Source organism: Ceratotherium simum, chromosome 28 (assembly GCF_057802395.1).
Source record: "Ceratotherium simum simum isolate JZ-2026a chromosome 28, ASM5780239v1, whole genome shotgun sequence".
NCBI lineage: Eukaryota > Metazoa > Chordata > Mammalia > Perissodactyla > Rhinocerotidae > Ceratotherium > Ceratotherium simum.
In genome coordinates, this window is record NC_141927.1 from 38,099,728 (window position 1) to 38,243,906 (window position 144,179).

The following is a 144,179-nucleotide window of genomic DNA, read 5'->3' on the forward strand; positions in this document are numbered from 1 at the left end:
ATTACTTGGCAATGAAGCCCAAGACGAAGAACAGCAGAGCTGAGAGAAGAGTTCAGGCTGAGACTTGATGGCGTCCTTGGAGCCCTGCATCTTGCCATAGCTGAAGCTGGGATGGAATATTACTGCACTCGTAGTTGCATGGAGCACTAAACTCCCCTTTTGCTAATTTGAGTTGGGTTTTACGTCACTTGCAGTATCTCAACTGATATAGAATGATACAAGGAACCATGAAGGACATGTGTGATGACTCATCCAGTCGTTCTGAGAGCAGGCTCCATTTCCTCCTCACCAGGATGAAGGAGAGCATCTGAACCACTGTGGCTGAGTCCCCAGGGTCACCCAGCTGAGGCCTTCCCTCTGGGGCCCACATTGCTCTTGTCCCACCGTGTCTGATCTTCTGTGGGGTATTGATTCTTGATCACAACTCATCTTTGCTTATATAGCTGGGTCTCTAGATTCAAAGCCCAACACAAGCCAGATGGACAGAGAAAATGCAATGCTTCCAGTTTGCCAACAGCTAATCTGATCTTTTCCCTCTGGAGTCTCCACCCATTGGCAACAAGAAAATATTAATTAAATCCACTTTAAACTTACTCTGATCCAATTATGCAAACAGCTTTTTTAGGAAATATACATACTCATGTGGATAAAAATTCTCAGTTACTAAGACAGGACTTCCCCTCCTGCTGCTTCTTTCCCTCAGAGTGTCTCTGGGTGCCTGAGAGGAAAGGGGCTTGCTCATTTTATGTCATTAAGAATGGATCAGAAGCCTTGGGTTTGGTATTTTCAACCTCCCTCAGTCTGGGTACTATCCTTTGTCTACCCAGGAGAAGTCTGCATGTGGTTCTCTCCCAGGCTGGTCTTGCTTATCTTGATCAGAATCAAGCATCTCCCTCAGGCTATCTTGGCCTCACCTTGGCTGCCACTAGCCACAGACACTGAGTCTTTTCCCACCCACCATCTAATGCAGTGCCCTGGAAGTCCAACGCCAGCCTTTACAGTGGGCAACCTCCACCTGCCATGGCGGACCCCATGGCAGGCTCCCTGGCTGTCCGCTCAGTGTCCATACCACACGGTGACCAAAGGCAAGCCCATAGAGCCTCCCAAGGCCACCCTGTGCCACAGGTTGACCATAACGTGGCTGTGCACCAGGCTGATGTGGGGCAAACTCTGCTTTCAATGAGGCCCTCATCCTGCCCAGCAACCCTGCCTCTCACCAGCCCAAGCCTGGATGGGACGGTTCAGCAGACACAGGTCCAGCTGCCTCCCCGTCCTCACTTCTTTTCTTCTCCTGTCTACATTCTTCAGGCAGAACACACACTCTGCCTGTACTTCAGAAAACACATCCTCTGCGTGGTATTCTGCTTCTCCCACCTCACACCCTCTTTCCCCTTGACTTGCTAAGCCTGGCTCTCCTCTCTGCTGTGGGGAAATCTCTGAGCTGAGTCCTCCAGGCTCAGTTGCTGACATTTAGAGGGGAGGCCAAGAGATGTGGAAATTTGTTTTTCAAAACAATAACCTGACTTGCACAGCTATTTTATTGTCAGAAGATCAGACTCTGAATGTCAACAGCTGAAAATTAAGTTGTTCCTCCTCTTCACATTTCTTAAATAACTTTTCTCATTTCCCCTGTGGCCTCCCACCTCCAAACAGAAGAATGTCTGGGGCAGCTCAGAGCAGCGGTCTCCAAAAGAACTTGGTGCAATGATGGAAATGCTCTACATCTGTGATATTCCGTACAGTAGCCACTGGCCGGGGTGGCTATCGGGCACTGGAAAGGTGGCTAGTGGGCCTGACTTTTTAATTTATTTAGTTTCAATTTATTTAAATTTAAATAGCCACATGGGGCTAGTGGGTTCTATATTGGACAGTACAGAACTAGATTAAAGGTCTCATGCTCAGCAAGACAAAAGAGGAAGGTACAAGAATCATTATAAAATTTAGTGTCACCATATTCTAAAATCTCCTGCAAGAGATTCATGCTGTTTCCAAGAAACGGATCCTGAACCTAGACCCCTGACTTTCTCATACAGAAATCTTCCTCATTTTTTTTTCCTTTTAAAGAAAGCATTTTTTTTTTTAGCATCAGGGTGGTTTTTTTTTTTTTTTTAGCATCCTTAGCATCAGGGTGGTTAACACCTCAGGAACCTTGAGGAGGAGAGTCAGTGAACGGCAGGAGACAGCTCCATAAAGCCTGCTCTCCGGGGCAGCAGGAGGTCATAGGAGGGCGACCTCCTGGTCTGGCTTATTTTCTTCAGGAAGCGTCTGTCATCCTGGCCTCCTTTGGGAGTCTGCCCGCCTGCGCCCAGCTGAGTGCGGGGGCCCCTGTGTATATTCACAGAGGCTGCATCACAAGATAACCCAGGGGAGTAGGAAGGCCTCGGAAATTGGGGGAACCTCCACCTTTCCCCCAACTCTGAGTTATAAAACAATGAGGTCACCGTGCTGTGGCCCTGGACTCGCCCAGGGCCAAGGGAAAGGAAGGGTGAGGAAGAGAAAACCACCCCACACAGGCTGGAGTGCGGCTCGCAGAAGCGGTCACACTGCCGATCGCACCCTGGCTTGAGGAAGAGTGGTTGTCAATGGCAATAAGAAAAACTTACATTTGTACAGCTTTCCAGTACTTTCTTGTACAGTATCTCACTTACATCCTCTAAAGCAAACAGCGTTATTAACATCCTCTACAGTGGGAAGAGGAAGCGGAACCTCCACAGAGGTCAGTGTCCTGTTTGAAGGCACACGCCAGGAACTGATGGGGCAGGTGGACGGTGTCCAGAGTCCAGGGTGGCACGGAGCTGGAGACAGGTATACAGCCACAGAGATGAGGGTGCCAGGCATAATAGGTCGGAGGGAAGGAAGTGGTCACTGGGAGATACCCGGAGAGGACATAAGACATATTCTAAGCCTGAGATGGCACTGAACTTGACCACACTCAAAGCAATCAGTGCCCGTGGCCTGCACACTGCCTGCCACCAGCCCTTGGGGAGAAGCACAAAACCCCGTGTGGTCATACATTTTTCAGTTTGTCGAGTTATTTTATCTTCACAGTGACCCTGTGATGTAAGGAGCCAAGCCAAGGATATTATTATATCCCCGACGCGGGTGAGAAAGCTGCAGCTCAGAGGGACTCAGAAACTTGTTTCATGTTACACAGCTCAGGAGCAACAGTGAGACCGCCCACCCCCACCCCTTCTACGGGTCTGTGGCCTCTGTCCTCTGCCAGGCACTGTGCCGCTGCAGACCTCCAGGTGCCTGTCTGATCAGTCCCTGACTAGATGGCACCCCTTCTAAGTGAGCGAAGAGAAACCCCAAGGGTGCCCACCTACAAGGAGCCGGCGCCTCCCTCCTCCCAGGGGCTGCAGCCAGCCCGAGCTGTGAGCCTGTGTTGTGTCAGCAAGAAGCCCAGCCTGTGCCAGGCCCGCCCGCCCATCTGCCGGGACATGTCTCCCTTAGTCATCACATTTTCTTCCCTCAGGATGCTCTGCAGAGCTTCAGGCAAACAGACTGCTGGGCCAGGCAACTCCACAGCCAACCGCTGGACCAGGAGCCTCCCCCGAAAGCTGTTGGCGGGAAGAAACTCTGTGCATGGTCGATTGATCATCCTCTAAAGATCCCCGCCTTCCAAGACACACCCTCCCTGCTCTCCTGAGTGCCCTCAAGGCCTGGGCACCTGGAAGGTGCTTCCAGAGGGGAAGCAAGCCCTGGCAGCTCTGGGCCTGCCAGCTGGCTGCATCCCCCAGGAAGGCGGCTCTAGCCTGGGATGCGCTCTCTCCGGTTGAGGTATGCTGGGAAGAGGCTTGGAGATCCCTGGAGCCCCCCGGTGCACTCTGAATCGGCTCCCCTGACACACACGTGCCTCAGGTCTGCTTCCCTTGAGCCACTCACAGGGAGAGGGGGAGCTTCCTGCAGCCACACTGACTCAGGCCCTTCCTTCTTACAGGCTGCTGACAGGAGGCCTGTAGGGAGGGGAAGGAATGGGGCTTAGAGGCAAGAAGGCCTGTATCTGCCATGTCCTAGCTGGGTGACCATAAGCAAGCCAGGCCAGTCTGCTCCTCACGTCACTTCTCTGTCCCTCACTTCTTCTCTACAGGGAAAACATACATGCTGACCTTGCAGGTCTATTCATTCATCCATTCATTGAGTACCCACTCTATGCCAGGCACTCCGTCAGGGCCCTGCTCTCAGATTGCTTGCTGTCTAGCTCTCAGAGGAAATAACCAAGTTAGCTGCCTGGCCCCCACACCCAGCCAGCCCTCCGTAAACACTGTTGACTCTGCGTGATTAACACATTCCCTTTTGCTCAAGGCTGCTGGGAGGAGCTAATGAGATGGTGCAGGATAAGCACTTTGTTAACTATAAAGGGATTACGCAAATGTCAGGGATGATTTGATTGTGGTCGAGATGGGAGCAGTGTTCTGCCAGGCAGCTCCCAACAGAAGGGAGAGGTGCGCCTTGGGTCGGTGGGAGAACTCCATGCCGCTGACAGGGAGGAGGCGCCCACCGAGGACAAGCCCCGAAGCTGGGCGAGACTGTGCTCGGAGGAGCCCATGGCACACATCCACAGAAGATTTACAAGACCCACCACGGCGGCCTGCCGACGAGGATTCTCCAGGCTCTGGGGCCTTTCAGAAAGAAACTATACTACTCAGGCACATGGGGGATAGTTTGTTCAGGCCCTAAAATCTCCAACTTTAGAAAGCAGAATTATTTACAATTCTTATAAACAAAAGTAACTTTTTTCTCCAGGTCCCAGTGTCCCTCTTGCCTAAACTTTTGAATCCCTGACTTAGACCCAGGACTCCCTGAAACTTGGCTCTTGTTTCTCTATGTTCCAAGTCCAGGATAGTGCTCCTTCCACTGCCCTGAGGCCAAGAGGTCTATCATTTTCTAAAGGTTCTTCAACATTTCTGAACTTGGCTTTTGTAAAAGCTCTGCAATTCTGCTAATGTCTCCTCCAAGCCTCATCGCCTAGGGGATGTACATTCTTTGGTGCTGAATCTCTTCCATATTAGTGGGTCACCTGTTTGAGAATTTAAGGACTTTCCCATTTTCTCTGCTCCAGGAAAATACTAGTAACAAAGCTTGGATGAATGGATGGATTGACTGATTGATTTTTGGCCACAGTGACCTTCTTGTTCTACAGAGCAATTCATTTCCAGTGATGAGATCATCACTCTGAAAATACTAATCACCACTAAAAAGTCAACAAAAGTGAATGAGAGCTCCAGGGCTGCCTAAGAAAGTGCTTTGCCAAATACACACACACACACACACGCACACTTAGACCTATGTGATAGTTCTCTTCCTGATAAAGCCATTTCAGGAACAGCTACGACTTGGGTTTGCTCTTGTGATTCAGAGCGCAGCACGTTGGGAGCCAGTGGTTGTGTGAGACCTTTCCCTCTCCAGGGCGAAGGGACTTGAGGTCAGAGCTCTATGCTCACCCAGATGTGTATGGCCCTTAGCACCTGGACTACACTTGGCAGAGGCTTCATAAGCATCAGCTGAATTCAGCTAAATCAATTGGGATTGAATGGGCAGCATCCATAAAGCAGGCTGCACACCTATCCTGGCTGCACTAGACACAACTTCCAGCAGCATCATCCATTCTTTTAATAATAGTCCTAGAGGCTGATAGTGTACCCAACACTGAACCAGGATGGGCATATGAGGGGTTTCCTGTCCTCAAAGAACTTGCATTCTAAAGGCAGCAGGTCTCACCTACTCCCATCTGCTCTTCCCCTGTCATCAGCCATCATCCCTCAAAAGAATTGAAAAGCAGAGATTTTCCCCTGAAGCCACCCTACAAAAGCCACCAGTTGCCCCTCACCTCCACCAGATCAGCCCTGCAGTCCGTGTAGCCCCTTAGAAAACATTAACGGGACCGTGGGTCTCAAGCTGGCTGCACTTCCGAGTTACCTGCAGAGCTGGGCCCCACCTTGGGACATTCTGACTTAACATGTCAGGGCTGGGGCCAGGCATCTGTCTCAGAATTTCTGTTTTCCACTTCACCTTCCATCAGAATCAGTTATGTTCATGTCTATGTGTGTTTGTGGATGGGGAAGGATGGTGGATTTAAGATACCTTTGCCAGGCCCCAAAGGGCGAAATCCCCCTCTTTCCACGTGCTGATTGAGATCTAAACATTCAGAAAGCAGAAGGTAGTTGGTGGTGTAGAAAGAACACTGGGGTGGGCGTCAGGAGATCAGGTTCCCAAGTCCAGCTCCACACTGCCTTTGAATGTATCACCTCCTGGGCCTCAGTTTCTTCAGGTATAGATCCAGGGGTATATAAGAAGCCATCTAAGATTTGTCTCAACTCTGGAAGTCCATGACTCTTTGATACAACAAACAGTGACTCAGTCCTCTCAAGTGGAAAGGAAAGAGAATTGCTAACTGCTCCATGATCTGGTTTAAGGCCATGAAGGGAGAAATTCAAATACCATTCTCCAAGGAACAGAAAATGTTAGAGGCCTCCTAACCCAAGGAGATAAGAAAAGGCTCTTGCTTCTAGGACCTTCCACAGCCCTAGAGTCTCAGTCTCTGACAGACAGTGTTGTAAGGCTCTGACATCTTGGAATGCCTTTCTTTGCTCTGAAATGGGACTACATCTTGGCTTCACCAGGATTCCTGTTGCATGCCAAGGTCCTGAGAAACAATGGGACTGGCGTGCTGGCCTGTTTCCCACTGTTCTGAACACCAAATCATTGGTTTTATTTTTTTTTTTAATTTTATTTATTTATTTTTTTCCCCAAAGCCCCAGTAGATAGTTGTAGGTCATAGCTGCACATCCTTCTAGTTGCTGCATGTGGGATGCGGCCTCAGCATGGCCGGAGAAGCGGTGCGTCGGTGCGTGCCCGGGATCAAACCCGGGCCGCCAGCAGCGGAGCGCGCGCACTTAACCGCTAAGCCACAGGGCCGGCTCTGAACACCAAATCATTGGTTTTAGAATGAGCCTGATGAGTCAGAATTGAGAACTGCTGGAATGAAAACACTTTTTCTGTTCTGGCTTTGCAGGGCCTGGGTCTAGCAGATGACAGTCACCATCTAAGATCAGTGGGAGCTGAAGAGCTCCCCCAGGCTGATAAGGAGATGAGTAATGGTTTTCTGGGGAAGGTAGAGATGGATGGGTTTTCCTATCAGTTTAGGAGTCAGCCTCGTCGGTCCATTGCTCAATCTCCAGAGGTGTAATTGGGAGCAGATGGCTTTGCTCACTGACAGGGTGAATAGAAGCAAGACATGGCCATTGCTCTCGTCCATCATCAGTCTGCTCTCAGACTGAGACTAGGACTGGAAAGGGAGGCTCAAAGCAGGGGTGAGTCAATCGCCAGAGGAGCCGCAGCCCAGCCAGGAGGAGATGCAAGCTCTCCAAAGGCTCAGATGGGGAGGAAGTATCTTGAGAGCAAAGCTAAGTGGTGTGGAGGCCCTGCTCCTTAAACTAGCTGAGGTCTTTGGGATTGAAGTAACCATACTGCCTGCAGCCATCTTGCACAACATCATTTCAAATTCATATTTTCTCTGGTTAATATGGCTCAAGTGGCCACTTACGGATGTGCCGTTAGACACTGACACCAGAGAGAGATGGCAGTATGACAGCAGCCCTGATTAGCTGAGCTTTTCTCCTGGGGTTCACTGAGGTTCTTCCTACCTGGGTTCCCTACCCCATAGTGGTCAGGAAAGTTCTTTCCAGAGCACAGGAAATGCTAGGATTTCCCAGGCATTTAGAAGCAGGCAGCCCTTAACAATGAGAGGCAGCAGGAAGGAATATGGCCTTTCTCACCCACTGTGTACTGATCATTGCTGGAGATTTGGCTGTGCTTCCAGGAAAGACAGCCACCCACTATCCCTGTGGATGGCTCTACTGTGGCCCAGAGGGAGAGGAACTTGGCTTGGAGAAGGGCAGAGTTGGAAGCCGAAGCCGAATATTGCTAACTCTCCCCATTAGGGTTTCCCATTAGGGCCTCCCCAGCTCTCCCTAGGCTGAGACGCTTGGGTGGAGAAGGTGGAGAGGGGAGCCACTCTGCAGCAGCCCTCTCACTTCATAAGCACGTCCCACTCAGAAGCCTTCTACAGCTCCCCAACAGTGTTCCAAATTGCTCCCTCTGATTAAAGCCTCTCAGATCTGGCCCCATCTGACTATGCCAACGTGTCTGCCGCCACTCGGCATGGATGTGATCTCAGCTAGCACAGTCCCTCACTCCTGCTCACTCCTCAGGCCAGGCCGATGCTCACATGCTTCCCCCTCTTCTGGCCCTCACCCCAATCACTACACATATGAACCCTGCTCCCTTGGCCCTCATGCCCATCCAAACGAACCCATTTTCCCAGCCGCACAAGAAGACCCATCTCTTCCTAGATGTGTTCCCTAACCACTCTGCTGACACTGATCTGCCTCTGCACTGAAATGTTCTAGTTCTTGTTGTTTGGTATCCTTACTGGAGAAAACTGAAGTCCTGAGGTAGCCCGTAGTTAGTAGTTTTAGAACTTCCACTAGACTGTCAGCTTTGAAGGGAAGAAACCCTTTGAATTTTTCAAAATAAAATTCTTGCGAATGCAGGGACTCCAGACCTAAGCGCCAATAGTCCCAGGTGACTGCACACTCAGCGCCGCTTTCTGACCGGGAATTGCTGCACTGGGCTAGGATGTAATTGGGGCTGGTGTGGTGAGGAGGTTCCTACTTGAGGTCCCTTGCCCTGGTCTTGCACATATCACCTTCAGCCTGGCCCCAGTTCTTTGACACAGAACTGCCCTGCTTGCTTCTGGGTCTATTGCTAATCTGTGTCACTGTGCAACTCTAGAGAGTGCCATTCACTTAGACTGCAATGTGATGTAGCCCCCTGAAGTTCCTCAGTGCATAACCTGCACAACCACATTTGGCCACACTGTTCAACTTCCTGTTGCCATGGTGGCCAGAAGTCCATCTTTTCAGAACTGTCCATCTATGGCTGCTAAGAAAAAAAGGAGATCACGCAGAAGATGAGCTGAGCTTGGAGTCTGGTTGAAGGTTCAGCCTGTGGCCTGAGAAAGATCCAGCTTCTGCTCCTCAGCATTCTGTAGTTCGTGTGCCAGGATTCTTGCTAAACCACCTTCTAGCATCTGGTCATTCCCTTCACTCCATCCTCAGGGTGAAAAAACTCTAGGCTAGGCTTTGGGCCAAACCAAGGGCCTAGGGGCCATGTAGGATGAACCAGTTTGCTGCTGCCTGGGATCCTGACAATTGTCACCATCTATTTGAAACTTTTGGCCAAAAATCTTAGAAAATTCCTGAATTCCAAGTGAGCCCCAGCTTCACAGTCCCTCTTCATTTTCTCTGCCCCAAGAGAGCATCCTGACCTCACGGGCTGCCCACACACTTGCGGGAGCCCATCGCTAAGGGACTGAGCCTTTAGTCATTCTATTAAGGGTTCCAGACAGTGCGTAAGCATGGGCAATTTTGCAGCAGGCAGGAAATTATCAGTAGAAGTGGAAGTGACAGGGTGTTTAGCAAACATTAAACCAAGGAAGCTTAAAAGGTCTTTGAGCATCGTTAAATAAACATTTAGGATGACTGAGAGGGCAGAATATAAAATGGAAAGGAAAGTATAAACACTTTCTGTGGGTGGGGGAAGCTTTCTCTTTCCTGCATCCTCTTCTGATCATAAGGCTATGACGGTGCTAAAAGTGGCCTGAATGAAGCTATCTAATACTTAAAATAAAATTATCCTTTGCAAGATGAAGTATCAATCAGCAAACATTCAGGAGAAAGGAGCTTGTTCTCTTTGTTTGTCCCAACAGTCAGATTTGACTCTGATATTCATGCCCTGAGATGCCAGGCAGCACCCCAGGTCTAAGATGGTCCCAGGACCACACCTGGCTCAGGGCATCACCCCAAGAGCCCCCAACTGGAATAAGCAACAAGGAAACCAGCATTGGGACTGAACAGCCCCCACTGAGTGCCAAACACCTTATTTAAGCTTCAAAGGCATCCCCATGATATAGGTATTCTTACAGAAGGGGAAACTGAGGCTGAGAAAGATTAAAGTCACATAGTGAGTGGCAGAACCAGAGTTGGAACCCTCATTTATGTACTCCAGAGCCCACTCTCAGCACCACCACCTGCATTTCCACCCAGTGCCAGGAGATGCTCATGGCAAGCCCCTCCCAGGGATATCTCAAGGGAGAATGAAGACTGGGCGAGAAAGGGGGCATTGGGAGGTCAAGCCTGAAGTGACAGGAGTGACCACCAGAGTGACAAGGACAGTGATGGCAGAGATCACAGTCCTCAACAGCTTCAGGAAGCACAGCATCTGCTGGCCCCTCCTTGCTTCTCTGAGGGTTCTCAGAGGCTAATTTGCAGGGGGGTCACTTCTCACCTGGCTCCATCAATCTAGGAAGAGGGCAGTGGGGAGCAAGCTTGAGTCAAAGGAAGGGTGGCAAGCCTACCAGCTGCAGGGGTGAGTTCTGGCAATGTCACCAAATTCACCACACAGATAATTTGGAAGTCTTTCCTCATTTTCTGCCGTGGGGGCTCAAGTTGGCTAACAATCTTCTCAATGATTTATTCCTGATTTCCTACAGACACAGAAGATATGGGCATAAGGTTTGTGAGTGTGTCTGCTTAAGACAAACCCTCCCACACACACACACACATACACCCTCCCCAAACAACTGGAATGGCTGAACACCAGAGACTACTACAGGCCCACCTCCCCACAAGGGGCACTCAGCTGCGCATTCTGCCTCTAGTAACTGGAGTACTTAAGAACTTAACCAAGGGGCCAGCTCGCTGGAGTAGCGGTCAAGTGCGTGTGCTCTGCTTCCGCGGCCCGTGGTTCTCAGGTTCGGATCCCGGGTGCGCACCCGATGCACCACTTGTCAAGCCACGCTGTGGTGGCATCCCATGTAAAGTAGAGGAAGATGGGCATGGATGTTAGCCCAGGGCCAGTCTTCCTCAGCAAAAAAAAATAGAGGAGGATTGGCATCAGATGTTAGCTCAGGATGATCTTCCTCACACAAAAAAAAAGAACTTAGCAAGGCAAGTAAATAAATAATAATTCAATTAGTGCGAGAAAAACATCAACAGAGCCAGGTGCATCCAGCAGCGTCTTCCCCAGAGCCTCCACGACAGCCTGCACCATTGCCTGTGTTTATAGACTCGTTCCATATCCCCAGCTCCTTCACCACCTCCATCCTCAGAGCTGCCCCGAGGCTCCCCACTAAGCAAGTAGGAAGAAGTAGCTGCCAGCGCCCAAATCGCCCCTCCATCTGACGTTCAAAGTGAGCCTGCCTCTTGTTCTGTGCTCCCTCTCAACCTCGTCTCCCTGATCCCAGGTTTCTTCAGCATCCCCAGCCTGGGTCACCTCACGGAGACTTTGCTCCCTCCCTTCTCCTCTGGCTTCCCAAATCGCTGCCCTCCTTCAAGGCCCTGCTCCACCTTCCTCTTCGTGGAGGCTCCCTTGCCCACTGCAAGCCACAGGGACACCTCCTCTCCTGAATCCCTGCAGCCTTTTCAAGCCTGGAGCGTGGTGGCCTCCCTTCATGTTGAGGAAATGAGTCCTGACTCCTCACTTAGATCCTAAATCCTTGGAATCAGGGACTGCAGCTGCTGTTTCTTTGCCACCTGGCACAGGAAGGCTTGTCAGTTGGCGGGGCAGGAGCATCTGTCCTTCTGTGTTAAAGTCAGGCCAGCAGCCATCACAGCAACCCGGCTGGCAGCTTGGCTCTCACTGGACGGCCCCTTCCAAGACCTCAGTGAACGGACTCCAGGGACCCAGGAGCTTTAACGAAACCTCGGTGCCCGTCCAGATTGGCAATGGCTTCAACTTTTACCTCAGAAATCCAACTTTGACCTAATTTCTCTTGTGTTGAACTAAATCCCAGTGACACCAAGGAAAGGGGAAAGAAAGAATTACAAAAGAGCCTTTGCTGTGACATATTGAATCAGTTATGAACTTCCACAAACAAGGTTCAATCTTCTCCAGATTAAAGTAATTTTTATAGCATAGTACAATGACTCAAAGGAACATGGACCATTCGTGTGACTACATCTGCTGGCAGGGCATCTCTGAAGCCTCAGACATGTGTATTTGCTTACATGGGCCAGGACTTGCGACTCTCTTTTTGTTTTAGTACACATTTTGTGTGTGAGGCGCTCTCCATATGGATGTTTTACTGTAGAAGTTCCCGTGTTGGGAGCTGAGTTCCCAAAAGCATCCGGGAGAGGGCGAGGTGGGAGAGCGGCAGGCAGACGTTCGCAGGGAGGCCCGCTGTGTGCAGACAAGACCCTGCTCCCCAGCTGTGGTCTGCAGGAGAGAGCCCAGGCTCTGAAATAAGAAGTGGGCTGAAATCCCATTTCTCCCACTTAGATCTGTGTGCCCTTGGGCAAGTTACTGACTCTCTCAGAGCCTTTATTTTCACCTCCGCGAAGAACACTTGTATTCGTTTCCTAGGGCTGCCATAGCAAATACCACCAGCCAGGAGGCTTAAGACAACAGAAATGTATTCTTGCAAAGTTCTGGAGGCTAGAAGTCCAAAATCAAGGGGTCAGCAGGGCTGTGCTCCCTCTGAAGGCTCTAGGGAAGAATCCTTCCATGCCTCCTCTTAGTTTCTGGTGGTTGCTGGCAATCCCTGGCGCTCCGTGGCTTGTAGCTGCACCACTCCAATCTCTGCCTCCGTCATCACATGGCCTTCTTCCCACATCTGTGTCTCTGTCTCTGTACCTGAATCTCCCTCTCTTTTCTCATATGAAGATGCCAGCCATTGGATCTAGAGGCTACCCTAATCCAGTATGACCTCATCTTAATTTGATTACATCTACATTTCTAGATAGGGTCACATTCACAGGTACTGGGGGTTAGGACTTGAACATATCTATTTGGGGACACAATTCACCCCACTACAAGGGATAGTAATTTATGCCTGCCTGTATTGTTTGGAGGGAAAAGCAGAATCACAGAGAGCACAATGATTGGCTCATATGTGCACAATAATTGAGGACCCACTGAGTCATGGTAAACTTGGCCTGTACAAGGATAGGTCCGAAAGAGCCAGGCAGGTGGGGTTGGCCCCTCAGCTGAGTCCCAGGAAGCGGTGTGCAAGGGGACAGGGGAATAGCTGTGGTGTGCTGCCTGGCGGTCCCTCTAGTTTAAAGCAGGCACCCACCAGCAACTGGAATTATAGGCAACAGGACCTGGCCTCCAAGGCAGAGGTTGACTGGGTGTTTGGGTCCCCAGCATATGAGTTAGAGCACATATTGGAGAATTGAAGCAACAATCTAGTTATACACACTGGACAAGCACAGGAAGATGGGAGAGAAAAAACCTACAGAGCGTGGAAGTATCCCTGGCTTAAGGACAGAAAGAATACCTGCTAGAAGGGACAAGGGATGGGTCACGAGATGTGCCTGCTGAGGTCCAGACTGGCCCTGGGGTGAAGTGGGCCTATTGTTTGGGGAAAAGCCAGAAATGAGAGGGGACTTCACAGACACAACCAACACAGGCCCTCTCTTTGATGTGGTGAGATGTTGTTGACGCCAGCCAGCTCAGGGAACCATGCTTTGCTCTCTCAATCTCTCTCTGTGTTCCTCAAGTAAATCCTACCCACTGCTCCAGGACCGGGTTCAGGATCCAGCTCCCCCACAAACCTTCCCTGCCCATTCTAACCTCCTTAATCTCCTTATACTTATATACTATATATATGTTTTACAGATTTCAACAGAAGATGAAAACTGCATCTCCAGGGGAAAAAATGTGGCCTAAGATATGTATATTAATTCTTAGAAGGGTTGCTATTTTTAAGAAGTGGATTCTTTTAATACTACAACAGGTTCCAATAACGAAGCATATCATACTATTCCGTGATTGTATTGAAAGTCTCCTATCTGACTGGGGTAAAGTCCTTCATCGACCTCAACTGCAAATATGTATTGTGCACTTACTATATGCTAGACACTCTATTAGTCATAGGAGATGTCAAGAGGAAGAGGTCTCTGCCTTTAGGAAACCAGAGTGCATATTGGACTTGTTATAAAACAACATTGTCCAGCTGAAGACACTCTGCACCCTGCTGGGGTGGGGTGGCAGGGGTCAGCCATGAAAAAGAACTGAGTCCATCTGCTGGGAAATGAATTAACCAGGAAAAAAAGGTTTCTGAATTCAAAAGAGGACACCAGCGATTTATATAAACACTACCTTCCTCCTCCAAGATCTGGAATTTGGAGGCAATTTATCCTAGTGTTTCACTTGGGACATTGATTTAGTTGCTTGGCATGTTAGCAACGCAGAAGAGTGGAATAGATAGAGGTAATGGCGGAAGAGGAAGAAGTCCAAAAGACTTGGCCACTTCACCTCTCCTCTTGCTGCACACCCACAGTGCAAGCGCATCGTCAGCATTTCCATTATAGGAAATGACTGTTTCATGGAGGAGACCAAAGTTGTTCCTTGAGAATTTACTACAATGAGATAAACAATGTAGTATTCTTCTGGGTCGTCTGATTGAATATGGACATAGTTTTATCGTAGAGTCCAAAAGGACCTATAAATTATAAGCACCTAGATATACCATCTCCTGAATTAATGTCAATGTTGGATTTAAGTCTAGTATTTAAGTTTCCAATTAATATTTGCGTATCATTATATAACTACATAGGCCTATTTCCCAGGCAAAATTTATTATTAGAATAATCATCTCCAGACATCATGCTGAGTGTCAAGGATAGAATAGTAGCTCGCAACTGGAGGAGTGGGTATCAGAGACCCACACAGCACTCTACACCTTCCCACCCCAAACACGCCTCTAAAAATATGATAGCCCCCCTCCCTCATGTGTATTTTCAAATAGCTCCTCAGCAGACCCAACCACTTGTTGAGGGCCTCGTGGATTTGTGTTAAAGCTTGATTGGTTTCCAAGTAGCTAAAGTAATAAGTAATTAACATGATTGGTTTCCGGTTCTGCAAAGCCCTGTTCAAGTTGCCAAAGAGATAATTAATAACAGCATAATGGCTCCTAGCCCTGAACAAGAAGATTCTCTGCGGGTAAAAATAATCCTGAATCCCTGACTCAGGACTCTCATGCCACCTTGCCTATTTTGGGGATGACCTAGACAAGTCAGACCTCTCTTGGCTTCAGTTTCTGTGAGAACCCAATGAGAAAATATGTATGTGTGAAAGCACTTTTTCAAGTTGAAACAAATATCACGGATTTTTGTCTGGGTGCCCAGAATCTCAGACAAAGTCCTACAAGGACCTCGGGGTGGGAAGACACAGGGAGAACAGGCCGCGACTATTCTAGACCCTGAACCCAGACTCCCTGTCACACTGGGGTGGGGTATTACTGCTAAACACCCAGGTGTCAGCATCACGGCAGAGCAAAGCAACATGTTTTCATTCTCAGAGACACAGCTGAAAAGTTTCCTGCCCCTCAAGGTGTCAGCATTTAAAGGAACAGTGGAGTCTCAGCAGAGCACTTTCCCAAGTTTTGCCCCTGTGGGTGGATTTGTGGGGTGTCAACTTTGCTAAACTACAAGTAAAGCAGCAGCCGGATTCCTTTGACTAGCAGAAGGTCAGGGCACCATGTCAGGTGCTTCCTGTAACAGCTCATGCATAGCACCACTTGCACGCAGCTGGCCTTGTTGACGTGGGGAAGCAGCCAGGCCTTCAGCGACACCAGGTCCTGCCAGACCTCCCCCTTCAGCACCTTCAACCTGTGGGCCAGGTGTGTTTTAGTTCTTTGACAAAGGGCACCAGTTTCTATTGCAGAACACCCATCACCAAAGTTACAGGCTTAGATGATGTGAGACCAACATGGGTTCTAGTTCATCCTCATGGGTTCTAGATCATTTGTGTAAGTTCCAGTATGTCCTCGCTTCACTCACTTCATGACCATCTTTCCAGGCTGCCTGGCCTGCTGAATTCAGGAACCAGCACCAGTTTGGAAGCAACAACCTCTCATATAGCATCCACGATAGCCTAAGGCCAAATTCCCATAATAAATCCCTTACTGTGTATAGCCCCTAGTGGTTCTGCTTCTCAAACTGAACTTTGTCTGATACAGAATTTGGTACTGGAAGTTTCCAGAGGAGCAGACCTTAAGAATGGGTTCTCTGAATTGGGCCTGGCTTTTCTGGAATTGTCTTTCTGATCTGACTAGATTTAAAGGCATTAATGACCCTGTTTCTAGTGGCAAAAAGGCACTGGTAGTCCATGGTATTCAGTGGCAAAATAGTTACCTAAGTTATCACCTACAGACCCTTGTAATCAAGTGCCTAGAGAAGGCAAGGCTTTTGGTAACCAAGTGTTTGCTGACACTGAAAATTTTAGTGGAAATAAGAAATATAGTGGAACTGGTTAGTTGTTTCTAAGTGCACTGGAGAAGTTAGGGAAAGAAAATGATGGGAATAGGGCTTTATATTTCCAGCTCAAGGTTCCTACAGGGGACTTGAAAGTTTCCATTATGGCCCTAAAATAAACCTACCTTCTGTAGCCACTGGGTTGAGATTCCCACAAACCAAAACTAAAATCAAAGTCTGGTTCTGTAGGTAGCTATGTTCTAATACAAATTGAATTGTCAACTCACAGAGTTCCTTACTTTAGTTAAGGCATTAATTTTGAAGGAGTGAGACCTTGAAAGTTGGGACAGAGACATATGGGTAGACTCCAACCCCTCAGTTCTGCCAAACCTCCTTTCCAGGACTTCCACCCATGAATGAGGAGGTCAGTCTCCCCTTGGCCAAAGAACTTGCAATGTGTTCCCCTGAGGCAGCTGCCTTACAAGGGATGATGTCTCCTAGCCCTACTTTCACCATCTCTCAGTGCTTCTAGATTTACAGCTAGATGCAAGTCCACAAGCCCCCGCAGATAAGGTACTAAGTGTGATCCATGAGCAAGTATGATGTACACGAAAAGAATTGTGTGACTTTGCCAATTTATGTTGATAAGAACCTGGGAAGCATGTGAAATGGCTCCCAATAGTGTGGGATCAGCCTGGAAGGAAAATAAAGTTGGGTCAAGCCAAACGTATTGATATAGGCTACCAAGCAGATATTTCAGATTCAATGTGTTAGCTCAAGGGGCTGGTAGTTGCTCTAACAGTTTGTTTGGTTGGTTGACAGAAATCTGACCAAAAGGTGGCCCACACTAAATGTGGCTCAAATGCCAAAATTTCCTTGGGATATTGTAGAGAAAGGTAACTAGCACAGTTACTATAACGAACAGCAGAGATCTTTGGTGTCTCTAGAACTGATATAGAGAGGCAGCCTGCTAAAGACTTCCTCAACCTATAGAAGCTAAAAATCTCTAGGTCTGACTTTAGTCACAATAGAGAGTCATGGCCACTGAATTCATTCTCCTAGTAAAGCCAGTTCAGAGTCCCAGAGACCGTTGAATGAAGGAGAGGCCAGGTCTTCTTGAGGAAGAACCCTGGTACACAACCAAAGAGTTGCACTGTAGGTCTTTCTCCTAGTCTCCTCCAAAGGCACCTGCAGCCATTTGGCGGGGTGACTGTGCTTCATGGAAGGGGAAATAATCAGAATTTGGGGAGATTCCTGGACAGTGACTCTGAACTGACACTAATTCCTGGATGCTCAAAACACCACAAGGATACACTAGTCAGTGTAGAGGCTTATGGTGGTCAAAACATCAAAGGAATTTTAGCTCAAGGCCATCTCACAGTGGGCCCAGTGGGTCCTCGAAACCCAAATGCACTTTGTAGCTATTTCCACAGTCTGGGAATGCATAATTAGAACACATACTCAGCAACTGGCAGAATTCCGCCCTTACCCATGGAGCAAGGGCGATTATGGTAGGGAAAGCCAAGTAGAAGTTGCCACAACTGCCTCTAACTACTAAAATATTAAACCAAAGGCAATGCCAATTTCTGGAGGGACAAAAGAGACTAATACCACAACCAAGACCTTGAAAAGGTGTAAGGGTGGTGATTGCCACTACATCCTTTTTCAACTCATCTATTTGACCCATGCAGAAGAAAGAAGAATCTTGGAAAATGACAGCAGATCATTATAAACTGAACTAGATGGTAACTCCAATTACAGCTGCTGTTCCTGATGTTTTTTAATTGATGGAGAAAATCAATATATCCCATAGAATCTGTATGTAGCTATTGACCTGGTAAATGCTTGTTCCTATATACCAATATTTCCTATGGCTGCCATAACAGAGTACCACAAATTGGGTAGCTTAAAACAACATAAGTTTATTCTTTCACAGTCTGGAAGCTAGACATACAAAATCAAGGTGTCATCGGGGCCATGCTTTCTCTGAAGGCTCTAGGAGAGAATCCTACCTTGCCTCTTCTAGCTTCTGGTGGTTGCTGGCAATCCTCGGAGTTCTTTGGCTTGTAGATACATCACTCCAACCTCTACCTCCTCCTTAACATGGTCTTCTCCCTGTATGTCTCCTCTCCTCTTATAAAGTCACCAGTCATATCGAATATGCACCAGTAGGTCCAACCTACTCATCTTAACTAAATATATCTCCAAAAAAGCTCACATTCTGAGATTATGGTAGACATGAATTGGGGAGGGTTATGGGGGGCAACATTCCACTCAATACAGAACCTGTTACTGAGGACCATCAGAAGTAGTTTTACTTTCAGGACCAGCAATACACCTTCACTGCCCTATCTTGGGATTAATCAACCCTCCAGCTCTATGTCATCATCTATTTCATAGGGACCTTGACTAGTTTTGGCATTCTGCAGGATATCATGCTGATCCATTACATGCACGATATTGTGCCAATTGAACCTGGTGAGCAGGAAGTAGCAACTACATAGACACATTGGTAAGACACATGAATGCCAGAGTGTAGGAAATAAATTTCTCACAAAAATTCAGAGGCCTTCCACCTTAGTGAAACTTCTTGAAGTCCAGTGGTCTGGGGCATGTTGAAATATCCCTTCTAAATTGAAAGACAAGTTGCTGAATCTGGCCCCTCCTACCACTAAGAAAGAGGCATTTGGCCTAGTGGGCTGCACTGGATTTTAAGGCAACATATACCTCATTTGGGTACTCTGACATATTTAGGAGGAATCCAAAAAGCTGCCAACATTAAGTGGAGTCCAAAACAAGAGGAGACTTTGCAACAGGTTAGACTATGTAGACCAAATGACTTAGGAAACTGATGGTGCTTGAAGTGTCTGTGGCAGATATGAAAGTTGTATGGAAACTGCAGGACCCAATGGAGGACTCATGGCACAGAACTTTAGGATTTTGGAATGAAGCAATGCCATCCTCTGCAGTTAACTATTATCTTTGTGAGGAACAGCTCTGGCTTGCCATTCAGCCCTAGTAGAGACTGAACACTTGACCATGGCCACCAAGTATACAACTTGAACTGCCCATCATGAACTGGGTGTTGCCTAACCTACTAAGCCCCATAAAGTCAGGCATGCACAGCAGCACTCCATCATCAAATGGAAGTGATACTTCTTTTTTTTTTTTAAACAAATCAGACCCCCCCATCATAGAGGCTGATCTTTTTTTTTTTTTTAATTTTTTTTTTCTCCCCCAAAGCCCCAGTAAATAGTTGTATATCATAACTGCACATCCTTCTAGTTGCTGTATGTGGGACGTGGCCTCAGCATGGCCAGAGAAGTGGTGCATTGGTGCGCGCCCGGGAGTCGAACCCGGGCCGCCAGTAGCAGAGCGCGCACTTAACCGCTAAGCCACGGGGCCGGCCCGGAAGTGATACTTCTGACATGAAACTTGAGCACATCCTGAAGGCACAAGTACGTTGCATGAGCAGTGGTGCAGATGTCCACGGCCCAGTCTCCTGCCACATCACCTCTGTTGTGGCAACCGCCTTATGACCTGTTGTTTAAGAAAGAAAATTTGGGGGCCTAGTTCCTCAGTGGTTCTGTATAATTTGCTGACACTACCTGAGAATGGATGCTGTAGCACTGCAGCCCAAATCCGGATGGCCCCAAAGGACAGCAGTGAGGGAGAATCCTCCCGGGGGCAGAAGTCTGAAGGGATCAGGGGTCGTTCATTTCGCCTGGAAGATAGATAGCCAGAGAGATGGACTCGTAGGCAGTAGCTAGTGATTTGGTAGACTAGTCAGGGATTTCTAAGCACTATGATTGGAAAATTGGTGACAAAGTAGAAGAGGATATGGATAGAAATCCATATGTCTGGGGGCCAGCACGGTGGTGCAAGCAGTTAAGAGTGCGCTCCACTGTGGTGCCCTGGGTTTGCAGGTTCGGATCCCGGGCGCGCACCGACGCACTGCTTGGCAAGCCATGCTGTGGCGGCGTCCCATATAAAGTAGAGGAAGATGGGCACAGATGTTAGCCCAGGGCCAATCTTCCTCAGCAAAAAGAGGAGGACTGGCAGATGTTAGCCCAGGGCCGATCTTCCTCACAAAAAAAAAAAAAGAAAGAAAAAGAAATCCATATGTCTGGAAGAGGTATGTGGATAGAAATCTCTGGGGAACAGGTATTTGGAGAGAAATCTCTGAATGGGCACTAAGTATGAAGATATTTGTCTCTTGTCAATAAGTCTTCTAAAATCAACCTCAGCAGAGATGGATTTTAATAATCAGATGATCTGTCCTATGGATATCTGTCAGCCTCTTTCCCCAGACACTCTTGTCCCTGCTTCATGGGCTCATGAACAAAGTGGTCATGGCCACATGGATGGAAGTTTTGCTTGAGCTCAGCATCGACTTCTATTCTATTCAAGGCTGATCTGACTGCAGCCACAGCTGAATGTCCAGTCTGCAAACAGTGGGAACCAACATTGAGCCCTCAATATAGTGCCATTCCTGGGGAATCAGCCAGTCACCACTTTAGTCATGGAAAAGGCAGCACTTTGTTCTCACTGGAATACTTACTTACTCTAGACATGATTTGCCTTTCCTGCCCACAGTTCATCTGTCAACACCACCACTGATGGGCTTTGTCTTATTCACTGTCATGGTATGCCATAGAGCATTGGTTTTTACCAAGGAACTCATTTTACAGCAAATGAAGTATGCCAATGGGCTAATGAAATTCACTGGTCTTACCATGTTCTCATCACCCTGAAGCAGCTGGCCTGATACAGTGGTGGAATGGCCGTTTGAAGGCTCAGTTACAGCGCCAGGTGGAAGGCAACACCTTGCAGGGCTGGAGTAATGTCCTCCAAAGTGAAAGCTATGCTCTAAATAGAAGATGCTGTTTCCCTCATAGTCAGGATTCAGAAGTCCAGAAACCAAGGAGTGGAAAGGAAAGTGGATCCTCTCTCTATTATTCTTACTGAGCCACTGGTAAAATTTTTTGCTTTCTGACCCTGCAACTTGGGGCTCTGCTTGTCTAGAAGTCTTAGGGGACTTAGTCTCCCTGGGACTTCCTGCACCATAGAAGACATGCTTTCAACAGGGGACAAAGCAATGGTTCCATTAAAATGGAAGTTGACACTGCCACCTGGCACTTCGAGTACCTCATGCCAGTAAATCAACAGGCCAAGCAGTGGTAACTGTACTGGCTGGATTAACTGATCTTGATTATAAAAGGGGATAAAAAAGATTACAATGGAATGCAAGAGATCCCTGTGGGTGTGTTTTAGTTTGCTAGGGCTGCTGTAACAAAGTACCAGAAACTGGGTTGCTTAACACAGCAGAAAATTATTCTCTCACTTCTAGAGGCTAGAAATCCACAATCACGGTGCTCCCTCTGAAGCTTCTAAGGGAGGATCCTTCCCTGCCTCTTCCAACTTCTGGCATCCCAGGCACTCCCTGGCTTGTGGTAGCATAACTCCAATCTCTACCTCCCTTGTCACACTGCTATCTTCCCTCTGTGTCTGTGTCCTCATATAGTGTTCTCCTCTTTGTGTGCATCTGAGTCCAAATTTCCCTCTTCTTAAAAGGACATCAGTCAAATGGGATTAGGGCCCATCCTAATGATCTCATCTTAACTTGATGACATCTGCAAATACCTTATTTCCACATAAAGTCACATTCACAGGAACTGAGGTGTTAGGACTTCAACATGTCTTTTGAGGGGGACACAATTCAACCAATAACAGAGTGCCTTTGGTACTCCTGTGCCCTGTGATTAAATTAATGGAATTTTAAGAGAATGAATTAAAAGAAATCTACAGACAGGACTGCTAATGGCCCAGACTCTTCAGGAATGATGGTTTGGGTCATCGCCCCACTAAGCAGGGAGCTACGACCAGCCAAGGTGCTTGCTAAGAACAAAAGGAATACATACGCACTGAGAAATGCAAGAAGATATTTATAAATAATAGCTATAACAGTGTGAATAATTGCAGAATGAGAACTGTAATACTGTAGTTAAGAATATTTTTCTTATTTTGATAAGAACATACTTGTGCATATATTAACCAATTCTTTTCTTTCTTACTGTCTTCCAATTCCCTATTAAGTTGTGTTAATAGAAGTTAGCCTTATACCTCAGTATTATAGGGGAATGTAACTCAGCTAGAAGTGAAACAAAACTCCTCTACAGATGGATAAAGGGATTTGGGATTTTGTATCTTCTTTTAGGGAGAAGGTTAGCATGTTTTTTCTTGTATGAAGGATAGCTGCATTATATTAGATGAAAGCATGATTTTGCTATTGTCTTTGTTAGGAAATTAAATATATTAAAATTGGTAATGTTGATAAGAAGTTTTCAAGGATGGGTTGAGATAAATTTTACCAAGTCAACTTAGGTAAATTAGAACTGTGTTTCCCAGAAGTTTGGGATTAGATTTGGCCACAAAACACATTTTGTGTGAGATCTGGAAGGCAAAAGTGAGGCTGAAGCCATATTCCTTTCACGCACAGAAAGTTGGTGCAGAGTACCAGGCACTGTTGCAACTCACACTGTCACTCACCTGCTGGTTCACCTTGATAGTGCAGCAACTCCACCTCCTGCCCATCTCTCCATTCAGTTTACCCAACTCCTGGCCGAGATGTGTTTAGCTTTGTGACAGTGCATGTCAGCTTCTCCTGCCTGTTACAACCCATCATCAAAGTTGGAGGCTTAGAGGTGATAAAAGGTCAATACAGATTCTAATCTATTCTCATGGCTTCTGGATCATCTGTGTCAGTTCCAGTTTCTCCTTATTTCTCCCATTTCATGTACATTTTTTCTTTCCAGTTGCCTGTCTGCTGACTTCAGGCTCCAGCACCAGACAAAGAGGCAATAACTTCTTGTAGGCCTTTTAACCAACAATTAGACCCCTCCCACAATTGTGAGAGATCAAATTCCTATAACGAATTCCTTATTATATATCCTAGTGGTCCTGCTTCTCTGATTGAACCTTGGCTGTTACAATGCTCTCCCAGACCTTGACCTGACAACCTTAAAATGCACTGACAGGCTGTCTTAGCCATTGGCCTGGCTAGAAGCTGTCAACTGTGCCAAACCTGCATGATATCATGGCTGTTGAGTGCCTAGTGTCAAGATGGTTATGGTTCACAACTATGTTCACCCCCAAGACCTATTTATTAAGATTTACCCTTGTGGATATCTTCTTTTACATATGTTATCTGTCCAAAAATTATGTTTATTAACTACCAATTAAATTGTTTTCCCATATTTTATGACTGAACGATAATCAAAGTTGCTCATCATCCGGAGAAAGCCAGCATTCCTATCCTGCACTGATAACATTCCAGGCAAAGGCAAAGAAACTTGACATGTTGGTCAGCTCTCCAAAAGAAGGGTAGTTGTCACATTTTTAAGTTTCCCTCAGAAATGCCTGTGGGAAGAGAGGAAGTGAAGATGGGTGTGGCACAAAAACCTTCCCAGTTATGCTCGTCAGTGAAGTCATGACAGTCCCCAGGAGAGCCATGGATGCCAGGAAAAGGGGAAAGAATGGGTGGAGGTAGAGGTGGGGAGAAGATGGACTTGCCTCCATGGGGAGCAGGGGGCATTCCCGTAGCATTCTGCCTGAATCTACCTGGAAAGAGGCCACCCTTCCTGAAACACCATGAAAATTGAACAACTGCACACAGCTCAACAGAGAAGAAAGCCTACAGGGCTTTCAGTCAATGTGACATCTGGGACAGGTCCCGTCAACCCCAATTCAGCTGGTTATGTCAACAGAGCTTGGGCAATATTACATAAAACCCAGAGAAAACAGTTCCCCCAGCAGTGTTTTGCCAGGGATCCACAGTGGGAAGTGAACAAAAAAGAGTTTATCCCATGAGTTATCTCTTAACGACAAAGACAATATCTCTTAACGACAACGACAAAGATGGTGATCACAATAGTAACACTTGGCAGAGCCCGAAGACCTATGCTCAAGATAGTACTCAGTTGTCAATTGTTTGTGATCCTGAGTAAATGGGATCACCACTCTTGGCTTAGTTTGCATCTTTAAATAAAAGAAGGATGCTGAGCCATGTGGCCCCCATGGCAGAGATGCTAAATGTCCACCAAAGATCTGCACTCCTCTTCCCCAGCATAGACTGGCTGCTGGAAAGCAGCTGCCCAGGCAGGCACGACACTTCCCAGACCCCTCTGTTGTTAGTTCTCACCAATGGAAGGATGAGTGGAACTAACTGGATTACCTCCAGACTACAACGGACAAGACACAGATGTGCCTTTCCACACTCTCCTCTCCTATATCCCGGGGGTGTGTTGGCACCAGGGCGACCTTGGCTGTCACATGTCCAGAACTTCCATCAGCCATATCCCTGAATGCCCATATGGAGCAGAGCCCAGTCCCCACCAACTGGACTCTACATGAATGAGAAATAACCTGTCATTATTTTCAGCTAGTGAGATTATAAGCTTTCTCTGTCAAGGCAGCCAGAACAAACTGATACAGCCTCTAAGCTTTAAGTTTATGATCAACTAACAGTTTACAAATACTTTCTTTCAAAATTTTTCTATACTTAATTTGACCTGAAGAATGGCAACCCTGTGAAATAGGTCAGTTAGATATTTCTTTCATCTTACATTTGAAAACTTAAGACGTGAAATACTGAAGCGATTCCCCAAAGTCACTGACAAGCAGTAGGGCCAGGATGTAGAGGCGGGAGATCTGGATTGGATCGGAGCCCGAGAAGCTGGGTGGTGTGGAGTGAAGTACCCAGGCATGTGCATCAGACAGCGCTGGACGTGATCGTGGCTCTATCTACGACTGGCTCTGTGACTTTAAGCAATTCTTTAAGAATCCATTTCCTCAATAATAAAGATGAAACAATAAGTAACATAAATCTTGCAAAGTTGTTGTGAAGATAAAGTTAGATCTTTACATGGGTAACAACATGTCTGACTCCTAACAGATAGTCAGTCAACAATAATGGCTCACACTTACTGAGCACTTACGACGTGCCAAGCACTGCTCCACCACCTTACGTCTACTGACTCATTTATTCATCCAACCAACCTACAAGTTATATACTATTACATCATCCCTATTTTAAAAATCATGAAATCAGAAAAGTTAAGTAATCTCCCCAAGATTACATATTTTAGCCTGGATTCTCCAGAAAGCTGAACCAGAAGGAAAGGAAGTGAGGAGAGAAGAGGGGAGGATGTCATCAACACCAAGCTAGTTATCACTAAATGCAACTGACTGCTTGACCCCATCAGACTGTCCTACAAGAAGCTTCATAAAGCGCGACTCGGGGCTGGCCCCGTGGCTTAGCGGTTAAGTGCGCGCGCTCCGCTGCTGGTGGCCTGGGTTCGGATCCCGCGCACGCACCGATGCACCGCTTCTCCAGCCATGCTGAGGCCGCGTCCCACATACAGCAACTAGAAGGATGTGCAGCTATGACATACAACTATCTACTGGGGCTTTGGGGGGAAAAAATAAATAAATAAAATCTAAAAAATAAAATAAAATAAAATAAAGTGCGACTCATGCTTGTCTGTCTGAGGACAGGGGGGTGCATATGCATGACTGCTGAGTAGGGTTACAGGGAAGCCCCAGGGCTGAAGGCAAGAGGAACCCAACGTGAGCATAAGATGTGGCGCTGTCAAGTTGACTGAATGGGATCAATGGAGTCTGTGCACAGAGGAGCTGGAACAAGAGTTGGATGAGTTCAGAAAAGCCTGAAGTGGTGCATAGTTGGATATATTACAAACCTAGGAAGTGGTGGGGTTAGTTGGAGTCCCCGCATGTCTTTGTGTGAAAGACATGGTTACCATCCCTCACTCACCACAGGGAGCGTGTGCACTGTGAGTTAGTTATTTTCCCAGTGGGAATAGTTTTACACAGGTCCATACATACATTTTCTTCCAGTCCATGACTGATTCCTGTGTTTGAGGATAGCTGGCCTGAGTGAGAGGTATGGGTGCTGGCCACACACAGGGAAGACACGACCTTCTGCTCAGGACAGCCAGCATGTGGAACCTGCAGGTCCGGGGTCAGTTTGATGCTTCCCGGAGGAACTGCATCTGGTTCGATGACTGGCGATGTTAACGGTGCATCCATTGCGCCCAGCCATGCCCTCTATGGAAGAACCAGGCTGCTGCCCCCGTGGCCCATGCCTCAGAGGAGCTTCTGGCCAGCCTTGTGCCTCCAAATCTGGCAAAACAAAGTTTTGCCTTTTGATTATAAAAGTAATAATAATACTTCATTAAAAATAAATAAGTACAAGAGTTCCTCTTTTAAGAGGAAAATGATTGTCACCCAAGATCTCTCTTCTCCCTGAGATAAACACTGCTAACATTTTGGTGTATTCCTGTCTAGGTTTTTCTCTGAGGATATGTAAACATAAACTGCATTTTTAAATAAAATTGAATCACATGGTAAGTGTTTTATTACTCTGCTTTGTTCTCTTAACATTTTATGATAAATATCTTATTGCCATTAAATACTCTTTCAAAACACCATATTTATAGCTGAATAATATTTTTGGACATTCAGGTTGTTTATAATATTTCTCCATTATATGTAAGATTGCGATGAACATCTTTATACATAAGTCTTTGATCACATTTCTGATTTATTTTTTAGGAGATACTTAAAAGTAAGACTAGTGTGACAAATGACATAAACATTTTTTTTTTTAATTCTTACTGCCAAATTGTTTCCAGAAATGTTGGACCAATTTATAGTCCTATTGGCACTGTGTTAGTACAAAAGCACGGCAGGAACAAGTCAGTGGTTTTTAATGTTTTTCAGATTAATAGGAGGAAATGGTATCTCATTATTTTGGTTCATATTTCTTTGATTAATGGTTCTATTGACCAGTTCTTAGGTTTGTTGACCATTTGGATTTCTTCTACGAATTGCTTGTTCATTTTCTTTGGTCATTTTTCAATTGGGGGATTAGTATCTTTTTACTGACTTGGTATAATTAAAGCTGCTTACTCTTTGTCATATTAATTGCAAATATGTTTGCCATTTTTTTATTTCACTTTTAATTTTTATCATAGAGGGATTTTTTCTTAATACTGTTTTGGTTTTTGGTTTGTCTTATGTAGTTGAATCTAACAACAGTTTTCTTCATGATTTATCTCACGGCTTCACGCTTACAAAGCTCTCATCCCAAGATCAGTTCCATGTTCTCCTATATTTTCTTTTAGATAATTAGGAAGATGTTTAAAATCACAGCATATAAGAACTAGGAAAGCTGTCAGTGTCCTTCATTTTATAAATGAGAAAACTCACACATAGGAGGTGAAGTAACTCAAAAACCAGATCACGTAGCCAGTAAGTGGCAAAGCCAAGATTTTATTTTTGATGAAAGTATAATTAGAACACAATAAAATCCACAAATCTTAAGTATTCAATTTAAGTTTTGACAATTGTATACACTCTTGTAACCACCACCCAAACCAAGATCCAGAATATTTCCACCACCATCAGCAACCACTCTATCTTTCAAATAGACTATATTTGCCTCTATTTGGATTTTATAAAAATGGAATCATAGAGCAAGTACTTTTTAATGACTCCTTTCGTTCACTCAGCATAAATTATCTGAGATTCAACCATGTTGTTGGGTCTATAAGTAGTTCATTCTTTTTTATTGCTGAGTAGTATTTCATTGTATGAATACACTATAATGTGTTTATCCATTTTCCTGTTTATGGGCATTTGGGCTGTTTCCAGTTTGAGGCTATTATGAAAAAGGCTGATATGAATATTCTTGTAGAAGTATTTGTTTAAACATAAGATTTCATTCCACTTGGGAATGGAATTGCTGGGTCATTGGATAAGTGCATGTTTTAAAGCTAGAGTTTGCAATCTGACTCTAGAAACCCACGCCCTAAGTCATATTGAACCACACTGTCCCTCACAGATTCAAGCATTAGGAGGTCAAGTTCAAATCCTAGCTCTTCCATTTCCTTCCAGTGGAAACTTGGGCAAATTACTTCATCTCTCAGTGCTTTTTTTCCTCATCAGCACTAACCCCTCAGGTTATTGTGAAGATTAAATGAGTTAAAACAAATAAAGCACTTAGAATGGGGCCTGGTACCTGGTTAGTTTTTATTATTATTATATAAGAGAATGTATCTACATTTAGTCTGTCAGATACTGGATTCAGAAAATGGTTCTCTTGAAACCAGCCGGGAAAGGCCTCCCTGTGGCCACACAATTAAATTCTTTATGGAAGAAGACTGTTGCTTCCCACAAAGTCAACAGGACCTGCCACCTAGATGGCCTAGTGTCCGCACCGGGGAGCCTCAAGCATCCCTGACACCTCTGCGGTCCTCGTTCTCCAGTTCTTGGACTTGTCTTTCCTGGGCTCAGCATACACAGTTCTCCTGCTTGGTGTCCAGCCCCAGCCGGTCCCTGAGGACTCACTGCTTTTAAATCCTCCTTAGCATCTGAGCAAGATCCGATCCCTGGCTCTACCTCTCCTCTTTGGGAACCAACCATACTGCCCAAGACTCCATCAGCTGTGGCTAATGACAGATGTCCCAGCCACCAGTCAGCATGCAGGTAGATCGTCAGGAGGAACATATTATTGGCCTGAGGTAGTGCTGTTGGGACTGAACCGAAAAACACCTTTCCAATCCCTAATTCCTTCTAGAACATCATCAATTCTGCCCTTCCTCCATGTCGGTCTCTCCCACCGGATGGTGAGCTCCAGTAGGGCAGAGTAAAAGACTATATAGTGCACGATGGCAAACTGAGTACCCAGCAGAGACCCTGGCACACAGTTAGAAAGGCACTCAGTTAGTACTGCTGATAGATAAGGGAAAACATATTTACAAGCAAGTATTCAATGCCTCTCCTCTCCTCCGACCTGCTGAGAAGATTTCTGCCTTCTCTCATGTTCAACTTCTGGGCTTTTATTATAAAGATCAGAAAAGAGTTGAGAAAGAAAACAGGGCCCAGAGAGGCTTCTTAGATTTCTTCAGAAAATAGAAGCAAACTATTCATCCATCCACAGGAGTATTTATAAATAAATTATGGCTACGCATATAATAAAGTACATAATTTAAATTCACAATCTAAAATGCACTAATCCATAGACTTTATCCATGTACTTATCAATATGGATAAATCACGCAAAGTTCAGTTTTTAAAATTTGGAGAGTGATATGTATGTATATGTAATACCATTTAAATAAAATTTGAAAAATGCAAAATTATGCTATTATTGTTATGATACATGGTAATGGATACACACTGTGTAGAAATAGTCCAAAACGTATATAGATGTAAAATAGTATGAGAATGATAAACATCAAATTCAGCATAGAGGCCATCTAATTTGGAGCCAAACTGTATAGAGAAATGCACTTTATGACAATAACTGAAAGTTTTGGATCTGCAGGTGACTTGATCAGAGCTGCAGTTTAGGAGGGAGATCTTACAGGAGAAATGAGGGAAAAATTTATTAATTCAGTGTTCATCGAGTGACCCTGTGTGTCAGGCGCTGTTATAGGCACAGGATATGTCAGAGAGGCCCTGCTGTGGCTTGGATGCTTGTTCCTTTCTCGGCCCTGAGACAGAAGAGCCTGTTTCATTGCAGTCCTGATGACAGCTGTGAGGGCCAGAGCTGCAGGGGAGAGGATGAAGAGGAGGGACGGGAAGTGAGGGGTCACCGGGAGAATGCACAGGCTGATTAAATGTGCGAGGTCCTGGGAGAGGAGGAAGGGGACCGGGTCAAGTATGAAAGTGGGGTTTTGCATCTGGGTGACCTGAAGGCTGGGGTGTCCTTGACAGAAACAGGAAACATGGGACAAGAAAGCACGGACTCCTGCTCTAGGCCCAGCCCTGCTGCAGAGCCAAGTTCCGCAAAGAGGGATGGCGCCTTCCCTGCCCACAAGGAGCTCACAAATTAGTGGTGACAACCATTCCTTCAGCAGTTCACTCAGCAAATACTTTCTGAATAAGTGTGCTGAAAGCTGCACTTCAGTAACTGTCATCCGAGCAACACAGCAGGAACTGGACCTACAGCCCTGAAGGCTGCAGTTTGGGGGGTCTCGGGCAGAGACAAGAGACACCCAGCTCTGGACAGAAATGAGCGTGAGAGTTACGATTGGCACTTGCCTCTCACCCGACTCAAGTACCTGTGCCTCTCTTCCTTAAACACTGTTAATCCCCAAGGTCCTGGTCCCTCCCTGGCTCAGCCCCTAGACGCAACAGGCCAGAGCCATAACTTTCCAAACTCAAAACATCCACTCAGGGAAAATAAATTTATGGTTCTGGGAGGACTCTCTGGAAAAGGCTGTTAGGAAGGTGCAGCCAGGGTGGCTGACTGCTCCAGTGGACAGAGCATCGGGCCAGTGAACAGAAAGAGTCTGTCAGCGAATCAGAGACCTAGGGTTAGGTCTGCAACTCACGGGCTGGGTGACCTCACGCAACCACGTAACCTCTCTCGGCTTCAGTTTCTTCACTGGTATGAAGACAGGCCTGGACCTCTTGGACCACTCCAGCTATCACCATTGTCTTAGTTTTCTAGGGCTCTGTCACCAAATACCACACACTGCATGGCTTAGAACCACAGAAATTTATCATCTCACAGTTCTGGAGGCTGGAAGTCCAAGATGAAGGTGTCAGCAGGATGGGCTCCTTCTGAGGCAGAATCTATTCCAGGCCTCTCTCCTGGCTTCTGGTGGTTGCTGGCAATCTTTGATGTTCCTTGGCTTGTAAACACCTCACCCTGACCTCTGCCTTCATGTTCACGTGGTGTTCTCCTTGTGTGTGTGTCTGTCTCTTCACAAGGCATTCTTTTTATGGGACACCTGTCATATTGGATTAGGGGCCCACTCTACTCCAGTATGACCTCATCTTAACTAATTATACCAGCAATGACCCCATTTCCAAATAAGGTCACATTCTGAGGAACTGGGGGTTAGGAATTCAACATGAATTTTGGGGGATACAATTCAACTCATAATTACCATCCTGAATCTAATTCCTCCTTCCATGGGCCTCTAGGATGAGCATAAAATTTATCATTCAAACGGGAAATTTTGAAAATGCAAAGGGGCACCATTAACAATTATGGCAGACAACAGGTGTAACTGGGAACTGACCCAGGCAAACTGGGAAGTATGGTCCCCAAAAGGCCTGTAAGATCCAACAGAGGCACCTGACACATGACTGAGAAGCAGGGCTCTGTGCTGTTTCTGCTTCCTACTGGGTCACTCTGTGACCAGGATGAAAACCACATCCTCTCTGAAAATGAAAACCGGACAGAGAAGGGAGAGAGAGGAAAGTCATGAAACAGTGCCGGGGAAGTGCTGAGGGCTGGGAGAGGCTGTGCTAGGGATGTTCACACACGGAGATGAGTTGGAGAAAAGTCGTCCCAGCTTCAAGCAGTAACTCTTCAACTGAGATCCAAATACGGACTCAAGCAGGGGTCAGACCTGTAGGGTGTATGTGGAACCATGTGATGCACGGAACACATCCCCTCAATGAGTTTTCCATCTATCCTGGGTGATGCTGATTCACACAAATAAAAAGAGGGCATTTCAGGGCCGTGTGATGAGATGCTGGGTTCCTTGGCGCAACCAGGTTCAGAAGAGGAGGCACTGGAGTGCTCCAAAGTAACTGGGAGATTTAGAGGAGTGTAAAGGTCCCTTGAAACCAGCAGAGCAAAGGCCAAAAAGTACAAGGAACAGTGACCAGATAGCCTGAGTAAAAATGGCTTCATAAAATGAGTGGGAAAGTGTCATCTACTCCTCTATTTTCTAGATTTGTGTAGGATGCATAAATGTTTGATATAATTCTCCAATGAAGCCACCTGGGCCTGGAGTATTCTTTGTGGGAAGATTTTAAATTATGAATTCAATTTCTTTCATTGATTTGGGCCTATTCAGATTTTTACTTCTTCTTGAGTCAGTTTGGGTTATTGGTGATTTTTATTGCACTGTCCCTTTCATCTAGGGTGACAAATTTATTGGTATAAAGTTCTTAAAATAATATCCTCTTATTATTCTTTTAATGCCTGTGGGAGCTCTAATGATATCTTCTCTTCCATTCTAGATATTGGTAATGTCTGTCTTCTCTCTTTCTTTCTTGATCAGTACAGCTAGAGGTGCATCAATTTTATGTTCTATTGAAAGAACCAGCTTTGGGTTCATTAATATTAAAATTTCATTTTTTACTCTTTCTTTTTCATCAATTTCTACTCTTTTCTTTGTTATTTCCTTCCTTCTACTTATTTTGGGGCTAATTTTCTCCTCTTTTTCTGCATTCTTAAAATGGACACTTAGATCAAGGATTTTAGACCTTTCCTTTGTCATATAAGCATTTAAAGTTATAAATTTTCCTCCAAGTCCTTCTTTAGTTACATCTCATAAATTTTGATATTTTGTGGTTTTGTTTTCATTTTGTTCAAAATATTTTCCAATTTCCCTGTGACTTCTCTAAAGTGCATCTCTTGTAGATTGCTTATTTCTGGGTCTTGCTTTTTTATCTGGTTTGACCATCTCTGCATTTTAACTGGAGTTTAGACTATTTACAGTTATTTTTAACATGGTTAGGTTTAAATCTACCATCTGGTTGTATTCTGTTTGTCCCATCTATTCTTTGTACCATTTTTTACCCTCTTTTCATGTCTTCTTTTTGATTAATTGGATTACTTTTTAGTATTGCATTTTCATCTCCACTATTGGCTTCTAAGCCAGCTCTAGTGGTCTACTGGTTAAGATTCAGTGTAGTTTCCCACTCAGGGAACCATATCACCTGTCTGTGGGTTGTCACACTGTGGTGGCTGTGTTGCTGTGATGCAGAAAGCTATGCCACCAGGATTTCAAATACCAGCAGGGTCACCCATGGTGGACAGGTGTCAGCAGAGCTTCCAGCCTAGACAGACTAGGAAGAAAGACCTGGTCACCCACTTCTGAAAAACTGGCCATGAAAACCCTATGAAAAGCAGCAGAGCATTTTCTGATACAGCGCCAAAAGGTGATAGGATGGTGCAAAAAGCCTGAGCAGGGATCCGCTCTGCTGTACACAGAGTCGCTAGGAGTTGGAAACCACTGGAGGGCACTAACAACAACAAATTGGCTTATTAGTTATACGTCTTTAATTATTTTAACGGTTGATCTAGTGTTTACAACATGTGTCTTTATCACAATCTACCTTCAACAATATTATACCAGCTCACATCTCATGTAAAAACACGATAGCAATATGCTTTCATTTCCACCTTCTCATCCTTTGTGCGATTGTTTCCACCAATTTTACTTTTACATATACTATAAATCACACAAGGCATTGTTATTACATTTGCTTTACACAGTCAATAATCTTTTAAAGAAATTCAAAAGTGAAAGAAAATACTTTTTAGATTGTATCATATATTTACCATTTCTAGCACTCACAATTCCTTCAGCATTTGTTTGTCTAAAAATGTCTTTATTTCACAAACACTGCATGATTTCACTCATATGTGGGCTATAAACCAACATACTGACAGAGAACTGTTTGGTGGTTACCAGGGGCAAGTGGGTTGGTGGGGAGTGCACAAGGGGTGAAGGAAGGCATTTATATGGTGACAGACAAATAATAATGTACAACTAAAATCTCACAATCTTATAAACTATTAAGACATCAATAAAAAATTGTTCTGGTTAAAAAATAAAAGTCTTTATTTCTCCTTTATTTTGGAAGATATTTTCATTGGGTATAGAATTCCAGGTTGACAGCTTCCCCTCTCTCCAGTACTCTGCTTTCTCCTGGAGTTTCATTTTTTCAGCCATTTTCTCTTTGTGCTTCAGTTTAAATTGCTTCTATTTGTATGTCTTCAAGTCCACTGATCTTTTCTTCTGCAGTTTATAATGTGCTGTACTCGTATCCAGGGAATTTTTCATTTCAGATATTGTATTTTTCAATTCCAGAAATTCTATTTGGTTCCTTTCTATGTCTTCCTTTCTCCTCATAGCCTTCCTATTTTCTACTAGATATTTGAGCATGTTGAGCACATTTATAATAGCATGTTTTCATTTTGGAACAATTTTAAATTTACAAGAAAGTTGCAAAGATAGTACAAAGTTCCTATATATCCATCCCCCAGTTTCCCCTAATATTAACACCATACATAACTATGGCACATTTGTCAAAACTAAGAGATTAACATTGGTACATTACTATGAACTAAACTCCAGACTTTATTTGGATTTCACCAGTTTTTCCACTAATGTTCTTTTCTATTCCAGAATCCAGTCTAGGATACCACATTGCATTTAGTCTTCATAGTTTCCTCTGGAATATGACTATTTCTCAATCTTTCCTTTTTTCATGATCTTGACAGTTTTGAAGAGCACTGATCAAATATTTTGTAGAATCTTCCTCCATTAGTGTTTCTCATGTTTAGACTGGCGTCATATGGGGTTTTTTGGAAGAATACCATAGAGGTGAAGTGCCCTCTCATGATATTACATCAGGAGGTCAATGATAATAAAACATCACTGGTGATACGAACCTTGATTACTTGATTAAGGTAATGTCTGTCAGGCCTCTCACTATAAAATTACTATTTTTCCCATTCCATACTCTAGTCTCTGGAAGTGAGTTACTAAGTTCAGCCACATTCCTGGGGGTGGAGGTAGGGAAAATTAAAGTACTTTTTTGCTATTTCCATCATGTCTCCTTCTGGGTTTGTTTCTTTTGAATAATTTTTTTTTTTTATCTTACTTATGGGTTACTTTTTCCTGCTTCTTTGCAAATCTAGTGATTTTGTGAATTTTACATGCTTGAATGCTGGGTTTTGTTGCATTTCTTTAAAGAATGTTAGATTTTATTCTGGGAGTCAGGTAAGTTATTTGCACATCCATTTAATCTTTTGGATTTTTATTAAACCTTTTTTCAGGCAGGTCTAGAGATGCCTTTATTCTAGATTAGTTAAGTCCTACCATTAAAATATGTCCCTTCTGGGGCTTTTATGGTATTGAACAAGGTTTATACCCATTGTCTGGTAGAACTGAATGATTGCCAGTCCTGTGTGAGGTCTGGGAATATTTTGGCTAATAGGTCCTCAGTTCTAGTTCTTTCCTTAGCAGTTGTTCTTCTCCCAGTCTCTTGGATTGTCATCCTACTCAGTCAAAGACTCAAGGAGCTCCCATGCACATTTCTGGAGCTTCTTCCCTGTGTAACTCTTTCATCTCTGGCATTCTACCTCAAATTCCAGCTACCTCAGCCTCTCCAAACCCCAATCTCTGTCTCCTAAACTCAACAGCACGCTGGGATCTGTGTGGATTCCTTCTCCTTGTACCATGGCTCAGAAATTAACTCCTGGCAGAGAGCCAGGGCAATTGTAGAGTTTACCTCTTTCATTTTCCTTCTGTCAGAGATCACAGTCCTGAGCCACCTGTTACTCAGTGTCTGACAGTAGCTATTTCATCTATTTCATCCAGTTTTCTGGTTGTTTATGGCAGGAGGACAGTGACAGACCATTTTACCACTCCTGGTGGGAAGTGCTTCTAAATTTTCATAATTTCTCTCTTTTCCCTCAGTTCCCTGACTGGGGGGTGGTAGCTACTTACTAGAATTACAACTTCTGTAATACCTTAGTAGTTGGTTTTGCCTTTTCAGTTCTCCAATACTATTGGAGAATTGCACTGTTAATAATTATTTATATTACATTCCCCCATTCAGATAATGTGTTTTCTGTCTCCTGCCAAGACCAATCACCTTCCTTCAGTTTAAACGGGTAAGAAGAAGAGATGAGGGAGACAGTTAGCGAGAATGCGTTTCTGGGAAGAGGACTGGTGCCTTGGTAAAAGTAGACATGGATGTGCTCCCTCCCTCTCCCCACCTTAGGCAAAGGGGCCCTGGGACTAGAGCAGAGGTCAGTAGGAAAGTTCCAAGGTGAGCATGAAAAGTGTCCCATGGAGTTGGGAGGTCCCAGGGTCAGGTATCTGACTCTTAACAGGAGACCTCTGAGGGCAGAGGGTGGGAAGCTATTAGCAAAGGCAGTGTGATGAAGAGGGCTGCACTGGGAGGGCCGTCCAGGGCCTGGTAGGTCCCTAGTGTCAGATTTTTCCTCTGGGCCAGAAATGGTGGTTGAGCTGAACCCATCTACAGGGCTACACTGATGAGAGCTCCCCCCAGGACCAGGTGAGCCTGACACACAGGTGTGGGCTCTACCTCCAGAAGCAGGAGCTGAGGGGGGTTGGTGTGTCAGCTGGAAGATGAAAGATCTCCATGGGAAAGGAGAGAGAGTTTCCAACAATTCATAAAAGTGCCAACGAGAGAAAGCCTAGCTTTGGGCAACAGCCAAATTAGAGAACATCTACTCTAGACTAATACACATCAGCCAAGGACAAGAACTTCACCCACGTGGGGCTCCTCTGCCCCCACCCCTCAACAACCAGGAGAACCAGTGGGGAAGGAGGCAGGACAAGGAGAAGAAAAAACCACCTCCCTTTCTCCACCGCAGGCTTCTGAAACTGTTTGGGGGTGGGGGCATTTAACTTGAATAAAAACCTAAAAGCGCTTTATATTAGTCTGGACCATTCGGTTCATGAAAATAAGACTGCTCCTTAGTACCTGCAAGGAGACCAGAAAGCTGCAGAATCTACATGCGTTCTCGAGATAGGGATCCAATTGAGCATGTGGGAAAGGTAACAGGTGGTAAACAGAGTATTATTTCATTACCTCAGCCCAAGTCCAGTTCATTCAGTAAACCAGTTACAAATACTAAACATGTGAAAAGAGTTTATAGGAAAAGAGATGGGCCCCCAGAGGGTCTTAGACAAAGAGTGGGCTGCTGCTGGGCCTCTCCTGAGTCCATGTTGGAGGCCTTGCCTGTAGGTCGGTGGAAGGCTCGGGTTCAGATCTGCCTCAGCACCCACGGGTGTCTACCCACGGGCGGTGGGGGGGTGGAACATCACCCTCTGCTCTCATGAACACCTTAGACCTGCGTCCCTGCCCCTCCGCTGGGACTCCAACACCGCTGTGCAGACATGCCGTGTCCTATCTGTGGTCCACATGAGAGAGGAAACAAATGAGGCTCAGACAATGGACCTCAGCAAACCGTGGGAGGCTCGAGCTCATGTCGCCGAGGGAAAATGGAGACTCTTTCAGGAAGAATGGCAGGGATAAGCTAAGGTGGTGCCACTCAAACTATCTGTCATGAAAGGCTAGTTGTTTTTTTCTTTCCAGTCTGTCTTGGAACTATATTTGGTAAAATACAATATAAACGAATTCTTAGGAAAAAATTGAATAAAAACAAAGCATACAAAGCACAAGCTCAAAATTTGTGTTATTAGATTCGACAGACAAAATTACTCCATTAAACTGCCAGTTTATATCAGTGACAGCCAGTCCACAGATCACACTTTGTGTAGCACTAGTGGGGTCAATCAAATGGCAGCCACTGCCCTTCCCAAGGAGCCAGTCATTAAAGCTTGCAGGCATCTGACAGACCCAGGCTGCGTCTTTGATTTCTCCCCACTGCTCTCGCCAGCCTCCTTGAGGCAACTACTGATTAGGCCGGTCTCCCAAGCGTCAGCCCTCAGTGGGTCCCCCAGCATCAGCTTCGTGCCCTAATTCTCTCTACATGTGTTTGGGCTATTCCCTCTGCCTGGGATGCTCTCATCCTGCCTTGGCATATCCAGTCCTAGCTGTTCTCTGGGACCCACCTTCAGTGCCACCTGCCTCACTTTTTCGGGCCTCATGGATGGCGTTGCTCCACAGCCTCTCAGGAGAGGTCATCCGCACTTCTCTTATTGCAGGCTGCATTTCCTACCCAGCACTGTGGCTGTTTACGTCCATGTCTTACCTTCCCCACGGGATTGTAAGATACTTGGGGGCAGGATTCATTTCTGCTTTATCGTTGCAACCTTTATCATAGCTGGCACGGTGGCTACACAATAAGGTTGGCTTTTATCAACGACTGAAAACAACGGAACCCTCTCCCTCAGTCTGAATGGAGCAGGCTGGGCAGAGATAAATAGCTGTTTGTCTGTTCTTCCTACCTCGAGTGCCAAGAAGGTCCAGGTCCTGATGGACCCCAGCCAGGAAAACCCAACAGCACTAAGGAAAATGGTTGGTTGCTAAGCGGACCCTTTTGAAGGGCTCTGTGCCTTGCTAAGCTCTTCAGAAAATGAGGAGACCAGCTGTCCCCTGTCTCAGTCAAGCAGGACATTTCCTTTCATCTCTCTCAGGCCTCTTACTGCCCAGCAGGGTACCAGAGCCCAATGCCAGTTGTCCCAAGAGGGGGAAGCGGACTTGACAGATGGAAGATAGGTTAGCGTTGTGTGAAGGGAAACCACTTTTGTTTAGACCCCGTGTGTGTGGCAGGCACAAGGCTTGATTACAGGGTGATGAGCTGCGGAAGGAATGTGCCGCCTGGCTGGAAAACAATTGTGGGCTGTTTTTGCCCCCGTGTCTGAGGATGCACCAGGACGGATGGCAGCCAGCGTGCAGGCGCAATGTGCCACATTTCATACCTATAGGAACCAAACCTGCGTCCGTCCTGCCCCTCAGAGAGGCCGTGATTCCTGCAATTCCACAGTGATGCCCCTACCACAAATCAGGCTCGGTTCTCCTCACGTCAAAGGCAGTCTGGACGAGGCGACTGAGAAATGTGAGGGGAAGGGACGGTCTGCCGTCCAGCTTTGCCTCTGTAAAGGAGGCTGCCTGACCTACAGCAGGGACTGAGTCCCTGAGAGTGGCCCAGCCTGCAGGAGGGTCCCCGAGCTGACCCTGCTGCACCATGCCTCAGAACAAGAGCCCCTGAGCCAAGGATTGTATCTGGCTCTGAAGGAGAGCTGAGGAAGAGAGAAAGACAAGGAGAGAGCAGGGAAAACAGAGAGGAGGATTGAGGATGGGGGATGGGAGGGGCCTGTGGGAGGGATATGAAGGAAGATGATTTTTTCTTTTGCCTTTGAATTTTTTTATTAAAATATATTTGACATATAACATTGTATAAATTTCATGTGTACATGTTGATTTGATATGTTTATATTTTGTAATATGATTGCTGTCGTAGCAATAATTAGCACACCAATCACATCACATAATTGTAATTTTGTTTTAGTGGTTGGAATAATTAAGTTCTAGTCTCTCAGGAAGTTTGATGATTACAATACAATGTTGTCTATATTCACTTTACTGTGCATTAGATCTCTAGGGCTTATTTACAACTCGTTGCAAGTTTGTACCTTAAACAACGTCTGTCCTATCCCCCCTCAACACACACAGAGCAGGGATGGACCCTGAGGACATTATGCTAAGTGAGATAAGTCACTCAGAGAAAGACAAATACTGTGTGATCTTACTTATATGTGGAATCTAAAAAAGCCAAACTTGTAAAAATGGAATATGGTTTGAAAAAAATGTAAAAGAGAAAAGACAGAAATAAAGTAAGCAGGAAAAAAGGAAATCTTAAAAGCTGGGGAGAAGAGACGACAAACAAGTAATGTTCCTAGTAATAATTTTGGAGAAACTTGGTGGAGAAAAGATGTTTCTTAGATACATCTCCCCTCCAAGGTGGGGCCCTCGGTCCAAGCTCCCTCTGTGCGCGCCAGCGAGGAGCAGAGCCACACAGGAAAAGGTGTGAGTTTCTCAGTGAGGCCCAAGGAAGTCCCGTCCTCTTCCTCCTAGGCAGCCCAAGTCTGGGGAGGTCCAGGGAGGCAAGGGTTCCACCGGAGTCCAGCAGGGGGCTCAGAAACGGTGTCATCTCTCAGAAGACATCCACTAGCTGGCTGGAAAAGTGTGTGCGTGCACCTGCGTGTGACTGTATGTGTGTGCAGGTGTGTGTGTGTGGCGTGTGCACGTGTGTGTGCAGGGAGGGATGAAGAGCTCACCTGCCGGGCTTGGAAAGTCTTGGCACTGTGAGAGTTCCGACCACTTTTGATTTGGGTGTAGCTGTTTTCCTCTTGTAATCCCCACTGTGGTGAGCAGAGAGAGGTGGAAAAAGCGCTCTGTGAAGTTTTTTCCCATTAGGAGACCACTAAACTGTGTAAATAACTCAGAAATAAGGGTCTCCTGCACACATAGCTTCCAACTCACAGATTCCTGGACTTTGGAAAGCCTCTTTTGTCCCAGAAATGCCCAGGAAAGAAGGAACAATATTTTTTAAAACTATTACTATTATTAATTTTTTTCCTGAGGAAGATTACCCTGAGCTAACATCTGTACCAGTCTTCCTCTATTTGGTATGTGGGCTGCCGTGACAGCATGGCCGCCAACAAGTGCTGTAGGTCCACGCCTGGGAACCGAACCTGGGCCGCCAAAGTGGAGCATGCCAAACTTAACCACTAGACCGTGGGGCTGGCCCCTAAAATTATTTTTAATTGTAGTAAATATGCATAAGAAAATTTACCATCTTTACCATTTTTAAGTGTAAAGTTCAGTAACGTTAAGTACATTCATATTGTTGTGCAACCAGTCTCCAGTTCTCTTTTCATCTTGCAAACTTGAAACTCCATACCCATTAACCAACCCTCCATTCTTCCTGCCGCAGCCCCTGGCAACCACCATTCTACTTTCTGTCTCTATGAACTCGACTATTCTAGGTACCTCAAATAAGTGGAGTCATATAGTATTTGTCTCTTTGTGACTGGCTTATTTCACTTCACATAATGTCCTCAAGGTTCATCTATGTTGTTGTAGCGTGTGTCAGAATTTCCTTCTTTTTTTAAGGCTGAATAATATTCTATTGTATGCATATATACCACATTTTGTTTATCCATTCATCTACCTTTTGGCTTTTGTGAATAATGCTGCTATAAGCACGGGTGTACAAATACACCCATGCCTTCAGTTCTTTTGAGTATATACCCAGAAGTGGAGTTGCTGGATCATATGGTAATTCTATTTTCAATTTTTTGAGGAACTGCCATATGACATCCCATAGCAGCTGTTCTCTTGTACCTTCTCACTAGCAACGCACAAGGGTTCCAATTCCTCTGCATCCTCGCCAACATTTGTCATTATCTGTGTTTTGATAGTAGCCATCCTAATGGGTATGAGGTGGTATCTCATTGAGATTTTAATTTGCATTTCCCTAATGATTAGTGATGTTGAGCATCTTTTCATAGGCTTATTGGCCATTTGTCTTCTTTGGAGAAATGTCAATTCAAGTCCTTTGCTCATTTTTTAATCAGGTTGTTTATTTTTTTGTTTTTGAGTTGTAGGAATTCTTTCTACATTCTTGACACTAACCACTTATCGTATATGTGATTTGCAGATTCTCCCATTCCCTGGGTTGTCTTTTCACTTTGTTGATTGTGTCCTTAGATGCACAGAAGTTTCTAATTTTGATGTAATCCAATTTATCCATTTTTTTTCTTTTTTGACTGTAAGGAAAAATATTTTAAGCCAACTTCAACACTATGATTCTTCTCAAGATGCCATTAAGTGAGAGAACAAGATAGAATATAATCTATGTGCCCCAGTATCTGAGACCAGCCCCAGCAGAGCAGGCGCTGACCAGGTGAGGAGCTCACCTTCCCGTTCTGTTACTTTGTGTGCAGAGTTTGTACATGAGGTCATCAGATATCCTTTCTTTGCAGACCTATGCTAAATTTAGGATTTTGTTTTTGGCTTCTTTGTTTTGTTGTTGCTGGTTGGGTTTCATTTTGATGCTGGTGGTGTGTTTTTCCTGCCTTCTGATATGCTTTTTCAAGTCCTACAGCAAGGAATCTTGAAGAATTAACTTCACATAAAAGATCCAAAATGAACTGCTTATTTAGGAGAAAACAAACCAGGTTTTCTGGCCAGCTCAGATCTCCACTACTTGCACCAGAAGGGATCATCCTAAAAGGTCAATAAATGGTCCCAAGGGGAGTGAGCCAAATGCAGACATTTATCCTTTCTGAAAGATAAGGAGTGGAAAGCATCTTATAAGAAAGCGCTCAGCGTTCAGTGTCCTGGCTCGATGCTTTATGAGCTCTAATTCTGATCCAGTGTCAGTTGCTGGGTCCTCTGCCAAAGAAATACTGGAAAACCAGCTTTTCCCTAATTTCATTGGTATGTCAGCAGCTGATGGACACCGTCTGTGAAGCCAGACCAGCCTTTAACACATTCAAATCTACTGGCATGAATTCACCATTTTCCTCCCATAATGGAAAAAACAAAGTTAGTTAATTGAAAACACCTTCAACTCAATAGTGCCAATAGGAGGCAAAGAAGGGGCTCCTAGGCAGGGACAGCAAAGCTATTTGGAACACTGCCCACCTCTTTACTCCTTAGAACAACTTTCCTTCCTCCTGAGAGGCCTCACATAGGCCACAGTCAGCAACACTGTGAGGTCCAGTTGTTTCCACTCATCCCTCTTCTTTCTTAACCATCCAATACAAGTCATCTGAGTACAGCCATGTACAAGGCACTACGCTAAGGGCAATGGCAGTGGAGGAGGGGCCACAAAGAACTAGTATTGTACACACATAATACTAGAATAATGTATTATCATGTATAATGTATAGTACTGCGCACACTATACCATAGTCATGCGCCGCATAAAGTTTTGGTCAATGACGGACCCCATATACAACAGTGGTCCTATAAAATTAGTACCATACGGCCTAGATGTGTAGTAGGCTATACCATCCAGGTTTGTAAAAGTGCACTCTGATGTTCACACGATGACATTGCCTAACAACACATGTCTCAGAACATGTCCCCATTGTTAAGAGGTGCATGACTGTAGTATTATACCTCACGGTGCCTACAAACAGGTTGAAGTGATTAAAAGACATTGCAGAAACAAGAGTGATCAATATGGAATAGACTTGGTACCCACAATTTAACATTGCATTGCACATGGAGTATGGTGAGGCTCAGAGAAGAGGGGCCTGGGAGGAGGCAGAATCCAGTGGCCTGGTATTGGAGCCGCGTTACACACACAGACATCAACACAAACACAAGCACATACAACCCAACATCAGCTCCCACATGCTGTAACACTGACACATACCCACACAGACAGCCATCCATACACACCTACACCCTAAAAAGACATGTGCTCTTTGCACACCAGTTCAGGGATTCATTTTTCTTAAGTTCCTCTCCTGAAAGTAATGAGAAACGGACAAAAGCCCTGGGCCTCCTAAAGAAGTTTGGTGGCCCAAGAAGGCACTCATGGCTGAATTTATAGTATCTCATCACTCTTTTGCCCCATCCCAAGCAGGTTTCATGTGTACCCCATAAGCAAATGCACTAAGTTCCTGGAAGGGGTAGGTGTTTTGAAGGAGTAAATTGGTGATCGTGGGAGGCAGTCACTAGAATTTCAGGTGAAGAAGAGAAGAGGGAAGCATGCAGTGTTTGTCTCAGGATCCCGGGTGCTCTCCACAGACGTGCATTTATTCAGATGCTGGTCTTTCTTCATGTGCTCTGGCTCTTTTTCAGCACAGGTCAAGTTCAGATGCTTCTCACTGCCTGGACAGTGACGGGACCCCAGGAAGTCCAGGTGGTTCTGATTAGGTCTAGAAGCACATGACCTGTCTGAGAGATCCCACTCTATTCCAAAGCCCCATGTTCCTGCCCTCTGGGTCTGAGCTTCACTCCTGGTGGAATGTAACTTCCCGGTTAAAGGCAAAGTCTTTGACTCCTCCTTCCCACCTACCCTGCTCACAAAAAGTCCTAAGAAAAAAAGGCTGGCTTGGAATAGAGGCCCTAGTGGTTTGTTTGGACATCACCCATTTAAATGTTGTAAATTAACATTTTAATGAGTTGAGAGCACATGAATCAGAAACATCACGATCACATTTCCTCTGGCATACTTGGGGTGGGGGTGCAAAATGCACTCTGAATTTAGCGGAATCCAAAATCAGGAGGCAGGCCAAGCCTGTGTCAAGTCTCCCTTGTCCCAGTGGGTGTTTGGCCCAGAAACCAGGAACCCCAGCTGGCCGGGCCGGAGCTGGAGCTCACAGCCCTGATTCTTGTGGCCGCTCTGACGGCCGCCTGACTGCCTGCCTGCGGGAACCCCGCACCCCGGCTCTGCAGCCAGAGCAGCAATACCAAGGGATGGCGCAGTGATGAGCCCTCCTCGGCAGGCAGAATATGAGGCAAGCGATAATGAGAACAATGAAAGGGTCTGACATGGAAATTTCAGTAGGAAACAAGCAATTACATGAGAACAAACATTCCCAACGCCACTCACAATCATCCAAACACATAACAGTGATTATAAAAACGATAGCAACAAAATTTAGACCCGGAGCGTTTGCTCTTTGAAAAAAAGAGTCGTCTGGGGGCGGAGCAATGACCGCCCAGGGCCCATGTGTGACTGTGTGCGCGTGTGTGTGCGGCCTTTCGAAACACATGAATTTCATTTGACTTAATTTAAAACTGGATCTCTTTCCCCTGCAGTCAAAACCACTTCTCCTCAACAAACACATTTCCATCCACCAGGCAGGGAGGAAATAGAGAGTCAGAAAAGAGGCGAGGATTTTCCCTGGACCTGCTGTAGCTTCAGTGTGAGGATTGCTGGAAAATGTTCAGACCTGGAGAGAGGAACAGATCCCAGGTGTAGAGCTGTGCTCTCCAGCTCGGGGCTAGAGAGATCACAATGAGGAAGGTCCAGGACGGAAATATTTTGCTAGGAGCCAAACTGACTGGGACACACCAGCTGTCCTTTTCATCAAGATTCACAGCACAATCAAGCCAGTTCCTAGGGTTTTAAAGGTGAGTTCTTTCCTTCCAACCCATTGAGTGAAAATAAACCCAAGTCTCTGAGTCCCAGGTATACATCTAAACTCTCCCTACAGAGTCTCCATCGTGGGATGCCTTCATCACCCATCTCCAGCCTCCGCACCATAAATAGCCATCAGTCCTGGCACTGCAGAGAGGAGCCATCTGAAACCAAGGAAGTGGCGTGAGAGAATCGTGAGAGGATGCAGAGGGTGTGCACGTGGCAGTGGTTGGCCAGCCGCAAGCAGAGCTAGGAAGGCTTCACACTGACATTAATTGCAGTTTACAGGCTGGTGCTTATTTTTTCTGGGGCCAACTGCACGCTACCTCCTCCCCCTCTTCCTCCTCTGCAGGGGCCATGGGTGCCCCCAGGCCTGGCCCAGGTCAGGGCCTGATTTGCCATGCTAGAGGGGTGTACTGCTGCTAGAAGTCACATAGTAACCTACCAAGACGAGCAGCCAAATTTAGATTCCCGGTGGCCTCAGCTGCCAGCCTTGGGAGGGAGTGCTGACCCTGGAGGAATCTGGTTAATTCTGTGGCCCCCACCCTGACTGAAATTTCACAATTTCACATTGTGAAATAGGCATTTGGGTTTTGGCATGTGACACCTTTATTCCTGCAGATTATGGGCTTAATCTTCTAGGTAAAGAGGCAGCATTACCCAGATCTGCATAAACTCTCCAGGGAACTTGACAGCAAAAATGGAAACTGAGGCCCTTAGACACCTCCCACCCCCAATCCATTACCAGAGACAAATGGTGACAGTGGACACTGCTGTGAATTATTAAAAAGTGCAGCAGAGATGGGATCATGTACAAAGCACTTGAGCAGGGTCTCCTCCTTTCTTTCTAATTCTCTTTTTTGAAAGGAAATCTAATATGCAGTTCTGGGTTTTGATTGCTTTGTTTATCTTTAAGTCCTGACATCCAAGGAATCTCAGAGAAGCCCTGGACCGGGACCCCACCTGGCTAGCCAGCAACCAGGCTTCCTGAGCCCACACAGTTCCAGGGCCCAGGACTCAGGCACTGCAGCGGAGGGAGACGAGCTTTTCCTCGAAGCTCACAGCCACCCACAGCAGAGCTCACTGAACCCCAAGGCCAGGACCATGAGAATTCCAAACACTTCGCCCCTCCTCCACCCGCCAGTTCTGGTGCTCAGGTGATGGGAAGGTCATCCTAATTAAAGCCACGTGGTGGGGGTTCAGCTGTGGAAAATTACTGGCTCCTTTCTCCTTCCTCCCACCTCCTCTTTCTCTCCTTAGACACACACATGCAACTTTCTCTCCCTTTATTTAAGCAAACCACTCTCTCCATGATTAAGTACAGCCCCTTCTTATCTAAATAGTCCACAGATGTATAAAGACACAGGCGCTTTCTACTCCTATTTGGAGCTTGTTCTGGGACCCATCTTCTCCAAACCTACAAAAAGCAGCATTCGTCGGCCTTCGCTGACAGAATTCCTAACGCCTGGTCCCCCAGTAAATCAGCCCTGCTCGGCAGGCTGTCCTCAACTTATCAGAGGTGGGATTTCTCCTCCAAATACTTCAGTCTTCCCCCCTTTTCTTGGCCTCTCCCATAACCTGAGATTGAAACTGCACAGATGTGAACAAATGGAACATGAAAAGCTCCAATTCTGCTGTCAGATTCTGGTATTACTTTAGCAGTAGAGGTAAGCAGCCCCAGTCAGTTAACGCCAACAACCCCTGGTGGTCCTGGGCTGGGGGCTGGGGAAGGTCGGTAAAGGGCAGAGGCTGGATTGCTAATACTTTGCTGAGGAAGAAAAAAAGAAAAGCATCTGTGAGTTTCTGGAATAAGTGGAGTCTAAGGAAAAAGAACCCTCAAGGCCCGGGACAAAAGTGAAATTTAAGGAATGGGTTGAGAGGATTAGCCCCCAGCTTTGGCTTTCTAATCATGACTTTCCCACGGTTTTACGTTGCTTTCCAACCAAAGTATGGTTAATATTTTGAGTCCTGAGGAGATAGGCTCTACACGGGGATCCCAGAGATGGCAATATGACAGCACGGAGCAAGGACGCTACTGAGCCCTGGCAGCCCTCCCCACTCCCCTTAGAGCCTCACTCCTCCAAGTGTGCTCTGTGGACCAGCCTCTCCCCTCACGGGGACCCATCAGAAGTGCAGAACTCCAGCCCCACCTCAGACCTACCCACTCAGAATCTGCGTCTCACCACGGTCTCCAGGTGACTTGTATGCATATTAAAGTTTGAGAAGCACTCCTTGGAGAGCCGGATGTACCCAGCTGTGAAGGAACGAGTCACACTCATTCCCTCCCTGGTGTATCTAACTTACGTCTTCTCTTAATTAATACCTGGTAAGAATAACTCACAGAACTTCAGAAAGAGCTGCAGCAATACGAACTGTGTAGGTAGGGGAAAGGGAGAGACCAAAATAATCTCCCGCCTCTCATCCCTGAGCCACTGATGCTCTACTGGAATGTTTTGCAAAGTAAGATCCAGTGGACAGCTGGTATCTGGAAAACCTGGACCGCTTGTTCAAAATTCAGATTCTAGGGCCCCACGGCAAACCTTCCGAATCCGAATTTCCAGGGGTGGAAGCCAGAAACTGCACGTTAGCAAGCAACCCGCGGTGATAGAAGCTCAAGTTTAAGAATGATTCTCCCGGGGCGGCCCCGTGGCTTAGTGGTTAAGTGCACGCGATCCGCTGCTGGCGGCCCGGGTTCGGATCCCGGGCGCACACCAACGCACCACTTGTCCGGCCATACTGAGGCCGCGTCCCACATACAGCAACTAGCAGGATGTGCAGTTATGACATACAACTATCTACTGGGGCTTTGTGGGGCGGGGGGAAGTTTAAAAAAAAAGAATGATTCTCCCTATTTCCTCTGATTACTACGGGATGACTTGTACAGATTTCTCTTTAGGAGGGAAAGAGAATTGCTGGCACTTCTGGACCCACTGTGGGGAGATGGCCTTCTTCTAAGACCAAGCTAACTTGGATAACATGTGGCCCTCATCTCTTTCTGCCCTGGGTAGGAGAGCATCTGTATAATTCCTCGAAGAGGTGTGGGTGCTACAGAGCTTGAGGGCAAGGCTGCTGTTCCTGGTGCTGCCAGCATCTCTTAGGCACAAGGCTCAAGCAGTTCTGGGGCACCCTGACCCTAGGGCACCCCAAACTCCAGGGTGACTCCAGCAGCTGAAGCTGAGATGCCTTTGCACACACTTCATCATCTTTTCACTGATTTGTTTCTAAAAAATTCAAAACAGCAATGGGAAATTATGGGTCATGGTGGTGGGGCTTCAGTGGGATGACAATGACATCCACATCCAGCCTAAAAGAGATATTCCTTCCTATTAACCACAAGGGACTAAAAGGAAACATCAGTATTTTCCCTGGCTGGGCGAGCACATCACTGGTTCACCAGTCAGGTACAAGTATGGGAAAATCTTCCCATACTGGAGCATGACTTGAATGGGAATGTTTACACGTCCATGCCTGAAAAATGGTATCTCTGTGCTTAGGTGTGGTTTGGGGTGATTTAGGAATATTTTCTCACTTCTGGGTAAAATTACCAGTTGTCTGAGGTTTCGAGGTGCCTTCTCCATCAGGGAACGACATCAACTGAAGCTGTCACTGTAATTGCTTACAGACAGAGAAGTCACACTGAAGAATTCCTTAGGCAAGAAGCATGTAGCCTAATATGAAACAGCCTGGGCTTGGCAAGTGCCACACTCTGGGGCCAAAGGGAAGTTCAGTGGTCATTCAGACGTCGTTCCCACACAACTAGGACCTGGGAGCCCCGGGTTCTAGTTCCAGCAATGCCAGTGACCTGAGAGCCCCAAACTCCTCGGGAAATCCCAGCCATCTGACCTCTTAGCTTCTCCATCTGTAAACTAAAGGGGCAAACCTGGTCTCCTCTAGGGTCTCATGTGGGTCTAAGACGCCAGGTACCAGAGAGTTTTCAAATCTTAGTTGGTAATTTTAACATTGAATTGGCCAGAGGGGAAAGAACATCTGAAACCAAAAACACGGAAAACAAACACAGGCAGAGCTGAAAAATACATTCTTGTAGAGCAAGTATTTAACCTTCTCTGTGATCTGAGTCGCACAGAGCCAGGAGAACCACTTCTGGAAGTTATTCACGGGAGCAGATGGTAAATGTGGGATGGGAGGGAGGGCAGCCTGCGGGGCCTCACAGGTGCTCCTCCGGCCCACCCGGCCCAGCTACATTTGAAAGCTATTACTAAACTGCGACCAGAAAACATCCCTGAAAAAATACAAGAGGTGGGCATGTGTGCAGTGGAAGAGGGTGAATGGTGTGTCATTGGGGAGAAAAAGTCACAACTCACATGGTCATTGATTACTTGAGTGATTTTAGTCAAGTGAATATTGATACATGGCAGGAAAAGCATGAAAATAAAATGAACACATATGGGAATTACTATTAACATAAGTGATAACATCAAAACATCTGGTAAAATGCAGTTAAAAAAAAACAAATGGAATGTAAAACATTTTCACAGTATTCAAAGCTTTTGTAAAAGATTTAGACTCTAAAAGAGGAGGGCTACAAGGAACTAGAGGAAACAGGAATTTCGTCTGTGTCCTATGCATCTGCTGCTGACAGGTCAGAAGGGCCAGTACATTATCCCACGGGAGTTACCTAAGGTGCGCTTCTAGACCAGATCCTCTGAGCCCACCCCATCTGTGGAGCTCCCACAGAGCAACTGGTCACTTGGAGGCTGAGAAGAAGACCGATTCTAGGTGTGGGCAGTGGGGTTTCTGGAATTTACGGATCCAGGGGAAAACTGGAGCTCTGACTGGATTCTGCCTCAGGAAGACCTTGGTGCTAATTCACCGGCGCCAAAAGCCAAGTGTTACACAGGATATTCTAAAAATAAAGCGTTCTCCGAGTTCTCGCCTCCCTTGCTATCTTCTAAGATAACGACTAATGCCCTTCAAAGATTTAGCTGAGTTCTGCCAATGACCTCACAGGATTCTACCCAGAATGATTATTCTAAATCTTTACATATACGACTTTTGCACTAGCGATAATTACCAAATCACACACAGACCTCCTCTTTTGGAAACCAATGACCAAGCCAATGAGTCTGCACATTGGTTTTGTGATATCCTTTGTTAAGAAAAACAAAGGTTTGTCATAAAAACGCAGCTTTGGGCCCATAGGCTCCTTTTGTGCCTAAAATTGCTGGGGTGTTGTAGACAAAGCCGGTGGGTGCCTCAAGTCCACTGTGAAACTCCAAGTCCGGGAACTCGGTGGGTGGGGTAAAACTGCAGTTGCAGCTCACATTTCCAATTTATTTTGAACTCTTTCTGAAAATGTCACTTCTTCCCTGAGAATTCCCATTTAGAGAGCTACACAGCACAGCCACCTCTTCTTCCATAATCTTGCTGCAGTAACTGCTAAAACCCCCACTGGAACTCCTCTCCGAAGGCCCCTGACTGGGACAGCGGGCCCCGTTGCAGGACGCGCTCTGTCAAATGAGCAGATACATACGAGCACTGAACTCTTGAGTGAATCCACCAAAACTAAGACCCAGATCCAGGCACTCGTGAAATCTCAGTTGACGATATGAAAGTAGAATATTTCTAATAAACTTATATACACATTTTTTAAAAATCATCCAAAATTACAGGCAAATCACTTAAGATCCCGGACACTTTATGATTAAAGGTCAGAGAGAACCAAAAAAAGTGTTAAAATGATGGGATCACCAATTGTGAGAGGTTAATTATATCAACAGAACCCTCAGATAGGTAAAGAAGTTGGCAGACTGATTTTCAGATTGGAGTCCTCAGAAGTTAACAGAATCTTCCACTGTTTCTGTGTCAGGCCAGGGCCAGAGCTGACACTTCCCAGCCTCACTGCGGCATCCGGACTGGGTATAAACATTCGCCCAGAGGGACAGTCACTAAAGTCCTCAAGAAGTTACAGAGAATTAAGAATCAGGCTCAGGAAAGAAATTAACATTAATTCTTTAGAATGACTTCCTATACTATACACTGAACAGAGGAGTAAAGTTGCATAAGTGAACAGGTTTACGTACACCACTCATTAAACACACGGGCTTTAAGAACTATTTTAGGGCACTGGGGGAAAAACTGCAGGGATGTTTTGCCTTTGAAATGCTTTCCTTGGATGGGAACACTTGTAGTTTAACTTTCCTTCTGCAGAAATGAAAAAAAGTATTTTTTTTAAGTGCAGGAGAACAGGCAGGAAGGCTGTTCTGAATTGCTTTGATCCATAGGCAATCAAGTTAAAGGAATCCATTTCTTCACAGGAAAGAAAAGAATGAGAAGCACTGTGAGTTTTGATTAGCGATGTGTTGGGTCCAGGGCAGCCCAGAACTCAGGAAGGAGGACCACACAGCTATGCCACCAGGCGTGTCCGCCTCCCACCCAAGCGCCTGATGAAAGAGCTGCTCCGCTGGAAAGCAGCCGCACACGCACCAGGAGACCCTGGTCTTAGTTCACCTTTCAAATGCTCAGTGTAGGCTTCTTTTAAAACCTCGAAAAGTAAGTGGGGTTTTTTGTTGTTGTTCTTTAAAAAATATATGAAATGAACAAACAGATGAAATTAGAATGCTAAGCTCTTCACCGAATTACAATTCACCCTGACTAGCAATTTGCTGGACTGTTGTAAATTTTTTTTTTTTCTTAACTATGTTTTTTGAAAACCACTAATCGTTGCCTTCTCAGTCTGAAAATCGTCGTCTCCCTATGCTGTGGGTTTGGTGCCCGCGTGTTTCTTTCCTCTCGCACAAAGGCAGGCACGTGCGGCCCTGCGAGTGTCTGGAGGTGAGATCATGCGCTGAAGCCGACGTTCACGGCCACTCACACGGCATCCGAGCCCAGCTGATTCCTATGGAAAGACGACCACGTGCAGGGCAGAGCGCACGACCTCCCTCTGCTTTCCCTCTCACAGACTCTGCGTGTGCTCTGCTTCCCAGTACCCATGACTTTCTGGAACTGATCTTAGGTTGTAAGCATGGTGTGTGTGTTTCTGTCTAAAGGAGACAGAGAAATTACTCTGGAACCGAAAGCAAGGTGTCTTACCAATAGTTAGAATTTTCTAGTTCCAAAGGCATAGATGAGCTGATCCACAAGCAATTTGTATTGACACAAAGAAAGTTGTAGAATTTAGTTTTTGCTGCTGTCTCTCACTTTTTGCCCAATCCCCTTTGTTTACCAGCAAAATTTTCTTTTCTAGTGACTGTGTCTCTGGTTGAAATGGTTCTGCACCTCCTTTTACTCAGTGACATGCTGTTCCACACTGTAGATCTTAAAAGGGTTCCTAATCTAACTGGTTTTCCTTACCTGGGCATGCGGCTTTAAATACTAGCTATACTGGGGTCTGGAGCGTGGCTGTGGAGGGGAAGGAGTGAGACGCTGCAAGAGTGACGACAACGTCCTCTGCCAACAGGAGGAGCGGTGAGGGTGGACCACCCAAGTCCCAGCTGGTCTGCTCAGCCCCCACCCCTCACCCCGACCCAGGGCTCCCGCCCCACCCGCCCCGAGAGAATCACTTAAAGACCGACTGAAAAGTGGGGCATTCGTGATTCTTCATCTTCTTCATGAAGGCTTTGAACTCCTTGTTTGTCTTGTCCCACTTGTGGATTGCCGTCAGCAAGTACTGGCTCTTCACCTTCCGGCCCAGGATGAGGAAATGGTGGCTGAGGTTGTCCAGCTGGTGGCAGGGGCAGTCGGCCCCGTTCTTCAGGTACAGGACAAGCTTCTTCAGCTCCTTCTTCTTGATGGGCCCCAACTTCAGGGGCTTCTTCTTCTTGGGGACAATCTTTTTGTCGCCATTTTCTTTTTTCACTTCTTTTATTTTCATCCTCAGTGCTAGAGATGGTGAGGGCAGGGAGGGGAAAGGAGAGAGGGGCAGAGAAAGCATTTTAGAACACAGCTTTTCACTTAAAACAATAACCCACATTTATGGCTGAAGAAGAGGATGAAAATGAAAGGCAAACAGTGAGTAAAAGGAGGAGGCAGCTCTATAGATAAGAACCAAGGTCTCCATTAATCTTTACGTACTGATTCTGCCCCCCAGTTTTGTGGTGTCTAACAGTTGCCATGGGGTGCCATGAGATTCTCGAATAAATCTTCAAAACCAAATCTTATTTCACTTTTTAAAACTCAGTGACTCAGAATATCAGACAATGCTTTAAGAAGGGGTTCATAGAATCCAATGGAGTCCATATAATCTAATGCTATAGACCTCAGCACTCAAAGAAAACACTTACCCTGAGTTTTTTTTTTTTTTAAAGAGAAAGTTATTGGCTTAGTTTTTTAACATCCAAACGACCTAAAATTCCTTGGAAGTTGGGTCCTGTAAACAAGACAGGCAGAACGTATGTGTGCACACTCGGCAAGCGCAAGTTAAAGGGCACTTCAAATTGTCATGCTTCTCAAACATGAGCATCCAACTTCAGTCCTGGAGAAATCAGAGTCCTGACCACTGTGCCTCTAGAGAGTTTTGACAGCAGGTACTGCTCATTTCTGTCAACCACTCATCAACCACTAACGGGTGCCACTAGTGTTCTAGCCCCTGAGTAGACCCATACAGAACCAAACTCGACTTTGACTTCTTGACAGATTAGAGCAAGTCCTGGTGAAGTCCTGATAGATAAACCCAGGTGCTGATCTCTCCTCAAGTCTAATATGGTACCTGGGCTTCTGTCCTCAGCGCAAGTCCCTGCAGAAAGGGAAAAACAGCCGTCCACCAACTCCGCCTTCTCTTTTCTTTGTCTCTACAGACCCTGAGTTAACATTATTTTTTAACATGTTGACCAGATACTTTAATGATGGCTACGACAGAGTCTACTGATGAAGATAAATTAGTGTGGACGCATTCTGTAAGCCATAAACCCACTAAACACCTGGTGTCATTGTTACAATCAATTCCCCTCTAAGACGGGCCAGCCCCAGATATTTCCAAAGGAGTTGGAAATCATTTTCTAGATGCTAGTCACCAAATAATTTGTACATCCTCTGAATTCAAAATTACCAAGCCCTAAAGCTGCCACCCACGCTCCCTGAGGAAAGGCTTGAATCTGAACTAAACAGCAGTAGCTAACAATTATGAAAGCATAGGGCATGCCAGGAAGCATGCTGAGGATTTTTCATGCATTTCCTCAATTAAATCTAACAACTCTATGAAGAAGGGACCGTTATTTTCCCCATTTAACAGATGAGAAAGCTGAGGCATAAGGGGTTAAGTTTACTTGCCCAAAGTCACTAATCCTAGTTAACCCATGTCTGAACGTGCACTTTTAGTCGCCGTGCTGTCCCTGCTGACTCTATGGTTGCAAAATTCTTTAAAATGAACCCAAAAGTGAGAGTACCGATTAAATAGACCAAGAAAATAAGGGGGAGGAGCCAACTGTCTTCCTAGTTTCACCCACATTTCAAAATGACTTTACTTATGAAACGGTGAAAGAGTTCCTTCTGGTTGAGACAGACTACTCTGGCAAAGGAAAAACTGCATTTGTGAAGGCTTTATTATTTAATATTTAGTTGATCAGAAAACACACCCTTGGCCAACCCAAGAATAAGGAGGAGGGGGAAGAAATCCTAGGAACAAATCTTTAATGAATGTGTCAAAGTCAGTAAATTAAACACACCCCCACTGCTTTCTTTTTCTTGCAAAGAGTTCCAGACCTTGCAGCCTACTTAACCCCATATAATACCCTAGGCGTGGTACCCCTTAGGAAATGCCTCACTCCCAAGAGTGGCAGAAGGTTCAGGACTGGGCACTAAGCAGCAGAATGCTCTCGCTGAGGATTAACACTGACCTCTCAGGTTGGTCCAGGATTCCCGGCACACATGGCAGTGGGCTGAGCACAGCTTTCCAAGGAGTTCCTTTCATTACCTCTCCCTCTACTCCAAAGCAGCCATTGCTCAGCGCTCCTGACTGTGCTTGACTCCCACCTCCACTGTGGACAGAGCACAGTGGGAACAGCAGGTGGGAGCGCAGCGAATAGAAAGCAGCAGAGACCACCCCTCCAGGACCTCACCTCAGACACGCCCCAACAGGCCCACACCTGGTTTAGCTTCCCTTGTTGGCTTACAGCCTTGCACCTGGGGTTCACTTGAGAAAAGACTTCAGCTGTTCTAGTCTGTGGCTCACTAAAGAGAAAGTTCTCAGTGGGCTTGAATGAGGGACCAGCAAGAGGAGACTCACTGCCCAGGCCTAGACCAAGTCAGGTCTCCATTCCTGCCTCCCTTCTGCAAAACAGAGCACATGGGACTAGGAGGAACCACTTATCAAAGAAAGGCAACTAAGAGTACTGCAAGGAGGCAAGGCAGGAAGGACAACCCTGCTCCTTCCACAAGACCCTCCAAGAAGTGGCCCCACAGTGTAAGACGAGTCCCAAACTACTTCCCAAAGTCCAAGGCTGGGAACCAAGTGTTGCTATGGGAGCGACCGTCTACATCACCAGGAGAGACGAACATGCCCCAGCTGACAACGTGAGCACACTCTTTTCTGCAGAGAACTGAGCCATCATTTTTTGAGTCCCCACCATGTGCTGGGCTCTGCATATGAGCACAGGATAGGTGCTCACACATGGCTCCTGATTTAATGCCTGCAGCAATCACATTAAGAAGGCATCGTTACTATTTATTATAATCAAGGAGAAGGGCTCAGGTTAAGCAATGACAACATGAGGCCAGTTTGTAAGAGACAGAATCTGGATTGGAACCCACACCTAACCCCACAGAGCGTGTCCTACTGTACCATGACTGGGTTTAAAATGATATTGCTTCAGTGGAAACTATTTCACTCTTTTGATTGTATTGCTTTTAATCACAAGTCAAATCAAAAATTAATGTTCCTTTGCCATGACCGTGTAAGGAATTTAGTTTGCACAGGCGGAGGGACAGCGAGGGGAGAGGGAAAATCAAATGGTGAAAATCTGTTATGCATTAGACTCTTTACTTCTTGCCATTTGGCTCCTTTTCTTTTTTGAGGTAGGGAGAATAAGGAAGGAGGAGGCACATATGGCCAGAAATGACTAACATCCTTCCACCTTTCAAGGGTTTATTTTAGGGGTGCAGATTACCAACAATGTTTGGATAGGCGATTAGCCGTCCGAGGTCAATTTCCTCGTGTCTGTAGAAACGTGTGCCACACCCCCACCACGCCACACCCAGGGGCTGCTGGGACAGTGGTGGGTGCCAGCCAGGAGTAGCCTGGGACTGATCACCACTTCCTCTCTCCCATCCAGCCCCCACCATGCTGACAGTGCCTGGACCCCGGGGATTTCACCCATGGACTGTGTTCACAGTTGCAATGCAAATGGTGGTGGTGGGCAGGGCGGAGAAGCCCCAGGAGGCAGCAGCCAGGGCAATAGCTGAGGTGCTGGACAGAGTACCGGGTCCTGGGTTCTCACTGTGTGACCACAAAATCTGGTTTTGAGGTCCCCAAATCTCAGCTTTCCACCTGTCAAGTGTAGAGTGCAGTCTGTCTGCTGGCCTGGCAGTACTACCATCCAGAGGTCCCATGCTGGGCAATACTGGGGAGCCAGCCAAGCTCATCTCCAGCACTAGCCTGATCCTGTGTTCACTCCCTTCCCTCATCGTGTGCCCTTCTCACCCTGGGAGATGATGCTACAACTGCCTCAGTCCCTTGATCTCAGCTACAGTGACAGGGGACCCCAAAGTAAAACAAAACAAAAGAAAACAAAAACAAACAAAACACTTCTTTGTTTTTCTTTAGCAACAACTTAACATCCTCCAAGAGTAGAATATTACTCCCAACTCTCACCTTGCTAGTCAGCAAGAATGCAGAGACCCAGAAACTTTGAAAACCCAAAACTTCAGGTGCCATTAGGGGCTGTCTTGGTCTTTCTCAGCAATCTTAAAGTAAATACTCCCTTATATTCAGGTAGACCCTTAAAGTTTCCTTCCACGTTCAGTAACCTGAACCATATTTTTCACTCAGAAATTACACTTCCTTGGTAGCCTCCCCACAAGGCTTGGCCATATTTCTGAGGCTGAAATGAGAATAGGAAAGTTGTTACACTTATCCCAAACCCACATGCTCTTCAAAACCATCTCTTCCTCCTGACCTGCTTCTACGAATGGTGCCACCATTCTTCCAACTACCCGGACAGGTGCTTGGATGTGAGGCAACCATCGGCCAAGGGCCAGTCATTCATACAACGAATAACGTGGAGCTGCTGCAGGAATGCGAGGAGAACCTGATGGCGGAGGCGGAGTGGGGCTAATCAGATGAGTCACAATCTGATTACAGATAATAGTTACAGTGAAGAGTAAAGTACAGAGAAAAGAAGAGAATGAGGGACCCCAAGGAGCACCTTCCCTGGGGAGAGGGGAAGAAGATTTATCGTAAAAGTCATCAGAGACACAGATGCAAAACCAGGCAGCCAAGTGTCTCAGGAAGCCCAGGACAGAGGTGTTTCAAATGGAGGAAGTGCTCCTAAGTCCCCAGGGCTGCAGAGTTTGAGAATGAGTGTGAGACGAGATCACTGGACTTGGCGACTAGGGGATCACTCATGACCTGCGGGAGAGCAGGATCCAAAGAGGCGAGTGGGCATGGGAGGTGAAAAGACAAGGTATGCCCTACTGACAACCACCAAGTTTCTGGAATGCTTGTGAAGTTACCACTGGCCACTTCTAGCCAAATGTATTCGAGTGAGCACACACAATCATTTCTACTCCTTTCTGAAGTCAGTTTAAAATTATAGCAAAAAAGAGAAGTTATAAACATATGCAAGAAAACAAGAACATACCAACATTTAGCATAATAGGAAGCAAATGATGGTGGAAGCTGGCTTGACAGGGAGAAGAAAAGCTAACCCCTGGCTGCTGACACATAGGGATGCCAGCCAGAAACAAGCTGCTCCACACTGCAGGACCCAGAGACGCTCACGAATTGGGACTACGGGGTGCTTCTGAACTCCACTACAGACCTTGTTACTAAACAGAGGAATTGGTAAAAAAAATCTGTATAAGGACACTTAGATCCACTCGCCTGGAGCATAAATCCAGGTGACAGCCCCTCACCAACTCCAGCAGCAGCCAAGAGGTTTATTCCACTCAGAAGGTTTGAACCAAACAGACGGTGGCTTGGGTACAGCAGTCTGCATAGGAGAAAGTGAGACCCTCTGGTCTCAGAACACTACATTTATATCCCTCAATCAGAGAACTGAAGGGCTTCTATCTCAAGAAACGTGTAGCCCAAAAGAAAAGACCTACAGTCCCCCCAACCAAACTCTAAAATGAGGCCCAACAAATCACAGGCCAGGTGTATACACAAGGAGCTTCCAATTTAGTGTTTCCCTCTTAAATTCAAATGGCCACCCGAGGATCAGCAGGCATTTGAGGAAATCCTCCAAATGTGAACAACAGAGACCAAAACGTACAAAAGAAACAGAAAAAAAAAAAATTCAGAGATAACAGAGACAATGTAGGGAACACAAAAAAACTTTTCACAAAGACAATATTACATAAGATATCATATTCATAAAACCAGAAGAGAAAGCTATTAAAAGGAATGTTCAGAGAACAGAAAGAGTATTTGGAAATTTAAAATGTAAGAGCAGAAGTAAAGAATGCAATACAAGGGCTTTAAGATAAGGTGGAGAAAGTTTCTGGGAAAGCTGAACAAAATGACAGAGATGTAAATAGGAGAAAGAAAGATAAGATAGAGGATCAACCTAGGAGTTTCAACATCTGAATAAGAGAAAACCCAGTGAAAGAAGGAGAAAATACTAAAGAAATAATACAAGAAAATTTTCCAGAAATGGACATGAGCTCTCAGATCAAACAGTGCCCTGCTCAGTGAACCCCGATGTTTAGAAACATCAGAGATAAGACAATCTTTAAAATCCTCTAGGGAAAAAGAGAGTATACGTCTAACACAAAGGATCCAGCATCAGAACGGCACTGGACTCATCAACAGCAACACTAGAAGCTGGAAGATAGTGGATCAATGCCTTTAAAATTCCCAAATTCAATACTGAGCCAAACTATCAGTGTGTGAGAGTAGAATAAAGACATCTTCAGACATTCAGTTGTTAAAAAAAGTTATCTTTGGGGGCCGGCCCCGTGGCGTAGCAGTTAAGTGCACGCACTCCGCTGCTGGTGGCCCAGGCTGGGATCTCGCGCACGTGCCGAGGCACTGCTTGTCAGGCCATGCTGTGGCGGTGTCCCACATAAAGTGGAGGAAGATCGGCACGGATGTTAGCTCAGGGCCGGTCTTCCTCAGCAAATAAAAGAGGAGGATTGGCATGGATGTTAGCTCAGTGCTGATCTTTCTCACAAAAACAAAACAAAACAAAACAAAACAAAAGTTATCTTTTGGGCTGGCCCAATGGCATAGTGGTTAAGTTCGCGTGCTCCGTTTTGGTGGCCCAGGGTTCACAGCTTTGAATCCCGGGCACAGACCGCCACTCCGCTCATCAGCCATGCTGTGGTGGCATCCTACATACAAAATAGAGGAAGATGGGTGGAGATGTTAGCTCAGAGGCAATCTTCCTCAGCAAAAAAAAAAAAGTTATTTGCCAAGTATCTTTTCTTTTTTTATTATTATTTTATTGAGGTCACATTGGTTTATGACATTGTATAAATTTTCAGGTGTACGTCATTATATTTCAGCTTCTGTACAGACTGCATCACATCACCACCAAAAGTCTAGTTTCCATCCATCACCATACATATGTACCCCTTTACCCCTTTTGCCCCCCGCCCCTTTCCCCTCTGGTAACCACCAATCTGTTCTCCATATCCATGGGTTTATCCTCCACATATATGTGAAATCATATGGTATTTGACCTTCTCCGTCTGACTTATTTCACTTAGCATAATACCCTCAAGGTCCATCCACATTGTCACAAATGGCACGATTTTGTCTTTTTTTTATGGCTGAGTAGTGTTCCATTGTACATATATACCACATCTTCCCATGTATCTTTCCTTAGGAAACTACTCCGTGATGTGCTATACAAAAATGCAAAATAAGACACAGGATTCAGGAAACCAAAGATCTAACATAAGATAAAAGTAATGGAAATCTTAAAATGGGTTTTCCGGAACAACTGCGTGGCAGGCCTAAAGCTCATCCAGTCCAGACTGAAATGGGAGGAAGAGGGCTTGGCAGATTACCTGATGTCTGCCTGCAGGAAAGTGTGGAGCTGAATTCATAATATAAAAAGATAAGGAACTGGGAAAATAAAAGGAGGCAATTACTATCTCAAGGGAAAACTAAAAGGTGTACAAGAAAGGAAATATAAATGTAGTATATACTACATGGCTCAGCTGCAAATAATATTTACATAATTATAATAAGTTAAACATTGAGTATTAATTTAACCAAAAGTGTGATGTAACTATATTGGAAAAAATGGGGAGAAGTGGGGATATAGTATAAGACAGATAAATCTTTATCTTCAATATTGGAAAATCAATAAACAATGCCTAAAAATTAAAATTAAGAATTTAATCAAAAATTAAAATTAATGTCTAAAAATTAAAATTAAGAAATAACATCCAAAAATTGAAATTAAAATTAAGAAATAAGAGTAAGATAGATAAATCTTTGTTTTCAATAATAGAAAATCAGTATTTAATATCTAAACATCAAAATTAAGTGTTATTTATTTACTCCATTTTGCTAAATATCACAAGAAATAGCTAAAATAGTTGAAAATTATTACCTCTGGGTTGTGGGAATTAGTGGTGGAAAGGCATGGGTCAGAGGACTGCAGTTTTCTTGTTAAAAGCCTTTTGATACTATTTGACTTTTTTAACTGCATTTGTTTAGAAGAAAAAAACTTAAATTTTAGAAAAGCTTATAGGCTAGTAAAGAACTTAAATGCACATGAAATATAAATGAATAACAAAATATGAATCTTAAAAGAAAGACAACGATTACATGTCCAGGTCCTCCACTCTCCATGCAACCAGAACAGCCTGGCGTTAGTCAGGGCTTCTCAAACCTTTTGTCTGAGTAAGAATTCTGCTTTTTCAGCCATTTATTGGGGAGGAGGGGGCAGCCTACAGAGCTAGTCAACTCACTAATTTTTCAGGTAAAAAACCAATCAGGTTAGAGTCTGGATTATTTACTTTGAACTGGAAGGGACAGCAAACCTAGTTCAAGGGATGCTCAAGAGTAACTTGTCCAGGGCCACACGGCAGAGGTCCCATGTGTCTTGCCTGGCTCCCCACCCAGAGCTCCTTGCTTTATTCCATGGGCCCTCCGAGCACAGAGCAGAAAAACAAGAGGGGATGAACTGGGGGGCGGGGGGGTGGGGTGTCGGGCAGATTCTGGGGACAACTGGGCAAGCACCTGGATCCATCTTCTCCAACAGGTGCTAATAACAGATCACCCTGGGGCGGATAACAGACCACACACCCTGATTCCTGGTGGCTCACTGGTTTTCCTAAATTACTTCCTCTTGCAGAGGAGGCTGAAGTTCCCAAATGGAGAATTTGAAGAGCAGGGAGGTAAGATTGGCAAATTCTTTACAAAGTGGCGGGTTACCAGCCCATTTGATCAGGATGGGCCCACAGATGGGCACGCGGTGCACCAGCCCTATGGGCTCGGCTTTCACCCCGCCTCCCACACAGAGCCTCCCGAGGCAAAAGCCTGTTCAGATAGCAAGACGTCACCAAGCAGTCAAGACACAGAGGACCTGATGCCCTACTCCTGCCCCATTTCACAAATCTCCCGGGTGGGCACCCCTGAGGCAGAGAGCACCATCCCCAAATCCAACTGTGCAAATGAGATTTGGTAACAGCACTGGCAAGGGCTTGGCCGTGAGAAACTGCGGCCTCCTTTCAACACTCAGCAGAGGGTCTGGGCACCATGGCAAGCTGGCTTTGAGGCATTAGGGCCCAAATGAGTCCTACGACAAAGGCCCTACAATGGCAGCATAACAGACCTCTCTGTTCCCAGCAGGAGCCAGTGTTTGGCATCATTAATTCGTTCAGCAAAGAAAGGAGCTTGCACTTGGTCACAATAACTCAGATTCTCTCTGCTGACCACAAACCACATGCTGCATACTTAGATGCATTTACTGACTACAGGACATACAGTTACCAAAAAAAAAAAAAAAACAAAAAAAAAAACAAAAACAAAAACAACACCAAAACCAGAAAAAAAAAAGATTGAAAGCAGCTTTCTTCTGTTCTCATTTACAAAAAACAGCAGATGTAGAAAATGCTCCCGAGTGACTTATTTGGGGCAAATTATTTTATGGAAGTTGTCTTGTTCTCTGGATCCCAGATCTCTTGGGGAGGCTGGGGGTGGAGTCAGGCAGGAGAGCAGAGTTTGCGACTTTACAGGCCCCTGCCCACCACACCAGCGGCACTCACACAGGCAGCACCCACACAGGCAGCACCGCAGCATTGACATCAGCCACCCGCCGTCCTGCCGCCTAATTGCTTGATTTCATGGATTGTGTTAACCCCGCTGATTTAAGCTAATGGTGCAAAATGAAAACCCCGCTTTGAGAGCAAAGACCTGCCTGGTGTGGTTTTATTTGGAAAGACGTGTGCACTGGCGGCCCTGGCAGCAAGGGCATGGGTCTCAGACCGGGACAAAGAAGAGCTTTGGCCCTTCTCCTTCTCAGTAAGCACCGAATCCCTCCTCCCCACCTCCCAGAGCAGGAGGCAGAGGAGAATAGGAGAATCGCTTAAACAAAGTCAATCATTAGGCTTGATTGCAACTTGGCTCCAAGTCTGGGCAAACTTGCCAAGGCAAACAGTTTTTCCTGCTGTGGGGTCACTGGTTTTCCATTCCTCTCCATTCCACCCCCCAGTGTTTGCCCAAATGGCAAGCTGGAGTGTGGAAAGGTCTCTCGGAAGGAAAGAGATGAGGAGTGGGTTTCACAACCAATGAATCGGAAAAGCCATCGACTAACCCCGGCTCTGAGAGATGCTTAAGCGAGGGGTCTACAAACTTGAGCGTCATCAGAATCACCTGGAGGACTTGTTAAAAATGCAGATTCCTGAGACACCCCCAGAGTTTCTGATTCAGTAGCAATGGGATGGGGCCCAGGATTTTGCATTTTGAACAAGTTCCCAAGTGATGCTGATGCTGCTGGTCTGAGGACTACACCTGAGAACCACTGGTTCAAAGGGTTTGAGGGTGGGGATAGGGTGGGCTTTCTGATTTGTCACCTTGGTTATTCACAGCGGTGCATTTTGCAGATTCTTTCTTGGATGGTGTTTAAACATCTCCTGGGGCCCAGGGCAGCCCTCCAAACTCCCTGAAGTCAGCAAGATCAACACGGGCATGTCTAAGACCCAGCTGACCTTGGGCAAGCTGGCCTAGCACCATTTTCAGAATGGCCGAGGTCTGTGAGGCCTGTCCCTCAGAGGTGGTTTCTTGCAAAATCAAGAAAACAAAGCAAGAGGCAGCACATTTCAAAGGAAAGGACTCTTATTCCAGAGCCAACAGACTCCAGCTGCTGGTTCAGACTCCATCACTAACTCTTCATACAAACTTGGGTAAATCACTTTACTTCTCTGGTCTCCGTGTAGCCATTTGGACCAGTTATAATCTCAACTTCCATTCCAGCACTGGAAATCTTTCTAAATCTTCTTATTTCCTTTCTCTGTCTTAAAATCCAATATAGAAATCCTCATCATCCAAGGGAAAGTGTCCTCCATCTCAGGCAGTAACTGCTGCCCTCATGTGCTCACATCACCTGGGGACTTTGCTTATACTGACCATAGCCCAGACCTACAGTGAACACAATGGCACAAGAGTCTGGTCCTGGTCGTGAACTTGTCTAAACTCAAAGCCCCAAGAAAGTATCCGACACACTCTTGGCATGGTGGCCGGCAGTCTTCATGCTATCCCATTTGACAGACGGGAGAAGAGGCCAAGGGTGTGCCCCAACCCCTTGGCTGGCCCTGGGCCCTTGGCTGGGATGTCCCTGAAGAAGCTATGAGTCCAGTGCCTCTGAGAAGTGGAGCAGGCACATCTCAGCTCTTATTCCTTCACTGTTTTCTCAGCTGATCCCTCTGAAGGCAGAGAGTGCACTCCAGGCAAAATTCATGCTTTTCTTACCCATCCTTCCAGCCAAACTACAGACCATCATCTCCCTGAAGCCTTCCCAGCCCAGTCCAGCCTTGACCTTCACGGCCCTCCCATGTGAATCTTGATGCACCGTAGCATGATAATTACCCTTGAGGGCGCCTTATCTGCCCCCGTCCCACACTGTGAGCTCATGCAGGGCCTGGACCTGCCTATTCATCCATGTTCAGAGGCTCATGCAGAGCCTAACACGGCACAGAGCTCACTCTGACATCTGCTGGATACACAAATGAACAAGGAGATGTAAGCAGCACAGTCACTGCCCTGAAGTTCACAGTCTCACTAGTGAGACTGGGATTATTTGCACAAACCTCTGCGTTAGCACCAACAACACCACAACGGCCGACGGTGGGTGAGCACTGCCCAGGCCAGGCACCGGTCCAGGCATCTGCACACACAGTAACTCACTGAATCCTCTGATGACCCTAGGAAGTAGGCACTCTCATTGCAACCAGTTTGCAGATGAGAAAACTGAGGCAAAAAGGGTCAAGTAATTAGCCAAGGTCCCACATCTGGTCAATGGCAGAGCTGGAATTTGATCCCAGGGAGTCTCCCTCACAAAATGTAAACCATATCGGAAGGAAAACTAACTCTGCCAGGAAGGGTCAAGGCAAGGCTGCTATCTTCCAACGCCACGCACACAGATAGTACTCAGTAAAGGTCCACAGGAACAAGGCCTGAGCAAGTGACCACTGCAGTCTCACTATTTCTTTTCTTTAACATGCAGAGAATGTTCTCCAACAAATTCACCCCAGACTCTGTCCCTAACAAGTACTGACAGAGAAATGCCTTTGAAACCCTTGGATGGTACCAACAATTAAGGTGATATGAATTTCATATTTCAAAAGTAAGTAACAATCACTGCTTTTAAAAGGCCTAGGATGAGGAAAACTGCAAAGTAATTTTAGCAATGGAAAATGCCTAGATATAAAATTAGTTGGAAAGAAATCAGTATGCAAAATTGTGGGTATCAATGGTGCAGAGTGAGAAATATACCAAAATACACCAAAATTTTAGAAGCCCGCTATCTCTGAAAGATGAGAGTATAGCTTATGTCTAATCTCTTTATTATGCTTTTCACCATTTCCCAAGTTTTATGCAATAAACATGTATTTTATAATCAGAAAAAAAAAAGTTCTCCAAAAAAGAAGGAAGTCATTTCAGGAAAACATTGGGGCAAATGAGATGTTTAAAACCTACAGTTCACGTCTCTTCCTGCTCATCAACGGGTGTTCAGAAGTTAATCTCTGCTCCTTTTAAGAGGTTCTGTTGCCTCAGGAGGAGAAGCAGGTCTTCACAGAAATCCCAGGTGAAACCAAGCTAAACATCAATTAATCTGTGCACCTTCAACCAGGATTTCCCACCTAAAAAAATTTAAATTCCTTGCTGGCCCATGAAGTTTCCCAGGGCAGGCACCACAGAGAAGCCCCGATCATGGGATCAGGGAGCAAGAGGAAGCATAGGCCGACCATACAACGAGCTACCAAATGAGGACACTTTTGAGACAGAAGGAGGGCAACTAACTATTACGCCGGGGCAATAGGAATAAACTGGGACTGTCCTGGGCAAACCAGGATATTTGGCCACCAAAACAAGAAACTGGCCCATGTGTAAAGAATGGGTGGATCCATGTTTTAAATACGTGGCTGGCGTGGAGGTGGTGGGAGGGGCCTGGCGAACAGGAGGGAACGAGGCCCCCCTCCTCCCTCTCCTGGCTCCCGAAGCGGCCCCGCGGGTGCCCAGTCAGAGAACACGGCACACTTGGTCTAACCCGGCAGTCCCCAGCCCTCCCGAAGCAGTGAGACAGACACAGCCCGGCTGGGGGAGAGGAGAGGCTGGCGACAAGAACATGGAGCTGGCAGGAACCTGGACGGCCCCACGTTCTAAGCCAGGCTCCCCCAGTTTAGTGAGGAAACCGAGGCTCAGAGCTCTCAGTGATTTGGGGCTCAGAGCTATGTGGGACACAATAAGCCGAACAGGAGACCCGTGTCCTGGGGTGTCCTCCTTCCACTGTGGCAAGCTGCTTTTCAGGCCTAGAGTCACAGAAGGTCCTCACACAGGACTCACGGTTCCTCTTTTCCCTCCCAAGGGCCTTTTAGGTATAACAGGATTCGGAGAGGGAAGCACTTCTCTGGTTCATCACAGACTTCTCTCAAGTACCAAGCTAAGAAAGCACAAAAAAGAAGCCTTTGTCCAAAATCCTTCATTCTAACCATCACAGGATTCACTCTGAGGTGCAAACGGAAGCCTCGTCTCTAGACCTGAGCCCACCTACCCCAATATTAAGGTTCTTCTTACTCGTTCACATGTCTGACCCTACACATCTATCCAACTTTCTGTGCTTGAATTTTCTGTTTCTTTTTTTCAGCCTTTCTAGGCTTTGTGGGGAGGCTCAGAAGACCCAGCCACCCCGGCATTCTCCCTGACTGCAGCCTTCCCCAGGCACCGAGGTCCAGCCGGAGCCCAGGCCCACAACGCACACCTTCCCCGTCCATCAGATGGGGCAGCGGCTGGCTCCACTACAAAGTCCCGGGAGGGGCCACAGCACATGTGGTTCTCCTATTGCCCACCCGGCCAAGCCCCACCGGAAACAGATGTGTATCCGGGTGGATTTGAATGTACACCAAACAGGATGGAGGGGGATGCTGGGCTCCCAAAGGTGGAATTTCTCTGGGCCTCAGGTAGGTTTGGTTGAAGCCAAGAATCTAAAAAGTGAACGTACTCGGCACCCAGTCCTGGCTCAGCGCTGGCCTCTTCTCTCTTTTCTCGGGTTTCCACTCCTGCCGAGCTCAGCGGGCACACACTCACCGTGGCCAGATGGTATTGGCCTTGAGCCGACGTCCTGACTCCTGCCTCCAGGTCCTCTGACCTTCACTGAGTCTCTTTTCTTTCTCGCCACCCACTTGGAGCCCCACACACAAGTAATGGGGCAGAGGTTCCGAGCACCCGAGGGGAGCACATGGTGCAAGAGAAATAAAGGCCAACGGACCGTACCCACCCCTCCTTTCTGCTGCTTCAGAAAAGCCACTTACTAAAAAGAGACAAAACCAAAAATCAATCAATCAATAAATAAATGAACAAACATCCCCAAGTCGGTCCCAGAGAAGGGACAAATGGCCCCAGGCTCTGAAGAGACCCACATGAAGTCTGGGGGATGGGCAAAGACTCAGGGGACCACAGACAAAGCTTAGCAGGAAACAGATGTCCTTCCCAGATCTGCTAGAGAAGCACCCTCACTCTCTCAGCATAGAAGGATTGATGTGACAGCCACAGACAGGGGAAGATGGAAGACAAATGTCACCTATGCATACAGTCATAGCTGGAGCACCAGCACAGGCACTTCAGAACACAAATGTCTGAGCTCGTGGCTACCAGCCGAAGGCTTAAGGTAAGCTGGTAAGTGGGAAGGCACTTTGCTGTACTAACACCAGTACCAGTTTATATCTCTTGTGGATGGATGTGTAGGGAGAGACACCATATAAATCACCACCACAGTGCCAGTTGGTCATGAATTGCGGGTTTGCTGTGAAACCATCTTTAATATGGCATGCAGGACACGGCCAATTATGATCAGCAGCCTGAGGGGCTGTGAGCAGTGTTCGGAGGAGAAGACACAGCCTACGGTATGAACTTCATTTACACGGCCATTCAGGAAAGATGCAGTCTCAAGATCTAGGATCCCCGTGCAACGGTGCAAACCATCATCTGGGGTTCAAATCTCCCCTGATCACAAGTCCTCCAAGCACCTCCCTCCGGTGAATCATCATGCCTAACGTTCAACAAGTAAACAGTTGTTAAAAGGTCTTTATTTTTCTGAAGAGCTTGAGAGGAGGTGCTGGGGCAATTCACTAGCGTCCTGGAGACCTCTGGAGCACTCGGTATCAGGGGCACAGAGGGTGGCTCCATGGCCCCTCTTGTCGCCCTTTAGGACCTGGCTCCTAAGGCACCTTTTGGGGAGCTGACTGCCCTCCTTGTCTGCATCTGACTGTCCCTGGTTTGGCTGCACGGCAGGTATCCTCTCACCTCAGATGTATGTACCTCAGACAATGTACCTTGTGACTCTCGGTTTTCTGTGGCTCCATTCACAAGCAAGACCGTAATGTTCGAAACTAGGTGTTGTAACACCCCCTGCCCCCAGCAGCTAAACAGCAGGGCCACTGGCTCTATAGGCAGCCCTGCCTCCCAGTGGCTACCAGGAGCCAGACCCTGCTGGGTGTGACACAACATCCCCTGGGTTACCACCTCATGTCTAGAAATTCCTTGGCCGAGCCACGCCCTCCAGACTGATGATGCCTTCTTCATTGGAAATCTCTTCCAAGATTCACGCATGGTTACCCAATGCATCAAGCTGGCTTTTCTTTGTACAGCTGAGAGTTCGTCATCCTTCTGACAACCACTACCCTCTACCGTCACCTACCAAGTCTGCTTTAGGGATCATTGGTACTGACTGCCAAGTACCAGGCACTGTTATAAGAGCCTTGTTAGTCTTCATAGCAACCTAGCGAAGTAGGTACCACTACCACCCACCTTCTAATACAAGTGGATTTAGGGATATAATTTTCCAAAAGACAACAGCTGATAAGTGACCTAGAGCCAGGATTCAATCTCAGATAAGTTGGCTCTAGAACTCTGTAGTGGGTTGAATAGTGTTCCCCCAAATTCATGTCCACCTGGAACCTCAGAATGTGACCTTATTTGGAAATGCCATCTTTTGCAGATATAACTGGCTAAGATGAGGTCATACTGGATTGGATCCTAAATCCGATGACTGGTGTCCTTAAAAGAGGAGGAGAAGACACAGAGATACACAGACACACAGGGAAGAAGGCCACGGGAAGACAGAGGCAGAGATTGGAGTTATAAGCCAATGAACACCAAAGATGGCTGGGAGCCACCAGAAGCCAAGAGAGAGGCATGGGACAGATTCTCCCTCAGAGCCTCTAGAAGGAACCAAGGTTTTGCACTTCTGTCCTCCTGAACTGTGAGAGAATGAACTTCTGTTGTTTAAGCCATGCAGTTTCTGGTAATTTGTTATGGCAGCCTTAGCAAACTAATACACGCCAAACTCAACCCCACTGCATTGCTGTCTCTCAACGGACATAGCCACTCAGCTACGAGAAACATGGCAGGTTTGCTGGGATGCCCGATTCCTAATGCCTGCCCAGACTGCCCTGTGTTTGACTCCCAGCTCTGCTGTGTGACCTTGGGCAAGTCACTTAATCTCTCGGAGCTTCATTTTCCTCAACCTAAAAAGGGGGATAATAATGCTTTCCACACCTCACAGGGTTGTTGGTAGGCTCAATATAAAAATGAGCTCATGCATGGGAAAGCATTTTGAGAAGGGCAAACTGTTTCCTCTTTTAAATCTCTACTGTTTTGTACATTTATTTTATACCATGTGAATATATTGCCTTTTCAAAACTAAATTACATATTTAAAAATAAATTACATATAAGTATATATGTATAGATTTATGTTTTTTATTCATCCTTTATTCATTCATTCATTTATTTTATTCCCCTGAACTTCTGCCCAATATTTAAGTACCCCTCTGCCTTCAGGGGAAGCAGAGAAGTGCAAATAGAGTTTTCTACTGTGTTTAGGCCAAAATAACTCTAGCTTTGGAATTTTGGTTCATTTCCCTACGGTCTTTCAAGAAGCTCTCCGTGACTATCTATGATCTCATTCTTCTTCATCCTGCTCCCAAAAGAGTGAAGATGTGACTATTTCACAGATAAGAGCACTCTTGAATTTAGATTCTTGCTTTTTATTATGTGACCCTTGACAACACCTATTCCCTGCCCTGTTTCTCTCTTTCTTTCTGGCATTGAGATTTAATATCTTTATTTCTTGAGCTTTAGGACACAGCCACATCTTTGCTTCTGCTTCTTTTTCCCTGGGTGGCTGTCACATGTACATTCTCCTCCATCACCTCCTCTGTGTTACCCCTTCAAACTTCATGGATTCTGCCTTTGAAATGGGAATGGAATGATCTTTAGGCCTTTTCTTGGGAATTTATCAAGTCCTCCATATCTGAAAGACCTGGTAGCTGAATAGGAAACCCAGTGAAACTGTCCTTGAGAAGACAACAGGCAGGCACCAGATTGCTTTTTTCAGCCATTGTCAAGATTTACTTAAAGACAGTCCAATGGAGGCAATCAGAAGGTCAGACCAAAATCAGCAGCTGAGCTTGTAAAAACCTCCCAGATCAACACTATTTTTTCTAGATGGAAAAACAAATCCTGCCTCCAATTTTCTTGTATCTACTGATTAGTTCAACTAATACATAGAGTTGATTAGAGCGTATTCCTTTACTCAGACTGACTGCTCCGTCCAGCCTACTGCTGTACACAGGTGTCCTCCTGGGGCCACAGCACAACTGGCAGCTGCGCCCACCCTGTCTCCAACGCCACCATCATTACCTTTTTGCATGAGTGCAGAGGAACTTTCTGGAGGAAATAAAACCCCAAGATTCTCAGTGAGTGGGATCCATACATATTCAGGAACATCTAGAAGAAGTGCCAAGAGCCACATCACTGAGAGGATGTGAAGCCACCGGAGACATCCAGGAAGAATAAGGGAGCCTGGTTCATTAGCCCAGACTCAGAAGCCCAACCTGAGGGAAGGAAGGAACTGTGGCTCACGGTGCAGCACAGCAGCTGTTGTGTAGACCAGCCACACTGTGGGGAGAAGTGCTGTGTAAAGGCATCAGAGAGCTGTTCACTAGAGGCTGTAACACATCAGGGCCCAAGTACCACCCCTGCTGTAGGGCCCGTCCCCCAGAGAATGCCCTCAGGGCAAGCAGAGCACCCCTGTGGCCCTGTGAGTGCCGGCGCCTCAGCCCGGTGGTGGAGCTGCAGCCCAGCAGAGGCTGGCTGGAAACACCGGGAGCTCCAGCTCGGCTAACAGCAGGGGCGGGGGCTCAGGGCAGGGCTCAGCCTCAGCCTGCAGGGACTCACTCCACGGAGCCCCGAGAGGGCAGCGTGGGGAGCAGAGTCTCCCACAGAGACTGCCACGAAGCCTTTGGGGAGCAGGTGGAGAACTCAGCAAGTGCAGGCTAGCTGGCTAGCAGGGTTTGGATGGAAATGTCATCATCTGTACCCACAGGCTGCCAGGCCAGGGGACATTTGGAAAAGGCCCGGTGTTCTATCCAGGAAGAAAGTGCAGGGTGAGTGTCTCATTGGATAATCTCGGCCCTTCTTCCCTGAGGTCAGACACCCATCTTCACACCCCAGTAACTTCTTAAATGAGTGAGTGTCAGATGTGCCCCAGGAATAAGAAGAGGCCAAGCCAGCCCAGCTCCAGGCCCCTCTGCCTCCAGCCTGATGGCCTGGGTGGACCAGTTTTCTAGAACGGAGTTCAGGGTAAGATTTCCTTTGAAGAAAGGTTCTGCTTCGTGGCACGTGTGTGTGTCAAGAGCAATAACTGAGGACATAGAAGCACAGATTCTTAGAGCAGAGTGGGACTGAAGAGGCCATCCAGCTGAAGTCTCATGTCAGAGACCAGAAAACGGGGGGAAATGAGGACCACAGTCTCAGCCACCAGCAGCCGATCAAGACCCAGAACCAGGACCCCGACTCCTTGCGGCCACGTACTCCCCACCCCGCAGTCACGTGTCCCTCTCATTTTTATCCTTCACACGCACTCTGCCTCAGAAAAACGACCCCCAGCCCCTAAGGCTCCAGCTCCATGTGATCACGCAGCCTCCCTTCCCTCCTTCTCCGAACATAAGCAACCCTCTCCCTACGTCAACACCAGAGCATTGATGCCAAAACCCTGAAAACGGAGCTCCACCCGGACTGAAGGAGCACAGCCCCAGCACCATCGGAGACGTCGCCGCGCAAGAAACGCGGCTGCGGGGCCGGCGGAGGGCAGCCCCCGACCCCTCCAGGGAGAGCCTGGGGAGCGCTGCCCGGCCCCCCACCCCTCGCTCCTGCCCAGGACCACCAATGGGACAAAACAGCAGGCTGCAGCCGGCACTCCATCCTCCCAACTCCGGAAACTCTTACTGAGCGGGGCCTGTCTGGGTGAGGCCTGACCCGCCTTCCTCTGAGGAGCATTCTCAGGGGAGGCCGGGACTAATGAGCTCCCCTTAGAGAGCAGCCCCGGAAAGGGGCTCCTGGGCCTCACACCACCAGATCAGACCTGGGGGGATGCCAGTGATCCATCCCCCAGCTGCTTCAGACAGCCATCTGTCACTGTCCTGTGCCCCAGTTTCTTGGGGTGTGGGCCCCCCAGGAACTTCCATGCTGAGGGCTCCATGGTAGGAACAGGCAGCTTCTCAGCTCCAACCTGCGTTTCTCATTCTAAGAAATCTGGAAGGCAAGGCATGAGCACAGAGAGTGTTCAGCTGGCCCAGCCCAGATTCCGCTCACCCATCAACCCCCAAAAAGCGCCAGGAAAAGGAGACTGGGATGGGACGATGAGCAAAAGAAGGGAGAGTGCCGAGTTCTTCGCTGGGCTTGCCTGTTCTCTACTTTGAGCAATCACTCAAAACAAGGAAATCTGCCAGAAGATACATTAAGTCTGTAAGAAAAGAAGGCTCCGGGCAAAGACCTGTCAGTCATGGAGAAAAATCAACAGTCTATTGATTCTCCTCCTTTTCCAGGGAAGGGGCAGCTTCAGGCTCAGTCTTCTCCCCGCCCTCCCCCATCACACACACAGTTATACAACTGTGAAGGCAAAGAAGGACTTTTTTAAAAGTCACCAGGAAAACTGATACCAGGGAGGGGGGTGGACCAGATGGTCCTGCTTGTATGGAGGAAAGGGCAGAGAGGGAAGCAGGAGGAGAGGGAGGCCCTGCCCAGGGCCTGCACTTCATTCCAGGCCCACTGGGCGTCTTCTCTGGCAACTGGAGGACCCGTTCCCAAGAGTCATGACCACCAGAATGCTCCACGCCATCTGGTCTGCATCACAAAGACATGCAACTCGGAATGACTTCGAGGTTCTGGTTTTGCACACCCAGGAGTCGGCCTTTCCTGGCTGAAGAGTGGGTCTGTACATGAGGTCAGGACTGAACAGAAACACATTTCGAGGGGGGGTTCCTATGCTGCTGAGGGATCTAATGAGTTGGGGGTCCCAGTTTATTCCTCTACCTTCCCCAGGAAAATCATCTGACATCCCCATGAGAAGGAAGGTTCACCCACCAACGTAGCCACTTCCGGGTGGAAGCCACTTCCGGGTGGAAGCCGCCAGCAGGAAAGCAGACAGCAGGTGCTCCGTGAATCACTGAATCATGGAATCTGCAGGGTTGGAAAGGAGCACAGGGGTCATGCCTTCTGAGCTTTCCGCCAAATGCAGGCCTCCCAGGTATCGTAGGCCATGCAGACTTTGAATAGTTCCCGTGTGGGGACCTCACTACCTTGCTGACGGAAGTTTTATTTCCCCAATAAGCCAGGTTCTACTGGAACCACGTGGACACATCTTCCCTTTGTCAGATTAGACAGTCTCAGCTATTGTCCTCCTGACACTTGTAGTCCTGAGAGGCAGACATCTTTCAAACACACAGGGTTGTCCACCCGAAGGAGGATATGGGAAGAGAATTGCCAGGCCCCTTGGAAAGTGGGAAACACCCACACTGACCCCGTAACATCCAGGAACAACAGCTTGGCACTGACCTCCCCCACTTCACAGCTCCTGCCCACACAAGATACCGACCGTCGGCCACCATGGACCAGAGGATGCTGAACACTCATCTACACACCAGCCTCGGTGCAGAGGAACAGCACAGAGGCTGACGATACAAGGACCGGTTCATTCGCCACCGCAGGATGGAGGCTCCAGAGGTGCCACGTCTGCGCCAGGCCTGCCGCGGCCACAGTCCCCTCTTTGGCGGCGGGGCTGGCACGAAGTCTCAGGCCTAGATTTTCCAAGTGTCCCTTCTACCCAATGCTTTGGACCTCAGTCTTCAGTTAATATTTGCTCTCCTTTGTAGCCAGAGATGTTTAGGGGTTAGATCAGCCTGTATTTTAATAACCTCTAAAATTCTTTTTAAGCTCCTCTGAGAAAAACACTACAATTACTATCCTGGTTCAGATTTGGTATATCACATTCACCCTTTATTTTCCCTTTTTTAAGGAAAGCCAGTGTGTGGCTTCTGTTATAAAAGCTTTAGGGGGAACGGTGGGACGCCCAGCAGAGCTGTAGAATGGTGCCTGTGACCGCCTGTCACAGGGTGAGTAACAGTTAAATGTGAATCTGTACTCTGTTGTTTCCAGGACACTGCGATACAGTCTCATGGGGTCTACACACTGGTTCTGAGGAGTTTGCACGATTATCCCCATTTGGTGAGAAAACTGAGGCTCAGAAACTGGACTTGGCCAAAGTCTTGGGGCTGTAAACTGCCGCTGGAATTAAAACTCAATTCTGAGATATAGAAAGTCCTCCTCAGAAATCATGTGCTCCATGCTTCCAAACCACCTTCCCATCAGGCTCCATCTTCCCCATGCCGGCAAAGAGGGCCATATGCCCTCCATCCCTGGGTTTCTGAGTAAGCATAAGGAAGAATAGGAACCCCGGGAACACGTTCAGGAGAGGGATCCCAAATGTGTGACCAGTCCACAGAGAGGGGCTGAGGTCAGGATGCCCAGCAGCCGCCCAGGCCCTGTCAGGGAATGCCGATCTACAACATAACAATGCACTGCCCTCTGCGGTGTTCCTCCAACCCAACTCCACCCCAACTCAACTCTTCCATCAGGGCATCCAACTCACTTTCCCCCTGTTGCACACTTAGCTACTGGCTTCTCTTTGTGCCCAAGATGAAGGCCAAGTGTTCCCAGTAAACATGCCTGGGGATCAGGGAGGTGCCAACAAAGATATTATGTCAAGAAAACAAGTCACAGAGTTTCTGCAGACAAAATCATACAATTTCAGAGCTGGAAGGAGCCTCAGAGATCACCTAGCGTGACTCCTTCAATCTGCTTCAGGAAACAGGCTCTGAGACTTTGACTGGCCTGAGTCACAAAGCTGTTTAGTGGCAGGGCTGGAATCAGATCCCAGGACTCCAGAATTTGTGCTATTGTCTATCGCATCATGTGTTACTCCTTGCACAAAAGTTTTTATTTTTGTCTTTTGACAGGTGGGTACACTGAGTCACGCAGAGGTTAAGTGGCTTGCCTGAGCTGACACAGTAGGTGGTAGAACCAGGCCTTGAACTCAGGTCTGTATGACTCCTAAGGCACATTCTTTCCAATATTTTTTTTAAATCCTAGGAATTACACCATGCCCTTTATGACAAGGCCTGCTAACCACTGGAATCTGCTAAGGAAGTATCTCTTGCCCAGAGAAACAGTCCTAAATGGACTTGCTACAAACACTAAAACCGACACAAAATAGGCCCAGTTGGCATTTGGAGTAACAGACAAAACACCAAGGCTGTGGGAGTGTTCCCCAAACTCACGATGACGGCCCTGTCTTTGCAGAAAGGCACGCTGCGGAGAAGGCCCGCTATGGGCTCTCTAAAGCCTTCCTGAGTCGGGAATCAGCAGCATGCTCGTGCTGGCCTCTCTCCGAAGCGATGGGGAAGGAGAAAGCCTCTGACCTCACCAATGGAGACCAAGCACCGGCACAGGCCAGGGCGGCTGTAAGAGGCAGGCTCCCGTTACCCATGCAAGCAGCTGACTGGCACAGCCAGGCTCGCCAGGCAGACATCCATGCGCCCACAGACAAGCACACACGTGTGCACATGCACACGGCCCACTGTGCCATCCGCTATATACATGCGTCTATATCCACACACAGACATGAACACACAAACCACATGCGCCCCATCTGAGGCCTTGCCCCTTGTCCCTTACTGTGGCGACAGCCCCTCGTGCCTCCCTCCGCCTCAGAGAGCCGCAGACACCTGAGCTGACCCAGCCCTCAGGCCCTGACTAATGCGATTCCCAGTCCACCGATTCTGGGGCTGGCTCCAGAAGCGCTGCGTTTGCTGCGTGCCGGGGCCACTAACGAGGCCTGGAGAGAGAGTCAGGACAGTTTACGACAGCTCATAATGACGACCGCTCTCGGTAATGACCAGCTCGCAGTGACCAAGTACGAGCTGATTACAGCCTCTGGCTCCTGCTCCCCACGTCCAGAACAGAGGTTTCCCGAGGGCCTGACCGCAGCAGATGGCCCCTTCCCCCGCTGCCCGGGCCGCGTGCTGGCCTCATCAGGCCGGCCTTCAGGGGCTCCTTCAAGTGGGTGGCCCAGAGCTGGCCCAGGCCCAGCCAGCGCTCTTGAGGGATGTGACGTGAGGGCCATCTCTCTCCCCTCCTCACCCTCAGCCCCAGACTCTCCTTCCATAGCATCTCACCCCTGGCGCCTGAAGTTCCGCCATCAGTGCTTTACCATCTTGGATTAACGAGTACCTTCTCTTCCAGGTCTCCTCCTCCTTCTGTCCCCACTCCCACCCAAAGTGACAGAGTCATTTTAAAATAGGCTCCTGATGCGTCTCCACTGCCAACAAGACAAATGCTCCATCCTTTAGCTTGGCATTCGAGGCCCCCAAGAGCTGACTTGGGCCAACTTTGTCAACCTCATTCTAGACACCCACCACCGTACACCTTATAAGCTGACCACAAAGACACTCACCAGTCCCCGACACACAGATAATGTCATGCCTCCATGTCTTGATCTCTGCTGGGCCCTCTGCTTAGATTAGTCTTCCAAGGCCCCATCTTTCCAGCCTGACAAACTCCTACCAATTCCTTGGAAGACAGCACAAGGTGTCGCCTCTCTGGAGCTTTCCCTGACCCCTCTCTAGGAAGAACTGTGCCCTCTTCAGTGCTCCCACGGCCACTAGTTCTTACCTATTACCAGAATTTCAGCATTTGATGACACAGTATTCTATTTATCTGTTTTCTTCTCCGTATCCCCTCAAGATGTCAAGCCCTCTGAGGGCAGGTACCGTGCCCCATCACCCCACACAACCATTCTTATGTGTACTGACCAGTGCTCAGCCTAACACATGATATAACCTCAATTCAATTTGACTGGCTTTTTTTTGTGTGTGTGTGAGGAAGATCAGCCCTGAGCTAACATCAGTTACCAATCCTCCTCTTTTTTGCTGAGGAGGACTGGCCCTGGGCTAACATCTGCGCCCATCTTCCTCCATTCTACATGGGATGCCACCACAGCATGGCTTGACAAGCGGTGGGTCAGTGCGCGCCCGGGGTCAGTGCGCACCCAGGATCCGAACCCGCGAACCCCAGGCCGCCGAAGTGGAGCGTGCGCACCCAACCGCTGTGCCACCAGGCTGGCCCCCTCAACTGGCATTTTTTGAATCTCTAACACTAACATGTGATTAGTTCACCGAGGCACCTCCCTCTCAAGGGCAGGAAACACCATACGGAGCAGCACAAAACAGTTGGGAGCCAGGGCCTGAGAGGCAGAACAGAAGCACCTTTGGGAAGCCCAGGACAAACATGGAGCTTTGACCTCCAGCTGGCCCCAGGAATGGGGAAGGTGAGGTACCTCAGTCCTCCTACGAGCTCACCCACAGATACACCCCACCTCCCCTCCAACACTCACCAGCTCCCACTCAGTCAGACCAAGGCATGATAAAGTGGGGTGCACTCGCCTTACCAAGACTCTTCGCAGGGATTCTCACTCAGAATCCAATTTAAAAGGCAACATACAACAGGATAGAATGGGACCAGCTAAAAACCTCCCCTGCCTGTACTTGTGTCCACAGGTAAGAGCCAGCTTCTGCCAACTGAAGTTTCATCTTCCTTGCCAAGGGCTCCGCTCAGGGCTCAGACCACCCGGAGGAGAAGGTGGCTGCTCTCTTTGGCTTTGACTATGGGGTCTCCCTTCTTCCCAGGCCCTGGGAAGAAAGATGCAAACGCTTTTGTCTGCACAACTTAAATCTCTTTGGATGTCAATCCCAGAGTCAGCATACGCAGTGTAAAGTATAAGCAGGCCACGTACCTCGTAGAAGCCCAACGATCATCTGCTGAATTAAATCTGTGCAAGAGTGCATACCTTCTGTGGATAGATTTTCAAAAGAAAACACATGCACACATACACACACACCACACATTTGTTTTTAAATGAATACATGTTAAGAGTAAAGAAGCTGTAACCAAGAGGCTGGGTGCTGGCCGGCATCTTGCGGGCATCTGAGGCCCCGCTCCCTCTGGGCGGAAGCGGCTGCGGGTTATGTGGAGGTCAGAGGTGGCCTCCATCAGCTCAGTCTCGCCCCTCCACTTCTCAGCACCTTATGCAGAGCAGACAACCATCCTTACTGCTGACCTTCTCGCCTCGCTGGACAGTGTCTCTGACTCGGGTCCATGGCCACACTGAATGTGTAACCACTGTGAGACACCTGCTCATTCCAACCACTGCCCCATAAGGAGCAAGCCTGGCGCCGCTGGGACCCCACACCCTCCCAGAGGGGACACACCAACTCCTTCCTCACATCTCAATTCCGCCTTTGAGTCCCAAGCTTTTAGCCCTAACACAGGCTGCTGAGTTAGTTGCTAGAATGGACAAATGACATTCTTTCCCTGCATTTATTTACCTTAATTAAGTTTTGTCACCTTAAGAATTACTATTTGCTTTGAGTCTTCACTCTGTTTCCCAGCCCTCATCTCCTGACCCCAGGAATGCCTTTCTTTACTTTCTCCATTAATCTGAAGCCTGACAGAATACTCACCTCCTCTAGGAAACCTCCCTTAATTTTTCCCGCCCCCACAAAAGACCCCTTCCTCTCTCAGGCCTGAGAGTCAGGACTAAGCGTTAAAGCATCTGAGGTCACGGAGAGCGGAGATAAGCATGGCCAGGCCCTGCTGCATCCACCAGATTCTTAAATTTGTGGAGGACAGGAACCGGGTCCTCAGTACGGAGGTGAGACCAAAGGAAGCCTGGAAGGAGCACAGGCCGTCTCTGCAGCAGACACGAGTACCCAGGTCGAGAGACGAGCGTGCAGGCTGGTGTCACCGCCCTACGTGGGGTGCTGCAGGAGGGTACTCGCTCTGCAGGTACCCGCTGTTTCTAAGGGTTTAGAGTGCTTATTGCAAGCCCATTTCTAGCTCTGCTGCCACAGACACAGAGGTAGGGATTTCCTACGCCGTAAAGCCATTTCCAGAAGCTGAGTGGATTTGTTGTGAAAGACACACCAATGTGAACTAATTTTCAAAAGGCTCACAAAGAAGAGAACACATCAGAGGTACTCTCAAAAGGAAATACCCCAGGGAGAACGCTGATAGAAGGGCTAGAGATGACAAGAGAGAGAAAAATCCCCCTCATAATCCTGCCTGAATGGGCGAGAACGCAGTGTAGGAAGCTGGTTCCTAATTTTTCCCCATTGCCAAAGTACTATTTTGGCAGCTCCAAAAAACTCACAGACGTCCTTTCAGAATTGGTAAATGATTTCCCTTAACTCCTGCCCTAAAGAAATACTCCTTTATTCCCCTAAAATCTGCAAGCCAGTTAGCATCTATTCCCCAAACATCAGTCCCCAGGGAGCTGTCAGAACAGCCTGGCCTCACACACCCACAGCCCTCCACCCCTGAAAGACCAACACCATTTACTCTCAAGACTCAAACGTGAGCATGGATGCTCCGCACTTGAGCCTAGACCCCAACCCAAAATGCCCTCGCAAATAACACAATGTCATCTCTTCAGGGTCCTTGCTTCCCCTCCCTGACCCACCAAGGAAGTCGGGATGAGAGGGACCCAGAGTGGGGCCTAAGTTATGGAAGGTACTCACGAACACCTTTAAACTCAGTCCCACACTCAGGACCCCGACCAAGGCCAGGATGACACTGAATTTCCAGCCTCTGGGACAGAGACTGTCTGAGACCAAGCAGTTTATGACTCAGCGTCCCTCCCTGAAAAGCCACTATAAACAATGACTGCAGTATCTTCCTCTGAAAGACCTGGAAGGCTTTATTCCATCTCCTTTCCATCATCACCGTTCATTTGTCCACTCACTCACTTGCTCACACACGTCCTGGGCACTCACCACGGCAGCGTTCCTCCAGGGATCTCTCGCAACACTAACAAGCAGAGCCAGAGGCCCTGGGGAGGCGTCGGCAGCACTGTTTGCCACTATAACTCAAGCTCAGCAGAAGGCACACGGTGATTTCACCCCCTACCACCAAGCCCCGGCCCCGGCTCCCGGATCGTTCAACATGCCCCAGCCCCCTGCCAATTTGGTTCAACAAGCGTCTATTTTCAAAGAAACCTAAGGTGGCTGCTTCTGGTTCACCTCCCTCATAACTCATCACAGGCTGTTTGTGGGATGTGGAGGGAAGCCGTCCTGAGGCTTGCCCCCCTGGACCAGGAAGTCCCTGCTGCCAGCACTAAGTGGCACTCAAGCCCAGGGAGGCCCCCACAGCAGGGGCAGCTCCTGCACACACGGGCCTGCGGGTCCTTGCTTCTGGGGACCTAGACAGCCAGGCTGCAGTGCCAGGTCCTCCCAGGCACAGCACGAGCGACAGAGCCAGTGACAGGCCGAGCCTCTAACACAGCAAAGCTGTAGCTCAAATATTTATTGTATGTGTCTGGCTTTCACACGGAATTTGCAACCTGCCGGTTACCAGTGTTTACCTTGGTAGAAATTCACGAGAAATTTTAGTCTGAACAGGCCCAGAGTTTATTTTACTGCCAGATAAACAACTTTCTTTGATAAATCATCCGTGTGACAGTGTTCCTGAAAGACTAAACAAAGATTTCAAGCGCAATCTATAGGCCTTTGAGAAGCCTTCCAAAGCTAATTTAATTCGCTGCTCTAAGCAGGCTGGGCAGGGCAAGGGTCTGACACTTCTGTGGCCATTTGTTCTCTTTTAAAAAAAAAAAATACAGATTGGAGCCTCTGGCTCATTTCTGCATAACTGGACAAAATTTACCAATATTCAAATGTTCAATTGCTTCTGAATATAGCCTGTTTTTTGGTTAAAGGGAGCACATATCACAAACCTCACAAGGCAGCTGTTGGATAAGAGAGTGAAAAGTGCCCTGGAGATGGTGCTCAAGAAAGAGGAGCAGAGGGATGGCACCATACAGGGTCGAATGTCTCTCTTAAACAGACCCCAATAAACTGTGAGTACAAAAACCCATATTAAAAATCAGATTTCTTGAGCCAGCCCCAGTGGCCTAGTGGTTAAGTTCAGTGCACTCTGCTCCGGCAGCCCAGGTTCAGTTCCCAGGGCAGATCTACACCGCTCTGTTAGCAGCCATGCCGTGCTGGCGGCCCACATACTAAAAAACAGAGGAAGACTGGCATGGATGTTAGCTCAGGGTGAATCTTCCTCAGCAAAAAAACATACATAGGGGCCGGCCCGGTGGCGCAAGCGGTTAAGTGCGCGCGCTCCACTGCGGTGGCCCGGGGTTCGCCGGTTCGGATCCCAGGCGCACACCGAGGCACTGCTTGGCAAGCCATGCTGTGGCGGCATCCCATATAAAGTGGAGGGAGACGGGCACGGATGTTAGCCTAGGGCCAGTCTTCCTCAGCAAAAAAAAAAAAAAAAAAAAAAGAGGAGGATTGGCAGATGTTAGCACAGGGCTGATCTCCTCACACACACACACACAAAAATACATAATAATAATATTCCTAAAACACAAAAGCAAAAGCTTCGGTGGGCGTGCCCTGGGACAGGTGCAGACTGTGGCTCAGCAGCCACAGCCGTCTGAGGACGTACAGTTTTGCAGTGACTTGAGGGTGTCATCTCACTAAAACTGCCAGTATGTATACAGTGGTTTTCTGTTTGCTTTGGTTTGGGTTGGGTTTGGGTTTGTTTTGGTTGTTTAATGATAGCACCTTAAAGCTGCACAAAGCTTTTAAAGTTTCTCCAAACGGGCTTTTATAAAAAGTCTTCTTCAGTTTAATCGTCTGTTAACGAGAATTAAGCAGGACATTCCATTCCATTTCCCAAAATTTTTTGCCAAACAAGCTGATTTCATTAGTGCTAGAATCCTCCCACCTAGGCTAATTTCCACCCTGAAACAATTCTTTTGAATAAGAAGAGAGAATTATTATGGATTGAGGAGCCACCATATTCCAAGACACACTTGATTAATTCAATTCTCCCCACAACACAGTAACACTGGAATCACCATCCACATTTTGCAAGTGAGGAGACAGGCTCAGGGAGGTTAAGAGACTTACTCCTGGTCACTCAGCTTATAGGGCTGGGATTTAATCCAAGTCTGTCTGGCCCGAAGCCTATGTTCTTTCTACTCTACTGCACTGCCTGCCTCTCCACAAAGAGGGAAATCAGTGCTTGCTGAGCTCTTTCCACGTGTCAGGCACAGACCTCAGTCCATTTACATCCCACAAACTCTGAGCGGAGTGAAGGAGCACCCTATGGCCCCTTCCCAGGGAGCTTCCTCCCCCATTCCTGGCAGGATGGGAACGTGATGGGCATGAAAGGACAGGAAGGAAGAAGGGTATGGAATCTGGACTGGCTACCCAGGTAAGTGCTGATGGGAACAAAAACTGTCAGTGCCAGGCCAAGTGGCCTTGAGCAATCAGATGACTAACTCCTTTATCCAAGTCTTATTTTCCTCAGTCCGGAAGATGAGAGCCTAGATTGGCTGATCTTTGAGGTCCCCTCCAGCTCAGCACATCTTCAGAATGACAAATGGGTCCAGAGGAGCAACACAGCACCCAAAGAAACGGGCCGCTTGTGTGGGCTGTGAACAGCCCCCAGTCTCATTTCATCCCTCAACCCCTCTTTCTCCACCCTCCCCCGGGAAAGCTTCAGTGAACAGAGGTGAACTTGAGGGTAAATCTTTCTTGTTCCCCTTCTCCATGATAGTTTATATACACATCAAATGATAAGGACGACATTTTGCCAAGTGAAATAAGCCAGACACAAAAGGACAAATACTGTATGATTCCACGTACATGCGGTACCTCGAACAGTCAAATTCACAGATGGAAATTAGAATGGTGGTTTCCGGGGGCTGGGGAGGGGGAATGGGGAGTTAGTGCTTGGGCACAGAGTCTCAGTTTGGGATGATGAAAAAGATGGGTGGTGCTGATGGTTGCACAACAATGTGAATGTACTTAATGCCACAGAACTGTACGCTTAAAAATGGTTAAGATGGTAAATTTTATGTTATGCATATTTTACCACAATAAATTTTTTTAAAAAAAGATAAGAACACCTAGGCAGTGGAGGAGGGCCACTCACAACCAGAGACACGAGAATCGCAGGGTGGAGGGGACGTCGAAGGACACCCAGACCACATCGGTTGGCAACTGATGGTCCCGGGAATAACCTAGTCAGAAATGGACTGAAGCACAGAGAGGGATAAGTCATGTGTCAGCCAATCCTGAATCGGCCATGCCCACACCTAAATCTGTGTTAGGACAAAGAAAAGCAGTTATTCTAGCAAGATACAAGGGCTAAAAACAGAACGAGGTTCGGGAAAGATTTCAATAAATATGCCGAGAGCAAAGGAGAGAGTTTCTGAGATGCACCCCTCACTTCCTTAGCGAGGGCCAAGAGGGGAGGCCTCGTCTTCCCAAGACAGATCGCTGGGCTGCTTCCGCCCTTGGAAAGAGCACTGAGATGACATGCAGTGAGTCCAGCCTGCGCGCCGGGCACAGGGCCGGCTTCCTTACACGCTGTCTCATCTGCTCCTCCCCAAAAGCTATACCTGGGTACTGGCTGCCATTTCACAGAGGGACACAGGCCCGGAGCAGTTAAGGGATGTGCCTAGTGTTGCAGGGCATACACACAGTGGCAGAGGGAGGCCTGAACTCAGTTCCAGAGAACGCTGTACCCCATCCCTGGATGCTGGGTTTCTGTGTCCTTTCTCACGCTTCAACATACTTTTACAGGTTCAAAGACACACAGAAAAGTGCTTCTCATTGAAATTTGCCTTATCAAAGTATCTTCCCACCACAGTTATAGCCAAGAAAGAATTAGAGATGGAGATAGGTGCACCATCCTCACCAGAGGGGGAAATTTGGCTCTTTTCCTAGCTTTTCCTCGTGGTTCCTTGACAGGGCTTCAGAGTGCAAAGAGCTCCCGGTGTGAGCTCAGCGCAAACTGCCCCGGGCTGACTCCTCCAGCCAGGACCCCAAGGCTGGGGGCCTGCTCGGGAACTCTCCAATCCAAGACCAAGGGTGAGCAGGGAATTGACATCACAGCTCACCCAGCCAACTGGAAGGCTCTGAAGGCTCTGGTTCAGCTATGGTCTCTGCACTGCACAACCCAACCCATGCACGGGAAGACTACTCAGCACGGGAGGCAGGCCGTGAGCCAAGTTACTCTTCCAGTACATTAAAGCGCCGACCCCTTGTTTTCTCGCACACGAAATGCCATAACAACCCGTTCCAAGTATTTACAGATCTGTGGACGGAATATGTATTTAGAGATCTTCAGCGACAATAAAAACCAGTTGTTTTCAGCCTGCCAACTCCACCCGGGGGTAACTGTTCCTTCTCCCATGTCTATTTAATTTTCCTTTGACTGAACTAGATTTCTGGATGTTAGGGCTTTTTTTTTTTACATATACACACACACTCAGTCACCCAAAACAGGGCATGAATTTTTCCTTGAACTTAATAAACAAGTTGTACATATTCACTTGGAAAGGAACTTTCTCCTTTTATAAAAAAGGAAGTCCAATTTCCACATCCCTGCCTTCCCCTGTCATTCATATACTTATCCGACAAACTTTTATTTTATGCCTAAATGTATAAGACGCGGTGCCAAAGACTATTTAAGTACAAACAGGCCTTGTTTTGTTCATTCTAAGACACAGATTATCTTTACATTTTAACATGAAGTATGTTTTCTTTGTCAGTGGTACAAAACGAATAGTGCAACTCACAGTTAATGAGCATCTTACGTTAGGTAAAATATGGTACACGAGACAGATCCCGCTCTCAAGCAGCTTACAGATGCTGCAGTTACTGTCCTGGCAGCCAGTTTTCTGCATCTGCAGGAGGAAACCCAAGGTTTAGTTTGGAAAGGCTGAACCCACTTTTTGCAAGAGATGAAACTGCTTTTCATAGTAAAACATTGTGCCTCCAAACAGCCACATGGCCAAGACACCTTGAAAGAAGACGGAGGCAGGGTGAGAACAGGATTAGCAAAGGTGCAGGAACCTTCGAAAATATTTCTTCTAGGAAATACTCCCAAATGCTAACAGTGAGACCTGATTTTTTTTCTTTCCTATTTGACTCATTTTAGTGTTACGAAGTAAGGTTTTACTCTTTATGGGGAAACATATAAACAGGAAAAAAAAAAAAAGAACCCTTCCAGAAGGCAAGGAAAATTTCTGGGGGCAAAGAAATCTTTTTCCACAGCAAGAAAATACTAGGCTAAAAAAGTTGCCACCTGAACTCTCAAGCTCGAAACACCGGAGAAGCCAGTACAAGAGGAGGCTCTGAAATACCTTAGCAGAAGTATACATCACACACATTTCTAGAAAAGCTTAAAGGTGTTTACAGATACTGAAGAAGTGAGGGACAGTGGCCATAGGTGGGGTCCTAACCTCACAGCAATAATAAATCAGATCCTCGCATCCTCGGATAAGCCAACCTGAAGGAAAGATGGCTGTGGGCACTGAGTTGTTAACAGCAGGATTATTCGAGTGGCAGCTTGCATTTACTATATTGGCCTGTTTAAGAGAAAAGTGGCACCCGGCTGTCATACAGCAGGAAAAGCAGAGAAAGAACAAAAAGCAGAGCAGGGCAGCCTAATCGAAGCACAGCAGGCAGGCTGCCGCCATGCTGAATTCAGAGACTTTGCACCATCTAACTTTTGGCTTTCCCACATCTGGCGCTTGATCCGGGCTGATCCAGCTGCATTCCTGAGCATCAGCACACGGGTGTTTCTACTGATGTTTTTCCCCGTTGGGGGAAAAAATGTGCTCTGAACTGAGGGGGTACAGTGCAGGGGTGGAGAGACTAGTTGCCAAGCAGACCTGCTGGAGAGCTAAAAATGCACTGTCCAGGGAGGAGGTAAGGGGTATGACCAGCTCCACGGAGGCTGCAGGAGTCCAAGGACGCACTGGCCGGAGGGCAAGTGTGCATGCTGACCCAGAAGGAATGCATCCCTTGTTCCTGGAGCTCATGGAGCGCCTTCCAACAGCTTGACGTCTTCCCACCGGGGATGTCACGGCCACTTAATGCAAAGTTTGATCCCTGGAGTAGGGAATAAAACGTCCTTTTTCTCCTCTGTTGTGTGTCAGCTTGCACTGCTGAATTTCTTTGTTTCCTAACTGAATCCCATCAGCGTGGCTGACTGCCTCCCTTCATTGAAATGAGCTAAACTAGGAAACAAGTTTCTCAATAAGGCTGCATTCTCCAGGGTGCTAAGAAGGGCAGAGCTAAGCTCAGCCCCCGCAGAGAGAGAAAAAAAATCCTATTTATTGCCTTATAAGAACATTACAAACAAAAAACCAAAAAGTCTCTCCTGCATCCAGATCAAAGAAGCCTGGCATACACCACACCCGTGCTGAGAAGACAAACTGCCTCCGGGGTAAAGCCCAGGGGCTGTTCATCTTCTCCTAAGTGAGGAAGCAGCACGACAGAGAGGAAAGGAACTCGAGCTGGGAAAGTCAGATTCCCTATTTGTGAAATAAGTGGATGGGATAAGATGACCTCTAGGGTCCAGGAGAACTCAAAAGTTCTATGAACTCAAGGAGAAAATAATCTCAGGGCTAAAAAAACACAGTCCCAAACAGTAATGACTCAGATTCACCAAGACCTAATCGATTATTAAAATAAGATATGCCCCTCCCTCCTGTAAGCAGTAAGCAGGCAGCCTGCTGACTTAGGAGGTACCTACTGCAGTGGGGAAAGGATGTCCATCCCCAGGTGAGTTACCTGAGCACCCTCTAGACCCTTGCCCCACACCAGAAGGTCAACCCTCCAGAGTCAAATTCTTTCCAAAGGCTTGCCTCTTCAGCCCATGTCTAGGGAATGTCTCCAGTTTAACTAGTGGCCACAAAGCCCTCAGCTACCAGAATTTTGGTGGGCAACTGGGGCAGTGGGAAGGGACCTGATGACAAGTTCAGGCTGGTAAGTTCCAGACAGAGAATTCGAGCATAAACACATGGATTCTCTTCTCACAGCTCCTTAATATCAGCTTTGGCCTTGAGTTTCCACAGCCCCCTCTTCAGCCGGTGAGTTATAAAATGACTCCACGATTCTCTAGGAAATCACTAATTGGTGTCTGGTCAGGGTTAAAAAATGTTCTTAATTAAAATTTAATTTACTCTGGGTAAGTATTTTTGTTTTTTTTTTCAAAGCCAGAATGGAATTGGGGATGGGAGGAGCCATCAGTTTTCCCTGCCAGCTCATGCAGCAGATTCTTTGAACTTTTTGTTTTTGATGAGGGTGGGCTCTTGATTTTTTGAGGAAGATTGGCCTTGAGCTAACACCTGTTGCCAATCCTCCTCTTTTTCTTTTTTCTCCCCAAAGCCCCAGTACACAGTTGAATATCCTAGTTGTAGGTCCTTCTAGTTCTATGTGGGACACCGCCTCAGCACGGCTTGATGAGCAATGAGTAGGTCCGTGGCCAGGATCCAAACTGGTGAACCCCAGGCTGCCATAGTGGAATGTGCGAATTTAATTGCTGTTAATTTAACTGGCCGGCCCCTACTCTAGGTAAGTATTTTTGGATACGATGTCTAGCACAATGCTTTGCTCTCAAGAAATGTTGAATGAATGGATACGTGAATCAATGAATGAGGGACACACTGAATTTGAGTCCCCCAACAGGAAGGCATGCCCTGCCAGTCACCTGCTCACACTGTTTCAGGGCTTTCCATCGCGCTTCCCTCAGGAGCTGAGCCTGACAGAAATCATATGAGCATAAAACATCAGCTAACCTATTACCTTTCAGAGTTTACTCTGATATGATTCCCTGGATTTGCTCAAATGTCAGGGGGCCAACTTCTAAAAATGAGTGTGGTGATTTACAATATCTGAAGAGGATCGATGAAATCTAAAAGCGGCCCCTTAGTTATCCTTCATAAGGGCCCTTCAGGGTCGTAGCCATATCTGAGCAGCTTCTTCCTGCCCTAGCTGTGCTGCAAAAGGCTTCCCGTCAGGATTTCTGAGAGATTTTATTTACGTCCTTTTGCTCTACGTGCTAACGTATCTCTGGGAAGGAATCGCACCCTCATTTGTGGAGGAAGAGCTTGTTGCTAAGGCAGTGTGGGGCTGTGCACCACAGACTCGACAGGAGGAGGCCCGCCAGGCTCAGCTGGGCTTCGGCACCTGCTGACGAAGCAAGACTGTGAACATCACGAAGCAAATGGCCCCACTGTCTGCAGGGAGGGTAATCCGGGTTCACACACATCACTGCAGGGCTTTCTACAATTTCATTTGAGTTCCTTTAAAATGGCAACAAGAAGAAGGGTGTGACTCAGACACAAGCAGCAAAATGCAGGGCAGACCAAATCTTCCTAGGGGTCCTGCCATCCTCCACCAGGAACAAAGGAGGCAGGCAGAGATCCCTAACGCAGAAATAAGGCCTGCAAAACATACCCATCCTCAAGAAGTTCTCTGTGGCCAAGGGTCTGAATTCTCTAACTTCCGTCTTCAGTCACGATGACCGATACCCTGAGAATAGATCTGTCACATGTACAATTTCCTTCAACTGCGTGTGCACGCACATATGAGTGCAGCTCATTCAGACAGGGCACTTTGCCAGCACAGGCCCTTTTGTGTACTTTATTTAATGTTTGGTTAATGAAAACACGGAGTAGGTAGCCTGAATGGACATAAAGACTCATGTTACCTACCGTTCCGCTTTTCTTGATAAGAATTCTGTAAGAAATCCAGCCTCAGGGACACAGTGCAGGAATCACGACAAATCAGCGTCAGGCTGAGCCTGTCCTTTGGCAAAGCAGGCCTGGCCCAAGCCACTTCTCAGCATCCATATAAAATAGAGGCAGGCGCCAGGAGTCGGCCCTTCAAATGGATACAGTTTACTTTTCCCAGTGGAGAGACTCCCAGGGGATGTGGAGCTCAGGTCTTCTGTGGAGCAGACTACAAGGGAGCAGCCCCAAAAGGCCCCCTGAGATCTGCTCCCCAGGCCACATCCAGCCCTTCTCCTGGGGCTGCAAATGCTAATTTAGAATTCCCTCTTAGCTTGGAGTAATTTGGGAAGAAGGACAGAAATCCCACTACTGTAGGGATGTCAATTTTCCTTGCCTGAAAGGACCTGACGCCCCACCCCCGGCTCTGAATGCCCTAAGCACTGGCCTCTCCCCCTCCCTTGGGAAGGCACCCGCCATCAGCCATTTCAGATCCTGGGTAGAGTGGTGCTGACACCTAGGGGTGGATGGAAAGAGAGCCAGTGCGGGGAGAAGGCCAGCCCAGGCTGCCCACTGTACCTCCCGGAGTGTCCACGCAGTGGTGTATTCCCCTAGCTCCTCTCTACTTCTCCCCAAGTCTGCCTCCCTCCATTCCTAGAGAAGGGCCCCAAAAACCTATCCAGTGATCCCCACACAGAACGGCAGATGCAAAGTTTGACCTGATAACAACTGGCCAGTTCCCCACGATAGCGAGTCTTCCATCTGCCTGAGAAAAGCAGCCCTTTGGGGAGGATGGAGGCAGAGAACATAAAGCTCCAAAAATATGCATCAACAGGCTCTCTGTTTACCAGGGACATAGACCAAGAGGAAGCAGGGTGCCAAACCCCCCGAGGCAGCAGGGGTGCTTTCTTACCAAACTCGCTCGCACAGAGATGTTCAATTATGGCTTCCGATTTCAACTCGTTGTCACATGGAGGACACACAGTTGTGCCTAGGCAGGGAAAGGGAGAGAAACAGGAGCTGTGAGTTATGGGGGTAGGGGAGCAGAGAGGAACCGCCCCCCTGAGAGAGATCAACCCCAGGACCCAGCTGAGAGTAGTTAACGGTCTACTGGAATTTCTGAAGGGCAACCTGAGAATTGAAAAGAAGAGTCCTTGAGCCCAGGACCTAAAACCATAAACAGACGTATGGTTTCTTGAAAATTTGGGGGCTAGAGTTGTTGCATATGGCACAACTATTTAAACCAATTTTATCTGGGACTGGGTGGGGCAGGTCCCATGAATTGTGGCTTGATGGGGTGTGGTGGGTCCCTGGGAAAAGCTGACTTGTAAACCAAACACATCTATTCCAATTCTGTTTCCTGTTCTTTCTCCCTCCCCTCTCCTTTAAATATCCCGCTCTGATTCCTGCCCCTTTCCCATTCCCAAACTCCCAACACGACAGCAGCTCAATCTGACTGGCTCTCTAGGAGCCAAGAAAGAAACTCAGCCAGACTCACAAACTCCAACTTCAGGCCCTGGACATCCCTCTCCAAAAGGGCTATTGCAGTAGATTCCTGCAGGGGCGGGACGCAGGAGCAGCTGGGTGGGGGCTGGGGGCCGCACTAGCAAGAGCTGCCAAATGGGAGGACAGAGCTGGACAGGGAGTGACCCTCTGGAGGCGTTTTCACGACACTGTGAAGTGCTTTGAAGAGGAGATGTGTGTGTGGCCGGCAGGAGGGCCACTGGGAGGTGGCTAAGCCGCAGCGGGAGGAGGCTTCTGAGGCCGGAGCCAGAGGCCTCCTCCCAGCCACAATGCTGCTGAGGCTGGAGGCATCCCTGGGAGGTAAAGTGCCTCCGTAGAAGGGCAGGGAGCAAGCGGTACAGTGGAATACCCAGAAGGGTGAAGTGGCTTACCATCACCACCACCACCACTACCATCACCACCATCATCTACCAAACAACTTGGAGTTTTGTCTATGATCCAGGAAAGCATCGGCATGTTCTAAGAACACTCCACTGCTGGCACGGCACAGGCTGGAGCTGAGGAGCACCAAAAAAAGTCACCCCAAGGCAGGATGGTGTGCTGAGCGACCTCTGCTCACATACAAGGCTTTTCATCCTCCTCCTCCTGTCTCCTCTCCATGGCTCAGCGAAATGGGCAAAGCCTCCAAGGCGATGACAAAGAGGGGGCTGCACAGCCCTCCCAGGCCAATGCCATCCCAGGACACAGCTGATCCACAGCTGGCCAGCAGACTAGCAACTGTGGGGAGGCGATGCACCACCACCCCTCACTTCCAAGCAGGGTCCCTGCATGGCCCAGCAGAGACCACACACCTTAGTCTTTATGGACAGACTCCTCTCCCACCTTTTCTCTGTACCCAGGGCGAGACACCATCCAGATTCTCAGTGCAGCAGGAAACACTGCCCCACTCCAAAGCATGAGACTGTCTTTGGCCCAGATGTTGTAAATATGCTTTTCAGCCAGAACTTGAGACTGGGTTCTGGAGGTAGTGTCTTGCTTCCATGGGGAGAAAAACAGGGAAAGGAAGTCCCACAATAGGGGAAGGACCATGTTCCCTATATTGGGAGAGGGAACTGTGCTTTGGGGTTTTCCTTGCTTGGGTTATTTTTTTAAAAAGTGGAAGTTATCACGTGGCAAGGTTCTATGAATATAATCTTGACCAAACAAGTAGCAGGGCCAGGGCTATGGGAGTACAAACGCCAGGTTCCCGTCCCCTCCACATGCTCACATCCTCTCCCCTGGACACTCTGAGTCCCCGGGGGCTCTGTACACCACAGGGAGACCTTCCTCAGTCCCCTCGAGAGGCCTCAGTGCCTCTCAGCGTGGCAGCAGCTCACTGGGGCGAGCTGCGTATGTGCTCAACACGGCTTTCCCCATCTCACTTTCCCTAGAGCAGACTCGGGTGCAGCCTGATCCAGAGAAGGGAGGAATGTGTAATGCAATATTAATCTGCGCCCCTCCGGATTGTCCTGGGGGCCCTGCAGGCTGCCTCAGCCGGAGAAATCCACCCGGCCATCCGTCTGAGAATAGAACTAAATCGCTGTTTTAAGGTGTATTTAAAATAATGTTTAAAGCAAAGGAACCAAAAACTAAAAGGTTTTGTGTTTCACTAATAAAGGGGGAGTAGAGGAGAAAATGTAACACTGGAGTCAGGATTAAGTGAATTTTTAAAAATCAATGCACACACGCGCATGCAGCACATTCTCCCCTCACCTCTCTCTCACACACTCACACAAGCACTTGCTCTCTCTCTCACTCACACACAAGCACACACATTCTCTCTCTCTCCCCCCATCATACACATACACACACACACACACACACACACACACACAGCAGGTCTTCCCTGGCCAGCTCCTCGATACACAGAGAAGGGACCCTATCGAAGGCTCTCGGGGGAAATGAAGGCACTGTGGCCTCTGCAATTTGTGACTAAAATAGCCAGCCTGGTTGAATGCACAGCTCGCCTAAACAGCAACAAAACTGAACTAAAAGGATGTGCTTGCTCATACAACTTGAATTAGTAAAACCTGGCAGGGCGGGGGAACAACAGTTTATCAGACTCGGAATGTACAGGTCTAATGCAAGTGCAAGATTTAGAAATAACTTTCCCGGAAAAACAACAATTGCTTCTCCCAAAACTGATGCTGATGCAGCTTGGGCATCAGCCTTTCGGGGGGAAAAGTGTCTTTTGACTCATTTCTCATTATCAGGTTTATCTTTAATAACACGTGGCCACAAATGCCTGCCCAATACTCCAAAACTGTACACGGCCAAGGATGCGAACAGAAGCCAGCCTACATCACACAGAGATTCAATGCTGCTTTGAAAACTCGGTTTTAATTTTAAAGAATAAAGAATAAAAGTAGTGCATGTGTACTTACTCTATCCACAAGTACCAGTTCTTATTCTGGAGCCACCAGCCATAAGACCAGTAGTTTGGTGTGTCTCAAGCTGCTCCTACACACACACACACACACACACACACACTCAGCTGACAGTCAGTGGCTATGCGGCCTCAGAGGAATCATGTGGGGCCTCCTCTCACTGGGGGCTGCAGTCCTGGGGAGAAACTGACCCTCTCAGGAGAGAGCCTCTCACCAAAAATGCTGCGGGGAGGACCAGTTGCCCAGTCCCACACCTGCCTGGTCCTCTCAGAGGTTTTCTCTGTTAAGCAGCTGGTCTTGGGAGGGTGACTACCTGAGCACTCCTAGGATACAGGAGAGAGGCAGATGGAACACAGGCCCAGACCAAGGAGGGAGCAGCTAAGTGGAACAGCAGCCAAGGAGTAAAAGACTTCGAGAAGACAGCAACTCTCTGGTGTTCCCTGCACCATCCTAACCTTTTGTGGGGGGTTGGGTTGGGAGGATTCTTTCCCCTTCATAAGTAGGCACCCCAGCCTGTCCCCCCATATTCCCCTCAGAAGGTGTCCCCCTAAAGATCTCCACTGCGTGTCCACTGACTGTCCCAGAAGGAGACAGTGGGACTGGAGCAGAGCTGGCCACGGCCTCTCAGGGCGGGGCTGGGCTGACCTCTCGCCAGGCTGGCCAGTGGAGAAGTGGAGAAGGAAAACCCTGTGGGCCGCAGGGGATGGGTCCACACCGATGGAACACAAAGTGCTTTGTTAGCTCTAGGTAATTGCTCAGCTCTCGCTCTCAAAGGGCTGCACTTTCCTGAAGGTTAACCCTGTGCAGACACCCAGGAAGCAGAGAGCAGAGAGACCAGACCTGGCTAGTGCAGGCAGGCTGCTGCCCCCACCCGGGGCCGGGGCCCATGCCACCCAACAGCAAGATCACCACTTTGGACCGATCGCCTCCCTCCCTAGAATAAACAAGAGCACTCAAAATTCAGGGTGCCCCTTTCCCCATGTACCCTCACTCTGGGAGAGCACACCCTTCAGTGGACATTTCTCTTTTTGGCATCACTTTAAGATAAGCTAGGTCAGCAAGCAGCCAGTCCCCTCACCCTAAACCCCCTCCTCACAAAACCCTTGGGACAGTGCCCCTGTGCTAAGTGCACCTGGGTATGGCTCCCCATTTCAGACTACCTCCACACCTTTGAGCCTCAACTCTGCTTCCGAAGAATCCAGGGTTGAATTCCCTCCTATGCAAGTCAGGCCACCATGCTGGGTTTTTGCTTGCTTGTTTTGTTCTTGGTTTTGGTTGGTTGAGGTTTTTTGCCTCTGCAGGACTTTTTTTTTCCTCCCACTCAAAAAGTGCCCTTTAAATGGGAGGGGGATTCTGAGAGGAAACTCAGGGTGTCCCGCAGGCTGTTAGCAAAGTCTCCGATTTGTGGAGCCCCACTCCCCAAGGAGAGATGAACAATGAGCTAATTACATTTTTATCTTTCTAATTACCGAAGGATTTGTGTAAATGAGACAAGCAGGGGGTACGCAAGAATGAGAGACAAGAGAACCCATCCCCCAGCCCTCCGAGGCTGGCACCTGTAACAGGTGGAGAAACAGAAATCCCCAGTTCCTAAAGGTTTTTCTCAGCCAGTTCCGCAGCCGTCCTGGAGCTATTCGGCTGAATGACTAGCTAAGGAAAGAGTCTAAAAAAAAATCCTCATCGAATCTATGGAAATAAACAAAGCTGGCCTTAGCATTTGCTCAGCGTTTCCACACTTTAGGTTTGAGGTTTTGGTGTTTTCCTCCTGGGGCATCTCGTCTCGGGTGTTAAAACCTTCGATGGGGACTCGGTTCCCTCCCAGAGGAGATACGAGCTCTCCTTTTATTTGGAGCGTAAGGGTTTGTTGCAGGTATGGACACTATGAGACGATCCCAGGAAGAGCCCCTCCAGGAACCGGACCGAGTTTGTGCGGGGCCCACGCGCAGCCACTGCGGCCGGACAGTCCCACCGAGCCCCCGGGTCGGGAGAGGCGCTGAGCGACACCTCGTTCGTATCAGAAGCTTTTAAAAATCATTCTGCACAGTTGGAGAGCAACCTCTAGGGAGCACGTCCGAACTCCGCGGCGGAGCGCGGGGCGCGGGTCGGAGTGGCAGGCGCTTCCCCGCAGCGCTCGCTGCAGTCCCGGGGTCCCCGCCCGCCCGGGTGGGGGCTCGCAGGCGTGGGAGGGGGCCGCATTACCTTGGGGCTTGGAGGCTTCGGTAGCATTGGGCGGGGTCATGGCGATGCAGACGTCCCCCTCGGGGAACTTGTCACACTTGAGCATCTCGGGCCAGTAGAAGCCGAAGAACTGCATGACGGGCTCGCAGGAGTCGCGCACGGCCTCGCAGAGCCAGCGGCACGGGTAGATGGGCCGGTCGAGGCAGACGGGCGCGAAGAGCGAGCAGAGGAAGACCTGGGTGCCCATGTGGCAGTTCTTGTTGAGCAGGGGCACCCAGCTGCTGGCCTGCTGCTTCACCTCGGCCATGGTCTCGTGCTCCAGAAGGTTGGGCAGCACCATCTTCTTGTAGCCCACGTTGTGGCACAGCCGCAGGTCCACTGGGATGTCCACGCACTGCGGCGGCTTGGTGTAGAAGCGCCCGCTCTGGTACGAGCCGATGTCCGACTGGAAGCTCACGTAGTCGTACTCGCTGGCCGAGCCTGCGGCCAGGAGCGCCGCGGCCAGCGCCAGCAGCACTGCCCCGGCGGCCCCGCGGCGGCCCCCCGCGCCGCGCCCGCTGCCCATGCTGGCCCGGAGCCCTCGCTCCCGCGACGTCGGGGCTGCCTCGGCCGCCTCCCCGCGCGCGTGCCGCCGCAAACTTCCAGGAGCCTCCGGGGACAAAACGCGCCGTCCCACCGGGCCCGGCTCGGCGGCCGCGCGCTCCTGCCGGTCCTCGGCCGGGGCGGCCCTCGGCCTGCGGCGGCGGCGCGGCGGGAGCTCGCGGGGAGAGGGCGCGCGGCCCGGGGGCGGCCCGGCTCCCGGACGCGCGGCGGGCGGGCGGGCGGGCGGGCGGACGGCGCGCGGCACCGACTCCCGAGGCTGCAGCGCTCGAGTGCCCGGCGCGCCTGTTGCAGAGCCCTCGGAGTCGCCCGCGCAGCCAATCAGCTCCCGGCTGCGGCCAGCCGCACTCGTTTAGCACGTCAGTCACCGGCGCAATTAACCAATCGCTTCACTTGCAAGAGGGCTCAGTTTACTAGAACTAAACACAGATCAACACCCCTTAAAAAACAAAACTAAAAACATAAAGAAAGCAAAGAAGACGGAGGAGGAAAAGAGAGGAAATAGGAAAAGAAAAGAAAGAGGGAATAGATCGCAGTGTGGGGCGGATAAAGACAACGTTGAACGCTGTAATTTACGTGGCTCGCAGAAAAGAAAGGAACCTTAACAGTATTTGGAAATCCATGAGATAATGAAGACCTTTTTTTATACTTTTTCCTAATTTCAAGCAGCAGCCCAGCAGACAAGCAGCTCACCCCCTCGGTTTTGTTCTCTGTAGCTGCAGTACAAAGGCCTTTTCCCGACAACCCGGGACTCAGGAAGGGTGAAGCGACCGAAGCCTGCGTTTAAATTCCCAGCCCGTCGGGCTCGGCTCCCGCCAAGACAAGGGGACGGTGTAGCTGGGGTTGTTTGCTGGTTTAAAAATGCAGCACCTTTCCAGGTGGGACAACCTGATGATGGCTCGCAAACAATACCGGAGGCAGGAGGTAAATGTTGCTCAGTGTGGCGGGAAATATTGCTCACAAAGGTGTTAGCTTTGGGAGGACAGTTGAAAAAAGAAAAAGGAAAGGAAAAAACCCTACTCAAGTCGTAGTCCGACAGCACGTCTGTGTGTGGACGCATATACACATTGACATGTTTGTGGTGTAGAAAACCAAAACATTAAAAACACATGTGCACTTATCAGCGTGGCTTGTGTAAATATCAAGTCCATCACTCACACACATGCTACATTCAGAGCTGCCCAAGACCCTCAAGTCAAAAACCAAGGGTCCCCACTAAGGCAAATGGCAGGAGGAGAGTGTTAGAAACACAGCCTGGCCTTCTCATCCAGCCCTCCAGGAACAGAAGTCTCCCTGCCACCCGCCACCTCAGAGTTTCTGGGAACTCTGTGTATGTTTCCAATATTACCCTGAGAGGGAGGGTCGAGCTCCAGAAAGCTGCGAGGGTGACCATGACTGACTCCAGGGACAGGAGACAACAGCAAGCAGTTCATGAAGTTCGCTGGGTCTCCACACTGCTTGCGCCCTGAAGTGTGGGTGGGGGGAAGCCAAGGATGCTGAAAACCATATCTGAGCAGTGTGGTACTGCCCCATTTGGCAAATGGGCCACAGATCTTAGAGCTCAAGGCAGGCACCATAGGAGGCGCTGCCTTGCCCGGCCAGCTTGTTTGTAAAGCTCTGGGGAAGCCTGCTTTGGACTCTGCAGACCAAATTTCTTGATGGACAGATTCCAAGTAAAACTCCTAGAGTCTGTGAAGGAGCAAGGCTCTCTTCTTAAAGCACTATGCCCATACAGAGATTGTGGTTCACTGTGCACACAGGAGGCGTCTGCAGATGGTTAACTTCTCTGTCGTTTCTAAGCTAATGAAGACTGCCCCGAAGCGAGAGGGGCAGACGGAGGGAAAGAGGTGGAGGGAGACAGAGCAAGACTTTGGGTGGCAAAGGGTTAATCCCTAAACAATTGGTAACGCTCAGTGCAGAAGCTGGGGAAGACATTCCTCACAGAGACTAGACCGCAGGAGACCCGGCAACTGTGTCTCAGTTCAAGGGGCAGTTAGAGAAAAATGCTGTTTGGTAGGGGTCCTTTTCTCTCCTACAGCCATGCCCTCAGTCCCAAGCCAAATGTGTCTGTTTACTCACTCCTCGGAAGGAGTTGTGTTACTAGATAACATCCTCACACCTCCGCATCCAGGCTTGGCTGACCTCTCACTCGTGTTTGCACAGTTTCCCCAAATGGTGGAAGACTTGGGTCTGTCCAGCATTAAAATGCTGGAAATTAGTCCAAGTGACTGCACCTCCACCAGTGCTGGAGGTCTCAAGTCAGAAGTAAATCTCACAAGACCCCTTCATGGGAGGACCTAGCCTATGTCTGGTTGTTCCCCACTGACTCTGATCACCCTCAACCCCCAGCTCACCACTCCACCCCCAAATGGTCTTCCTGCTTTAGAGAGGCCTCTTGGGCACGGCAGGGACACAAGTGTCTCAAGGACAAACAGGGAGTATGGGTGTAAGACCCCAGAATCCTAACCCAGTACATTTCTGGCTCCTTGGAGGCACAGGTAGAAAGGAAGGACTCTAGGTCTCAGTCCCACTGATAGATTTGAACCCACACCTGGGATTTTGCAGAATGACCGCCCACTGCCAGTCAGTTCACACACTGGGTAACATCATCAGGTAGAACAGCCGGAAGACTTCAGATTTTTGAGGTGCATACAGGGTTTTTGTTTGTTTTGTTTTGTTTTTTGGTCCTTTTTCATATTATCAAAACTTTGCACTTCAAAGCCCAGTCTCCTTTTCCCTAATGGCAAGAATGTGTGTGTGTAGAGGAGAAAGTTCTAGAACAAAGTTTCTTTAAACATGTTAGTGACATGACAGAGCTCCCAGAAACTGGGGATCTCAAGTATGGGAGCTGTGAGCCACGCGGCACATTCCTCCTTGAATGGCTTAAATGAGCAGGGGCAAAATACAACTTTAAACTTCTGTTTTTCATTTCAAAAAAGTTCTGATTTTCCCACACTGCCGGAGGCCCACACATGAAAACTGGAGGTGCATTCCCTGTTGCTTTGTAACACCAGCTTAAGAAGGCATTCTTCAGTCTCCTCATTGCCCAAAGCTGACTGCCACCCGGGAACAGAAATCACCAAGCAGGGTGACTGAGGGGCCTCCCAGGTGCCGACCTGGTGTCCTCTTCCCACACAGAGCTCCTTCCTCACCTCTTCTAGAAAAACCAGGGGTGGGGCGGGGGCCAGGATTTGAGCCTGTTCCTCCTGTTCTGTTCCATTATCATACCATCAGTGATTTTTATGACACTCTCCAAAGATACATTCAGCATCCTCTCCATCAGCCAGCAGTGGGCAGCAGGGCAGGAGGGTCTCCCACCTGTGACCGGGTGGTGGTGAGTCTGGTGCAATTCAGAGAGAAGCATTCTGGTCCAGAATCAGGCAATAGGGAGGTAAACCCAGTCACAGGCAGGGTGACTCGCACTTTATCCCTCTGGCCTTACAGTTCTCATCTGTAAATCAGCACTGTTAGTGCTGCCCTGCTACCTCATGAAATAAAATACGTGCGTTCTCAACATTTAGTGTCATGAGGCACATGGTTGGGCTTCCAGTGCAGTCTGACAGGTTAAAGTGGTGTTCCATACAAGACAGCAAGAGGCACAGTAATGTTCTTACTTGGACAAGCTTCTTTTCCATTCCGCCTCTGTGGAGGTGCAAATATCACACGAATCCTGTTGATCCTGAGCCCCTCTGACTCAGGAACTGGCCTGACCTGCTCTCTGGGGTTCAGGAATGTCTGAGAAGAATCATAAAAGTTCGGAGTTGAAGGTAAAGTCCAGCCCTGACTCTGCCACATACAATCATCCCTCTGCACCATTCTTTTTTATTTATTTATTTTATTGTAAGAACACTTAACATGAGATCTACCCTCTTAACAAATTTTCCAGTGTACGGTACAGTATCGTTGAACCTCTGCACCGTTCTTGATGGGGCTGGCTAAGCAGCCCAGCCACCACCACTGGCCCCTTCTTTTCTTTGGGACACAGCCACCAGGTTCAGGCAACTCCTCTAGAATGTTCTTCCTTTCCTCAAGGGAAACTCTGCTCCCTATCATTTCTACCCACTAGACCACCTTAGCATCAGTGCCCACCCTAAGTGACCAGCAGGGGACTTGGGAAAATGCTGTCAGCCATGCCCTGAATGACAAGGCCACGGTCACAGCCGCCACCCCACTGTCGGATGGACCCACCTGCTCATTCTCCAGACAACACTTTGTCAAACTGGGCTTGGCAATTTGTATTCATTTATGAATATACTAATTTATTTATAAATATATAAATTGTGGAATTTATATGTCACCTTCCAGAAAGGAGGGAACTAAAAATAAAATGCATATTTTATAACATGACTTCTAAAATAGAAACAAAAATATCTGATGGACTATTTCTGTCACTACAACCCTTCTAGACTTTTTGATTGTCCACAGGAAGAAACCCAGACTCCAGTAGGACATCCAGGTCTTGCCCTCCAAAGTCTCTGCAACCTCAGCTCCCACCCCTCCCGCTGTCCACCCCAGTCTCCAGGCTCAGGGAAGTACTTGCACTTTCCCAACTCAACAGCTTCTCCCTTGCTTCCCATCCTTTGCACGTGCTGTTAGCACATGCTGTTTTCTTCCTAACACCCTCCATCACCTTTGTACAAACGCAACTCATAGAGTTCCCAAATTAGCAAATAAAACTACAGGATTCCCAGTAAAATTTGAATTTAGGATGAACAAGAAATAATTTTTTTAGTATAAGTGTATCCCAAATATTGCGTGGGACATACTTATACTATAAATTATTCCTTGTTTATCTGAAAGTTAGATTGAACTGGGCGTCCTGTATTTTATCTGGCAAACCCACTTAGCCTTCTAGCACTGCCTCCTCCTGGCAGCTTTGCCTGACCTCCTCTGGGCCCATCACCTCCCTCCTCCACCCCTAGTGGGATTAACCGCTCTCTCTTCCCTGCATCCAGAGCACCGGTACACACTTCATTATAGCGCTTGTCTTGACGTTTTATGACTGCTTGCTTTGGGATATCTAGCACATGACTGTGAGCTCTTGGAGGTCCAGGATGTTGTCTTATTTTGTCTCGCTTATGCCTGCATCCCCAGCATCTAGCATGGCACTGGGCATACAGTAAGTGCTCAATAAGGCCCTCCACCAATAAATATATAAATATGTAGTCGAGGGAGGCCAATATGTGAAATGCTCAGGCTGAGAGGTACTACCCTTGAGCATGGATTTTGCACTGCGTTTCCTAAGAACCAAGGCAATAAGTAAGCATGAATCACTCACAGTTCTCTCTGTCTGCAGGAAAGGAAAATCTTTCCTGGATCTGCATCCTACAGGAACTGATCATCAGCGCCTTATACGAAGACTGTGAACAGACTGCGGGACTTCTGTACTGGCTTTCGTCATCCCAGAGCCTACCTTGTGGACAGACGACACTGCCAACTCACCTCTCCCGCCTGAGTGGGCTGCTCAGCAGAGCATGGGCGGTGGGTGGGTTGAGCAATTCTGGGAGAAGAACAGAGCTTCCCGTAAGTCCTGCGTGGACACCGACCCCCAGGCCCTAACTCAGTCCTGTGTGAAAACAGGGGCTGGTAGGAGGCCGGGTTCCTGGGAGCCTCTGACAGCCCCTGGGAGGATTGGCGGGGGAGGTAAGAGCAGCTGGGAGGGGGCTCCGTCAGGTAACGCCTGGTGCCAGGGCCTGGCTTCAGAGCTCGGGGCTTCACTGAGACACCACGGAGCAGGAAAAGCGGGCCTTTAGGAGCCCCTTCCTCTCTGGGGATCCCAGGAGTGAAAGTGAAGTGGCACATGCTTCGGTGACAGGAGGCCCGTAAATCTGCTGAGATGGCTGCCTGGAGGGGAGGACAGTCGCCCCGGGCGGACACATTCCCCCAGGAGCCGTGTGCTTATTGACCTAACCCTTCGTGGCAGGCGCGCCAGACAGCTCCACCGCCTTTCCCAAGGGTTTGAGCGGAAAACAACCTGGATATAAATGAGGTGCTGGGGAGGGAGGACGGGGGAGGGAGGACGGGTGCCCAGCGTCACTCCTTCTCCTCTCAGGAGAGCCCCTCCCTCCCCTCAGTGCTGGTGACCTCACCCTCAGCTGGGAAAGCACTCACCTCCAGGTCTCCATCTGGGCAGCTGGGAAGCCTCCCCCTCGCAGTCTCTCCGCCTGAATAACATACACCCCATCCATCCATTGGGGAGGCACTGCTCATCTGGATTAGGGCACTGTGCCCCTTCCAATAGTGAGCTGCCTTCCTGCAGCCTTTCCCAGTTTGCACTCTACGTGCATCGTTGCGTTTGAGCCTCACAAAAAGCCTCTAAGCTGGCAGAGAAGTTTGTTATCCCCGTTTTACAGAAGAAGACTCAGAGGCTCAGAGTAGTGGGACCCTCGCCAGCAGTCCAGCCACCATGGCACTCTGGTGCAGGACAGGTCAGGACCACCAATCTTTGGATTCCAATCCCATTGGCTCTGCGCTAGGCTTAACTGCCTTTGTTAAATACCAGGCCCTTGGGAGAGAAACCTGGCGAGTCCTATTGTGAATTAATTTATCAGAATCTTCTAAGAGGCCAGCTGGAAGGAAAAGATGGTTTTGAAAGAGGGAGAGGATGGAGCCCTCAGGGTCTGGGCAAGTGTGTGAGGTGTCTTCCTGTGGGGTCCTGGGCAGAAGAGGAGTAGGATGGAGCAGCGAGTGTCTGCAGGGGTCAGAAGTGGGGGATTTGGGACTGCTGCTAGGAAGGGTGCCCAGGCCTGTCCTGGGTTGCAGAGGTGACCACAGGGCTCCGTGTGGGCAGCTACAGATAAACCATGGAGAGCTGACCTGCCACATTGGATCCCCGTGAGAGAGAGGGGACTGTCCAAGAGCCGGTCCAGGGCGCGTGGCGGGAGGTCTGTCTGGGGCCTGGCCGCTTTGAGAATTCCATAGTCTTTCCAGGGGTGATGTCAAAAATATTTAAAACCTAGAAGGGTATGACCAATCAGATTATACCAGACAAAAACCACCTGTGCAGCCCTACAGGTGTGTGCCAGCTGGGTCCCCGCTCTGGGGCCGTTCCAACAGAGGTGTGAGTGGACATGCACCGTGCTGCCTCACGCTCTAGGCCTGAGCTCCTGCTGCCCCCGCAGGCCTGGCTGTCCTCCCAGCCCATATCCGAGATGCAGCACTCCGCCTTCTCTCAGCTCCCCACTCCCCGGAGTCTCCCACCTAGAAGTGGCCAGGGTGGTACACTGGCCCCCCGTGTACCACAGCTATCCAACACCTCTCCTCAAACACTCTGCTTATTTACAAATCTTGAGCTCCTCTAGAAGCTTCTTGAGGACAGAAACTATATCTTTTTTGTCCTTGTATCTCTGGTACTTAACCCAGTGCCTGCCACATAGTACAGTTGACATGTGATCACTGAATGAGATCGGTCCTGTGACCCAGCTCTGAGCAGTGAGAACTAAGCGCGGGTTGGTTCGTGGAGCACACTAAAAAGCATTTTAAAACAGAGCGCCTCAAAAGGCATGCACCTTGACACTTGCCTCTTCTTCCTGCCTGGAATTCAGATGTGATACCGAGAGGTAGAGCAGCTATCTTGCAACCATGAGACCACAAGCATGAAGATAAATGCCCACATGCTAGGGTGGAGGAACAGAAAGATGGAAAGAACCGAGGGCATGAGGAATGACCTGAGTGGCCCTGCCTGGAATTCCTGTTAGGTGAGACCTACAATCTCTCCCTGGCTAGTTGAAATCCAAAGTCATTCGGTTTTCTCTTTCGTACAGCTAGAAAGAAACCTACTTGACACAGGTCTACAGCTGGGGACTCTCACAGCAGACAAGAAACTCAAAGGCTGAAAGTTCTAATTGTTACTGTCTCCTAGGACTTTACTGTTCAAAGTGTGGTCCCCAGACCAGCAGCAGCAGTATCTTCTGGGAACTGCTCAGAAATACAGAATCTCAGGCCCCACCTCAAACGTATCCAATCAGAATTTGCGCTGTCACAAGATTCCTAGGTGAACCCTACGCATATTTCAGACTGAGAAGCACCATACTAAGAACGCTTCCATGTGCCTGGAAGTTTATATATCTTTCTTCTGTTTCAACTCCTATAAAACACCCAATTTCTAAATGTCAGTGGATTGGTCACACACATGCACTCGTATTGCTCTGTATCCCTCAGCTCAGCACCCACTGGAAGGGTCTTATCGACCCCCACTTTTCAGAGGAGGAGACTAAGTCACAGAGACGCATGTCAGCCACCCCACATACAGAGCATTCAGACAACACTTTAACAATGAAATCGCTCTCTCAGGCAGAAAGGGTAGACAGGCAAGTCTCTTTTCTTGAGGAAGCAACACTGCAGAGCGTCACAAAGTGTAGGGCAGGCAGCAAAGAAGCCTGCGCCTCGGCCCTCTGAGACTAATTACTGCAGCCAGGAGCCAACTGACCCTGCTTTCTTCCCCTCACACTGTACTATAGGCAGCTGTGTATCTGGAGGCTTCTGTACTCTTCCAGCAGGGCCACACTCTACCATATTTAATATCTGTCACTATGCAAACGTTGCCTTTTATCAATCCTTCTAACACTTAGAGTGTTACAAGAAAGCCACAGCCCCCACCTCCCAGAAAAGCATAATTTGTCCATCAAACCCTTTTGTTCTTTCTTTGTTTATAACTGTAGTCTAGACCACCAAATTGCTGAATACGCAGTATAAAGCTCCATAAATAACAACTTCCCAAGGAGAGCCACTGAGCCTTGGAGTGCTCTCCAAGTTCTGCATTAAATCCCTGGGTGTGAGGGTTTTCCAGCCATTTCAGCCCATAAATATATAACTGGCTGCTTCCTAAATTGCCACATAATCCTTACCACCATCACTTATGTTTTCTTTTATTGCCATTATCATTGGTGCCTCAACAGGAGAATAAAATATTCTTTCTGGAGGATGAGATGCTCTGCATCCCACATGACTATAACTCTCCCACGTGCCCAGATTTGGGGTTTTACTTCCATCCCCACCCCAAGGAAATTGCCTTCTCCCAATTAGTGGAGATTTCAGATTGGTGTTTAATTGCAACCTCTCTTTTCTCCTGACATAACCTTTGCCTGAGCTGGGCCATGTGGGAAAGAGAGGACCTCTAAGATGTTGTCCCAAACCTCTAAAAGTATAGAGGTGGAGAAGAAAGATGCACATCAGAGGTGACCGAGGGGGCAGTGTGTGCAGAGCAAAGGGTTGGGAACAGTGGAGGGGGGAAGAGCTTGGGTTGAGAGGTCACAGTCAGTGCTGACAACGTGCTTTACCTTGGAGCATTCGTGTGCCCACCTGTTGTCCAGCAATTCAGAGAAACCAATGGACATGCTAGGGGCACGGCCCCAGAACAAGCCAGCCAGGACCCACTTCACCCCTGCTGTGACATAAGACCTACAGGGGTCCCCGTGTTCTTCAGGGCCAACAATTCTGTCACTTGGGAGACACCTTTCTCTTTCTGGCCATCATTTTTTCCATCCCCCCGTCCTGTCCAAACTGTTCTAAACAAGTAGGCTCTCAGCCTTCTGATATCTCTCCCAGAGGTTGGGTGGTTGTTGTCAGTAAGAATAAGTACACTTACAACAGATAAAGGGGTGTCAGCGAGGAAAAGCCAGGCAGTGCTCAAGTCCAAAGAGGAGAGAGAGCTCTGAGGAAGGAGCTCATCTAGCCCTGGGGCCAGGGAAGTCACACTGCCAATCTCTCTGTCTTGGTAGGAAAGACACCTAAACCAGCTGGCTGCACCCTGCTGTCCCTCCTCCTCCCCTGGCTGAGGTCCCCTCCCACTCTCCAAGGGGAAGGGAAGTCCTGAGTGGAGGCCTAGCTCTGCCAAATACAAGGAATCAGAGGCAGTGTCGCAGGACTCACGCAAAGCCCCTCCTCTGTGCTTACAAGGGCATATATGATAAATGTGCAAGCCTGGGCCATCTGTCTCCAAACCCTCTCCCCTTGTCTTTCACACAACATATTTCTCTGGGTTTGGGCATAGCTGACCCTGGAACCAGAGATCTGCAGGCTGCTCAAAACAAATCCCGTGACTCCTCTTGTCCTCTGGAGGAGGAATGTTCCTGATGGGAAATGGGTTGCAGAGGAGAAGGGCAGCAGATACACGTTGCATGATTGGTGAATGTGCCTTGCAGGGCAGAGGTGTGAGGGGGGCAGAGTGGGGCAGGGCTGGTGTGCCCAGTTATGTAGATGCTTCCCAGGCCTCCTGCTGCTCTCAGCAGCCATGGCTGCCTCTCCATTTCCATTCCTGGCTCTCTAACTGGACATTTGGCCACTCTCAACACCCTTTCTTCTCACTCTGGGAGTTCTAGATGGGGTGCCTTCCCCACAGTTTATTTTCAGGTGCTCTTCCTAGGAGGTGAGATACCCATCCCCTCTGGGGCCAGGCAGGCCGGGCTGGAGAGCAGAGGGCTGGGGGAGGGAATGTCTGTGGAATGCAGCCCTCTCCTCAACACTCAGAGGCCAGCCTGAGGGGCATAATAGAATACATTAGTCCCACGGCCCATTCAGCTCTGCCTCTTTAAGAACAATGGCGGCAACTGAGCTGATTTTTGCCAAATGACTGGCTTTAGTCCATTCGGAGCAGAGTGGAGCCCGCTAGACAAAGTCCATATTCAGGGCTTCGGAAGGGGCTGGCTATGGGCGCTAGGACACCAGCGCCAAGCTACTTCCTGGGACCCACACTCAAAGCATCCCCGTGCCCAGGAAAGAGGCTTGAGGCTGACAGCAGCCACCCAGCCCCATCCAAAACAGAGCCACACTGGTCCTGAGGCAGGCAAAGAAGCTGCTAGTCTGAAAACAGGCAAGGCATATTTTGTTTTTAATTTGAGAGACCTGGTACCAGTGGTTAACTCCAGAACAATCTTTATTATTTGGAGATTTACATAGGAAAAACCAACTTGGCTGCTGGAGGCGGGACCAATGCTGTGATAACATCAACCTGTGTGAGACACCTGCTGTTGTGGGTGGAGCTCTGGGCTCAGAGTCTAGTTCTCCAGCCTGAGGTAACCAAGGGACATTTGCAATCTCTTCACCCCTCTGAGCCTCAGGCCCTTAACTTATGAAGAAGTTGAGCTAGATAGGCTCTAGACGCCTTCAGACTTTGAAATTTTCTGTAAAAGGGAAACTCTGACCATGCTTCCTTCACTTTACCATCTCACATTGCATTAGGAACTCTGAAAACACCAGGACTTGGAAAACTGAAAAGCCAATGCAAATGTCAGCAATAATTATGACCTTGGGCAAAGATCCATGTGAAAAAAATCAAGCGAACACCAAAAATAGAGCTGTTCTGATGTGATTTTTTGTCTTCCTATAACACCTCTGTCAAAGTGGGGAGACGAGAGAGCCGCCACGTTGCAGAGCTGTGAGGAGCGGGTGCCTGCAATGTCGCCCCGAATCAACCCTGCCTTCCCCCAACTCGTTCTCCTTTCTGTCCCGGACGTACTCTGATCACCCTGCGGGAAAGACCCAGGACCTACCCGGTCATAAGCTTTTCGCGCTTTTCTTTGCATTTTTCTTCTTAGCTATTTCATTATCAATGTGGCTGATACAAGAATCTTGCCTAGATTTTTTGTGCATCTGACAAAGTCATTCCAAGCACCCAGAGTTTGGATATTGACATGGAGCATCATAGGAGAGAATATTGCCCTGCCAGGTCAGACTCAGCTGTCACTTTCTGTTTAAAATGCACCCGGCCCTCTCCACTGCTCCCATCCCCTTCATTGGCTTCATTTTCCCGCCTACTTCTTATGATCTTCTAACAGACCGCATACTTTGATAATTTATTTTGCTTATTGTCTGTCTCCCCTAGCACCACCAATTCCCAAGGACAGAGGTTTATATCAGTTTTGTTCACACTGTATCCCATGGAACAATGCCTTTGTACCCGGTAAGTACTCAATAAATAAAGGCTTGCTGAATGAATGAATGGATGAATGAATGAGTAAATGAGTGTCATATGGAGAAGCTAGGATACAAACATATAGGTAGCATGACTCAAATTTTGCAGAAATAATAGAAAGAAGAGAAGGAGAAGGGAGGAAGGGAAGAAAAGAAGGAAAAAAGACAAAAAAACGGGAAATATGTACACTGAAATATTAACTATCTCTGTTGGAATCATAGGCAGTTTAAACTGTCTTCTTTTTGCTTCTCCTTATTTTCTAAAATTTCTACATGACCATATATCTGAAAGAAAAAAGTAAAAGTATAAATTTTAATTTCAAAGAAAAGAAGATGGGTAAATAGAATAGCATAAATGTTTTTCTCTGGCAAAAGGAACAATGTGAATCTCCAATATTAGCCTCAATTACATAGGTTTGTAAAAATTCTGCTTCATTTGAAATGTCAGGTAATTATTGCAAAAGACTTAGTGTGGGAGAGGGGCTGAGCAATGGCTCATATTTTATGGATAATTGCCCCCATTGTCCAGGTCACGATTCGCATGGACTCATATCGTATGTCTCTCTTCCAGACCACACAGAAGTGAAGTACGGAGGGAGAACCCTTAGGCCAGCAATCAATCATCAGATGTTTAATGAGCTCCTACTACATGCAGAGTTCTGTACTTGATGTGCGTCCTTGCTCTGCCTCATGCACACACCCTCCTCAGCTGCTGCCTGTTACCTCTCACCACCCCAGTCTGCTTTGCTTGGGCCTCCTGCCCTCCCAGGGCATCACAGGGCCAGTCTGGGCATCTATGCATTACATCGTGCAACCCTGAAGAGAAGAGACTCTGAGCTTCTTCCACCTGCTCTGTGTCTCAACAGGGAGCAAAGGAGGGTTTAAAACAGACTCAGAGAAGTTAAACAGCCTGCTCGAGGTCACACAGTAGGTCACTGGTGGATGCCAGGCCTCTGAACTCCCTCCCAGCACACTAGCCTTGGGCCCCTCTGCCCTCTGGCCATACTGGGTGTGGAACGAGCACTGCCTGAGCTAATCTGCCCATAAGCTGGCCATGCCAAGAGGGGAAACTTGGAAGGTCATATACCTGTCGTACAGGAGAGCTCTTGGCGGCCGCTCTTTCCAGGCTGCAGGAATTCATCCTGTAATAACTTGCCACACAAAACACACCTTTCCCATTTGGACTGGACCCTGTCCCAGGACAGGAGAGATGGTGAAAATGTCTCCCTGAGTGCCACAGAGGGTACCTGAGTTTCCTGCAGAGGCCTGGAGTGTTTGTTCCAAGGAAACACTGGACAAGCTGTGTGTCACCCAGTAAGAGAAGGGAGGTGGAGAGCTTGGTGGCTCAGACATCGGGGAGTGCATCTGGGCATGTGGCAGGATCCAGCAAGGCTTGCAAGGATTTCCCGCCAAGCTAATGCAGATCCTGGCAGAGCGCAGCAAACACTGGCAGAAATCCTTGCTCTAACTGGACCCCAGCCTTGGCTCCTCTGGAGGGCATCAGCATGTGAATGCTGAGCCTCGTTCTCCACAGGGACTTCCTTGCCGGTCTCCAGACCCTGTGGTAGGGTACAGACTTGGGACACCCTCTATAGCAGGTCACTAGCCTCACTAACAGCTCTTTTTCCTTCCACTCCCTCCACATCGAAATGCTTTTGTTGTCCCCACAGGCATAAACCCAGAAAACCTCAACGTAAGCAGAGATGGCCAGAAGAGACCAGCTTCTCTCCTTCTTTGCAGCCCCCGCTGTGTGCTTTGGGGCTCCAGCCCAATCTCTGTGCAGCCCACCTCTTAGGTTCTAATTAGGAGACCTGAGACCATGTGTGGCGCTTCCTGCTTCCTTTCCACACATCTCCTGCACAGGTGGAGGATATCAACCAGAAGTGGACTAGCGTGGCCAGTGCTCCCAGAGGGAAGGAGCCCCAGGGCTGGTGGGGCCTCCACGCTTGGGGGAACATTCACCAGAAGGAAGGACAATTCCCCACCTTTCAGAGCATGACCAACACTTGATCAGCATCTTGTCTTAATAAAGTTATTGTAGTCTGGCCTTTGAGTCATTCATTCACCTTCTCCGTGCTGGGCCCTGTGCGAAGCTGGGGGAATTAAAGTAAACACAAGACAGATCCTCTCAAGATATTCCCAGCCTCCTGAAGGAGACCTCATTCGCCTGTCCACCAGCTGAAATAAGATTCAGATTCGGATTCAGTTAAGATTTGCCGAATGCCTTCTTTGTGTCAGACACTTTGACAATCGTTTATACACATATTGGCACAATATAATCTTCTCAGCAGGTCTAGGAAGTAAGTTAGTTTTGAAGACATTGAGGGTGAGATGTGAAGCAATTTGCCCAAAACCACACAGCTGACAAGTAGAAGAACCAAGATCTAGGGCTCAGAAATCCTTGACACAACATGGTAGGAGGGGTGGGGTCCAAGATGGAGGGGGCAGCTACTAATTGAAAAGGTTAGCAAATCTTTTGGAGCCCCATCTAACATGTCAGGTCCCATGTCACTAGGCTAGAGATCTCCACATTTACACTGGGACACCCTGCACCCAGGAATCAAAGGCTCGCTATGCAGGGTGCCAGTCCACCCGCCACTTGCCAGAGAAGTTTCCCCATCCCCACCGCAGGGCCAGCAGAGGACCATCAGACCCTCTGCATTTTTCAAACAGCTGTGGCTGCAGAGCAGTGGGACACCTTCTGCAAGGGGCACGGAGGTGGACCTTTGGAACTGCTTTCCTTTTTTCCTACACAGCTTTTCCTTTCTGTCTGTCTCTCTTTCTTTCCTCCTTTTTAAGAAGAAAGCAAGGTCTCTATTGTATTCCTGTTGTGTACTGGCTGCCTGGCCACTGGTTTTTTTCCACCCTGTCTCATTAAGATGGATGGGGTTGCTGCCTTATTAATAATTGGAAAGGTTGCTCTTTGTTCCTCTTTCCTCTCCTCACTAATGATGCCTGCTCCAGTGGCTCCATAAGGAGCCCGCAGCCCTCAGGCACACCAGAATACCTCCCCTGTGCGGGGCACCGGCTGCCAAGGCATGTCCACTGGCCAGGCCAAAAAACCCCAAATGTTCTCACCTCCAGAGCTCTAGAGTCATAGGAGGAAGGCTGGCAGTCATCCCTCCACAGAGAGACTGGTGCACTGGCCCAGAGTCATCCACGGGATGGAGAACCCCAAACCCTAGTCCTGGATCTGCACGGCCCTCTGCACCGCTCCATCCTTTGCTCTCCTCACTTGCTGCCATCAGCTTTTTCTAATCCATCGGCAAACATGCATTGGTGACCACGCTACAGGGAAAGAAGATTAATTCGTTCATCGGTTTATTCAACACACGTATTTTGAGGGCCTGCAATGTGCCAGGTGCTGTTCCAGGCCTTGGGTCCCCTGTAGTGAACAAGGCAGGCAGGTTGCCTTCTTGCCTGACTTTCTAGTGGTGTGAGACAAGAAAAAACAAAAACACAAATAAACAAGAAGATGTTGAGAAAGTAGGAAGTGCTATGGAAAAAAATCAAACAAGATAATTGTATCTGGAGGGCTTAGCTCAGGGAAGGGAGAAGGGACACCTCCTTGAGACCTGAATGGCAAGTGTAGGACAGTTCCAAGTCCCCAAGAAGAGGGTAGAGCCCTCAGGAGCCAGGACTATCCAGTGTGGAACAATTAGGGATTAAGTTATGTGGGACTGACCCTTATCTGGATTTGGCTGGAGGTTTCGGGAAGGAGGTAGAACCTAAGCTGGGTCACATCAGGGCTAGCTGGAGAAGAGGTTGCTGAGTGTTCTAGGTGGGAGAAAGCAGGAGAGAGGGCAAGGGGCAGAGAGAACGGGGTGTGATCCAGAGACGGTAAGGGGTGCAGGCACAGTACGTGATAGCCGCTTGCCTCTTTGTCCTGATTCTCTGTAACTCATGCATCTGGCACTGACCCTCTCCTCACTCCCCACCCTGCCTGTCTCATTCCCGATGAGTGGGACCTAACCCTAGAGGAGGACTCCTGTGGGCCTGTCTAGCCTCTGGCTCTTCTGGGTTAGCCCCACGCTGCGGCTGCAGAGCCCAGGCTAGCAGCGAGGAATATGCAGGTAGGAACACCCAGGTAAAGGAGGACTCGGGAAGAGAGAGGTGGAGGCCTCGCCAGCTTGCCGGAAGTTCATCAAAGCCTCTGGCTGTCTAAGTGACATTCTGCTCACAAGTTTAGACTCCGCCGGGCCTGCCCTCTCTGCAGCACAAGCACCCTGTCACCCTGCCCACTCCACCACCTCCTGCTGAGAACATGGGTGTCAGTGCTCAGAAAACACCTCAAAGTTCCCCATGGGCGCAGAGTCCCCTCCATCTCTGCCCCACTTTCCCCAACAAAGCAGTCAGAAGAAAAGGGAGAGACGATATTTGCTTTCTATAATGCTATTGATTTTCTTCAAGCCCCTCTGACGTTTTTATGCTCTGGGCTTAAGAATTAAAGCTTATTCACACAGCCAAATAAGATAAGGATCTCTCTGCTCACAGGGACATCCCAGTTTGAGGGATTCCAGCCCCCAACCCACCTCCCCCACCACTGCCACGTCAAGAAGATTAATGCACTTTCTCCAACCTTTGAATGGGAGGCTGGACTGTCACCAATCTTTCAAGGAAAGGAAGCCCCCCATGTCTGCATGGGACTGAGAGAGCTTGGTTGAGCATGCACACACACATACGTGCACACACACACACACATGCACACATCCTCCCAGGAAACACCAGGGGAGGCTTTTATTCTCAATTCAGTTGTAGGGCTGCATCAGATTTATCCTGGTATCCAAGTGGAGGAATTAGGTTGAGTCTCTATTATATCTGCCCCATCTGGAAGGGATCGGTCTGATTGAGCAAACCTTACAAATTTGGTAGGCCTCTACAGTTGCTTCTTTTGGTCCTGCTTCTTAAACTTACTGATGAGAAAAGAAGAGCAAATCCAGTGAGCACGGCCTGAGTGCCTCCCCTGGACAAGCACTGTGCCGGCCTGAGGATGCTGAGGTGAATGAGACACAGTCCCTCCACGGCCAGCCACCCTTGCCCTGACCGGCACGCAGGTCTGCCCTGACTCCCATCTGCTTTGTTCTCCTGCCTCAGCATCTGACTGGCTTTTCTCCTACTGATCTCACTACCGGGGTGATATTGTAGAATGGCCTTTCTACCTCGTAACCCCATAGTTATTACATGGATGCTGGAGGCTGTCTACACTTGGCCACTCTCCAACTCCTGCCCATCCCCCTAGCTCTCCCTCATTTGGTTTTCAACACTATTTACCTATGTTTCTGAGTGTTTCCTCCACCTAAAATAGTGACAATCCTAGTAGCTATCTTATAAGGGGGTATGCATGCATTTAAATGAGATAATGCATTTAAAAGCATAACAACGCCTGCCAAATAAGACTCATCACCTGTCAAATGTTAATGATGCTCATTGTCCTTTGCTGGCCTGCAGAACCCTCTGAGGATCTGCAGCACAGTGACTGAGATGTGTTCATCTTGATTCCCTCAGTCCCAGCTCCAGCTCGGACCTTTGCACATAGCAGATGCTTGTTAAATGTTTGTTAAAAGTACTTGGTTTCCGTCCAGTTCTGAGTGTGGATCTCTCAGAAGCTGGTGGCCTGGGATTTGCTAACCTGAGGAATTCACGTGTATTCAGGTGTTAGGGACTCAACAGGTCTCGATGTGTTACCCTTCCCAGATACAGCCTGTACATGCTGGGAGCCTTGTATTCCTTAAACCAAAAGAATGCTTAACGGTGCCAATTTAAGGCATTGGAGGGGGCGGGATAATTATTGTGGTCAAAATACCTTTTAGCGCTCCTTAAATTTCCGTAAGGAGTAAGCTAACTTCTCATTAACAAGGACCGCCGTGACCGGGACACTTTCACCCACCAAGCAGTGCCTCTCTTTGTCACTGACAAAGTTTAATTGCCTTAAACTCTGCCTCCCAGAGCCTTTGAAAAGTTCTTCCGGCCAATATTTTTCTTCCATAAAGGCAACCCATCACTTAGTCATCTGGCCATGCCTGGCAGTGCTTTCTCGATGGATTCCTACCTTAACATGTGCGGCACGGATTGGCCACTGCCAAAAGTGCTGGCGCAGGAAGGGGAAGAGCCAGCTGGGAAGGGGAGTGGCTGGCAGGCCTGGCCTGGCCAGCAAGGACTCCAAGAAGGACTCCTCCAGGCTCAAGGAGTGAGAGTGGGTATGGACTCACCCATTGGGCGTCTGAGAAGAGCTGTGAAGAGTCCCTCCTGATGCTGCTGTCTCTGCAGCTTTGCTGTCCCAAAGCACAGCTCTGGACATGCCACACACTGACCCAGAAGCCTTGAGTGCATCCTGACTGCCTACTGCATCAAAGCCTACCTTCAGGAACCTCTGCAGCTTGGCTCAAAACTATCCCTCCACCTTACCTCCTACTCACGGCCAGACCAAACATCTCGCCTGTCCCTGAGCACCCATAGGCTTCCCACCTTCCCAACTGTCCCTCTGCTGTTTCTGTTTCTTGAAAGGCTAATCCCATCTCCTCCATCATTTGAAATCCCCCCACCTACCCCTCCAGGTTCAACTCAACCACCTCCTCCTCTTGACCCACATCAGCAAGATCTCCTCTCTGAACGCTCATGGCAATTTATACTCTGCTATATGGCCCTGTTGTTTTTCTACTTTGCTTTATGTGTGTATTTGTCTCATCCATCTCCTAGATTGGAGGTTCTTAATGAGCAGGGACCTAGTCTTGTATGTTTCCCACACACTTATTTCCACAATGTCACAGATGGATGGAGGGAGGGAGGGAGGGTTGGAGGGAGGGAGGGAGGGAGGCAGGGAGGCAGGGAGGGATGGATGGTTGGTTGGGAGAAGGGAGCAATGAAGGAAGAAATAAGGAATGAATGAATAAGCAAAAGACCCTTTGCCCTGTGGAGCCACCAGCATCCTAGTTAGTAACCAGAGGCCTGGCTCCCTGAAGATGGCTGTTGAAAGTGCAGGCCCTTTCCTGAATGGCTTCCTTCTGCCCCTTCTCCCCTGCCTGGAGCCTCCTTCAGCAGCATTCATCACATAGGCCTGGGCGCATTGAGAAAAAATATGCAGTGCAGAGCAGGGGTGGCCTTGCCCCGTGAAATCCTCTTCTTCAAGGGCCACTGCCTTCATAGGAAATCACCGAAGGACAGACCAGCCTGCTGGGCCCCTTATCCCATGGCCCTAACACCCTGGAAGCTAACTGTGACCACACACAGCAAGAGACACACACAATTGCCTCAGCCAGGAAGTCACTGGTCGTCACTGGCAGTGACAAATTCTCCATGATGCACAGACACACGAAAGCCAATGCTGAGTAACAACGAGAAAAGCCACATTCACAATGATGCTTCAGTTAACCAGAACTGCATTCTCCACAATTCTCTTTTCATCGAAGTTTTTCTTTGGTTGGTTTTTTTTTAGATCTCAGTACTCTTTCTGGAAGAAAAAGAGAAACAATCCAAGAAAACGAACTGACATTAGAATTGTGGTCAAGAAGGGTTCTAGGAAAGAAAAGGGGGGGAGGGGCTTAGCATCTGGAGGTTCAGTGGCAATTTTAGTGAAGGCAGTGGTAGCGCCTCTGCCCCAAATCAGCCAGTGCAGCAATTCTCATGTCCAGGCTGCCCTAGGCCTGTGTTTGCAAGTTAGAGGTTGCCTTACTTGTTGATTGATTGATCTGATTCACAAAACTGTACCCCAAAGGATCCCCACTAACCTGTCTTATGGTTATTTTCCTCTCCCTGGTAACTGAAGGGCATGTGGACAGTGTTGTGTCTAAAGCCACCCACAAGCCATTGCATAACCACACTACCCAAGAAAGGGATCCTTCTGCTGCTCTAGACAGAGCGGGGGCATTGGCGTCCAGCAGACACATGGCCCAGTCTCTCCCATCACCTACCTCCCAGTGACCTTGGCAAGTTAGGGAACCGCTCAGCCTCAGGATCCTCATCTGCAAAGCAGGGAAGATAATGAGAACCCTCATCTGCTGGCTGTGAGGATTAATGGTGATAGTGTGTATCAAAGTGTCTAGTGCAGTCTCTAGCACACAGTAGGAGCTAAACAATTGTTTAGTTTCTTTTTCTTCCTTCTGCATTCCAAACCTCTCACCCCAGGCCCCTAGCAGTCACTCCAGGAGAGTTCTCTTTGCAGCCTCCAGCCTCAGGGAGCCCTCTGACTCTTAAGGCAAGCTGTTTGGACACAGCAGACCTGAGACCACCCTGGACCTCGCCCTCTGGAGCTGAGGAGTATGGGACAGGCACCTGCCCTTGGTGAGCATTAGGGCACCATTGCACACTCCTCACGCTTCTGCCCAGAAGGCAGCTCTGCAGTAACAGGGAGGATGGAGCTGTGAGAGGGTGGGGACAAAACAGTCAGCCTGGGAGTCCTCCCCACACCCCAGGATGCCTGCCCTCTCTGACCACCCTGTTACCCTGGCACAGGGCCAGCTCCGTCACATACCTGAAATACCTCATTTAATCCCCATGACGTGGGGACTGTCACTGTCCCCTGCAGATAAGGAAACTGGTGCCCAGAAAAGTAACTTTCTCTGAGTCACACACCGCGTGAGTGGTGAAACCAGCCTTGGAGGCCACGGGGTCTGGCTCCAGAGCCAGGCGTGCAGCCCTGCACCTTGGGGCACTCTGCATCTTACCCCAAGGCTGCGGGCAAGAGGAGCACCCCATCCCAGCGCTGCCTCTGGGACCCACAGTTGGTACACATTTTCCATATATTCTTCCTAATTTTCACAGCAAGCCTGCACAGTAGGTATAATTTTCCCGTTTTTCCAGATGAGAAATACTGAGGTCCAGAGACATGAAGTAAAATGTTAATCACAGAGCTTATAAGAGGCCAAGTCAGATTCATATGACCCCAAAGCCTGTGACTTTCCTGCTGCACCACATCAGACTGTCTGCTCCCGGAGGTCAGCGTCAGACACACAGACGAGGCCTGAACTGCCACGCTCATGGCAATTTAAAGGGTAATAAGACCCCATCTGCTCAAGTGCTCCCCCATGACCCCCAGGTCCAAACTAAATTCCAGCCCGAGGCTTCTGCTCCAGGGCCTCCTCCAAGACCCCTGCCAAGTATCTGTGGTAATGAGTTATGTTCCTAGGGCGCAGGACAAATGTGCTAACAGACAGATTAGCAGAGCTGCCCTTATCTGGACTTAACTGTCTGTTGGTGGAGAACAGAGCCCAAAAGGATTATGACAGAGGATAGAACACTCTGAGTTGAGGGGTAGAGGGTGTTGGATGTCAAGGGGCTGTCAGGGTGACTGGAGTGAGGGAAGCCTGAAGGTTGGAGGTGGGAGACCCAGAGAGAGGGGTGCCAATGGGTACAAACCCAGCTTTGAAGTGCTGTGAGCTCCATCACTTCCACTAACTAGGTAACGCCCGAATTCCAGTTGTGGCCGCTATTATCATTGTGTTACTAGAATCATTACCAATATCATTTATCTATGTATCGGCATCATTTATTCATCTTCTTCACATTTTCTGCAGTACTGAGCACAGTGTTGATCCCTTCCTACCCCTGGAAGTCTCTCCTTCACTAAGGCAGGGACCACTGAGTCACAGAGCACTCCACAAGCAGGCTCCAGCCCAACGCTCTAGAACTATCCCCTCTGTGTAACAAAGTACAAACTCCTCAGTTGGACCTTCATGCCCTGGAAACCGGGACCCTGCCCTCACCCAGCGAAGACTCCTAAATGGGCGAACGGAGATGTTGCCCCTTGGGGGCTTGTAGCAGGATAGCCACCTGGGCCTTTTAAGGACACAGGATCCTCCTGGGTGGGGGCCACTGGGGCACCCTGAGCTGGCCAAAATGGAGTGCAGTCTGCCAAGCTCCTTGGTTGAAGCAACAGCTCTCCTGAGGTCCCTGAGGGAGCTTGGTAGGTGCTGCCTCAGACACTTCTGCCTCTGCTGTATCCACTCCCATCAGACCTGGGAACCTGGTGATGACTGCTTGCACCTTGTGTCTTGTCTTGTCTGTGACTGGGAATGCAGTAAATATTTATTATTGATTTCATGCCCAGAGGTTGTAAGAGAACAAGTGGCTTTCCAGAAAGTGTAAACGTGATAAAGAAGAAAAAAAAAAGATCTATAACTGGCCCCTGCAGAATGATTTGGGCATGTCTTGGTAAAAGGATGAATCTCTGGTTGGAATGCCATTGGCTTTATCACGTTGACTTATCGCAGCCTCTTCTAGGATGTCGAGGAGGAGTGCCATATCCGTGAGCTATTGCCATAAAACTTCATGGGGTTACTCATCGTCTGGTTGTTGGCAGGCTGTTGGCCAGGATGAGAGAGGCAGCTGGACCACATGCTTCATCACCAGGTGCCAGCCCAGGCTTCTTCAAACGGCGGTAGTCACAGGGCTCCAAAAACAGTGAGAGAGGACAAGTCCCAGTGCACAAGTGTGTTTCAGCCTCTGCTTGTCTCACAGCAGCCACAACAATCACGTGACAGAGCCCAGTGTCCAGGTGGAAGAGGGTGGGAATCCAAGGAAGGGATGACATTGGGGCCATTGTTGCATCGAAGGATTGAATGAACCAGCAGGCAGGCTGTCTTTTACTAATACCTTCATTCCTCTCACAAGAATATCTCTTCTTTACCTGACTTCTAATAGATAGTCAATAAATACTTTGATGGATGTATAAGCGAATAAATACACAATGAAAGAAAGAAAACAAGGAGTGAATGACTAAGGAATGAGTGAGAGGGTGAGTGAGTGAGTGAATGTAGGTCTAATACTCAAAGTCCCTAAAGAATATTGAGATCCTCAGGCCTGGGTGAAGATTCTGGAATTTTGAGAAGCATAAGAAAGACAGCCAGCTCTTTAAGGTACAAAATTGTTAAAGAACATGACGTTTGGAGAGAAAAGCTTGTGAGTGCAGTGAGAGGAAACGGAACTAAAAATCAAAAGCTCTAACTCTTCAAACCTTATTCCTTCTCTAATCATAATATAATTAATTAATTTCCTCACTTTTCTATTTCAACAAATATTTATTGAGCTTCTACTCTATGCCAGGCCCTGGGCCCTAAAGGCATGATGTTGCCGGTTGGAGGTTGTTCTAAATGAGTGGTTCCCGGACATTTTTGAGGCACACTTCCCTGCTCTTTCTCTGAAGCCCAGCATCACCTTCTGCACAGGAGAGGAGAGCACCACCACCGCCATGCTCCTTCCCTAAACCTGGGGGCCTCTCAGGCTGGAGCTGCTGGGAGACTAGGTCCAGATCTGGTTTTCTGGATTGACAGATTGGCAGGTTTCTGGCCAACATGACTTCTAGGCTTCCTTTTAGTTCTAATGCTCTAGGATAAGAACGAGAACCATGATAAGCACCTGAGTGATGTCATCCATCTAATAATCCTGTGCCAGGCAGAAAGCAGATGTCCACTGGTAGTCAACACAAGACAGCCATGAGGAAAAACAGAAAAGCAAGACAGGCTCTTCTTTCAGAAAAGCAGACAGAGCTCTTCGGCCACGCGCAGACCTGCCCTCCCCAACCGCTTCAGCCATCATCCTGTCACAAGCCCAGCTTCTCTAGTAAAGACAAACAACTCAACCACCTAATTCAGAGCTCCAGACTCCAGGGTACAAATGGCGGAGGCACAGCCCCCAGTGAAGCCTGTTGGTCATAGGTACCAAATAAAAACAGAGGCAGAACATTATGCAGGAGGTTTTGACTCCCACTCACTGCCAACCTGTGTGTAGCACGCACGACCTCCCAAGATCTCAAAGTAGCCCTTTCTGCCCACTGACTTCAGCAGGATGAGGACAGGAGCTGTCTCAACTTTCCTCTCTCCATCTCCAAATCTTCCTGGGCATCCACTTATCCCTCATTCCTTCTTCCTGCAGGCTTATGTATCCTTCCTTCTCTCCCACATCAACTATGTGTGTCATCCCCCTCCCTTATCTTCAGCATCTCTCCCCACTGGCTCCTTCTCCTTCCCCTGCAAACATCCCAACCTTTCCTTGTCCCATGGATCAGCAGTACAAGATACTGCTGATTGTCCTTCATGATACTCTCCCCCAAGCAGGCATCCCTTCCTAACTTCCCTAAGCCCAAATGGTAATAGCATCACACACTCAAGACAGGAAATGATCTTGACATTATTGCTTGAGGTTTCCTTCATCTTCTTTCTCAGTCCTCAATACACACACAATTAGTTGCCAGCTTCTACCTGTCACCCTCCGTCATAGCTGTGGGTCATCCCGTTCTCTTCATCCTATGAACATTATCTTCCTTATGTCTAATGAAGACTATTATCAGAGTCTTCTGCTCCTAGTTTCTCCACCTCTCTCCAGCACCACCTCTTTCTATTCATAGCCTATTGGGGGCCAAGCCTCGTACATGTCTGTATTTGATCCTCTCACACTCCCTTCAGCCTAGAAGGATTCACACTTGCTCTGCGAAATCCTACCCAGCCCTCAAGATTCTGCTCAGGGGGGCCTCCTCTAGAAATTCTCTCATCTTCTACCCTTCCCCGTCCTACCATCCCGCCCCCCTGAGCTGGCAGTCATCTCACTATCCTCTCAATTCCTAAAGCGCTGTCTGGGTCCCTGTCCTAAGATGCTTATCACCTTCTACATTGTGTCCTAGGTGTGCATGTATTTTCCTCTCTCCCTGCTGACAGAGATCCCTTAAAAGAAGTAACTAAGTCCTTTATATCTTGATATCCCTCACAGAACTAGGATTATGCCTTTGGATAGATTTGTTGAATGAACGAATGAATGAATCCAGTCCTCAGCTTTCACAGAAGGTAGTCACAGAGCATCTACAGCTCTTTGAGCAGGGACTTTGGGATTCTTACTCAGAAACAATTGGTGATTGTAGAAGTATCACTTGAATTATTTACCAGAGCTATGTCTCTTGACAGCCATCTACAGCCACCTCTGTGTAGAAGCAATGAAATTGAAATTCACTGTATTGAACCAAATTACTTGAGCAGCCCTATCTTTACCCCACACCCATGTATGGAAGACGGAAAGCTGCAGATTCTCTGTTGTTCCTTCCCAGAACTGTGAACAGTCACCCCACAACCCTGGCCACCCCACCCCCACCCCCAGTTCAGCCACTGAGCTCATATCTTCTAGCCTAATTCATTTTCTAGATAGATGGAGCAAATACCTAGCAAATATAATTTATGACTTTGTGATAAATAACCCTTTTACAAAAGTTATTCAAGGAGGTCTGGGGAATTTCAAGGATAACTTTCAGCAAGTTTCAAAGGTCGGGTCAGCCTGGGATACTGAGCCCATAGTATTTGCCACACTGTTCATCTGTTTTGAATTATTGGTCTTACCCAGCTTCAGTCGGCTCTCAATGGACTGGCTGTGCTTTAGCTCTCTGGTTGTATTTTATTTCGATAGTAAGCAAGGGACTTTAATAATTATTATTTGTGCTAGACTGACAGTGGAGAGAGGAAAAAGGGATCTTAATGACATTCAAGCTCTAGCAAATGTGCTGGGAAAAATGGGTTATAGTTGACGAGCCACCACTGCCCATATACCCCCAAAACCACACACACAGAGCAGTGGTACCCCCCTCTGTACAGAGGCAAGAAGGCACCGTGCTGAACCTGGCAGCACAGAGGTGGGGTCGTAAGGGCAGGGCTTTCCCAGAGGGCCAGGAAGCAAGGACTAGCTTGGATCTTTTTCTAAGATATGAATGCACGTCTGATGCTCTGCAGATGCTGTAAGCATAGCTTCTTGGGAGCAGAGACTGTATCTCACTCTACTCCAAATCTGCTGAATCTAACACTCTGCCAGCACATAGTAGGGACTCAATAAATATATATTGGATTGGATTGGCTTGGCTTGGGTTGGGTTGAATTGAATGGAATCAAATCAGATCGAATTGGGGTCTCATTTGCCCTCCACTCTAACTGTAGCTTCCTTCCACAAAGCTTTTTATTTTTTAAATTTTCTTCACTTTTCTTTTATTTTTGCTGTTGGTTTGGAGGTTTTTTTTTTCTAGTTAGTTTATTTATCCTGGATGTTTGGGTTTGATTTTGACTTACTCTGAGAATGAATTTGCCTGAGGCAGAAGTTTCACTTACAATGTAAGGGTCTTTCCAGATCTAGACATTTCTCCCTAGATAACGCAGCAAAATTTATTTTCCATTCCTGAGACCTAAGACTATCAGTGTATTATTCTAGAACTGGTGTAGAATAAAGAATTAAAGAACGCTGTTTCATCTTATGTCCTTTTAAAATAGTAAAATTTATATCACCCTGTTACAGTTTTGAAGATGGCTTTTTTCGGAGCCTGCTCTACTAATTTGAAACTCTTTATTTGCCATATTCCACTAGGCACACATAGTGTGTGTGTGTACCAATGTACTTGGTGAAGTGAATTGACTGCAGAAAGCCTGGATTTGTTCACCTCTTTGGCTGTTTGTTTTTAACTTCAGGAGGTAGAAAATGTCTCTCTCTGTGAGAAATCAATCAAGGAAGGGTTCCTTTTGTCTTTAGGTTGAGTCCCATTCTGCTAGATCCCCTTCTTATAAACATCTATCCCTCTCACTTTACATGGTAAATATGGCCTGAAAAAATAATACCTTGGTTATTTTTTTTTAAAATCAAATTATATTTAAATGCACTAGTGAACATTTAAGGAATACCTCTTGCCATCTGAACAACTCACTAATTTACCCTATTAAATCCAAAATTTTTATATTGGGTTTTCTCAAGAAATATTGATCTTTTCTTTGTTTTTCTTTCAGAAAAGACAATTAGCAGTGATTGGGTTGTGTGCAGTCTCCTTCCTCAGACATAGAGACCAGGGCTGAGGCCCCAGGAGAGTGTGCCTGTTAGCCAGAGTTGCTTGGCGGTCTAAATGGGAGCCTAGCTCCAAAAGGTGGGGGTTAGTGAAGGAGAAAAAAGGCTGAGATCTTCAGTCCCGCAAAAAGTCTTTAAATCATGAGGGAAGGTCTATGCCAGAGGATGCAATGAGATGCAGTAGCAGGAAAAAGAAAACAGGAAGTGAGTCCATTGGGCAAGAGAGATTGAAATCCCATGACAAGGATCTTTGATGTCGCTGGCTTGTACCTGCTCCTACATCCAGCTCTGCATCCAGGCCAGGTACATAAAGGCCCGGCCTGACAGAACTGACAGGGTCACCACCTTGTTTTCCTAATGACCTTGGATTTCTGCAAGCCTCTCCAGCTTCTGGATGCTTCAATCCTCTGTCCATAAAGACATCCTCAGTCTCTACTTACCCCACTCTGAGCACTCCATAAATTATACTCCCTTCTCTTTAAGTCTGTTATACTCAATTCCACTGGTAATGCGGGGTGCAAGGTGGGGGCTTCCTACTGTGATGAATCCTTCAGACCTATTTCATGGGGAAAAGCATCCTGTTAGTAAGGAGAGAAAAATGAAGACTTTTCCCTAGTATGTCAAAGCATTTGGGGCCAGCTGCATGCCTTACATTGGTTGCTGGGCAAGACCCTTTGGCCCACTTGAATTTCTGTGTCACCTTCTCCTAGGTCTTTGCTTTGTCTGCTCTTAGTAGATTGTGTTCTATTTCTCCTACCTCTTCCAGAGAGCCCTTCTTTCTCTAGCACCTTCCCAGAGACAAAGCTTTAGGGACAAAAGCCTCATTGTTTGTCCTGGTTAACTTGCTGCTTAACAAACTACTCCAAAACATAGTGGTTTAAAACAATGATTTATTATTATCTCTCATGCGTCTCTTGACTGGGTCAGCTGGGCAGTTCTCATTTAGGATTTCTCATGGGGTTTTAATCAGATAGAGAGGGGCCAGGCTGCTGTCATCTAAAGGCTTGACTTGATGGGACATCCACAATGGTTTACTCAATGGCTGACAGTTGATACTGACTGTCAGCTGGAGGTCAGCTGTGGTTGTCAACCAGAGCACCTTCATGTGGCTTCTCCACATGGCTTCTCACAGCACAATGGCCAGACCCCGAGAAGGAGTATTCCAAGAAGCTAGCATTCCAAGAAATCCAGACAGAAGCCTCAAAGGTGCTTATAACCTAGCATTAGAAGTCCCTGAAAATCATTTGCACCATATCCTATTGCTCAGGCAAGGCATTAAGGTGAGTCTAGATTCAGGAGGAGGAGAGTTCTGTTCTACCTCTTGATGGAACGAGAAGCATGAAAGTGCAGGGAGGGAAGGAATTGATGGCAGCCGTGTTTGTAAACTCTCTACCACAAAGTTGTACCACATTCTCCTCTTACTCCAAGATTTTAAAACCATTTTATTCATTTCTGACCCTATGCTGCCTTTATTCCCTTCCCCTCAAACTCATGGTCCCTTTAATTAATGCCTTCTACTAGGAACATATCTTCAGTAAGTCAATAAAAGGGGTTTGACAGCTTTCTTTGTAAAGTTGGTCCTGAATTCAGCACGGTAGGTTTTGACTTGGAGAGTGACTGCCTTATAACCACTGGAGAGCTCTTTTTTTTTTTTTCGTCAAGTTATTGAGTTTTTAAACTAGTCAGAGAAAGTCCATGGGTCTCAACTGTGTCACACATACTGCAGAAATTTTCAGGTCTTCCGACCATATTTTTTTTTTTTTTTTTTTTTTGAGAAACCAAAACAAGAAACCACCTCCTGCGGTTCTTCTCTGGACTTATATTTAAGAGTGAAAAGTCAAAAGAAAGCGAAAAAGAAAAGGGCCGGGCAAGTGAAAATTCAACCGAAAATGAATCTTGAGGGTTTGCGTAATTCTATAACCTCTCCATTTGAAAGGAAAGTGAATCTCCTGAAGCATCACAGCTCTGTAGAAAATGATTGAGGTTTATACTGAAAATCTTGACACCCAAATCTCACTACCGCTCCCTCTCCCAAGAGTGGCTGTAGGCCCAAGGCTGCGGTCCAGAAGCAGAAAGACCAGCCGTTCACTTTCCCTGTAAGAGTGAGCAGGAGGCTCTCTGCCCAGCCCCTCTGGTCTGCTCTGGGCTCCCCGCTGCAGCATCGCGGGACATCTCTATTCTGAGATCTCTCCCCAAGAGGTGTGGGGAGAGGGCAGGAGGCCATGTTAGGGCCATGTGACATGGGAAAGCCCCATACCCCACCCCACCCCATCCCATCCATACATGAGGCTAAATATTGTGTGTGTGAAGCCACCTGGTTTCTTGTAGAATTGTACAGCAGTAAGGGGAGATCGGAAGGCAGAGGCAGACACTGTTATTTCTATTTTACCCTCATGTAAATTTTTTTCATTATCTCCAAGAGGCACCAAGGTTTGGGGAAAAGAGCACTGGACGGGGAGTTCCACAATCTGAGGTTTACCCTATTTCTCTACTAACAAACCAAGTGGCCCTCTCAGGGCTCAGCTGGAAAATGAGATGGTTCTACTACCTAAACCTCTCTAGGTCTCTCCCATCCCCCAATTTTCCCTCAGGAAAACTAAGATCAGGAAGAACTGATGACGCAGAAAATCCCACCTCACGAGGCTGCACACAGAAGCGGTTCTGCTCCCCTCATCGTTCCAGGATGCACCCCCAGCCCTGCCACCATCTGAAGTGACTCATTTGTCCCCACCACCTTCCCTCCAGGAACAGCCAGCCTCCGTTCAGGCCACTGTGGGCAGCTGATAAGAGGAAGAGTTTGCAAACTTGCTACCGTGGATAAATTGTACAAGCTGTTTTCCTAAAAGGCAAGGAATTAGGGTGAGGGTGCGGGCGAGAGTAGGGCCTGTTCTCTCAGCTCTGGAGGTCCCTATATTCTTTAGCTCTTAATCATTAGATTGGAAAAGGGGGAGGGGTGTGGAGTGGAGGCTGAGGGGGAGGCGAAGGGGAAGAAAAAACTCAACCCCAACAAAAAAAGAGGCAGCCTCATGCTCAGGTCCTCTGGGACCGAGAACTCCATTCAGAGTTTTCAGAAAATAGGGTCAGGCATGTCTTGTGACCTGAGACCCCAGAGCCCCTCTGTTCCCCATAATTATCTAATACAGCACTCTCCCGGCCAAATACAATGAAACAATTTGTCACTTCAATTATCTGTCAGTCAACACTGAGGCCTTTTCAACAGGCCAGCACATGTGTGTGGAGAGCTCCTCAGTGAGGGCTGTCTAGCCAGACCCATAAGCATGGAAAATGGAACCTTTGTTAATTCTGGTTCTTAGAAAAGTAAATCCATTCAATTTCTCTCCTCTCACTCTCTCTTCTTTTCTAAATGCCTTCAGTTTGGAATTTGCACAAGGAGCTGAATTGGTCCTGCTCTGAACCTTAAATGACTGGCCAAAGGATTTGCATGAGGAAGCAGAAATTAATTATTCCTTTCGGGGCTTTTCCCCCTGGTTTTCTGTAATTCTGTGTTTAGAAGCGAGATTACACCCTGCGTTACCAGCGGGATGGAGTGGGGGGGATGGGAAGTTGGGGGGGTGGCGGGAACAGAGAGATGTTTGCATTTTGTCAGTGCTCTGAGCTCAGCCCAGCCAGCCAGCTCCCCGCTCCTCCTTTCCCTGCCTTGGTTCTGGGGCAGACTAGAGGAAGCTCCCTGGGGGAAGTTCTCTCTGGGGTCCTTCAGATTCTCCACTTGGAGAAAGAAAGGGAAAGGAAATCTGCTCTGAGGGCCCATAACCCCTCGGGGAAAACCCTGGCTTCCATGTCTACACAGACCTGAGATTGTTAGCTCCTACGAAGGGACAGGACCTCCTTCACTGTGAGGGGACTGGGATCTCCTCCCTGTCAGGACTGCCTTCGCTGTGAGGGGACTGGGATCTCCTCCCCATCGTGGGGAGGCAGATCTATGACCGAATCACTGAGGCCTAAATGGGGAAGTCTATACATTCCATAACTTCCCAGAATAGTCTAACTTTAAATACAGATCTCCCTCAACTTGTGATGGGATTATGTCTCAATAAATTCATCGTAAGTTGAAAACATTGTGGAAAATGCACTGAATACCCCTAACCAAGCAAACATCCTGGCTTACCCTAGCCTCCCTTAAATGTGCTCAGAACACTTCCATTAGCCTGCAGTTGGGCAAAATCACCTCACACAAAGCCTGTTTTATAACAAAGTGTTGAATATCTCATGTAATTGACTACTGTACTGAAAGTGACAACAGCGTGGCTGTCTGGGTGCAGAATGGTCATAAGTGTATTGGTTGTTCACCCTCGTGATCCTGGGGCTGACGGGAGCTTCGCTCTCTGCCTCTGCCCAGCATCACGAGAGAGGATCGACAGGCATATTGCTAGCCGGGGGAAAGATCACGATGCAAAATTCCGAGTCTGCTTTCTACTGAATGTGCATCACTTTCCCACCATCCTCAAGTTGAAAAATCATAAGTGGAACCATCATAAGTCAGGACCGTCTGTATCCCATCCCAGCAATCCTCTCCCTCTGACGGGGAGGCAGGTCTGTGGCTGAATCACTGAGGCCTAAATGGGGAAGTCTGTACATTCCGTGATCTCCCAGAATAGACTACCTTTACTCCATCCCACTGTCAGACAGTGTGTGAAGCTGCATGTCTCCATTTTCGATTGGGAATATAAGACAGTGTGTCAACAGCAAAGCCAAAGGACCGTTCAGGTTCACCCAGGTCCACAGGCACAGAGGGGCTGATATGTTTTGAAGGTGGGAGCTGGGAGTGGGCCCACATGGGTCCATTCATGGTAGTGTTAGGTTGGCATTTCTATTTTGATTGTTTTTACAGTGATTTTTTTTAATATGTTATCCTATAGCAAATAAAATTACAATGTGTTTTAAAATTTATATATACATATGATTTCATCTACATTGGAGTTTTATCCCACTTAGATATTTTTTTTTTTAAAGATTTTATTTATTTATTTTTTTTCCCCCAAAGCCCCAGTAGATAGTTGTATGTCATAGCTGCACATCCTTCCAGTTGCTGTATGTGGGACGAGGCCTCAGCATGGCCGGAGAAGCGGCGCGTTGGTGTGTGCCCGGGATCCGAACCCGGGCCGCCAGCAGCGGAGTGCGCGCACTTAACCGCCAAGCCATGGGGCCGGGCCCCCCACTTAGATATTTACGCATTTTTCCCCCCTGAGAATCTGTGCCCTCCCCCACCAGCCCCAGGCTTTGTGTTCCCATAATGATCCCCAGGCTGGAACCCATTACTTTCTGCTTCTACAGAGGGTTTCCTTCCCCTCCTTCCAGTCCCAGGACCCAGCACCACAAACAGAACACATGTTGGTGTTTTCCAGGCATTGGAATTCTGTCCCCAGAACATCTGAGAAAGTAGATCCTGAAGATTTTCCAACCTCACCCCGTCTCCCCAGGTGCATGCGAGATCTTCAGGCTCACCCTGCCCTCCCGTCTGATGGGAATCATTCTTTCCTTTGCTCTCTCTTTCTGCCGCCATCCCTTCTTTTCACTTTCTTCCTCTCTCCTTTCTTCTTTCCTTCTCTCTTCCCATCTGTTCCCTTTCCTACCTTTTCCCTGCCAGTCCTTTCTCTGGATTATTTTCCCCCCTTGTCCTTCCTAATGATTTTCTGCTTCTTTCTCTCTTTTTCGTGTTCAAGCTTGAAGAATTTCACACTCATTCTTATAGCGAATATGTTGTGCAAAGAGAGAAATTATACTTTTTTCCCCCTGCTTTATAGTAAGAAAATATAAGCCCAAGTGTGGATTCAGGAAGTCAGGAGTGAAACTGCCAGATAAATAAATCAATAAGTAACACCAGGTAGACCCAATACCAGCCAGGACCCCTAATGGCATCCTGCCTCCGTCTCACCCCAGAACAGAGGGCACTTTTCTCCACTTGACTTAGATGGCAGGTTTCTCTAAGGAGGGATCCTGGCAACCAATGTGAACACGGTCCAAGTGGTAACTGGGTTTTTCTACTAAGCTCTGAGTAGAGTCTCTCTTCAGCTCTCGAGGAAGACTCCATCACAGGGGATAGGACGAGAGGGGAAGAAAACAGTCTTTCTTTCTAAACAAATACTCTGTAAGTAAACCGAGTCAAACAAAGTGACCATTCACTTTGAGAAGCGATACACTTACCCAAATGTCCTAATAACCAGTAAAATTATTTTGGAATGTTTTCAGAAAAAAAATGCATGAGAGAAGCACAAAAACATCACATGCACAATTTTCTTGTAACCCCGTGGTTTCAATAAGCCCCAGCTTCATGCTCTACCTTTTTCAGATTTGATTCTGATTGACTTGGGGCTTCTTCCAAAAATCAGTCCTGCCTTTAGTACAGGAAAATTGGCAGCCATAGGGCAACATGAAAAACTACGCCCCAAAGTGAAAGCAACTCCAAAAGCAGAGAATTCCTAGAGGAGCCAAAGTCCAGGCAGGATCGGGATAATTGAACAAGCATCTTCTGTGAACATCCTGTGTATAACGCTATAGCATTGAGGAGGATGCCAAACCGCAAAGCTGAAGGAGGCAAGGCGAGAGATCGAGTCACAACCACCAACGCACAAATGTGCGTCTAATGTGAGGGGGAGGGAGCGGTGGCCAGTCTGCTTTCTCTCAACTCTGGGACAGGCATGCGGCGGCTCTCACCTCCCGCACCTTTTTCCCAACCTCCCTGCTGACCTACCCCCCTTCTCCAAAATCCCCTTCACTTTATTGACGCCACTGTTTAACCTTTCACCTCTGACAGCCTCCACTGTTGGCTCCTTGGGAAACATGGTGACACGGTTGCCCTCTCTCCTGGTCACTCTCCAGAGAAAAGGAGCAGAGAGAGCGCTGAGCTGAATGAGCATTCTGTGCCGCCACAGGCTGGCTGTGTCTAATCCCATCTCCGGCCTGCACGGTTCAGCATTTCCCAAGGAGCCGCTGCAGGCCCGGCACAGTCTCTGTCTCTCAGGAACATAGTCTTGGCAGCAGATTTTTTGATTCTCTCATCCTGCCTTTAGAAAGTCCTGACTTTTCCTTCCCACAGCCAACCTCCCTCTAAGCCTAGAAAAGAAAAATATATCTTTGGAGGGAGTGATAACTGCCTGCTGCGGTGAATTCAGGGACTAGAGCCAGCCTGTGGGGAAAATCCTCCCATCCAGAAGGAAAAGAAAGAGGCACCCAGAGGAAATAAGGCCAAGCTTTGACTATCTGCACCTGTCTCTCTGGTCATCCCAGTTCCCAGAGACACCAGGGTACTTGGGGACCTCCAGCCTGAATGCCTGAATCTATGTTCATTTGGGTAGTTGAGGCTTTTAAATTTTTCCTTCGACTCTACTCCATTTAGCTTTCTCTGGCTATAATCACAGAATGTCCAAAAATGGCAATGTGTACCATTTCTCTTGGGTGACTCCATAGAGTAAATATTTTATATACAATTTACCCAGAAACCCAAAGATGATTTGCTGAAACCAGCCCAAATGCAAATTTGCCACCCTTCTGAGAAACAATGAATAAAGCTTTTTGTGTTGTGAAGCAAAATTGCTTAAAAAGCAACAATGCAACGTTTTAAAACACACACAACTTCACCCAACTCAATGAGGTTAAATTATTTTAAACTATTTTTACATCTAAGTTAGTAAGCAATTACCTGTGTTAACTAAATTTTATAACTTGCCTTATAACTAATTATCTGCTTGTTATTAAAATTGTAACTCAATAAAAGCAATATATGATCGTATAAAATGATTGCAGTTTGGAGAGGTTGCCACCAAGGAGAAAAAGGATGGCAAGAGACACAATGCCTGGGTCTGCTTCTGAGTAGTTGATGATAAAGTAGGTATTAATGATAAAGATAATCATTCATTTGTAACATGGAAATAAAAGTACAGTCATGTGCCGCATAATGACACTTTAGTCAAGGATGGACTGCATATATGACGGTTGTCCCATAAGATTAGTACCATAGCCTAGGTGTGCAGTAGGCTACACCATCTAGGTCTGTGTAAGTACACTACATGATGTTCACACAACAACAGAATCGCCTAACAATGCATTTCTCAGAACATATCTCCGTCGTTAAGCGACACATGACTGTAGTGGGTTGTCTTACTCTCAGGTCTGATGTGAGTATCAAATTAATGTATGCCGAAGCACTCCATAGATTTACAGATGAGCCGACCCCTGTGCAGACCTTAATACAGATTTTAAAGAACAAAATGATATTATTTTTTAGTCTTCGATGCATATAAGTGATCACACATGTGTATGTTTAAATACACGTACACATATTTATAATAAACATATATGTATAACGTATGTATATGTACACATAGACACAGGTATCACATATATATAACCACACAAGTCAGAACAAATATATCTACTCAGAGTCTTGCCCAACTCTTTTGTAAGTGGGCTCATTGGACCTGTCAAAATGTGAAATAAATATTTCCAGTAGATTTTAATTCATCTCCCTAAACATGGTAATGTTTTATAATCTAATCTGAAATGTTGGTTTCACAATACTATCAATATAATTATTTTACATTCAGGTAGACTTTAACTTTGGGGAAATTTTAAATTTAAAAAGAGAAAGAGAGAGAAACGAGGTCTTTTCATTCTCCCATCCATGTGGCAATCCAGCCTTTTTTGAGTGAAGTGGAGAGGAGCTCTAAGGAGGAGCAAATGGAGTCCTATAAAACTTGAGGTAGCTGCTAATGACTTTGCAAAGAGGGAAATGCAAGCATTTCCCCACCAATAGCCATCTCAGCATGTAGGGAAGGTAAAAAACTCCTCTTAAGTAGAAAGCAAAGGCTCTAGGAATCCGTGAAAACTAACAGGTGTTTCAACCACACTTGAAGTAGCAAGGCGAGAATGAAGCTGGAAGTTCTGATTTAGGGTGGTTCTGAAGAACAATGCAGCCATTGGAAAGTAGTTGTTGGGGCCACTGGGCTGTGAAAGACCACTGATAGACATGCAAATGGGAAGGGGCCTGAATAGACTCCGCAAAGCTGGATTTCCACGGGCTGGGCGGGGAAAGCCTTGGGGAGATAGCGAAAGCATATGCCCTGAGCCAAAAATTACGTTTGCGCTGTAAGGACATTTAGGTAGAGCTGAAATGAGCCATTGAACGCTTTATTTTAAAGTGCCATTGGACTCCGAAAGGGCAGCAATAATGCAAATTTGAAGCCTGCCTTAGTTAATTGGGTAGAGGATTCACCAATTAATCATAGAGAGGCAGAAAACTATTATTTGGTTACTACTTTTTTTAAAAAGAGTCTTACTGATGAAATGCTTTTTTTTTTTTTAATGCTATATTCAAACATCTGACTCTGACAATCTGAAAAAGAGTAGGAAGGCCTTTACATAACCTCTCAAATTCACCTGAGCAGAGAGAAACAGCCAAGATGGGTAGTTTAAGGTTGCTTAACACTCAGCGAGGAGTGAGAGAGCCCTCCAGTGCCTGCAAATGCCTTGTATTGGCCTGATCACTGAGGGGGCTGCCCCAGGGGACAGCAAAGAACAGGGCTAGTGCCCCAGTCCCTTCACAGGCTCAGCCCTGAGAAACATCAGCAGGAAGGAGCTCGCTGAATGTCCCTATCACAGTCTGGAGGAATAGCCACTGACCTTAAGTCAAAGGGAACAGAGTGAGGAAAACCTTCCCTCTCAAGCCAGCCTCTGTGTGTTTGGTATTAAACTGATTATTCAGCATTTTGGTTTCCTGCCAAGCAAAATGAAAATTTACAAACTGCAAATGTCTTTTATTTTTAATAACATTTTTATTGATTTGGAAAACACACCTGGTGCATATCTTCTTGACTTTTGTATTGACATTTGTTGAAATGGTTTTAGTGTTGTGTATCGATTCCTGTCTCAAATGAAGGTGTAAAAAGAATTTTCAATAGAAATAATAACGTGTGGATGAGGGAAACAGAATGTGAGTTGGATCTGTGTAACATGAACTACTCAATTTTTCAACATTTTTTCCACGACGTTCACATGCAGTGAAATAATTCTTTCTAAAAGAAACAAATTATCAGTTAAAATGTTTAAATCAATATTTTGACTAAACATGTATTTCCAACACACAGAGATAATGGTCCATATTTTGCAAAGAACTTCTGACAGCCCTATCCTAGATTTTGCTTTATAAAATAAAGATCTCCTGAAAAAAATGTTGGAAAGCCTCATAGCGACCCACACTGTCTTCCTCCTGATTCACTAACATCCAGGAAATGACTTAGTCATTCCTCTAACTTCCAAGTGCAGTCTATTTTGTTTGGTTGGCTTTTGGATGGATCCTGTTCCCATCCACCCTAACCCTCCTGCCCAAACTTTCTATATCCAGTCAGAGGGACATCAAGGCCCAGGAAGTCTACAGCCTGGGAACCTGGGAAGTGCTCTGTTGCATCTTGGAGATGTAGTCCCCATGAGTAACTAGTTGTAGGCAGGGGGCAAAAATGGGAGATCATCAGCCAGAAGGGCTTGCAAGAGATTGCTTTTTCCTAACTATTCTGTTAGTCTAGTCTACCCAAAAACCAGATAATGAAATAGGAGACAAACACATTTCAGGAGAGCAAAATCACTCCATGGGAAAACATGCTAAATTATGGGGTTGTGTTATTTAGGACTTTTAGTTACTGCTATGGTGGGGTTGATCAGAAATCCCTCTCCTTACCTACCGGAGAATTTGAAGATGCTATTTGTAGGTAGCACAATGCCTCCAGGAGAGGAAAGAGAGAGCCATTTATAGGTAGCAGGGTGGCTCTTATAATATAATCCAGGCTCAGAAAATTTCACCCCTTACAGGGCCGGCCCCATGGCTTAGCGGTTAAGTGCGTGCGCTCCGCTGCTGGCGGCCCGGGTTCGGATCCCGGGCACACACCAACGCGCCGCTTCTCCGGCCATGCTGAGGCCGCGTCCCACATACAGCAACTAGAAGGATGTGCAGCTATGACATACAACTATCTACTGGGGCTTTGGGGGGAAAAAAAATAAAATAAATAAAAAAAAAAAAAGAAAATTTCACCCCTTACTTTCACAGAACTATGCATTTACTTTCTTTCAAAATAGGGGCTTAGAAAAATCTATAAGCTTTTGCAATTAATGAATATTTTGCACAATAATAAGTAACCTTAATTCTTAATCTCTGCCACAGAGCTCACCACTTGGCTCCCTGAGTACTTGGTCTCTCTCAGAAGAAATCACAACAATGATAGCAAGGGTCAACCGTGTGCAAACAAATGCTGCCTTCTCCTCATTGTGTTTAAGCCTGTGCATATGCACAAGGATTTGTCTATGGAAGAGCTATGAACCAGAGATGGTAAACATGGAGGACTGAACTTATACATTATTCTCTTCTTCCTCCCCCATAAGACAAGATTCTGGAGAGAAATAGAACAACAAAATGTTGGAAGCTGGAAAGCAGATGGGTGAATGTGTAACGGACCTAGCAGCCTGCAGAAAATTGAATATTAAGAGAAAAGTGGAGAAATGAGAGAGGCAACCCAGTCTACATTGTGGAACACCCAATACTCAGCACCAGATACCTCTGGAAGTAGGGGTAAAAGTGGAATAAAATCAGCAGAAAAGTTTAAGAGATTCTGGGGTCTCTGGTTGCCACTGATGACTGCTTCTTCCCTTACCCTGGCGGAAAATTGGAGATTTGTTCCCTGAAGAAGGTAAACCTTAGGGTCTCTAGACCAAGGAATTTGGGGGGAGGGGAGTACTGAAAATAGAGGGGTAAAGTGACAATTTAGGTTCTCAGTTTTGAAGCCCTTACACTTCTTCTCCCTCTTGGCATCCAGATCAGTAGACATATAACTCTTCAGGAAGGAAATTAGAAAAGCATTCTCTGGGAAATCCAATCAGAGCAAGAGACAAGACCTAAGGTGACTGACTTGAGGAGCTCCCTAACAGAACTGCACAGCCAAAACACCTTAGAGTGAAAGGCACAGGAAACAAACTCTGCCCTCTCACCCAGGGCTCCCAATCACCCTCTACGACCCACCCTCGAGTATGAAGGGATAGCCAATTATGAAGAGATCTTTGAGGAAGATCTATAATATGAAAGATAGGGGCCAAAATAAAGAGACGAAAGCAACTTGAAGAAAATAGTTGCTTGGTAAAAACTTCAGAAGAAATAAGAGAAAATATTTCATCCATGAAATAAGAACAGGTAATCCTAAAAAGCAGCATTCAAAGGACAAAAAGGCAGATATTGGAAAATAAAAATATTATGCCAGAAATGAAAAATTCAACATAAGAATTGAAATACAAACTTGAAGACCTTCCTCCAAACGTAGGCCAAAAGGACAAGGACTCATGTAGAAGAATTCCGAATAATTTATGTAGATACTCCACCCTCAAGGAGGTGGAACATAATTCCCACTCCTTAAATGTCAGTTATGCATAGTAACTTCCTTCCAAAGAGCACAGCAAGAAAAGGGAGGGAAACAGAGGAACTTTACAGGAGGAAACCTCGCAAACATTACCTCGGCCGGGAGATCAAGGTTAACACCAACAGTGATAAATCATGTTGATAAATAGTACATACTCTTGAGATGATATGACGAGAAGGATGCTTTACTTCTGTGGTCTTCCTCCCAGAAACACATAACCCCCGTCTAATTATGAGAAAAACATCAGACAAATCCCAACTGAGGGACATTCAAAACTGTCAAGGTCATAAAAACAAGAAAAGTTTTTAAGAATAACAGCCAAGTGAGACCTAAGGACATTTGACAACTAAGTGCAATATTGTATCCTGGCTGGGCTTCTGAAACAGTAAAAAGACATTAGGCAAAAACTAAGGAAATCTGAACAAATGGTGGACCTCAGTTAATAATAATGTATTGATATTGGTTCATTAATTGTAACAAATGTACCATACAAATGTGCATAACAGGCCAAAACTAAACGTGGAATATGTGGAACTCTGTGCTATTTTTACAACTTTTGTGTAAATATAAATATATTCTAATATTAAAAGCTTATTTACTTTTTTATTTCAGCTTTACTGAGGCACAATTGACAAGTAAAATTGTGAGATATTCAAAGTGTACCTCGTGGTGATTTGATATACATATACACTGTGAAAAGACTCCCTCTATCTGGTTAATTAACATATCCACCACCTCACATATTTAACTTTTTCTGTTTTTTTTGGTGAGAACATTTAAGTTCTATTCTCTTAGCAAATTTCGATTATACAGTACGGTGTTGTCTGCTATTGTCACCTTGTTATGCATTACATCCTCAGACATTATTCATTTTATAGCTGAAAGTTTGTACCTTTTACCAACCTTTCCCTATTTTCCCCACTCCTCAGACTCTGGCAACCACTATTCTACTCTTTGTTTCTATGAGTTTGACATTTTTTTTTTTAAAGATTCCACACATTAGTGACATTAAGAAGTATTTGTCTTTGTTTGGCTTATTTCCCTTAGCATAGGTCCATCCATGTTGTCACAAATGGCAGGATTTCCTTACTTCTCATGGCTGAATAATAGTCCACTGTGTGTGTGTATATGTGTATATATATGTGTGTGTGTATCTATACACACAATGTTTCCATAACTTGGCTATCATGAATAACGCTGCAACGAACATGGGAGTGCAGATATCTCTTTGAGATCCTGTTTTTATTTCCTTTGGATACATACCCAGAAGTAAGATTGCCAGATCATATGGTAGTTCTATTTTTAATTCTTTAAGGAACCTCCATACTGTTTTCCATAGTGGCTGCATCAATTTACATTCCCACCAACAGTACACAAATGTTCCCTTTATCCACAGCCTTCCCAACGCTTATCTCCTGTCTTTTTGATGACAGCCATTCTAACAGGTATAAGGTGATATCTCATTATGGTTTTGATCCCTGATGATTAGTGATGTTGAGCACCTTTACATGTACCTCTTGGTCATTTGTATATCTTCTTTGGAAAAATGTCTATTCAGTTCTTCTGCCCATTTTTTAATTGGATTGTTTTTATGCTATTGAGTTGTGTGACTTCTTTGTATATTTTAGATATGAATCCCTTATTAGATATATGATTTGCAAATATTTCCTCCCATTCTGCATAGGTGGCCTTTCATTTTGTTGATGGTTTCCTTTGCCATGCAGAAGTTTTTTAGTTTGATGTAGTACATTTTTTTTTATTTTTGCTTTTGGTGTCAAATCCAAAAAATTATTGTCAACACCAATGTCATGTAGTTGACCCCTTATGTTTTCTTCTAGAAGTTCTATGGTTTCAGGTCTTACATTCCAGTCGTTAATCCATTTTGAGTTGATTTTTTGTGTACAGTGTAAGATAGTGGTCCAGTTTCATTCTTTTGCATGTGAATATCCAGTTTATTAAAAAGACTGTCTTTTCCCCATTGTATATTCTAGTTTCTTTGTTGTAAATTAACTGAGCACATATGCATGGATTTATTTTGGGGCTCCATTAATCTATGTGTCTGTTTTTATGCCAATACCATACTATAGTTTTGCAATACAGTTTGAAATCAGGTAGTGTGATGCCTCCAGCTTTGTTCTTTCTCAAGATTGCTTTGGCTATTTGGAGTCTTTTGTGGTTCCATACAGATTTTGGGTTGTTTGTCCTGTTTCTGTGAAAAATGTCATTGGAATTTTGATAGGGATTGCGTTGAATCTGTAGATGGTTTTGGATAGTGTGGACATTTAACAATATTAATTCTTCCAATTCATAAGCGCAGAACATCTTTTCATTCATTTGTATCTCCTTCAATTTCTTTCATGAATATCTTGTAGTTTTCAGTGTACAGATATTTCACCTTCTTTGTTAAATTTTTTCCTAGATATTATATTCTTTTGACACAATCATAAATGGGGTTGTTTTCTTAATTTCTCTAATAGTTCATTGTTGGTGTATAGAAACACAACTAATTTTTGCATATTGATTTTGTATCCTACAACTTTACTGAATTTGTTTATTAGTTCTAACAGCTTTTTGGTGGCATCTTTAGGGTTTTTTATATATATAAGATCATGTGATCTCCAAATAGAGACAGTTTCACTACTTCTTTTCCAATTTGGATGTTTTTTCTTTTTTTTTGGCCTAATTGCTCCAGCTAGGACTTCCAGTACTATGTTGAAGAGGAATGGTGAGAGTGGGCACCCTCGTCTTCTTCCTGAACTTAGAGGAAAAGATTTCAGCTTTTCACCATTGACAATGATGTTAGCTGTGGGCTTGTCATATATGGCCTTTATTATGTTGAGGTATGCTCCCTCTATACCCACTTTTTTGAGAGTTTTTATCATGAAAGGATGTTGAATTTCATCAAATGCTTTTTCTGCATCTATTGAGATGACCATATCATTTTCATCCTTCATTTTGTGAATGAAGTGTATCACATTGATTGATTTGCATATGTTGAATCACCCTTGTATCCCTGGAATACATTCCACTTGATCATGCTATATAATCCTTTTAATGTATTGAATTTAGTTTGCTAATGTTTTGTTGAGGATTTTTGCATCTATATTCATCAAGGATATTAGCCTGGTCTGGTTTGGGTATCAGAGTAACACTGGCTTTGTAAAATGAGTTTGGGAACGTTTCCTCCTCTTCAATTTTTTGGAAGAATTTGAGAAGGATTGGCCTAATTCTTCTTTAAATATTTGATAGAATTCACCAGTGGAGTCATATGGTCCTGGGCTTTTCTTCATTGGAAGGTTTTTGCTTACTTATTCAATCTCCTTACTAGCAATTGGTCTGTTCAGATTTTCTATTTCTTTGTGATTCAGTCTTGGTAGGTTGTATGTTTCTAGGAATTTATCCACTTCTTCTAGATTATCCAATTTATTGGTATATAATTGTTCATAGTAGTATGTATATACTTTGTATTTCTGTGGTATCAGTTATAATGTCTCCTCTTTCATTTCTAATTTTATTCATTTGAGTTTTCTCTCATTTTCTTATTTTTCTATCCTTTCAAAAACCCAGCTCTTAGTTTCATTGATCTTTTCTATTGTCTTTTTAATCTCTATTTCATTGATTTCTGCTCTGATGTTTGTTATTTCCTTTCGTCTGCCAACTTTGGCCTTAGTTTGTCCTTTTTGTAGTTCTTTGAGGTATAAAGTTAGGTTGTTTTTAGAGATTTTTTTTTTAATGTAAGTGTTTATCACTATAAACTTCCATCTTAGAACTGCTTTTGCTGCATCTCATAAGTTCTGGTGTGCTGTGTTTCCATTTGTATTTGTTTCAAGACTTTTTTTTATTTCTCTTTTGATTTCTTCTTTGACCCATTGGTTGCTCAGGAGTGTGTTGTTTAATCTCCACATATTTGTGTTGGAAAATATGCTTGATATGATTTCAATCTTCTTAAATTTATTAAAACTTATTTTGTATCCCAAAGTGATCTGTCCTGGAGAACATTCCATGTGCACTGGAGAAAAATGTGCATTCTGCTACTGTTGGTTAGAATGTTTTGTAAATGTTTGTTAATTCCATCTGGTCTAATGTGTAGTTTAAGTTCAATGTTTCTTTATTGATTTTCTGTCTGGATGGTCTATCCATTGTTAAAAGTGAGGTATTAAAGTTCCCTACTAAGACACAAAGAAATGGAAAGATATTCCATGCTCCTGGATTGGAAGAATTAGCATAGTTGAAATGTCCATACTTCCCAAAGCAATCTACAGATTCAGTGCAATCCCTATCAAATTCCCAATAACATTTTTCCCAGAAAAAGAACAAGGAATCCTAAAATTTATATGGAACAACAAAAGACCCTGGATAGCCAAAGGCACCCTGAGAAAAAAAGAACAAAGCTGGAGGTATCACACTCCCTATTTCAAAATATACTACAAAGCTATAGTAATCAAAACAACATGGTACTGGCACAAAACAGACATGCAGATCAATAGAACAGAATCGAGAGCCCAGAAATAAATAAACTCACATATCTATGGACAGCTAATTTTTGACAAGGGAGCCAAGAACATGCAATGGAGAAAGGAAAGTCTCTTCAATAAATGGTGTTGGGAAAACTGGGCAGCCACATGCAAAAGAATGAAAGTAGACCCTTACCTTACACCATACACAAAACTTAACTCCAAATGGATTAAAGACTTGAACGTAAATCCTGAAATCATAAAACTTCCAGAAGAAAACTAGGTAGTTCCTCTTCAACATTGGTCTTAGCAGCATATTTTCAAGTATCAGTCTAACCAGGCAAGGGAAACAAAAGAAAAAAAAAAGCAAATGGGACTACATCAAAGTAAAAAGCTTCCCCACAGCAAAGGAAACCATCAACAAAATGAAAAGACAACAAAACAATTGGGAGAAGATATTTGCAAACCATATATCTGATAAAGAGCTAATATCCAAAATACATAAAGAACTCATACATCTCAACAACAAAGAAAAAAAAATCCAATTAAAAAATGGGCAAAATACCTGAACAGACATTTTTCCAAAGAATATATACAGATTGCCAACAGGCACATAAAAGATGTTCAATATCACTAATTATTAGAGAAATGCAAAATCAAAACTGCAATGAGGTGTCACTTCATGCCCGTCAGGATGGCTATAACTAACAAGACAAGAAATAACAAGTGTCGCAGAGGATGTGGAGAAAAGAGAAATCTCATACTCTCCTGGTGGGAATGTAAACTGGTGCAGCCACTATGGAAAACAGTATTACGGAGATTCCGCAAAAAGTTAAGAATAGAACTACCATACAATCCAGCTATTCCACTTCTGGATAGATATTTATCCAAAGAACACAAAAACATGAATGCATAAAGATATATGCACCCCTAAGTTCATTGCAGCATTATTCACAATAGCCAAGACTTAAAAAAAAACCTAAGTGCCTATCAATGGATGAATGGATAAAGAAGATGTGGGATATATATATACACAATGGAATACTACTCAGCTATAAAAAAAAAAAAAAAAAGATGAAATCTTGTCATTTGCGACAACATAGATAGACCTTGAGGGCATTATGCTAAGCAAAATAAGTTAGAGGGAAAAAGTCAAATACCGTATGATCTCACTCATAAGTAGAACATATAAACAACAACAACAAACAAACACATAGATACAGAGATTAGATTGGTAGTTACTGGAGGGGAAGGGGGAGGGAGGAGGGTGAAAGGGGTGACAGGACACAGGTGTACAGTGGTGGATGGTAATTAGTCTTTGTGTGGTGAACATTATGGAGTCTACACAGAAGTCGAAATATAATGATGTACACCTGAATTTATATAATGTTATAAACCAATGTTACCACAATAAAAAAACAAACAAACAAATAAGTTCCTTACTCTTATTGTATGGTTATTTCTCTTTCCAGGTCTGTTTGTTTGCTTTATATATTTAGGTGCTCCTATGTTTCATGCACAAATATTTATAAATGTTATATCCTCCTGTTGGACTGACCCCTTTATCCTTAATAATAACTTTCTTTGTCACTTATTATAGTCTTTGGCTTAAAGTCTATTTTGTCTGATATAAGCATAGCTACCCCTGCTTTCTTTTGGTTTCCATTTCCATGGAATATCTTTTTCCCTCAATTCACTTTCAATCTGTGCATGTGCTTAAAGCTGAAGTGAGTCCCTTGTAGACACCATAGAGTTGGGTCTTGCTTTTTTATGGATTCAGTCACTACAAGTCTTTTAATTGGAGAATTTAGTCCATTTAAATTTAAAGTAATTATTGATAGGTGTGGACTTATTATTGCCATTTTGTTAATTATTTTCTGGCTATTTTGTAATTTCTTTGTTCATTTCTTCTTCTCTTGTTCCCTTCCTTTGTGATTCAATGATTTTCTGTAGTGGAATGCTTCTCTTTATCTTTGTGTATGTACTATAGATTTTTGCTTTGTGGTTACCATGAGGCTTATGTAAAATATCTTACATTTATAATAGTCTATTTTAAGCTGATAACAACTTCCACTGCATACTCAAGTTCTACATTTTCCTTGCCTCTCCCAACATTTTATGTTTTTGATGTCACAATTTATATCTTTTTACCTTGTGTATCCATTAACAAATTATTATAGCTACAGTATTTTAATGCTTTTGTCTTTTAACTTTCGTGCTAGATTTATAGTTGATTTATCCACCACCATTACATTAGAGTATTCTGAATTTATATATTTACCTTTACCAGAGAGATTTATACTTTTATATGTTTTCCTGTTACTAATTAGTGTCCTTTTGTTTCAGCTTGAAGAAGTCCCTTTAACATTTCTTGTAAGGCTGTTCTAGTTGTGATGAACTCTTTCAGCTTTTGCTCGTCTGGAAACTCCCTCTCTCCTTAAATGAAAGACATCATTGCCCAGTAGAGTATTATTGGTTGGCAGTTTATTCTTTCAGCATTTTGAATATATCATGCCATTCCCTTCTGGCCTGCAAAGGTTATGCTGAAAAATCTGGTGATAGTCTTATGGGGGTGCCCTCGCACATAACAAGTCATTTTTCTCTTACTCCTTTTTTTTTTTTTGCTGAGCTTGATTCACCCTGAGCTAACCTCTGTTGCCAATATTTCTCTTTTTTTTTGCTTGAGGAAGATTAGTCCTGAGCTAACATCTATGCCAATCTTCCTCTATTTTGTATGTGGTCGCCACCACAGCATGGCTCAAGTGTGGTGTATGTCCATGCCTGGGATCCAAACCTGTGAACCCAGGCCACCAAAGTGGAGCATGCCAAACTTAACCACTACACCACAGGGCCAGCCCCCTCTCTTGCTGCTTTTAAGGGTTTCTTTTTGTTTCTAACTTTTGACAATTTAATTATAATGTGTCTCAGTGTGGGTCCCTTTGGATTCCTCTCATTTAGAACTCTCTAGCCTTCCTGAATCTGGATGTCTGCTTCTCTCCCCAGGTTAGGGAAGTTTTCAGCCATTATTTCTTTGAATAAGTTTTCTGCTTCTTACCCTCTCTCTTCTCCTTCTGTGACCCCTATTATGTGAATATTGGTCCACTTGATGGTGTCTCATAAATCCCTTAAGCCATCTTCACTCTTTTTCCTTCTTTGTTCTTTTTGCTTCTCTGATTGGATGAATTCCACTGCCCTGTCTTTGAGTTCACTGATACTTTCTTTCACTTCATCTAGTCTGCTGTTGAACCCCTTTATTAAATTTTTCAGTTTAATCTTTGTATTCTTCAGCTCTATGACTTCTGTTTGGTACCGTTTAATATTTTCTCTCTCTCTATTGAAACTCTCACTTTGTTCATGCATTGCTCTCCTGACCTCAATGAGCATCTTTAGGACCATTATTTTGAACTCTTTATCAGGTAAATCACTTATCTCCATCTCATTAAGGTCTCTTTCTGGAGTTCTATTTTGTTCTTTTGTTTGGAACATATTCCTTTGTTTCTTCATTTTTCTTGACTTTCTATGTTGGTTTCTGCATAAAACAGCCACCTCTCCAGTCTTGGAAGAGTGAGCTCATGTAGGAGATGAACCTATAGCCCAGCCCAAGCTCTTAATTGTCTCTCAAATCTCTGTGATTGTCAAACCCACCTTCTGTACTCTGAGTGGCTCCCAATAGCTGAGAGTGTGCCAAGGCCTGTCAGTGTTCCAAAGGAGAGGATCTCAGCCAGCACCCAGATGAAGGTGGCTAGAAGCTGGGCTCTCAGACAGCAGATTTTAAACTATGCAAATAGGCCTCTTTCAGGGAAAGACTGAGAGGCGGGTGTTTCTGTCTGCTCCCTCTGCACTGAGCCCTGGGGGAGATAGCCAATTAAGAACAGCTTCTTTGTTTGCTACAGTCCCATGGGACCTGCAAGCACAAGCCACACTGGCCACCAGAGCCAAGCTTTCAAGGGGTGTGTCCTCTGGTTGGCAGCCACAAAAGCCTGGGTGCCACATGTGTGCACAAGCTCCTTTCAGGGAGATACTTGCAACCTGGAGTGGACCAAAGGAAGAAGGCGGAGACAGCGCCTACTGGCCTCCACAAGTCTCTGGGGAGGATTGCAGTCAGCCTCTAGATGTGTGCTACTTTAGAAGCCTGACCCTCAGGCAGCAGCTTTCAAAGTGTGCAAATCGGTCTCTTCAGGGAAAGATCTGGAGATGGCTGTTTCTGTCTGCTAATTTCAGCATTGAACCCTGGGTGGATAGCCATTGCGGGTATTAGTAAGCCCATTAAGAACTGTTTTCTTGTTTGCTATAGTCTCATAGATCTTGTGGACACAAGTTCCACCGCTTTTCACAGCTAGGTATTTTGGGGGCCTATTCCTCAGGTAGAATTCTTAAAAGTTAGGGTACTAGATGCTGGGTCCAAAACCTTCACTTCTTAGGGAGAAGCTGAGAGTTGTGAGTTCCCTCCTGATTGTCTGTCATTGTGCCAGGGGTGGGGTTTATGGTGAAAATGTGACTCAGCCTTTCCTACCCATTTATATGTGGGTATTTTCTCATTCATCTGATGTGTAGGAGTCACTCAGCTGGTTTCTGGATTTCTTTCAGAGGGAATCACTCCATGTGTAGTAGTAGATTCAGTGTGTTTGTGGGAGGGTGTGAGTTCAGGAGCTTCCTATGTCACACTTTGGACCAGAACCATGAGGTTTATTTTTAAAAGCAAAATAAAAAGGGGGAGGGGATAAGAAATCAGAGAGAAAAAAATTTAAAAATTGAAGGATTATTCTAGGAGATCCAAAATCAGAACAGAGATAACAAGGAAAGGAAAATTTCAAAAAAGTTATTCTAGAAAATTGAGTTTTCATGTTGAAAGGTCCCATAAAGTGCCCAGGAAAGTGGTTGAAAGTAGATTCACCTTAAGATACATCATCATGATATTTCAGAACACTGAGGCTAAAAGATGCTAAAAACTTTATAGAGAAAAAGCAGCTTTCATATAAGGGGCCAAATAACATTGGCATCAGAATTCTCAGCAGAAATACTAGAAGATAATTTCATAATTCCTTAAAAATCCTGAGAAATAATCACAGAAATGATGCTGTTCTCTTTTGGTTTGACTTGTCCTAGTGCTGATCATATTAACCCTGATGATCTAGTCAAGTTGGTATCTGCCAGGTTTCTCCACTATAAAAATCACTGTTTCTCCCTTTGTATTTGATTAGTATTTTCTTGGGAGATGTTCTGATATTACACC

General features: G+C 46.8%; 1 protein-coding gene across 1 annotated transcript; it reads right to left on the bottom strand.

The window, feature by feature from the left end:
- Positions 1-52,412: 52,412 nt before the first annotated feature.
- Positions 52,413-95,612, bottom strand: SFRP1 (secreted frizzled related protein 1). The gene is made up of 3 exons (XM_004441229.3): positions 94,804-95,612; positions 89,628-89,705; positions 52,413-52,770 (listed from the first exon to the last, which is right to left on the bottom strand). The coding sequence occupies exons 1-3, from the start codon at positions 95,345-95,347 to the stop codon at positions 52,448-52,450; spliced, it is 945 nt and encodes a 314-aa protein (XP_004441286.3). The 5' UTR covers positions 95,348-95,612; the 3' UTR covers positions 52,413-52,447.
- Between the last annotated feature and the right edge of the window lie 48,567 nt (positions 95,613-144,179).

Excerpts from the sequence above, each read along its gene's own strand:
- SFRP1 (XM_004441229.3), bottom strand. The coding sequence starts at position 95,347 with ATGGGCAGCGGGCGCGGCGCGGGGGGCCGCCGCGGGGCCGCCGGGGCA. Across the intron at positions 89,706-94,803 it reads CGAAGCCTCCAAGCCCCAAG|GCACAACTGTGTGTCCTCCA; the intron begins GTAATGCGGCCC and ends TTCCCTGCCTAG. Across the intron at positions 52,771-89,627 it reads TCTCTGTGCGAGCGAGTTTG|CACTGAGGATGAAAATAAAA; the intron begins GTAAGAAAGCAC and ends CACCATCTCTAG.